The following is a 125,215-nucleotide window of genomic DNA, read 5'->3' on the forward strand; positions in this document are numbered from 1 at the left end:
AAAAAGGACCCCATTGTTAGGCCAACTTATTGTGTGTATGCCACCAACATTAATGCCCCACACAGGCAATGGACAATATCAGATGGCCGGTCCCGACTGTGGAAGACGGAAGCGGAAGCACTTCTCCTCTTCAGACAGGGTTTGTATGGGAGTTGAGCCTAGAAGTTATCTTGATGCCCTTAAGGTACGCCTCGATAGATAGACCAAGATGAGTCACGTCTTGAGTGTGTTCAGCATGTTTAAGACATGTAAGCGGATAAACACTGCTTCTATTATTTAGAAGCAAGAGGCCGTGAGAAGAAGACGAGGCACTGGTGAAAGAGTGAGCGAGCGAGAAATAGGGAGAGAAAGAGACTTGTTTTTCTTTTTACAAAACCTATATTTAACAATCAGTATATCAGAAAACGAGATTTTCAAGACGAGAACAACAAATCAACGGTGTCTTCATCATTCGCTCAAAAGGAGGCCTTAACCTTCCAGGAGCAGACATCGATTATTGGGGTTAAGAACAGAGATAAAACTATTGACGGCAACAGCACTGCGAAAACCCTCCAGTCCTCTTCTTAATGGGAGGTTTAAATAAAACCCTCCATCCTGGTCTTATCCCTGAGCTGACCTCAGTTTCTATCTCCACACTGTCTGTCTCCTGTCCAGTTTGGTCTTGTTTAACAGTCCACAAGTTGCCCACCCAAGTTGACCAGGCTGGTCTGGTCTCCGTGGATAACCTGGTCCATCACCTCCCTCAGTCTATTGGCCAGCGCGTTGGACAGGATCTTATAGTCCGAATACAGGACCACCAGTTCTTGAGCTCCTGGATCCCTACCAACCCGGCGTTCACATCCTCTGGGACCCTGGGCCGCTCGCTATAAAAAGGACTCAAACCTTTTATTGTTCTCAGTGTACTCACTGCAGTAAAGCTGAGAGTAGAAGCTCACAGCTCTCCTCTGGATCTCCTCAGTGTCTCTGAGTTCCTGCCCCGGAGCAGAGTGCAGAGCATGAACCAGACATTTTAGACTTCAGATCTCTTATGTGATCTCCATCTCCAATGGATACTGCTAAGTTCTGCAGCTCCACCATTTCAGTCTCCGGATGCCTCATAGAGCTGTTAATATCCTGCTCCATCTCAACCTTCCCACAATCCCACAACTGTGTTAAAGATTTAAAATCTGGTTTTACGCCTTAAAAACCACTCAAAAAAAAACTGAACACGTCCTTGAAATGTGCGTCACATAAAAGAGTTCTGTTTAAATGCCAGTTTACGCTACTTTAAGTTAGTGATAACAACATTGCAAACAGCCAGAGCGTGATCAGTAAAAAGAACAAGCAACAGGCTGCACTTTCTCATCATGTTAAAATGGTGCTTAAAACAATAACACCTTTTTTGCATTATTTTCTCACGTTTTGGGGGTTGTTAAACAGTTAACTCCTCCTAGAGTTTAAACCCGATTCATTCCAAACTAGGCCAGTATAGTCTTGAGACCTTTGTCTTCAAAAATCTTTGAAAGATTTTAAAAATATTAAAGTTTGTGCGTTCTCCGGACCGGCAAAGAAACGCCATTCGCCATTAACATGTAAGATGATGTAACTCGGCCATACATTATCCAATCTGCTCCATATTCCTCGTATGTCATCACATAGTGACCCTGAAGACATCCATATGCTAATTTAAAATTCTAGTGATAGCGCCACCGATTGGCCAAAGAAAATCAGCCTAAAAAGCATGTTGCCCTTTTGAGGCCTTTATCATATTCCAAAAGTTGTCAAATTTGAGATGCATATCAGGTCTGGCGAAAATCCCGATATTTTCAAGGTTTCGTATTTTTGCATATTGACATTTTTCTCTAGCGTGTGTTTGTAGCGTCGGTGACGGACTAACTCTCCACTGGTCACAAACGCCATATCGCAGTCTGTGCACTTGTGTGGCCGAGTCCCTGCACACATGGAGAAGAAAAAATAAAACTCAGATTCGTCCGTCTCCTTTTTAAATTCCTGTTCCGGTCTCTTCTGAAGACGTGTGGAGGAGCGTACCCGTGTGTGTGTTGAGGTGGTTTCGTAGCAGCGTGACCGTCCTGAAGGCTCTTCCACACAGGTGACATTTGTGCGGCCTCTCGTCGGTTTGGCTCTTCATGTGCCGGTCCAGGTTGGAGCGCCGAGGACACGTGTAGCTACACAGCTCGCACTGGAACGTCTTCTTCACTCCTGACACACACACACACACACGTGTGTTTGAATCATCACCAGGGCTGGAGACCTTAAACGTTTCAAGCGCAGCGCACCGCAACGGAGACGATGCGCCCGGCGAGGGCCGCAGAGTGCAGAGGTCAGAGGGGATCCTCACCACCGAGCGGCGTCCCCGTCCTCCGAGTTGAATCACTGGGGACACTCACATGTCTGACCCCCTATAGACTGATGTTGACGGTAAATGCATTCGATCGGGAGCGCGAGGGTTTTGATAGTTAGCGGAAGGATTTATGTGACAACATCCGGTTTTGCAAAGTTAGCGGACAGAACCACGTGAAACAACATCCGTTTATCAAAATAAGATGTCGACAAATCAAACACTATTACATATAAAAGTTAACAATGAACTGATTTTGTATCTTTATAGATCGTTTCTGAGATTTAGCTTAAATTATGCTCACATTAAAACATTTTTACTGTACCAAGGAAGAGTTTATAAAAATAAGTCAGACTTTTGTATGTTAAAAAAAGTCCTGTAAATAGATTTCCCCAAGAGTTCAAGGAAATGAAAAATGCAGATGTGTTCCATACATATCTGAAATCCCCTACACTGGCAATCAAACAATTTTAATGTATCAATTAGGACATTTTTCAAAGTAAAAGTCCTAAATGTTTAAAGAAATCGGTAATTTCTTTAATGTTTGAGTTGCTTTATATATGTATTTCCTCATAGTCCGAGGCAATAATGCTGCACAATAAATAGAATGCTTCAATCGACACCGTGATCGGTGATCGGTATTATCGGATCGGCAGATACTGATTTCAGTGATCGGTGATCGGCACCAAAAACCTGATCGGTGCATCTCTAAAAAACACCATTAACTAACGAACACTCTCAGTTCACAACCTCCGTGGTTAAACACAGAGAGAGAGAAAAGAAAGAGAGGGAGAGAAATAGGAAAGAGAGAAAAGTAAGAGAGGAAAAAAAGTAAGAGAGGAAAAAAGAAAGGAAAGAGAGGGGGAGAGAGGAAAGAAAGATAGCGAGAGAGGTAGAGAAAGGAAATAAATAAATGAAAGAAAGGGAGAGAGAGGAAAGAAAGAGAGGGAGAGAGGAAAGAAAAAGAGGTAGTGAGAGGAAAGAGATAGAGGGAAAGTGAGAGGAAAGAGGAGAAAAGGAGAGGGGGTGAGGGAGGGAGGGAGAGCGAGAGAGCGCGCGCACTGAGGGGGAGGGCACCCAGAGACCTCTGTTGATCGCGCGTCCTCGCCATGCGCTCGCGCCGCACACCAACCCGCGGGAAGGCTCCAGGTTGGTGACAGCTGCCAGACCAGAGCAGGGGAGCTGCACACACGGGCAAGGGACAAGCGAGGGTCGGTCATCATCTCGGAGGATCGGTTATGTGTTGGGTGGTGGCGAGGAGCCCGCGAGAGCTTTCCTTCACCGGGGGAGCGGGGTGATGATGAGGAAGAGCAGCTTTTTGCCGCTGACCGGGAAGTTGGGGAATAACGGAGCCGACGCTTTCACTGATGGATTCCTCTGATTCGTTTACAGAACAACATTGGACAACTCCAATTCTTCTTGCTTGTGACGCCGACATGTGGGTTTAATTATGCCCGAGCTCACCTTCGGATCGTACACGTCCATGCTCCATCCTCTGGATCGCGCTTCTACTATGCCCATATTTGGAGTTATTTGAGGAGCAGTTAACTGGACTCAACACATCCAAGTCCGATGACCGTCTGATGTCCGTGACGAGCCTCACTGTGACATGGAAAAATCGGGACTGTACAGCCTCCTGTATTACTTCATTCTCAATTCTTCCTTTATGATTTGTGCAAATGGTAAGTAAACTAAACTCCCAGATGGGAAGAGAAAGAAAAAAATGTTTTTAAATATATGCCAGCTGACTGCAGGATTAAACATCTCCTGCCAATTGCCTGTAGAATTTTGAATAGTTGGAGAATTGTCACAATAAATCAGTTAAACATGAAAGAAGAAAAAAACGCAGTGAACCAGCTGTGCCCACATCACAGCATGAACAGGATTAGTTGATCAAATAAAGCCAGAGGCAGATAGTAGGTCACATTTCTCTGATAACACCATCTCCTTATAAATCACAATTAATGGCCTAGAGGAGATAGAGCTTGAAACCGCACGACGGGAGGCTGGGTCGCCATCAACAGGCCACACACTCTGGGCTGTTTGTTTGTAGGCTGGTGAAAGGTGTTTTACAGCTGCAGCTTCACATTGCCACCCTCCCCACCCACTGATCTGTGCTTCTGGTGTCTTGCCTTGCCCCTCCCCCCCCCCCCCTCCATGAAACCACAGCGGCATTTACTGAAGTCCCTAAAGATGTGAATGTGGGGGAGGGAGAGGATGTGGAGATGCCCTGCGCCTTCAAGGCTGTCAGCTCGGCGCCCATATCTTTGGAGATCCAGTGGTGGTACCTGAAGGAGGACGTGCCTCAACAACTGCCTCATGAGCTGCAGATCAGTGCCCCGGCCAACCGAGCCAAGGTAACTGCAACACTGACGCCAACCCCAACGCCATTAGTTAATCACCCGTTACTCACGTCGACATGTGTGTGTTTTGCCACCTGACTTGTGTATTCGTTGGATCGGCATCGATCTGCACCCCTAACATGCATAGATGTCACTTGTTCCTTGTAAATCGGCCCGAGATCTACATTTGTGCACGTTGCATTAATGATTGCACTGGCCTATATTTGTAAATCCACATTCATATATGCAGACATATTTTTTGATCTGCAAGCTTGTTCCATTTTATTTACATCATTTAAAGTATCTGCAGCATTTTAATCTTGTGCTTTTGCCAGCTGTTAATCTTCAGAACGAGGAGAGAGCGATGTTACCGACTTTGAAAGGGCACTTGTTGGTTATCAACACCATATTATTCCTCTCAGGTCTGCTGCATAAAACCGCCACAATGGGATATCGTGGCAGGAATGACTTTCGCTTCAGCATGACAAATCAGTCTCTTTTCAGTTGTCTGAGGAGTCGGGGGGCCAATCACATCTGCAGCCTTTCCTCTGCGGTTTGAGCACATTAAATGTGCAGCGGAGATAAAAAAAGAAAAAAAAGTGTGAGCGGAAGAAAGGCGAGCGAGAGAGAGAGGAGAGGTTATCAATGACGTCTTTGAGTAATGTACGCAACCGGCTCTACTCGTGCCATTTGCCCTCCCCACCAAATTAAATAATCATCTTGTGGTATTGTTGCCAGTAATGTGCATGCATTTAGTTCTATATATATATATCCATGTTTTCTAACCTGTGATTCACAATGCTTTTATTTCTTTTCAGGTCGTTCCAAGGGAAGCCACAAAAATAAGTGTAAGTGTCCAATTTCCTGGTTGCAGAGATATGCTGAATAGGACTGTCATTTGTTTAAAAAAAAAATGAGGACGGTGACAGAAAATCACCGGCCTGACATGGTCGTGTGTGTTGTGGTTAAAAGGTGGAGCGATGCTCCTCTTTTCTGGTGTCCGTCCATGAGGCCATGACTCCCTGAAAGGCGATTGGCTGATACACCTGACACTCACTCCGAGTCAGCTACAACTGACTGGTTGTTTGGCTTCGTCTTTTTAGTTTTCTGTGAAAGTAAAACAAGCTTCTCAGCCTCAGTGGTAAATGAGCAATTGATTCAGACCTTTAGTGTCAGTGTTACTCACACTGTGGCAGGTTGTGCTTCTGTAACATGTGAATGAAAGCATCACGATTAAAGAAAGCTCCATAAGATGTGGAGTCTGCTGAGAAATTAATACGGGGTCAGGTCTTTCTGGTGCCTCTGCCTCCACCTCTCCTCACAAAACATGAAGCGATGCTGAAACTAGTTGCTGGTCAAGCATTCCCGTCAGCCATGTTTCAGAGGTTCCCTCTCTCTCGGTTACAGACGGTGCGCGTTCAGGGAAACGCCATCTCCCACCACCTCAGCCTGTCCAAGGTGAAGAAGCAAGAAGAGGGGATGTACGAGTGCCGCGTGTCCGACCTGTGGGCCGACGAGGCTCAGGAATTTACGGTTCACGCCGCACTGCACGTCACGATGGCCGACAGCATGGTGGCCGAAGAGGCCGTGTCGCACATCCAGAACCGCTGGCCCCTGAGGAATACCAACACGGGGCTGGCGGGGGATGGAGCAGGGAGGGCCACCTCGGAGCCCGGCCAGGGGCTGGCTGGAGGGCAAAGGTCAGGGCAGGGGAAGCACCGGGTGCCTCAGCAGGCCCAGCCCGGCCTCCTCCCGTCCATCTCGTCCGCCACCACCTTGGTGGCCAAGTCGTCAGCCTCGCCGCTGCCAGGGAACGCAGCCATCCTCAGGCTGCAGCTCGGAGCTGGTGAGTGAGCGTTGGAGGGAGGGTGGAAGTGGAACAGAACCACAGTGACCCCTAGTGGTGATAGGAGTGAGGAACCATGGGAGATTCTCAGATACACTCCGCAGACTGCGGGTGCGTCCCCCCCCCCCCCAAGTATCTTAATTGCATCCCTGTTTTCCTCACCTGCGTCTTTTCCTTGCATCTTAGTCCCGCCCACCTGGGATGCATTGAGAGATGTAAGGAAACCATCTGAGGAGAGAGGAAAAAACTGAATTGAGTATTCATACACAGTGTGGTATTTATACACTGTGTGGTATTTATACACAGTGTGTGGTATTTATACACTGTGGTATTCATACACAATGTGGTATTTATACTAGTGCTGTGAAAAATAACGCGTTAAATCAGTTAATTCAATTACAGGTTTAACTATTTTTTTTTTTTTACGCATTTAACGCATGCGCAGAATGAGCTTCCAATCCGTCTGTTGTTGGTCGTCGGGACGAAAAAAGAGTCACTTGAAAAATGAGCTTCCAATACACCACTTCAATCTGAACTATGTCCGCTCTCATGCAGACGGTCTGTTCATCGGTAATGATCCTTCCGCAGGTTCACCTACGGAAACCTTGTTACAACTTTTACTTCCTGTAGATCAGGGGTCTCAACACGTCGATCGCGACCTGCCAGTCGATCGCGGCGTAGTGTTGGTAGATCGCATGACATTAAAAAGATTGGCCCGCCCCCTGACATGTTCTCTATAGCACGTCTTTGTTCTTTTATTAAACTAAACGTCTGTTGTTGATCGTATCTCCACAGCAGCATGTCATTTCTGTCTCTTCGCGTTGCGTTAACACTTATCGATCTCCGTCTCGCGCCGCAGAGCTCCGTCTTGTGCGCATCGGGACCGAGCAAAAAAAGTCACTTGTCAATCTGTCCACCTGTCCGTGTCCGGGCGGTGAGGTTTCAACTTTGCAGCGGTGTCCCGCCGTCCCTTTCATCACGGCCCAGTTCATGAAGAAAACCCACACAGTCAGTTTGCCTCAGCAGCTGCTAGAGGAAGACTAGAGGCCTTTAGATTGTATCATGGTGGAGTTAATGGTTGACAAACAAGAGAAAAATGTTCTGTTTAACCCTCCTGTTACCTTTACATTTACTAACATATTTTACCCTCGGGGTCAATTTGACCCCAGCAATTAAAACCTCAGAAAATTATTAGAATTAATATTGCTTCCCAAGTTTAAGTGTGAGGTACTTTATGTTTGTTTGTTGACTACCTAAATAGCCCTTTAAATAAATAAAAAAGTTGATATTTCTTATATGTTTGACACAGTGAAAAACAGCCTGGGGTCAAATTGACCCCAAAGAACACCGACATTAAACATTGAATGGGGTCAAATTGACCCGAAAGGTAACAGGAGGGTTAAACATTCTGTTTAGGATGAAGATGTATTAATGTTCCATATGGAAGAAAACTGCTAAATAACTGCTGAGTTGCAGCACCATTGTATAGAAGAATGTATAAATGTATATATCCGTCTTTTGTCATATATATCTATGTTCTCACAAAATATACCGAGAATATCGGTAATATGTGATTAATCATGATTAATCCACAAAAACCTGTGATTAACCCGATTAAAAATTGTAATCGTTTCACAGCCCTAATTTATACACAATGTGGTATTTATACACAGTGGATGGTATTTATACACAATGTGGTATTTATACACAATGTTATTCATACAGTGTGTGGTATAAATACACATGGTGTGTATATATATATACACAGTGTGTGGTGCTTATACAGTGTGGTATTTATACTGTGTTCTGCTTCCAAGCACAGGGATGATTTCTACCAGCTGAATGCGTTTGTCTTATTCATGAATCTATGATTCTAAATTCTGATTGTGACATCATTATAAAATAATAATAATGTGTTCTCTTTAGCACTGGAATACAATATTTAGGCTCAATGTTTCAGGTTAAACTTAAATTATATAACTCATCAAACCCGACACTCAGGAGTGATCAGCCTCACGTGACTGAATGGAAAGATGATGAATTATGTCTCACAATTCCCACTAAAGTGGTTAGGAATAAAAATGTGGAGGTCAGTATTTGACTATTCTCAGAGCAGCCGTCAATATGGCGGTGCAGAAAAACTTCCGGTTCAAGCGAGGAGCGAGGAAACGACAATTAAGAGACTTGGGATGTACTCGGTGTTCATCTGGCTCGAGGCTTATCGGTTAGGCATTTCAATCTGAGCAATCGGTTTATGGTCTCTGATAAGTGCCCTTTATCTTTATCTTTGAGATGCACACTAAAGTCTTTTCATCAATTGCACCTGCCACTATATTAGTATGTGTGTAGGATTATTGATAAATCTAGAGTCTGCATAAATTCCACGTCATATTGGATTCCACGTAATGTTTTAGTTTTAAATAACAGAATTCATGTAATCTTTCTGTAATTACTTATAATTCACTGAGCTGTTTTTTATTTGGCCATCATTAGAAATATAGGGAAATATAGTATAGGACGTTCAATTATCTGCCATATTAAGTGTTTTATGCCCCCATCTTCTTTTGGCAGCAGCAGTGAGTAGGGCTGAACGATATGTCAAAAGAAATCTAATTGCATCATTACTCTCATTGTCATTGTAAATTATTATTACATGATTATGGTGTGATTTCTTTGCGAGAATCTTGAACAAAACAAAGACTTTGACTTGAGTTTGTAGAATAAGAGGCGCAGGCCGGGACATCTGCAGCAACACTTAAGTCTTGTATCTTGTTCTGAAGCATTATACATGTATACATATGTTATTTTATCACTTGCCATACACAAATAAATGTTGCAAAAAGGACTTTCCGATTTGCTAGAACACATTCTCACATTGAGGGGCAATGTGAGAGCGTGAGTATTTCTGTCTCATGAGTCCTCTCATCCGTGTGATCGGCCAGTTTAGCGCTCCCCGTCATCTGTATACATGATCCTGCAACGATGTCACACTTTCCAAATCTCTTTAAATCACAGCATCATTTTCACGGTGTGCGCATAAACGCCTAACACCTACTTATGACTCCCTCTGCCAGACGTTTGACAGATGGCACGGCGGAAAGATGGAGGAAAGGGAGTGGGGAGTTGTAATCCACCTCCTCTTCGCTCATCTCCCTATTCCAGTTCTGTTCGTTTTCATACTCGTGAATAATTAAAACTCATCAAAAGTCGTGTCAGCCGCTGATGCAAAGCAGGCCAGAGGACTGTAAGAGGCCGTGTGTTTGGGTCTGAGACACGTAAAGGCGCCGTGTTATTGCGGCTGACTCCAGCACTAACGCCAGCCTGCTGTGTGCCGGTATTATGTTGCTAACGGACAGGGGCCTTCACAGGTTTAAGAGCTAAAGTCTGCCGTGTCATTCCAGAAGAGTTTCAGTCAGCTGTCACAGCTTTGATCAGTCGTTCAAAAGGCTTCTCACACGAAAGGAGAGATGACTTTCATCAGCTCCGATGCTGCGACATGTGCGCAGAGCCCTTTATTACAAATGTAAGTCTGTCCGTATCGGTGTTTGATGTCTGGATGATAGATGTATTATGCGCATACTAACGACCTCTCTTGCATAGCCAGACCTATCTCAAGAATGCTGTACCAGCACGAAAGATGGGTCTGGCTCCACACATTGTCATGATCGTATGAGGGGAGAATGGCTTGTTTGTATTTCCCTAAGCCAATCAAAATTGCCCTAGCACAGGATGCAGCAGGCAGTGCGCTTGCAAAGTAGACGGAGGAAGAGGAGGAGGAGGAGAGTGCCGCGTGAGATACTGCCTATTGATATTGTAGGCTGAAGGTCTTTTCAAGCCAAAGCCAGTATCTCATGTGAATACATTTCACATTGATTAAAAAATATGACCCATCGATGTCCAAGAGCCTATCCACACAGAAACGATACATATATGCATTAGTTTTACATTCCTGCAATGATTGAAAACAAGCCAGACAATACAATTAAAAAAAAAATTCACACAGTTAAGAGGTTTTCACGGACTCCAATCTCACATATCTTCTCACACCCTCACGCGACAATATGGATATCGATCGATAGATCCACGTGGTCTCAAAACATTGTGCCCTGTTTGACAAACAAAATGAAGATGATAAAGATAAAGAACATAAAGAAAACATCTGATGAAGCTTTTGAACTGGCTTGTGATGGTGAAAATACCAGTAGTGAAGAAGTAAGAATAGAAATTACTGACTTAAATACCACGATTGGAAAAAAACAAAAAAAATGTTACAGGTACAAATCTTACAGAAGTAAATCCATGTAATTAGTATATAATCCAGTGTATTACATGTACTTAGTATGTAGCCAATGGGCTGTTTAGTGGTAAAATGATGATATATTTTTACTATTGATGCGCTTACATCGAAGATGCATTTAAGGTTGTAGCTGCATGGCTGCAATAGAGCTATTTTTTTATTATTTTGTATACGCAACAGGTAATGTTTGCTCATCATATTCTGTGATTGCAGGCAGTTGGAAATGGTGTAGCGTTTAGTTTAATCAATACGAGTGCTGATCAAGCAGGATTTTTCAGACACCTGCATCTGCTCTAAGCATTGTACTTTATTAATCCCAGTGGCAAACTGTACCATTACTGCAGCGTAGCAAAAGCATTGGACAAAGATAATGTGCACTCCAATACTTATACGAATAGCTAGACTAATAGCTCAAAATAATGAGAGGATTTTACATCTATACATGTGTGAGGTGCAAGTAGGAACACATTAAATGCAACTTAAACTGTAAAATAGTGCAGTTATGGATTAGACCATGAAGAGGATGAAAGGTGTATGAGTTCCTGCTGAGTTTGTATTGGTGTTTTGTCCTTTAGGGGGTAGTGTGAGGTCTCACCTTCCAATCCCCTGTCCTGACTCAAAGGACTGGTTGTACATGGAGGTGGCAGCTGGAGGGAAGGACTTCCTGTAGAGGTCCTTGTCAAATTTAAGCTGGATATCTCTCCTAGTGAAAGTGCATTCTGCTGTCAAGGGGGACTCCAAGGTGTCTGTACTTCCTCCACTTCCTCTCCCAGACTGTTAATAGAATCAAGAGCAGTCCTCGGCCGCCTCTGAAATCCTCAATGTTCTTTTCTGCCACGATCACCTTTGCTTTCAGATGAATCTGAACTGTCGAAACACCACGGCCGTCCGCTCTGTGTGTGTTGACCCAGTCCTCTAGTTCATTCTCTAGTCCGGGCCAGTGGCATTTGCTTCCTGTGAGACTTCTTGCATTTTGCAAGTTCTCCCTGCAGCATCTCCAACGTCTAACCATGGACTCGTTGATCCCAAGTTCAAGGGCCGCAGCTCGATTTCCCTTCACAAAGGCCTCGTTTATAGCCTATAGTTTAAAAGCTGCGTCGTATCCGTTACGTTGTGTATTTGAGATGTTTTATTTCTAGGGATGAGCGATGGCTGAAATGAATCCCAAAATTAACTGGGTCAAAGTTGAAGAAAAAGTACCAGCTTATAACCCGCATTTTACAGTTTTATTAGCCTACAGCAAGATATTAACGAAAACTACATGGTGCCATCATAGCATTGATTATACACGGCTATTTAGGCCTTTTGTCCTTATGTGACCAGATGACGACATAGTTCCATCCAACAATGTAAGCAATTGTAGAGTTACATAATGTTACAGAGGTGTGTTTGAGAGTAAAGCAACCAGCAAGGAGGAAACCAGAACAGCTGTACCACGTGAACCTGTTGAAGAAGTGGCACTCTGCAGAGGTCCTATTAAGCTGTTTACCTCCGAAAGACACAGAAGCGCAACCAAGAGAGGTCAAAAGGTGGGCCCTGATCTGTCCCCCAGCAACGACAGGAGTGCATGGAGCTGGTGGACCAGAACCGAGATGTGTTCTCAGCTAAGCTCAGCACAAAGCACCTCGCGGCACATGAAATCCGCACCAAACAGGGTAAAGTAGTGAATCCGCGTCCCTATAGAGTACCAGAGGCCCATGAGGAAACAATTCGGGAGGAGGTTAAACATATGTTGGAGCTGGGTGTTATCGAAGAGTCCCGCAGTGCCTTTTGGAAGCTAAATGAGAGATCAGAGTTTGATGCTTAGTAGACGCCCCTTGGAGACGATTTAATAGATCGTCTGGGAATGATTTGCTTCATCACAACGCTGGACCTCACAAAGGGGTACTGGCAAATCCCACTTTCCCCAGCTTCCAAGGAGAAAACCGCCTTTGCAACAAGTAAGGTTTTTTTTTAGTACACCAAATTATCATTTGGGCTGCACCAGGTACAGAAGGTACTGGATGCCCTTCGTGAAGCAGGTCTCACAGAATGCAGATGCCCTCTCACGAACAGATGTCCTATGGGCCATTACTGGTGCTCTGGAAGCCTCAAGCCAGTGGAGGGGGAAATGTGAAGCAATGAGAGGAAGTTTCATCAATGGGAGATGCATCCTCTCCCATTGGTTGCAGCAGAGACTACAACCCATCATGGCAGCTGGGTAATGAACTCCAATTCCCATCGTCAGCAGGGCATCCACGCCTCACAAGCCGATCCCGACCTCGAGACATCACATAGTTTACCAGTTATTTGATTGGACGCTGCAGCTGATCAGACTGATCGCTGGAGTTTCAAACACACTTCACTTCACGTGACCCTTCAGAGTATGGATATTTTCGCTATATATATATATATATATACATACAATGCATAGTTCTTTGTTTCCTCTCATCTTGAAAAGAAGCAAGTGAGCGAAACATGGATACCAATTGAGAGACTTGGGATGTACCCAGAGAGATCTGGCTACTTCCTATCCTGCCTAAACATATTCAAACCATGTGTGTGTTGATGGTTGTGGCTCTCTGAACTCACCTACACTGCCATCCATGTCAGCCTGCTAGCTAGCTATTTTTTCCACCGTCAAAACTGTGCAATATTACTCCGGTAAACCTGGACTAATCTAAATTCTGCCACATTATCCGGGTTATCCCAGACCTCCCTCCTGGACACAGAATGGCAGCCTCCAGCTCTGCGGGGTTCGTGGAGCTTTAGCCAGGAACGTGTTTGGTTTAGCCCTGACTCGTTCTGATGGAGGAAAGCAGATCTACAATCATGCTCACTTGCTTTAGGACTGACATTATTGGTACATGTCAACAAGCTTGTCAGCGTGGGGTAGCTTTGTGGCCTGGATATGATATTTGGCCAGAAAGCACTTTAGCTCCTGAGATGCATGTGTTAAAGTTAGCTATTTACATAGATACATAACAGCTATATAGGAACTAGGATGACAAAGCTGGAAGAATAAATAGGTAAAGAATATACAGGAATGGGGAAAAAATAGGTCATAGATTAATATTAAATAAACAACCAACCAACAATCGGATAATTATAAAACAAATATTAAATTCTAATCAAATAACGTGAGCAGTAGCTAGTTTGATATGCGAGGGTTAGTGAGAGCATGACGACCTGCAAGAAGAACAGGTTGTTTTATTTATATTTTTTTTTTATGTAAGTGCAATAGAATGTGTTGGACAAGAACATACTCCAGCTCAGCAATTAGAGTACATTAAATATGGAATAATAAGATTTTAAAAAGATTACAATATGAAAAGATATCAATCACTACTTTAAATATTACAATATTCCTAATACATTTTAAATGCAAATTTAAAAAGTGCGTTTCATAAACTCAAGAAGGGAGTAAAACAGAACTGTCTCTCAGAGGCATGGAAGATTAAGACATCCTAAACTACAGATGCTGTGAATTCCATAGATACTAACAGCTCCATGGTTAATACAGTGTAGCTATCATCATCATCATCATCATCGTTTTGCTCGCTCTGTTTGTCAACAGATAAACACAAAACTTTTGGATTAGTAACGATGACTTTCTTCTTTAGAAGGATTACCTTAACTTTAAAATAAATTTGATATGAAATGTTTGCTGTAGTCATACAATGCAGTACAAGTAAGAAAAGAATGGTGCAAACTGCCCCAGATGTTGTCCGAGGTTGGCTGCGTGCTCCTGGATCACAGCTGCAGTCGGTAGATGCTGCTCCTGTGTGGCTACATGACATCCCCAGACAGCCAAGTGCACGTGAGTTTGTTCACTTGATGAAAGAAAGCAGTGATAAAATATGTGGATGGATAGAAGACAGCATTTTTTCCATTTTACAGTGGAAATGAAAGTCCCACGGAAGCAGAGTACAGGATTATAAACTGTCATATTTACCAGTGACTACATCTTTTAGAAATGCACATGTAGACATCTAACAGTGTATTTGGCAAAAGAAAAGCATGGCGGCTGAATTCATCTCAACATGCCAATAAAGAGCAACTATCGGTCCAATATATCATAATGTTATTCCAGTACCACTTGCACAACAGTAATATTGCAGTATGAGATTGAGTCAGGACATCTGAGCCTCTGATGCATCTGCCTGACAGCTGCTCCAATCCATTTTGCAAGGTGTGTGTGTGTGTTCGTGTTCATACATACAGCTTGAGCGTGGATGTATATGTTTTGCATTTAAATGCAATGTGTAAAATGTGGCCACATATTGTGCAGGACGGTGTAAATCAAAAAAATCAATATCATGGTATTTTAAAAAAGAGAGGGTGTATAACAGTATTTTTTTGCATGTGCCTTTTTTATGGGTTTATGGTCGCTTATTATACAGGCAAGAGTAAATGGAATCTATATATTTAAACATGTTACTGTCATCCTTTATAAAATGAATATCGGGTTGCCTTGGCCCTACAATAAAATACAATACACAAAGAAATCAGAATACAAGAAATGGTTGAAGAATGTAATTTAGTAAACTGCAGCATAATAAAAAATAAAAAAATTTAAAAGAACTTCTACGTTAAGGAAACGTGCCCCCGGGCGACTATATGTCGGTGGTGATTACTGAAGGCTTTGAATCCATCGAGCGTAATCGCTCAGCGCACCCCCGCCTTCCAACACGTGTTGTCCTGAGGTGACTGATGTTGTTATTGTCAGCACCACTGGTACCTCGTAGCAACAACAAGGTGCTACGTCGGATTGGTTTTAAAGCAAAAGAAGTCCAAACAACAGACACGGCACCTCATGGACACAAGTTCCTCTCGTGCATCTCCGGTTTCTCTTTCTTCATCCACCCATCTATCTTTTCTGTTCTTGAATGTGCAATAGCTATGGAGTCTCTCCTAGCTGTTAACGGACTATTTTGCTGCTAGCTAACATTACCCAGCATGCCATTAGGCGGTATAATGTTCACTGATTAGTTTCACAAATAGTTTATGTGTCACAAATGGAAATGTTAAAGGGTGGGTTAGTAACTGTTGTCTTATAATGTTCTAACTTTGAACTTTAAAAGGATTCCCAGTGAATAAGGTTCCCTATCAATGCACGCAAACATGTGTCAGCAACAGCACTTTCAAGGTCAAGTATGGCAGTATATGAAATATAATAATAAAAGGGAAATCTAAACCAGTATTGTGGAAGAAGTGATGCACCGCCAAGCGCACGTTAAATGCTCCAAAGACATATGGGGCGTGTTTCAACTCGATACTGGCTGCATACAATTAAAATATCCAGTCAGCGGTTTCAAAAACAGACCATCTAGCGAACAGATCACACCAACCAGATCGGGCCAAGGTCTGTGGTCCTTGCTTGGACCACACACATCCTTGAACTCAGCCTTCATTTCGATCTCAACTACACACCTCTAATGTTCCGTGGCTGCATCTGATATGGGTGTGACTATCGCCTTGACCCAATCTGTCCACAGGCCGAAAGTACTCAAATCCACCTGTGGTAGTTTCTGCCTCATCATGGTTCTGGGTACAGCCTACTCTCACAGGGACTCAAAACTATAAGAGAACAATTGTTTTACCTTTTTTGTTTTGTACTGTTTTATTTTGGGGTGACTGTGGTTTAGTGGTCAGCAGGGTCGTCCGACCATTAGAGGATCGGCGGTTCGATCCCCGGCTCCGCTAGTCCATGTCCATGTGTCCTTGGGCAAGACTCTTCACCCCAAAAACCTTAGCCCCTCCCATCACTGTATGAATGGGTGAATTTATTCATGTAGAGTAGTGTTAAATGGGGACATCGGACCCTATGAGACGACATAGATCCTATCTGCCTGATGGATCATCGAGGTCTGGGTCGTGGAATTCCTGCTCCTGACTACGCCACTGTCCTGTTGAGACTCCGCCCACTGTTGAGACTCCGCCCACTCCTCCTCTCCACCGCCATCTGCCTGATGGATCGTGGAGGTCTCCATCGTGGAATATGCCTACTATGAACTATTCATACACTCTGTCACATTCATTGAATGTATTTAAACTCTAAATCTGTCCTTCTGTACACATTACATCTATTGTTCTGTCCATCCTTGAGAGGGATCCTCCTCTGTTGCTCTCCTGAAGGTTTCTTCCCTTTTTTCCCCCCTGAAGGGTTATTTGGGAGTTTTTCCTGGTCCGATGTGAGGTTTTGGGGCAGGGATGTCTATGTGTACAGATTGTAAAGCACTCTGAGACTAATTTGTGAAATTGGGCTATACAAATAAACTGAATTGAATTAAAGCGCATTGAGTGGTTGGAAGACTAGAAGAGAAATCTTAAAGTACATTCAATTTGAGTTTTTTTACTATTTTATATTCGATATCGCGCACCACAAGTTTCCCATCATGGGTGTTTTAAAATGTGGAAACCATTGGCGATATGTCTGGCAGCACTTTGACTTAGTATAGTGCTGCCAGCAATGCCACCAGGGGGTGGGGGTAGTAGCTCAGTATGTAGGGACTTGGTTTGGGAACTCCCATCAATCCCATCTCTTCACATGGATGCACCTCATAAATATCGGTAATGAAGAAAGTTAATTGGATGTTGCTTTAGCTTCAGTGTTTTGGCATCCAGTATGTAGCCAACAAGTGTATGATTAATACACTTTTACAATGTTCTCGTTTCAAACAGAGTCTGGCTTTTTTAATTACATCGTTGGCTGCAGCTGAGAAAATGTCTTCTCAACAGGAAAAAAAAATTGATGAGAAGTCTTGAAACCAGGACCCTTTTTTTAAACTGACCAGAACAGAAAATGCAGAGCAAAGTGTTACTTTCACCACAGCCTCAGTGCGAGCCATGAACGTGACGCGGAATAACTAAATGCATTCCCACCAGCCTCAGCCGAGCATCGTAGTATGTTAGCATGAAGGTGTTTTGCTCAATGCACCACGGTGTCTAAGTACAGCCTCGCAGACCTGCTATTATGGCTCTTGTTAATTAATCAGTCCAACAATATTAAACTTCACTGTAAAAAAAAGAGTGAAATATACGGTGAATTACCTGCAGCTGTGGTTGCCAGAGCTTTATCGTAAGAAATAAAGTGACACTTATAAGACATTACGGTATGTTTTGTAAAAACCGCAGTTCTCCTTTCAACCTAATTAACTATTTTTTAAGTGAAATAGACAGTACAACTGTATTATATATTAAGGTACTTTACTGATGTAAACGCTGAATTACTGACAGCTGTGGTTGCCAGAGCTTTACCGTACGAAATAAAGTGACACGTATAAGACATTACAGTATGTTTTGTAAAAAAAAGCAGTTCCACTGTAAATTTAATTGAAAGTGAACTTCAGTGAAAAACACACGACTGTATAATAAATTAAGGTAATTTATTTTATTAACGTTGAATAACCGGCAGCTGTGGTTTGCCAGAGCTTTAGCGTACAAAATAAAGTGACACGCATACGACATTACAGTATGTAGTGTCTATAGATACGTTTCAGCATGATTTGCAAAACACTGTTGTCGTTTACTTTCTCTCTTAACCGTTTCCCTTTCTCTCATCCAGGTTGCGGTGTGATCACCACCATGGACCCCCTCCTCTGCATCGCTCTATTGTTCCTGCATAAACTCCTTCCTTTCCTATTGGCCCACTGAAGAGACTTCAACCAAAATTTAAGCCGACATGCAACGTTCTCACGATACCAAAAAGATAAATAAAACAAGCAGCAGTCAGTAGAGAAAGCTCACATTAAACCGATGTATGCCGTTGAAACAAATCCCTGCGGGGACTGCAGAAGAGACCGAGATTAACAGAAGAGATTACAAATCTGATGAGAGGGGCGCTTCTCCGACTTGTAACAGAGAAGGAAGCTCAGTGACTGGAGCGAGCAGAGGGTGGAGAAGAGGAAGGTGCTGACGGGGAACGATGGGAGTGTCACTACTGATCCAGCGTGGCCACATGAAGCGCTGCCTTTAGGCTACTCAGCACCTGCTTCATGCATGGCCCTCCTCAAACATTCCACATTGCAGCATTTCCACTGTGAATTCCATCAACTTAACACAAATCACTTCGTCCTACTGCTGATTTTTATTTGTTCTATGGAAAACATACGACTCCTTGTTTTTCATTGGATAGGGCGATTTGATCAGCATGATAAATTAGGTATTGTTCTGTCGCCATGTGACGTGTCTTTATTATACAGAACTACCATTCATCCAGTGTGTCGGTCTGATGTATGCCATGTCCACCCCCGTCCTAAACTCACACACTTACTGTTCTTCTGATAGCTGTGTTCAATAATGTAATCAACAAGTTGATATGTTTTGATTGAGATAAGGCACATCTTACCAGTGTTGTTGTTAATCACATCCAATAATGTTTATTTTTACGAAATATATGGTGATCAAAGTGAGACAAGTCATTTCTGAGACAAAAATGAAGATATATTAAATCTGTGTATCATTCTTTCTTTGGTTCTTTTGTTTCTCTATTTTAAAATCAGAAGAGGAAAAAAAAGGGTGGGAAAAAATCCCTGCAGTGGTTGGTCTTCCCCATCACCGGAGCAGAAGACAACTCGGGCCGAGACGTGACGAGATTCTGCTGAATATGCACGGTGGATCCTGTTGCGAGTCATGCACACAGTAAGAAGGATTTAAAAATGTACAGAAACTCCCTCTGGACTGAATAGTAAATGATAAATGGGCTGTACTTTGTACATCTATTTTCTATTCTTCCAACCACTCAAAGCGCTTTAACACTATATGACATCATTCACACACTGATGGGAGGGGCTATGGTTCCACCTGCACATTAGCAGTAACTAACACTCCCACACATGCATGCGCCGTAGTCACAGCTATAGCAGCAATTTGGGGTTATATGTCTTGCCAAAGGACACATTTAAATGGACTAGCGGAGCCAGGAATTGAACAACCGATTGAAGAACGACCAACTTCCCCACCGAGCTATAGTTGCCCTCGAGGTAGGGTCGTTTCTTATACCATAGCTGTATGAGCATGGATTAAGCCCCATTGTCTCGCATTAATTAAGTCAAGAATATTATTTACACGAGTCAGAAGATGGGGTCAGGTGAGCAGGGACTGCCGCTCAAGAGGTGATGGTGGCTTCCGGCGCTAACCATCTCGGCGAGGGATGCTGTCAAGCTTACCAATACAGGTGGTCCCAGCAAGGACAGCCTTGTCAAAAGTGGTGGAAGACTAGAAAGGCTCATACATAAATGTAGGTCCATTTCCTAAATGACCCTAACTCCAGAGTCTCATTCCTCCTTCTTTCTTAGCTGACAGCCTCATGAATCCTTCTTAGAGTATGCAAGGCCTATTCATCACAATATCATCCACCGTGCTCAATAACTGCAGAAATTCTCATCATTTCTCCAGCCTAAACTGTATGTAGAATGTGGACCTAGTCGTCATGCACAGGAAGTGACCATATGTGGACTGAGAAGGCGTGACTTAGAGGCTCTAGTAGAGACCTCTCAATCACCTTGTAGCCCCGCCCTAAAGCATACCCTGCTTTATGGTCTGTTTGACTCTAATTGGACCATAATTTACAAAATGAACATCATGCTGTATTGAAGACTTGGAACTTCAGTTCAGTTTATTTTGTATAGCCCAAAATATCAAATCACAAACTCCCCTCACAGGGTTTTACAATCTGTACACATACGACATCCCTGTCCCAGGACCTCACATCGGATCAGGGAAAACTCCCCAAAAAATAGAGGGTTCACAGAGAAAAAAGGGAATAAACCTTCAGGAGAGCAACAGAGGAGGATCCCTTTCCCCGGAGGAACAGAAGCAATAGATGTCATGTGTACAGATGAACAACGTTAAAGAGTTGCAACACATTTAATAAACTTAAATTATAAATAATTAGTAGACATTGACCACGATCCACAATCCATGAAACAGAAGGAGGTAGAGAGGAGGGGGGCGGCAGGGCTATGGCAGGAGGCGGGTCCAGAGGCAGGGGCCAAGGAGTCAGAGGCCCAGATTGAGACCATAAACTCGTTTAAATGTTGATAAATCAAGTGAGAAATTGGGGGATTTTCTCATGAACTTCTAAAAAACCAGAGTGCTTTTTTACTTCTGCACTAGCTTCGCTGTCAGAACCAAAGATTCTGAGGCCTGGTTTCAACACAAGCTGCTTCCCTCCCTTCAAGGAGAAATTAAACCTCTGCTCCTTGTTTTTATTTTTCAGATTTTTTTTTTTGGTGTTTCCAATCCGGTATTTAAATCTAAAAACAAAACAAAAAGCAGTTTCGGGGTTTTACTGATTGACTTCTAAAAAAGGTATCATATTGTTTTTGTAATAAAAAGGTAGATTACAAAAGTGTTGCATGTCTATGGTTTTCTTTCAGCACAGATGATTCACAATATCCCAAGGAAAGTTAATGACTTCAATGACATCAATCCTCTTTCCTCACACTAATTAAACACCAGCTGTATGTCCATGCATGGACAACTCCACTTCATACTGATGTCATGTGCACAAGTACTGGTCCAACCGTCTTACCAGCATCTCAACAGTTCCCCAGGACCAACACTTTAGTCGAGGAAAAGGTCCCTAAAAATAATCAATCTTAAAATGTGGGTGACATTTGATCTTTAATTCTATAAACATGCCAATGTTTCCATTCATATCAAAATATATCAATAATATAATTGGAATGTGCAGATTGACATGAAATACGCTGACCACATTCATCATGCTCAACAACATGAAAACAAGACAACAAGATAACAGCATTTGTTTGAGTTATTACATTTTTAACTCAAACAAATGCTGTTATCTACATATACTGTAGATACACACAGAACATAGATATAGAAAGAAAGAAATGTACACTTTTATTGATCCCCGTGGGTAAATTCTTCTCTGCATGTTAACCATCCTTAGTTATTAAGGAGCCGTGTGCAGTGAAGCAACTGGGGATTCAGTGTCTTGCTCAAGGACACTTCAACATGAAATATGGGGAGAGCGGGGATCGAACCGTGTACCTTGATGTTCAGGAACCACCACTCACCATGAACTACAGCCGACCCCATGATGAAAGCATTTGTTTGATTTGTAAATTATATAACTCAAACAAATCCTGTTCTCTCTCCTTGACCGTTGCCATTAGGAAAGTTCCTCGTCTTTAACCCTCCTGTTACCTTTCGGGTCAATTTGACCCCATTCAATGTTTAATGTCGGTGTTCCTTGGGGTCAATTTGACCCCAGGCTGTTTTTCACTGTGTCAAACATATAAGAAATATCAACTTTTTTATATATTTAAAGGGCTATTTAGGTAGTCAACAAACAAACATAAAGTACCTCACACTTAAACTTGGGAAACAATATTAATTCTAATAATTTTCTGGAGGTTTTAATTGCTGGGGTCAAATTGACCCCGAGGGTAAAATATGTCAGTAAATGTATAGGTAACAGGGGGGTTAAGTCTTCCATTAACCCTGCTCTTTCTAACCTTGATACAAATAGCCGATCTATAACTGATCTATCCCACTAACAGACAATGTGCATCATGCAGGTAGTCACTGATAAGTCAGATTCACTAAATTCTTTGATTGCACAAACTTGTCATGAATGACATATTTGAAGACAACTTGTTCATGCGTACGTGCATGTTTATGCGATTCCATCAGTATCATGATCGACGCACCGAAAATGTTCAAATAAATTGTCACTAAAAAGTAAAAAGAAGATTTTCAGACTGCAGAGTTTAAAGTACTGCTGTCAGACATCAGAAAAAACAAGTTGATCTGAAACAATTATAAAATATCAATAATACATATTGGACCTGGCTGGGTCTGATGCCATGGCCCTGATGTGCCTCGCCCACTCCTCCTCTCTACCTCCATCTGCCTGATGGATCATGGAGGTCTGGATCGCGGTCCATGCCCACTACCAACTATTCATACACTCTGTCATACTCATTAAATGTGTTTTAATGATTCCTTTTCTACACATGACATTTATTACTTCTGTCCATCCTGGGAGAGGGATCCTCCTCTGTTGCTCTCCTGAAGGTTTCTCCCCTTTTTTCCCTGTGAAAGGTTTTTTTTCTATTTATCTGAGGTCCTGGGACAGGGATGTCGTATGTGTACAGTTGTAAAGCACTTTGAGGCAAATTTGTAATTTGTGATATTGGGCTATACAAAATAAACTGAATTGAATAATAATGTGTCATTACAGCCGAGCTGTCCTGTGACAAGGGGGTGTTACACCCAGACCCTCTGGGTAGTTCTGTGTTCACTGTCTGTTTCTGTTGTGTTGTCTGTCACTCACCTTGTCTCTCGTTTCAGACTCCTCCCTCCTTGTGTGCCGCCCTCCTGTGTGATTGCAGACCCCGCCCTCATTGTTTCCACCTGTGCCTCATTCCCCTGTGTATTTAGTCTGTGTCGACCTCTTGTCTGTGTCGGTTCGTCTCTAAATGTTGCCCAGTAAAAGACGTTTGCTTTTTTCGAAATCTGACTTCCTCATTTCTGCAATTGAGTCCTACTTTCTGTGGCTCCCCGTCAAGTCGTGATAGGGGGAAATGTTTGACGAAGTTAGATGCTAAAAATGTCTTTCTTAAGCAAAGTAGCAAACATTCCTTATTAAAAAAAAGAAAAAAGAAGCACAGCCTTGTTCTGGGCCATTCAGGGACTGAATTCTTCCAAGGGTGCTTGGTCTCAAAAAGGCATTTCAGATCTATAAAGCTGGCCAGCTACTCCTAAGATGTCTCGTATAGAATCGAGCCTCCAGATTCGATTTTCTGCACTCTAAAGGAGTTTATTGTCTAGCGTTGCCATTTTAACTCCAGCTATTGTCCATTGTCTCTGATCTTCTGCCTTTGAAAAACTGTTCACAAAGTTTGCTCCTGAAATTTCCCAGTTTAATGCTTACCTTTTAGGCTGCATGAGCGGGTCGAGATGTGCAAAGCTGCTTCATCAAAAACAATGCACTCGTTGGTTTAAGATACCGTGCCACTGCAGTGGCAATGGTCTGTGGGAGTTTTAATGTTCATCAGAACTGTTGTGAATACAGAAGCATTTTCTCTAAACTCTACATCATCTTGTAACATTGACTTGGAGCCCAATGATTCTTCCACAGGCCGATTCCCCGTTGGGTTTCCCTAGGAACTCAAAGGCATCATATCATCTCTTTTGCTGCATGGACTTGACTGCACTCTGACTTCTTGAGGCATCATTAGCATGATTGTTCTTGCTGTTTAAGTATCTCCATTGAGACATATCTGTGTTGTTACATTTATGACACTGTTGGCTACATTGGACTTAAATCTAGCACAAACATAACATGCACAACAACCTGAATGTTAAACTTGCGTGATGTAACTCCCTGAGCCATAGCTTCCACACGCATCAGCAAAGTGATGCAGTGTGCACATTTGGCTTGGTTTTCCATAGTTCTTTGGATTCAGACAGCAACTTTGACGCCTTTTAATCCTTTCCAGACTGTATATCCATTCCATCCACTGATCTGATCCTGGGGCCAAAGGATTGTCCCAGCACAAAACCTCCAAATGTTACCTGAACACTGACGTAATGTCAATCTGTACGGCAAATCCAATCCTGGTAATGTTTTTTTGCTCTCTGGAGATCCAGCTCAATTTCTCAAATATCTATTTAGGGTGGCAATGATGTAGTTTAAATCCAATTGGGACATAACAACACTTCTTCTGTCTTTGTTTCACTTACTGCTCCAAAAACCCAGTCGGATCAATCCAGCACAGATGCAGAAAACTTCAGTTTGGGATTTCCCTTGAACCATTGTTCCACATTCCTGTTGTTTTTACCTCTGGGGTGCAGTGTGTCAGTCTTCTTTTCAAAATAATTCCAGAGAGTATTCACCGTTCACTGTTGCTCAGAATATATTGTAAAATAAATGTTAATTGTCTCAGTGTCCTTGGATTGGAGTTAAACATCGGTATCTTTATAAGCCCGTCTCTATCCACCGTGCACACCAACTTATCACGCACATACATGCCCCCCCCCCCCCCCCCCGTTTTATTTGACATCGCACAATGTACAGACACAGCTAGAGACTAGGACAGCAAAGCTGGCAAATACAAGGTAAAGAATACCAAATAAAATGTAAACTCAATTATATGAATATGTATACAAATCACTAATTGCCAACAATACAATAAAAATATAATGTCCATATACCAGTCAAGTGTTCTTTAAGTTGTGAAGAAAATAAAAAGTGCAAAGAAATACATAGTAATGGACTAAATGGTAATGTGTTCCAAAGTGTTATATGAAGTGACTTGGTTTTGTTTTGCCTAAACCTTTAATGTTTGTTGTGTAATTGGTTTTGTTTCCTCAAACCAACATTAATTTTTTTGTAACCTAGTCGTGTACAAGAACAAGAAAGAAATGGCCCGTTTGTGTCACTCTACACCAGCATATTGTATTTCATGAATACTTTACAAACTGCTGCGAGACTGTCTTTGTCTCATGTCTGGTTGTTTTGGCAAACAGCGTTTAATTAGCTACATCTAACATTTCAGCCACCGAAACTAAAACCTTACAATCAATACACAGGCCCAGCGGCTGCACCGCGTGCACAGCTCCAAAAGGAATGACATCAATATTGTTTGTGCAGAGTAGTATGAGAAAAAAGAAGGGACTGACATACTAGATAGTGACCTACACAAAGACGGCGAGAGAGGATGTGAAACAGTGTAAGCATCGCGGCAGATGCCACCGTGAACATCTGGCCAGTCTTTGGCGAGCGGAAGCTGACATGTCTGACAGGCCTTCCGCTCTCAGCACAAATCTGATTGGATTCCAGGTTAAACAGGGTCAGGAAGGATCAGATGGGGGAGGACAGAGTACAGCTGAGGCATACAAATACACACACACACACACACTCACTAACAGATGTGCACCCAGCATGCATGCATAGAAATGTCTCTGCACATCCTTGGTTGCCTACCACAGCTTCCTCATCTGCATACAACATCAGGAAACCTGTATTAATACAAAATCCTAAAGTATTTCTGTGCTGTTTGCAAACATGATGTGTATGTGTGTGTTTGTGTGTGCCTGTACGCGTGTGTATGCATGCATATGTGTGTGTGCGTCTGCCTGATGTTTGCAGAGCATCCAACCTATTGAGACACGGTGTGTGACGTGAGAACCCCTTGAGGATGGAGTTTTGTTTCTATTTATTCAGAAACATGTTCTTTCAATTTGAGAGCATGACTGTATCAGACTTCGCAATGCTCTCCCTCAAACCCGCGCTCACACTCTTGGATTTGCTCCGTTTCTGTTCAAACTGAAACATTGCACAGATATTTCGCTTGCACAGATTTTCGGCGCTCCAGCTTTCCCTCATCTCCTCATTAAAGCGGCTTCTGTGTGCTTATGAAACATCTGCTCTCAGAATGTTTCCGCTTCCAATTTTAAAAAGTACACTATACCAGCACTTTACTTTTTATTTTCATATAATAACTTGAATCAACAGTGAATCAACCGTTTCGGATCATGTTCATTCACAGCTGCACACAAGAGAACCTCTGGCTTCCGTGGTGACATTATTCATCGTCAGTGGTATTATGTTTAACTATTGTCGTAGCATGCAGCTGCTAGCAGCTGAACAATCATTCAAACATTAATATTCAGTAGATACCTGTGCCACTACTCTATGGAGAGATTAATCAAATCTATTAGAAACACAATAGGATTGTAGAGGTCCTGTATTTGACCAATGGCTTTCACGCACGCAGACATCATCTGTTAATGGCGCACAGAGACATCATAATTCATTGTAATATTTAGAAACATTACCTGTTATGTAAAAAATAAAATCACTATTGTTACATTTAACATGTGCAACATCCTGGCTACCTTTAGAATAGTCCTAGGATGTGGCTAAGAATATTCAGACATCAAAGTATATGTTGGCAACCCGTCTGTATAGCATTATACAGCAGTGGGTAAAATGCCACGAATGAGGCATCGGTAGTGAGGGAGAATTTAACAACCTACTTTTCCTCTCCAGCTGGTGCAGCTTGGCAGATGTCCATATAGCCCTAGACCCGAATCTCCTTCCAGCCCTTATCTTTTCACGGCAACCTACAACTGTAATAAAGAGCACAGTCCTTAATGTCAATGGTGGCTCTGTAGAGGATGGAGTATAAGCTTCATAAGTCTTCTCTATCATTAAATACGAAATACAATCCAAGAGAAACTACATCTTTGAAATCTGTTTCAGTGAATTGATGTTTGTCTTTGAATTAAAAGATAAATCATTAAATTGAAATATAAACTCATTCAAACAATACATACCCACCTTTATTAGAACATACTGGCAATGTGAGATTATTAACAAACTGTACTGAGAGACTCAATACGGGGGAACTATGTGTGCTTCCAATTCTCTTTTAAATCCCTACGCGATAAAGTGCCTTTCACAAGTCTCATTATCACTTTTAAATCCTCCATATGGAAAGTGATATTTAAACGACCTATGAGACTTCTCAGAAAAAGTCTATATCCATCATCCTTAATGTTTAAGGCACATAGGATCATGGCTTGTTGGTATGGTGCCAGAGAAAGACCTGGTGCCTACATGACAGGGTTAGAATCTGGAGCAGGGCATTGGATCCAGATCATCAAAGTGTTCCTCTTTTTGTTGAGGAAACTTCGGTCCTTCGATGTGTGCAGCAAAATGTTGGAGATGTTCGATCAGTCTGCTGGGGGAGCAGCGTTGGAGCCGGAAACACCAACAGAGTCACTAAACTGGTCAGGAAGGCCGGCTCATTCATTGACTGCAAACTGGACAATCCAGAACAGGTGGGGGAGAGGACACTAAAGAAATGTGTCCATATTGGATAACCCGGACCACCCTTTCCATCACCTACTGTAGGGACAGCACATTCTACAACAGACTGCTTCAGCTCCGCTGTCACTGGACAGATGCACATCCAGAGCAAACCAGAGAAGGGGCATCATAAAGGCCAAGCACTGCTACAAGGTGAAGACAGAGGGTCACTTTTCCAACACTGACCCCAGGCGGATGTGGCAGGGCATCCAGGCCATCACCAACTACAGACCAAGCAACACCTACTCCACAGCTACAGACATCTCCTTCCTGAACGAGCTGAATGAATGTTATGCTCGCTTCGAGAGGGACAACAGGAACACTGCCACCAAGATGCCACTCTCAGCTGACCACCTGCCTCTGACACTCTCCACCACTGAAGTCTTCACACCACTGAGCAGGATCAACGGACGCATAGCTGCTGGTCCTGACGGTATTCCTGGACGTCTGCTCAGGGCAATGTGAGGAGCAGCTCACCGGGCCATTACCTGACATGTTCAACCTGTCCCTTGCCCAAGCTGCTGCGCCAACATGTTTCAAGACCACGTCCATCGTGCCGGTGCCTAAACACAGTGCCTCAATGACAACCGCCCTGTTGCACTCACTCCCATTGTCATGATGTGCTTTGAGCGGCTGGCACACATGAAGGTTTCCTTCCCACCGACACTTGACCCACACCAGTGTGCCTACCGCAGCAATAGGAGCATAGACGATGCAGTCTTCACAGTGCTGCACTCTCACATATCTGGAAAATAATAACAGTTATGCACGACTACTATTTGTGGACTTCAGCTCTGCATTTAACACCGTCATCCCCTCCAAGCTAATCACTAAACTTGGAGACCTGAGCACCAACACCTCCCTCTGTAACTGGATTATGGACTTCCTGACCAACAGACCACAGTATGTAAGGTCAGGCAACATCTGCTCCACCACTGCCACACTCAACACCGGTGTGCCACAGGGCTGTGTGCTAAGCCCATTCCTGTACTCCCTCTTCACCCATGACTGCCGGCCTGTATGTGGATCCAACTCAATCATCAAATTTGCAGATGACACAACGGTGATTGGTCTCATCAGCAACAACAAGACAGCCTACAGGGAAGAGGTACAGCACCTGGCCATGTGGTGCGCCGACAATAACCAGCTCCTTAACACCAGCAAAACCAAGGAGCTCATCGTGGTCTTCAGGAAGGAGAAAAGGAGCACGCACGACCCCATCCACATCAACGGGATGTCCGTCTGGCGCGTTTCCAGCTTCAAGTTCCTGGAGACCCATATCTTGGAGGACCTGTCCTGGAACACCAACACCTCCAGCCTCGTCAAGAAAGTTCACCAGCGCCTCTTCTTTCTGAGGACACTGAAGAAGAATCACCTGTCTTCAGCCATCCTGGTGAATTGCTCCCGCTGCGTGATTGAGAGCATCCTTACCAACTGTGTTACAGTCTAGTACGGCAGCTGCTCTGTCGCGGAGCGCAAGAGACTGCAACGGGTGGTGATAACCGCTCAACGTATCACAGGTACTCCACTTCCAAGCATCGAGGAGGTACAGAAGAAACGCTGTCTGAGTCGAGCCCGCAGCTGAGTGAGCCTTGACGCTCAGACAGGGCAGTAAAGCAATCAGTTGCTGATTCCAAAAAGCCGCCGGTAAATGATTTTCCAGGCGGCTCCCTATAACCCGATGGCTGGTCACATGGGATATGATAAAACACCAGACCGGATAGTGGCCTGATTTTGATGGCCGGGCATCCGTCGATTAGTAAACCAACCGGCCATTCCGAGGGCGCCTTTTGCATCCTCTGTCATTAACGGAGGTGCCGTTCGAGCGAATCGTCATGGACCTCATCCAGTCATTTTACCGGAGCGCACGCAGATATCGCTTTGTGTTGGTCCTGGTGGATTACACAACAAGATATCCGGAGGCAGTGTTGTTGCTCAACATTTCTGCAAAGAGTGTCGTGCAGGCGCTGTTTCAGGTCATCTCCGGAGTCGGAATCCCAAAAGAGATTCTGACTTACCAGGGCAATCAGTTTATGTCACGTACACTGAGAGAACTTTCCGGGTTACTGGGCATCAAATCTATTCGGACCAGGGTGTACCATCCTTGAACTTGGTCTCCTAGCAGTTTTGTTGTTGTTTAGCACCTCTCACCGCCTTGCTAAACCGGTTTTGACTCTGTGGCAGCTGTCTCTAATTTGGCCTCGGCTGCTGGTGATTGGCAATCAGTCAGCAGCCGAGGCCGCCCTCATAAAAGCTCCCAGTTGAGAGTGGAGCAGGAGAGTGAGCAGAGGCGCAGGTTTGCGGTCTGCTCGGTGTGTGTGTGTGTGTGTGTGTGTGTGTGTGTGTGTGTGTGTGTGTGTGTGTGTGTGTGTGTGTGTGTGTGTGTGTGTGTGTGTGTGTGTGTGTGTTTATGGTATGTCCGGACTTTACACCTGAATACACACCAGCAACAGCCGGACTTATTGGGATTAGCCGGACCATGCCGAGGTCCGGCTAAAACAAAGAGCTTAAACGTCTTAAAACTGTCTAACTAACATACCCTCTCTTTTTCGTGCAAAGTCCATTTTTACCACCTGACCTAGTTTTTGTGTATCCCAGTGTATAGAACAGCGACATCTATCGGCGTGAGGATGCTGGTGCAGTTTCATACACATTTCGATACACACGTGACAATTTCACGCCCTTTCTTGTGATTGGCTGTTTTTTCCCGCGTGGGAGTGACGTCGGGGGGGGGCGTACCAAAGTCAAGGACCAGGTGCGTGGACCTTTAAACAGACAGGCAGAGAGCATGCACCGATGAAGGATGAAGGATTAAACACCACCAGGTAAGCTTTTATATGTGTAAATATAAAACGGAGCTAGCTCCAGGTGATTCGGTTAAGACTGGAGTAGATGAGAACGTGTCATTTATATGTGTAAGTATAAAACGGAGCTAGCTACAGGTGATTCGGTTAAGACTCTAGTAGATGAGAACGTGTCATTTATATGTGTAAGTATAAAACGGAGCTAGCTACAGGTGATTCGGTTAAGACTGGAGTAGATGAGAACGTGTCATTTATATGTGTAAGTATAAAACGGAGCTAGCTACAGGTGATTCGGTTAAGACTGGAGTAGATGAGAACGTGTCATTTATATGTGTAAGTATAAAACGGAGCTAGCTCCAGGTGGTGAAGACTGAAGGAGATGAGTGAGGTGAGCTATGCTAGCAGGCCCTCTGGTTAAGGACAGTCGATTCACGTGGTGGTTTAGCTCGTGTTATCTCGTGCTTTATCATTGTCACGGCCTGTGTCGAGCCACATGGCGTGTTAGCTTGCTGCTGTTAGCGACCGTGCTAACCGCTAGCTCGCGAACGTGCTAACGCTAGCTAGCGCTCGTTTGCTAACGTTAGCTTGCTAGTGAACATACTATGTGGCTTGATACAAGGTAAAAGGTTGACGTTAGCATGCCATTGTAGCTTACATCACACATCTCCTCACCAGTCTTGACTGAATCACCTGCAGCTTGCTCCCTGAGCTGCTAGCACTAAGCTAATGTTGATGGTATGTTTACTCTGGGCCTTCAGAGAGGATGATTAGCAGTCCATGTAGACAGGTTTGGAAGAAACAAACAAAGCAAGGGGCTTACCTTACTTCTACAGTTAATCTTAGATAGTCTAAAGATATTCTTAATATGTAAATCTGTGAAGCAGTGTCAAATAAAAATGTGAATGGAGCAGTTATTCATTTTCTTATTTTATCCAAGTTTATTACTTCCTGATGGCGCCGCGGACGGCCGCCTCGGTGTGTTGGTGCGCGATGTTTTTTGTTGTTTTCGTTTTAAATACTGTTTTCTGCTGTGATTCCCAGAGCTCTTTCACCAGAGAAGAGCTCATGAACATCAGGGGAACAACTCCAGCGGATTTATTTCCAACGTTTTTAACTTCTGTGGAGTTACTGGACATTTTTGTAAAAGGTGTGCTCACCTTCGCCTGGTGAAACGCCGGCGGAGAGGGAAACGCTCAGGGCGCTTGTCGGCCACGGAACGGGATCTCGTACAGCGCTGCGGGCATATTTCTCTCAACGTCCGCTCACTGTGCAACAAACTGGACGAACTCCAGCTGCTGGTGGGAGAGACAGAGACTTCTCCTCATCCTCCGCCCTGTGTTTTACGGAATCATGGCTAAGTGGATCGATACCAGATTCTGCGCTCCAGCTCGCTGGCTTCCAGCTGTTCGAGCGGACCTGGACACGGAGCTCTCCGGAAAAGCAAAGGGTGGAGGAATCTGCTTTACCTCAACAACGGCTGGTGCAACGACGTAACGGTGATCCTACAGCACTGTTCGCGGACCTGGAATCTTTATCATTCACTGCAAACCCTTCTACTCCCCACGTGAGTTCGCTTCATTCATCCTGGCGGAGTTTACATGCCGCGCGAGGAACGTGCACGAGGCACAGCGGACCCTCGCCGAACAGATACGGTGTGTGGGCGGACCTTCCCGGACTCTTTAGTTATTGTACTCGGGATTTTAACAAAGGAAACCTCAGCCACGAACTCCTAAATATAGACAGTTAATTAAATGCCCTACTAGAGAGAAGAGCATTCTGGACCACTGCTACACAACAATCAGCAGGGCCTATCACGCCGTTCCTCGAGCTGCACTGGGAAACTCTGACCACGTCATGGTTCATCTGATTCCCTCATACAGGCAGAGACTAAAGCTCTGCAAACCTGTGGTGAGGAAGTTCAAGAAGTGGACCAGTGAGGCTCTGGAGGATCTACGGGCGTGCTTGGACTGTACTGACTGGGATGTCTTCAGGACTGCTACCAACAGCCTGGATGAGTACACAGAGGCTGTAACTTCCTACATCAGCTTCTGTGAGGACAGCTGTATTCCATCCAGCTCCAGGGTGAGTTATAACAACGACAAACCCTGGTTCACAGCGGAGCTCAGGAAGCTAAGACTGCAGAAGGACCAGGCATTCAGGAGTGGGGACAAGGACCTGTACACAGAGTCCAAATACAGGTTTAGCAAGGCGGTGAGAGATGCTAAACGTCTGTACTCTGAGAAACTGCAACAGCAGCTCTCAGCAAACGACTCTGCTTCTGTCTGGAGAGGGCTCAGGCAGATCACCAGCTACAAGCCCAAATCACCCCACTCCATGAACAATGTGCTTCTGGCAGACGAGCTAAATGAGTTCTACTGCCGCTTTGAAAGACAATGGAGCAGTCCTGAGACCATCCCCACAGCCCCATCAACAAGCCACAGACCATCAGCCCACCTCCCCAGCCCATCAGGGGCTCACACCTCTGGAGCACCCTCCATCAACTCAGCGGCGACCCTCGTCATCCTGGAGAGACGTCAACAGGCTGTTCAAAAGCAGAACCCGCAAAGCAGCGGGCCCGGACTCCGTCTCCCCCTTCACCCTGAAGCACTGTGCTGACCAGCTGTCTCCGGTGTTCACCGACATCTTCAACACCTCCCTGGAGACATGCCACGTTCCAGCCTGCTTCAAGGCCTCCACCATCATCCCGTCCCCAAAAACCCAAGATCACAGGACTCAATGACTACAGGCCCGTCGCCCTGACCTCTGTGGTCATGAAGTCCTTTGAACGCTTGGTCCTGTCACACCTCAAGACCATCACCGACCCACTCCTGGACCCCCTGCAGTTCGCCTACAGAGCCAACAGGTCTGTAGACGATGCAGTCAACATGGCCCTTCACTACATCCTCCAGCATCTGGACTCCCGAGGAACCTCGCCGGGATCCTGTTTGTGGACTGCAGCTCTGCTTACAATACAATCATCCGGCCGCTGCTGCAGGACAAGCTCAGCCAGCTGCACGTGCCCGACTCCACCTGCAGGTGGATCACAGACTTCCTGACCGACAGGAAGCAGCACGTGAGCTGGGGAAACACGTCTCAGGCTCCCGGACCACCAGCACGGGTTCCCCAAGGCTGTGTTCTCTCCCTCTGCTGTTCTCCTGTACACCAACAGCTGCACCTCCAGTCACCAGTCCGTCAAGCTCCTAAAGTTCGCGGATGACACCACCCTCATTGGACTCATCTCTGGTGGGGCGAGACCGCCTACAGGTGGGAGACTGACCACCTGGTGACCTGGTGCAGCCAGAACAACCTGGAGCTCAACGCTCTAAAGACAGTGGAGATGGTTGTGGATTTCAGGAGGAATGCAGCCCCACCCGCCCTTCGCATCCTGTGTGACACCCCCGTCGGCGCTGTGGAGTCCTACCGCTTCCTGGGCTCCATCATCTCCCAGGACCTCAAGTGGGAGCTGAACATCCGCTCCATCACCAAGAAGGCCCAGCAGAGGATGTTCTTCCTGAGGCAGCTGAGGAAATTCAACCTGCCAGGAGAGTGATGGTACAATTCTACACGGCCATCGTTGAGTCCATCATCTGCTCCTCCATCACCGTCTGGCACCCTGCAGCCACAGCCAAAGACAAGTGCAGGCTGCAGAGCATCATCCGCTCGGCCGAGAGGGTTATCGGTTGCAATCTGCCTTCCTCCAGGTCCTGTTCACTTCCAGGTCACTGAAGCGGGCCGGAAAGATTGTCGCTGACCCTCCCACCCTGGACACTCCTGTTCGAGTCCCTCCCTCGGGAGGAGGCTGCGATCCATCATGACCAAGACCACCCGCCACACCAAAGCTTTTTCCGGCGGTCGGGCTCATCAATGGACCCGGGACTGACTGACTGTCACCCCAGGACTACCACCTCTTCTTCCACCTTCCTCTCTCCTCCTTCTTCCCGCTCCTTCCTCTTCCTCCTCCTCACTCCTCCTCCCTCCTCCTTCTTCTTCCCTCCTCCACACACGTCACTTTAACATGCACTTTAACTAAAACACACCACTTGAAGCACACACCCAAACACTTCACATTATTTGTTGTCTTTCTGTCGTGTTGATTGTTGTTTGTTTGTCATGTCCAAATGTTGCACCTTCCACCAAAAAAAATTCCTCGTTTGTTTGTGAAAACATTCCTGGCAATAAAACTGTTTCTGATTCTGATTCTGATTCTGATTACTAGTTTAAATGGCTATAGAATATGTTCTGATCATGCATGTTCTATAAATGAAGATAATAATCCTGACAACCATCTTCTTTGGTCATTTCAGCAAGAGAATATGCACCGACGAAGACGCCTAAATCCAAAGGCTGATGCCAACTTTTACATTGATACTGGAGGGGACAAAGTGGGACTTGACATCAAATACATCAATGCCTTCAAAGGTAAGTTGAATGTTCTAATTTTGTAACCATGATTAAAGTAGGAATAAACTTAACAAACGTTTTTTCTCTGTGTGTGGAATAGGTCGTGGCATCTTCACCTCTGCTCTATTTGAAAAGGGAGACTTTCTGTTGGAATATAGAGGTGAATTAATAAGCCAGCAAGAATGTGAACGGAGACAGAGACTTCATCACGACTGCCTGAAGGTGTTCATGTTCGAGTTCCATTTTAATGGAAAACTATGGTGGTGCGTATTGTGTCAATGCTTCGTCTAATCCAAATTCAATGACACTTTGCCTTTATTTTATATATTTACTGTTATGAAACTGATATACTTTTGTTTTTGTAGTTTTGATGCAGCAAAAGAGGATGGGTCACTTGGAAGACTTGTGAACGATAATAATGTCAACCCCAATGCCAAGATGAAGTACCTAAACATACAAGGGAAGCCCCATCTGTGTTTGTTTGCAACACGAGACATCAGTCAAGGAGAGGAGGTCACCTATAATTATGGTGACTCGGATTGGCCGTGGAGATGCAAGGTAGTCAAACTGTTACTTTTAAAGTTCTTTCCAAAGGAAATGCTTATACCATATGATATGTCACATCCATGAATAATGCTTAATGATGTCCAAGTAGCTTTGATTTTACATTAATTTACAATTATCTTTGACAGTATTAAAACGGTTATTGACATTGTTGGTTGATGAGGTGAAAAAAGAAATGTTGCTACCTACAAATATCAAAGTTTCTGCTGTATTGATTATTCAGTTTTGACCTGATCCCGTTGGATTGATGTTTATTGTTAATATCTTCAGAAATCTGAAGGAAAGTCTTCGGACGGGGAGCACGGTGAGGGTCCATCTACATCCGAGCCTTCTCAGAGTACTCAAAAGGTGTCAACAAGTAAGAGGCAAGAAAAGAGATCTCCAGGTGCATCAACTAGTCTGCTCAAAAGATATGAAAAGGTAAGTCATATTAGTAGTTTTATGTTTTAAGCTACATATTACGGGTGTAAATTCCTCTTTATGCGTCAACATCTTTCTACACATGATTTATTTTTTTCTCACTGTGGCTATCTGATTCTTCATAATTAAAAAACAGATTAATTTAGTTAATTTATCTTTTTTTGTATTCAATATTGTTAATAAATTGCAGAGATATATCAAATGGAGGGTTACATTTCCAAACTTTGCATATAAGGCCCGTTGGGCTTTTTAATCCGGCCCGCCGAGTATTATAATTATTATATTTATTATAAGTTATGGTAAAGACCGCTGTAACGCTTCTCCATTCCCGACTTGAGTTTCCCGAAGCAAGATGATGGCATCAGACCAGCATTTATGTTTCTCAATGCTTATTTATTGCTCAGCGCTCTTTGAGGCTGTGTGTGTCACTCTCCTGGAGCAGAACACGGCAGATACACACGGTATCCTCCGACTTTACGTAAAGACCGCTGTAACGCCTTCTGCTGCAGAAGAGCGCACACAAAGCTTAAAGGAGCGCTGAGCAATAAATAAGCATTAAGAAACATAGATGCTGCTCTGTTGCCGTCATTGTGCTTCGGGAACGTGTGCCATGCTTTCTGCCGACGTATCAGGCTGCGATTCCAGCTTGCTCTCTGCTCACTTCCACCCCTCCCCTCACAGGCAAGCTCGCCAAATGTCTTACGATTACCGTAATGTACCGCATACCACTGAAACGCTCCGCTTCTTAGCATTCCGAATCCTCTGGAATTACGTCGGAAAGTGTTAACTTTAATTTGAATTTGGCATGTCACTTTCTGTCGCCGGAGACATGGTTTGTACTACAAGAGTTTTAGAGTTGTAAGATTAACTGACAGCTGCATCCAGAGTATTGCTCCTCGGCATAAGGAACATCAGACCCATGTGACTGCACCGCCCTATTAGGCGATTGGCCTGGACCTCCACAATATTTTCTGTTCCTCATGTGGCCCTCTGGGAAAAATAATTGCCCTGTCCTGGTGTAGACCCTTAAATTACTCTTGTTGTAATCTGGCACTATAGATACAATTTCAGGGGGGCCACCCTGTTATAATGGTATGGGAAACACTGGTTTGTGTTTGTCGGTCCCTCCCCCCTGAAGTTGTAAGCCTAGGGGTCAGAAACACGGTGTAAGATTGTATCCATATTCGACTGCTCAACCTCAGCAGCCCTCACAAAAACGCTGCTAGTATTTAGCCTCGTTTAGAGTGTAATCAAGGAATGCAAATGTATACGTCTGTTGCGTTCAGGGGCAGCGGTGAGGAATGGACATCCCGGGGTCACAGGTTTATTACAGGAGATCATAACGTTGACAATTTAGTTTCTGCGTGTTGTCATTCTTTCAAAAGAGAATCACGATTTATCTCAGAAGACATTTTTCTTTACCTCACTTACTACTAATGGGTGTCAGTGTTTCCCCTAGGTTTACAGCTTCAGGGGGGGGGGACCAGACCGACCGACACAAACACTTGAAACATTTTGGTGTTCATTTATTTTCATGACCACAACAAAGGGTGCACATTTTGTCACTGCAGTGGATTTTTCGGGCCTTTTCAAAGAAGGATTCCAGAGCCTCTTGATAAGGGCCCGAGCACTGACTTAGTCGGAGCGGAGGACCTCTCACGTTCATGATTCCCTGAGATGATCATCTATTACAACACTTGATGGTACAGTTCCACATCCTATTTACTGTCTCTTTCTATCCCTTTTCTGCTCCAGATGATAACAGTGAGCTGATTGAGTCTGCTCAGAGGGACGAAACTGACCAGCTTGAGACCTCTGTGGCTGGCCTGAATCCAACATTCACACAACTTGGTCTCCTCAACAGGGTTGAAGAGGTAAGCAAGTCTAAACTTAAGTTTCATTACATTATGTGTGAACAAAACATTAAATCCTGTTTATGTGTGCGTCTGTGTGTATGTGTGTGTAGTCTCCTCATATGGTTTGGATGGACAGGGTTATATGAGGACAAGAGACAATCAGAATCGACATTCTATAACTACTGTGTGTGTGTGTGTAACCACCTCATATGGTATATAGGGACAATGATATATGAGGACACTAGACATTCAGAATCAACCTTCTATAACTACTGTGTGTGTGTGTGTGTAACCACCTCATATGGTATATAGGGACAATGATATATGAGGACACGAGACAGTCAGAATTGACATTCTATAACTATGTGAACTACTCTAAACACTATTCTGCCTTTCATTCATCTCTGGAGTCAGATGACATTGAACAAACTCTATGGAATATCTTAAACCTCCATGAAGTTTGATAAATATCTTTACCTCGGGATCTTTTTAAAACCCTTTTACATCTGTAATTATGACGGTCCACCCAGTCTCTTTTGTTCTTTTTTTAATCAAATGCGTCATAAGATTCATTTAGTTGTATCTTTTTTTTAAATTCAATATTAGTAACAAATAGAGATGTGTCAGATGGACATTTCCAAGCTTTGCAAAGAGAACCAACAGTAGAATCGGGCCTGTTCCTGATTCTTTTGTCAACAATAGGATGGTTCTCATTCAAAATCTGCCGTTTAAATCAAAATATGTCAACGTGAATCGTGTAGATCAGGCGCATTCACTGCTCCGCTACCTGTGACACTGCCAGCACGCATTGACTGCAAGGGGGTGGACTGCCCAGTGCCCACACACACACACACAAGGCAGCGATCACTCACAGCGAGTGATAGGAGACATGGCATCAAGTGCAGAGGCGCTTTTGCTGGCCGTCCGTGGCTTTTTGGAAGTACTATGTCTAAATTGCAGACAGTGAAGGAAAGCCCACTTTTTTTGATTACTATTATAGATCAATTTACCAGTATCAAAATGTGTGGTATTGTATAAAATTCTGGTATCGTGGTATCGGTTATCATGATATTTATGGCAGGTATCGTAGTTATAATGTTGGTATTGTGACAACCCTAGCAAGAGGCAGAAAAGACTGTCGGCAAAAGGCTCATGGCTAAGCAGAGCAAATGAGTCCTTTAAGGACTTGCTCAGGACAAAAAAGGATGTTGGTTCATAAATGACTTTAACCAGATTGTACATTTTGAAAATGTATATTTTTTATTATTATTAGGGCCCGAGCACTGACTTAGTCGGAGCGGAGGACCTCTCACGTTCATGATTCCCTGAGATGATCATCTATTACAACACTTGATGGTACAGTTCCACATCCTATTTACTGTCTCTTTCTACCCCTTTTCTGCTCCAGATGATAACAGTGAGCTGATTGAGTTTTATTTATTTTAGAAGTTTATTTCAGGGACAACGTACAAAAAAACATTAGTCTCCGAAGAGAAAAGATGCATTGCACTAGGTTATAGCTTTTGCTATTTTACACCTCAGTCCTTGTACATACAATATAAAACAATACAAAATAAAACATACAATGTAGAACAATACAATGAAATAAATGCGATAACATTAAAATAAAATAGAAATAAAAACCCTACGGTCAATGAGCCTATTTACACAGGGCCAGAGGCCCCAGAGGTTGATTATCGTCATGCCGCCCCATTAAGGGTACCCTACTGAAAATGGGAACATGATTGACTCGCTAGCAACTGTCCTTTCAGGTGAGCTTTGAAAGTGACAATTGAACTGCACCTCCTCATCTTTCTGGCAGACTGTTCCACTGAGTTATTGCTTTTACAGAAAAAGATGACTGTCCAAACACAGTGTAGCGGAACGGTTTAACGCAATCAAGTACTGACACTGTTCTTGTAGCTCTGATGGAATTTGTAGGACGAATATGTACAAAGTCACACAGTGGTGGAGGTGCCAACCCATTAATGATTTTATAGACCATACATGAGTCTGCTAGTTGTCTAAGGTGTTGAAGCTCAGTAGCCTGTGTTTCTCGAGTATCTTACAGTGGTGAAGCATAGGCTTTTTGTCTAAAGTTTTCAGGGTTTGTTTATACAAGGAAGCAAGAGGTCTTACATCTGATTCACTAGCTTGTCCCCAGCATGTGATACAGTATGTCATGTGGGAGAGAATCATAGCGTGCATAAATATCTTAGCTGCTTCTAAGGAGAGACAGTTTCTGATGTGTCTAAAATTAACTATGTTGTATTCTGCTCAGAGGGACGAAACTGACCAGCTTGAGACCTCTGTGGATGGCCTGAATCCAACATTCACACAACTTGGTCTCCTCAACAGGGTTGAAGAGGTAAGCAAGTCTAAACTTAAGTTTCATTACATTATGTGTGAACAAAACATTAAATCCTGTTTATGTGTGCGTCTGTGTGTATGTGTGTGTAGTCTCCTCATATGGTTTGGATGGACAGGGTTATATGAGGACAAGAGACAATCAGAATCGACATTCTATAACTACTGTGTGTGTGTGTGTAACCACCTCATATGGTATATAGGGACAATGATATATGAGGACACTAGACATTCAGAATCAACCTTCTATAACTACTGTGTGTGTGTGTGTGTGTAACCACCTCATATGGTATATAGGGACAATGATATATGAGGACACTAGACAGTCAGAATTGACATTCTATAACTGTGTGAACTACTCTAAACACTATTCTGCCTTTCATTCATCTCTGGAGTCAGATGACATTGAACAAACTCTATGGAATATCTTAAACCTCCATGAAGTTTGATAAATATCTTTACCTCGGGATCTTTTTAAAACCCTTTTACATCTGTAATTATGACGGTCCACCCAGTCTCTTTTGTTCTTTTTTTAATCAAATGCGTCATAAGATTCATTTAGTTGTATCTTTTTTTTAAATTCAATATTAGTAACAAATAGAGATGTGTCAGATGGACATTTCCAAGCTTTGCAAAGAGAACCAACAGTAGAATCGGGCCTGTTCCTGATTCTTTTTGTCAACAGTAGGATGGTTCTCATTCAAAATCTGCCGTTTTAAATCAAAATATGTCAACGTGAATCGTGTAGATCAGAGCGCATTCACTGCTCCGCTACCTGTGACACTGCCAGCACGCATTGACTGCAAGGGGGTGGACTGCCCAGTGCCCACACACACACACACAAGGCAGCGATCACTCACAGCGAGTGATAGGAGACATGGCATCAAGTGCAGAGGCGCTTTTGCTGGCCGTCCGTGGCTTTTTGGAAGTACTATGTCTAAATTGCAGACAGTGAAGGAAAGCCCACTTTTTTTGATTACTATTATAGATCAATTTACCAGTATCAAAATGTGTGGTATTGTATAAAATTCTGGTATCGTGGTATCGGTTATCATGATATTTATGGCAGGTATCGTAGTTATAATGTTGGTATTGTGACAACCCTAGCAAGAGGCAGAAAAGACTGTCGGGAAAAGGCTCATGGCTAAGCAGAGCAAATGAGTCCTTTAAGGACTTGCTCAGGACAAAAAAAGGATGTTGGTTCATAAATGACTTTAACCAGATTGTACATTTTGAAAATGTATATTTTTTATTATTATTAGGGCCCGAGCACTGACTTAGTCGGAGCGGAGGACCTCTCACGTTCATGATTCCCTGAGATGATCATCTATTACAACACTTGATGGTACAGTTCCACATCCTATTTACTGTCTCTTTCTACCCCTTTTCTGCTCCAGATGATAACAGTGAGCTGATTGAGTTTTATTTATTTTAGAAGTTTATTTCAGGGACAACGTACAAAAAAACATTAGTCTCCGAAGAGAAAAGATGCATTGCACTAGGTTATAGCTTTTGCTATTTTACACCTCCAGTCCCTTGTACATACAATATAAAACAATACAAAATAAAACATACAATGTAGAACAATACAATGAAATACGTACGATAACATTAAAAATAAAATAGAAATAAAAAACCCCTACGGTCAATGAGCCTATTTAACAGGGGCCAGAGGCCCCAGAGGTTGATTATCGTCATGCCGCCCCATTAAGGGTACCCTACTGAAAATGGGAACATGATTGACTCGCTAGCAACTGTCCTTTCAGGTGAGCTTTGAAAGTGACAATTGAACTGCACCTCCTCATCTTTTCTGGCAGACTGTTCCACTGAGTTATTGCTTTTACAGAAAAGATGACTGTCCAAACACAGTGTAGCGGAACGGTTTAACGCAATCAAGTACTGACACTGTTCTTGTAGCTCTGATGGAATTTGTAGGACGAATATGTACAAAGTCACACAGTGGTGGAGGTGCCAACCCATTAATGATTTTATAGACCATACATGAGTCTGCTAGTTGTCTAAGGTGTTCAAGCTCAGTAGCCTGTGTTTCTAGTATCTTACAGTGGTGAAACGCACAGGCTTTTGTCTAAAGTTTTCAGGGTTTGTTTATACAAGGAAGCAAGAGGTCTTACATCTGATTCACTAGCTTGTCCCCAGCATGTGATACAGTATGTCATGTGGGAGAGAATCATAGCGTGCATAAATATCTTAGCTGCTTCTAAGGAGAGACAGTTTCTGATGTGTCTAAAATTAACTATGTTGTATTCTGCTCAGAGGGACGAAACTGACCAGCTTGAGACCTCTGTGGATGGCCTGAATCCAACATTCACACAACTTGGTCTCCTCAACAGGGTTGAAGAGGTAAGCAAGTCTAAACTTAAGTTTCATTACATTATGTGTGAACAAAACATTAAATCCTGTTTATGTGTGCGTCTGTGTGTGTATGTGTGTGTAGTCTCCTCATATGGTTTGGATGGACAGGGTTATATGAGGACAAGAGACAATCAGAATCGACATTCTATAACTACTGTGTGTGTGTGTGTGTAACCTCATATGGTATATAGGGACAATGATATATGAGGACACTAGACATTCAGAATCAACCTTCTATAACTACTGTGTGTGTGTGTGTAACCACCTCATATGGTATATAGGGACAATGATATATGAGGACACTAGACAGTCAGAATTGACATTCTATAACTGTGTGAACTACTCTAAACACTATGCCTTTCATTCATCTCTGGAGTCAGATGACATTAAACAAACTCTATGGAATATCTTAAACCTCCATGAAGTTTGATAAATATCTTTACCTCGGGATCTTTTTAAAACCCTTTTACATCTGTAATTATAACGGTCCACCCAGTCTCTTTTGGTCGTTTTTTAATCAAATGTCATAAAATCTTTTTTTGGACAAGTGTCAAGCATCACCTGGTGTGCACAACAATATCCTCCTTGGACAAGTATGTTCAATGTTTGGGACCTGTATCCTCCTTCAAGTGGCGTGGCTATGAATGCAGAGATAAGATATTTCGTGGATTGGTACAAAGTGCGTCTTGGGGTATTAGGTCGGTATATTTGCTGTGTTCAAATGTACAAACCATTCTATAATGAAACACTTATGACAAATAATCCTTAATTCACAGCATAGGATGCTATATCAACTATTTCCAAAATTGTGAAGTTTAAGTATATCATTGAAATTACTTAAAAGTGTTTTATTTTTGCCTTATTGGTACTGACAAGATCTCTTATGGTTTAATGCTAGAGGTTCTTTTCCAATACACCAGCTGTTACACTTAAAAGTGTAAACATGGGCAACAATTATCTCTATAAAAGGGGACATTTTTGCATGTTCATGTATTCCAGATCTCTGTATTGCTCTGACAGGAACAACTGTGGTATTTAAACTTGTACTATATATTCAAAATGTCTTCCAGTTTGTTCTGGCATCAATCCTCAGAAGAGTTACAAATGATAACCAACACCCATCACAGGTGAGTAACACAGAACAGAGCACATGTGGTTTGTTGTTGGTCTTTAGCTGTCTATCATTTTAAATCCTTTGTTTTCTTACCAGTTTCTGGAGTGCATGTCCGATGAGGAATGCACACCGGATTCGGAAACACAAGATGACGACGATGATGATTATGATGATGATGATTCCGATGCAAGCATCCCCATTACGCCTCATCAGTTGAAACCAGGACGAATTCAAGTGAAACCAGTACTACCTGACGCTGGAGCATCTCATGGGTCAGACACAAGCATCCCAGTCGTCAAAAGATCGCCCAACTCTTCCAATCACTTCAATGCTGCTGAAACCTCGAGTTACCAACGACTCAACACAGGAAAAGTGTGAAGTTGAACTTAACAGACAACAAGTAACCACAAACGATTACTGTTATGTTTATGGTAAACCACAAAGCAACACTATCTGTCTCTCACTGTCTTTATGTCTCTCTATCGATCTCTCTCTGTCTCTCTCTCCTCACTGTCTATGTCTCTCCATGTCTCTCTTTGTCCCTTCACTGTTTATGTCTCTCTGTCTCTCTTTGTGTCTCTCTCCTCACTGTTTATGTCTCTGTGTCTGTCTTTATATCTCTGTCTCCTTATTGTCTATGTCCCTCTGTGTCTGTCTCTATGTCCCTCTGTCTCCTCATTATCTATGTCTTTCTGTGTCTTTCTCTCCTGACTGTCTACGTCTCGATGTGTCTGTCTCTTGTCTTTATATCTGTCTCTTTATTGTCTACGTCCCTCTGTGTCTGTCTTTATGTCTCCCTCTGTCTCCTCATTGTCTATGTCTGTCTCTATGTATCTCTCTGTGTCTGTCTGATGTCTCTCTCTGTATCCTTACTTTCTATGCGTGTCTGTCTGTGTCTTTATGTCTATCTCTGTCTCCAAATTGCTTATGTCCCTCTGTGTCTGTCTTTATGTCTCTCTCTGTCTCCTCACTGTCTATGTCTCTCTATCTTTATGTATCTCTCTGTCTCCTCACTGTCTCTGTCTTTATGTATGACTCTCTCTCTCTCTGTCTCCTCACTGTCTCTGTCTCTCTGTCTTTATGTATGTCTCTCTCTCTGTCTCCTCACTGTCTATGTCTCTCTATCTTTATGTATGTCTCTCTCTCTGTCTCCTCACTGTCTCTCTGTCTTTATGTATGTCTCTCTGTCTCCTCACTGTCTCTGTCTCTGTCTTTATGTATGTCTCTCTGTCTCCTCACTGTCTCTGTCTCTCTGTCTTTATGTATGTCTCTCTCTCTGTCTCCTCACTGTCTCTGTCTCTCTATCTTTATGTATATCTCTCTTTGTCTCCTCACTGTCTCTTTCTGTATGTATGTCTCTCTCTGTCTCCTCACTGTCTCTATCTTTATGTCTCTCTCTCTCTGTCTCCTCACTGTATCTGTCTCTCTATCTTTATGTATTTCTCTCTCTGTCTCCTCACTGTCTCTGTCTCTCTGTCTTTATGTATGTCTCTCTCTCTGTCTCCTCACTGTCTCTCTCTCTCTGTCTCCTCACTGTCTCTGTCTCTCTATCTTTATGTATCTCTCTGTCTCCTCACTGTCTCTGTCTCTATCTTTATGTATCTCTCTCTCTGTCTCCTCACTGTCTCTGTCTCTCTGTCTTTATGTATGTCTCTCTCTCTGTCTCCTCACTGTCTCTGTCTCTCTATCTTTATGTATGTCTCTCTCTCTGTCTCCTCACTGTCTCTGTCTCTGTCTTTATGTATGTCTCTGTCTCCTCACTGTCTATGTCTCTCTATCTTTATGTATGTCTCTCTGTCTCCTCACTGTCTCTGTCTCTATCTTTATGTATGTCTCTCTCTCTGTCTCCTCACTGTCTCTCTATCTTTATGTATGTCTCTCTCTCTCTGTCTCCTCTCTGTCTCTCTGTCTTTATGTATGTCTCTGTCTCCTCACTGTCTATGTCTCTCTATCTTTATGTATGTCTCTCACTGTCTCCGTCTCTCTGTCTTTATGTATGTCTCTCTCTCTCTGTCTCCTCACTGTCTCTGTCTCTCTATCTTTATGCATGTCTCTCTCTCTGTCTCCTCACTGTCTCTGTCTCTCTATCTTTATGTATGCCTCTCTCTCTGTCTCCTCACTGTCTCTGTCTCTCTATCTTTATGTATGTCTCTCTCTGTCTCCTCACTGTATCTGTCTCTCTATCTTTATGTATGTCTATCTCTCTCCTCACTGTCTCTGTCTCTCTGTCTTTATGTATGTCTCTGTCTCTCTATCTTTATGTATGTCTCTCTCTCTGTCTCCTCACTGTCTATGTCTCTATCTTTATGTATGTCTCTCTCTGTCTCCTCACTGTCTCTGTCTCTCTATCTTTATGTATGTCTCTCTCTCTGTCTCCTCACTGTCTATGTCTCTATCTTTATGTATCTCTCTCTCTGTCTCCTCACTGTCTATGTCTCTCTGTCTTTATGTATGTCTCTCTCTGTCTCCTCACTGTCTATGTCTCTCTATCTTTATGTATGTCTCTCTGTCTCCTCACTGTCTCTGTCTCTCTATCTTTATGTATGTCTCTCTCTCTGTCTCCTCACTGTCTATGTCTCTCTATCTTTATGTATCTCTCTCTCTGTCTCCTCACTGTCTATGTCTCTATCTTTATGTATATCTCTCTTTGTCTCCTCACTGTCTCTTTCTGTATGTATGTCTCTCTCTGTCTCCTCACTGTCTCTATCTTTATGTCTCTCTCTCTCTGTCTCCTCACTGTATCTGTCTCTCTATCTTTATGTATTTCTCTCTCTGTCTCCTCACTGTATCTGTCTCTCTATCTTTATGTCTCTCTCTCTCTGTCTCCTCACTGTCTCTGTCTCTCTATCTTTATGTGTGTCTCTGTGTCTGTCTCTCTTTCTTTGTGTCTATGTGTGTCTCTATCACTGTCTTTGTGTCTCACTCTTTCTCGCTCTGTCATTCTCTTCAGTTGTTTCTAGCTTTAAAAAGTATTGTTTACATCCCACTATAGGCTTGTTCCTCGATTGTTTGTATCTTTAAAAAGTATTGTTTACCAACCACTAAAGTCTGGATACATCAATAAACTAAATGATAAAGCGCCCCAGCTCTTTGTTGTGTTTTTCATGTTTAATGAAAGCCAGAGATTGAAGCCAGGGTGTTCAGTCACTGGCTGGTTCTCTCTGCGTAGATGGAGAGATGTATCCATCTATTTATCCACGTACTGGCTCACTCTGGAGGGGGGCAACGTGCATGCCTCCAATTTGGTCATCTAATAAGATTTATTTTGATATTAAATTGACTGTTCCAGTAATACTGTGTCTTGTCAGGTTAGTGTGTATTATGTTAATGAGGAGGCTGGGTTATTGTCCCTTTAAAGACCCAACAGTGTTTTTTTAGTCCTTATAAACCACACTTTTGTCAAAAAAGAAATGTCTGCCTATACCACCATATAAGTAGGTGGCTGTGTATCTCAAATCTAAAGTGAGCTGAATTTTTTTCAAATTTTTTAAAGTGTTTGAACCTAACTGCCAAAGCTGTGGGACCTCGGGAAAGGGTAGTCCATCTAAACCATAGCTGGGCCTGTATAGCGAAAAAGACTGGCTGTGTGTGTGTGTGTGTGTGTGTGTGTGTGTGTGTGTGTGTGTGTGTGTGTGTGTGTGTGTGTGTGTGTGTGTGTGTGTGTGTGTGTGTGTGTGTGTGTGTGTGTGTGTGTGTGTGTGTGTGTGTGTGTGTGTGTGTGTGTGTGTGTGTGTGTGTGTGTGTGTGTGTGTGTGTGTGTGTGTGTGTGTGTGTGTGTGTGTGTGTGTGTGTGTGTGTGTGTGTGTGTGTGTGTGTGTGTGTGTGTGTGTGTGTGTGTGTGTGTGTGTGTGTGTGTGTGTGTGTGTGTGTGTGTGTGTGTGTGTGTGTGTGTGTGTGTGTGTGTGTGTGTGTGTGTGTGTGTGTGTGTGTGTGTGTGTGTGTGAGTCAGTCAGTCAGTCAGTCAGTCAGTCAGTCAGTCAGCCAGCCAGTCAGTCAGTCAGTCAGTCAGTCAGTCAGTCAGTCAGTCAGTCAGTCAGTCAGTCAGTCAGTCAGTCAGTCAGTCAGTCAGTCAGTCGTCAGTCAGCCGCCGCCGTCAGTCAGTCAGTCAGTCAGTCAGTCAGTCGGTCAGTCAGTCAGTCAGTCAGTCAGTCAGTCAGTCAGTCAGTCAGTCAGTCAGTCAGTCAGTCAGTCAGTCAGTCAGTCAGTCAGTCAGTCAGTCAGTCAGTCAGTCAGTCAGTCAGTCAGTCAGTCAGTCAGTCAAAAGATGTTACCAAACAGAAGCTCGTGGTTGTCTGGCTATCCTTGGTGCTTGTGGGGGAAACCCACGGGTAGCGGCAGGAGAGTTGCTACAGACTCCTTGTGCAAGTCTTTGTCCCCACTCCTAAACACCTGATCCTTATGCAGCCTTAGCTGTCTGAGCTCTGCTATGAACCAGGGTTTGTCATTGTTGTAACACACCCTGGTGCGTGATGATGGTATACAGCTTTCCTTACAGAAGCTGATATGAACTTACAGCCTCTGAACTCATCCAGACTGTTGATAGCAGTCCAGAAGACATCCCAGTCTGTACAGTTCAAGCACACACGAAGATCCTCCAGAGCTTCTCTGGTCCACTTCTTCAAATGTCCTCACCACAGGTTTGCAGAGCTTTAATTTCTGCCTGTATGAGGAATTAGATGGACCATGACGTGGTCAGAGTGTCCCAGTCCAGCCCTGGGGACGGCGTGATAGGCTCCGCTGATTGTTGTGTAACAATGATCAAATTTTCTCCTCTCTAATTGGGCATTTGATAAACTGTATTTAGGAAGTTCATGGCTGAGGTTTCCTTTGTTAAAGTCCCCAAGGACAATAACTAAGGAGTACGGGTAGGTCCGCTTCCAACACAGTATCTTTTTTTTAGCAAGTGTCTGCTGTGCATCCTGCACGTTGCCCTACGGCGGCATGTAGACACCGACCAGTATCGATGGAGCAAACTCACAGGGGGAGAAAAGGGGTTTGCATTTTATGATTAAAGTTTCCAGATCAGGAGAACAGTGCGGTAGAATGAGTTCACTTTTGTTACACCAGCCACTGTTGGAGTAAAAACAGATTCCTCCATCCTTCGTTTTTCCAGAGATCTCCGTGTCATGTTCCGCTCTGAACAGCTGGAAACATGACCTCCCACATGAAGGGGGCGCTCTTACTTTTGTAGCCTGTGACATTCTGGATCCCCTGCCACATGTATTTGGTGTTGAGGTTTCACAAGTCTCTTGAAGCCTCCTCTTTGCCTCCTTGATGCCAGCTTTCAGTCTTTAGAGAGCTATTTTTCATAATGGGATAGAAAGCCATAACCATGATATTATGTCTTACCATTTATGTTTTGTGATCAAATATTGTGTTTGAGGGCATATCAATGCTGCCAATGACTTGTCGAACATCTTCGGATCCTTTTCTCCATTCCTTTGCATGGCATAGAAGAGCATTTGAAGGTTGCCTTCTTCCAGCGTCAAACAGCCTATCCTCAGCCTTTAAGACACGGTCTGTCTCCATCTGGTGAATGAACTGTGATTCTGCTTTCATGCTAATTGCGTTGGCCTTCAATGCAGGCATTGGCTTTCCATGTAATGTAATACATAGAAATGTCAGGCAGTCTCCAATTGTATGAGTGGCCAAGGAGACGTTTAGTCAGAATCGCATCCATGAACCAATATTCCTTCTGCATACCTTCACTGTTTGGCATAAAAGTGAAACGTTGTGCTACGTGTGCTGGTGTTGTTTACCTACGTTTGTGACAGTGGTAGCCAACAAGGCTATTGTCAGAAGTCACATCAGTCTATAGGAACTGGATGAATGAACTCAAACTTGTCAACAGTGTTATATTGACATAAGCAGTATACTGGCACCTTCCAACATTATGTTCTATGCATTTACATCTGCTAATGATAATTGTTTTTGTGCATCCCAAAGCTGTAAACCTGAGGAAAGCTACTGTGCTATCAACACATTTTAATCCAAATAAATTGAAAAACAAATCAATTTGCTGCGGATTTGGCTTCACGAGCCAACAGAGGGACCTTGGGAACAACAGTATACTTCCACTCTCCAATCTTGAAAACACGGAGTGATTTTTATCAATCCATTGTCATTTCGATCCGGATTTGTGTTCTGATATGTTTGTTAGTTTAACTGACAATGTACATGCATCTAAGATTACACTCAGAAAGATACATGTTAGAATTTAGAATCAGATCAAAAGTCAAATGCAGCTTTAAAAGAGTGAACCATTTGTAATATTGGATGTCTATAACTATATCTGGATGATTAGGTTTGTGTGGACAGGAGACAATGTGTACAAAGGAAAAACATTTGGCTTCATCCTGGCCTACATGCCCCACTGGCACAATATCTGCCCCCCAGGAATTACAGAGACCATCCCAGCTGTTCGAAAGCGCTGTCTTAAGAGCGCTAACTACATTTTGAAACTAAGACTTCCATGAAACTGGCTGAGATGACAAAAGAGCACCTTTGAATTTGCTTTTATTTGCCCCCTGACCTGCCTTGCTCCACCATCTTAATCTCTTCTCCAAAGTGGATTATGGGAAAGGGAATTTGCCACACTATTGGGATGATTTGAAAAAGCGAAAGCATTCTAAATGTAAATGCCATAGAGTGGGATTAGCCCAGGCGTGTGGTTTCCAGGTTGAATTAGTTTTGGAAGGAGGGGTTCTGAGGGGTGACAAATGAGTAACATTACTTGGAGTCATGGCATTGAGTGAATGTGTGCTTGCTCAGGCATGAACGGCATCACAGTGGACACACACACAAAAAGGGACACTTGTAAAATCAAATACCAGTTGATGAAGTTATCTTGCAGTAAATCCAACCTTTATAAATTGTGTATTCAAATGTGTTGTACTGCATTATGTTGGAATGAGACATGTTGTCTCAGGCACCATGGGACCCAAGTCACTTTTTTCCTGCCGTCAAGTCATAGGTCATGTTGAGACCTACATTTGTTTTATAATTATTAATTGAAATTTAACTATTTTCCTAAATATACTCTAAGGGTGGCTAACATTTTTACTGTGTCCAAAACATAAAGGTTAAAATGAAAGATCTGACATTATAGCATAAAATGGTGGTCTAAAACCAGATACAAATGTCAAATAGATAAGTCAATAATTTATTTTTGTTTTCTAAGCTGACACAGGGAATGAATGCAAATTCCACACAAGGGCATGCGCAACCTTCGTTAGGCGTAGTATAAAGAGCCACTTAGACAAAGTGCTAGAAAAGATGTTCGCAGATTGCATGACTGTTATATTTCGCAAGTGTGGACTTAAAAAAGTCCCATGGAGAGCACACACATATGTACAACTGTGCAGACTGAGATATATACATGAAGTCTCTTATGTCAACTCAATTTTGTAGATTACATAATCGTTTCTGAATTCACAATAATCAGTATGGGTCAGTTTTTTGGGGGATAACATTTGAACACTAGAACACAGTCGCTTGTAAAATCATCTCATGTACATATAAATGCCTGTTGAATTTCAAAACGCACTCAACCTCAAATATTAAAACAAAATGGGAGAAGGAAGGAGGAATCACTATATCTGAGGAAGAATGGACAGTATAATGTAAACTTCAATGGAAGTGTAGCAGCTCGCAGACATGGAGAGAGTTTGGGTGGAACAATGTAACGCGGTATTCTTTTACACCCTCTCAGAAAGTCATTATGACAGTACCACCCCCCATACACATACATAACACCTCATAGACCTGAATTTATTGTCATAAATTGATGAATTTACAGTAGAAAATGGATCACACCCCCTAGTTGATAAGTTGTTGTTTTAGTTGTTTCGTTCTGTATTCTTTATTTGTCCTATGTTTTGCTTTTTTTTTCTATAGATATGTATAAATAAGATGGGCCTCATTTGAGAATCTTCACTTGTGGTATCAATTGTCTGAAAGACATGTGTAAATATCGAATTGATGCATACTTTAAAGAAATCTTTATTTTTTTAAAAGATCAGTCGTTTTTCTGTGATTTTCCTTTTCAGTGTTAATATTTGTATCAACACAATCATTTATCAATGATGAATAGGTCTCATCAATCATATTGGGGGTCATGATGAGGTCCAGTCTTATGTTTTTAATGTTGGTAATATGATCTTTCTGTTTACATCTGGATTGTAAATTATGTATAGTTGCAGGCTTGTAATAATAATCTAAAGTTTTACAATGGCCAGTCTTCACCAAATTGTGTTGAGTCATGTTGACCACTAGATGGTGGTACAGACCTCCACACCAACATTATAAAAGAACAAACTAGAAGCGAATGGCCTCACATTCTTTGCTTTTCTGTTACCAGCTGGTCATTGCTCACACAAGCTCCAAGAAACAGCAGTAAACAACACACATAAAACTCTTAACCACATAATGGTAATCTGATGTTGTTGCCATTCCACTGCACTGTTGTCTCATTGCCCTGTGAATGAATCCAGCTAATCATCGTTCATCCACAGCATGTGTTTTGGTCGCATCAGTTGAAAGACAGAATAAAGACGAAAAGAAAATATGCCCTAAAATGTTAATTAAAGCCTTCAAGTGTCATCTTTTCTGATGAATTTGCAGTTCTTAGCCTTAGCAGTGTTGGCCTTACAGTTTTGTCCTGAGGGTGGCGCTAGAGGACAGCTCAAGTGACCACATTAGAAAGGGTTTAATTACAGTTCAATCTTATTTGGTAGGAGCACAACAGTATTTTTCTGAAGAGGTTTATGTCTAAAGTAAATATCATGAAATTAACACAATAAACCAAGATGTTTAAGTACCCTTCCAGTCAAAAGAATATGTGTAAAGCCCGAGCAACGACAGTCAGAAAGTGGGACGTATTGTGTTTTACATTTAAATAATAATAATTATAAGATTTAACCCGATTGACTTGAAATTGTACAGTATAATCTTAAGACCTTTGCAATGAAAAGGTAAATATCAAATTGGACTACAACTCATTTGAAAGCCTTGTTCTTAGTCATTCACATCAAACCTGGAAAACATTAGAGCCAATTATATTTGTTATACTGTACCGGCCACCAGGTCCATATTCAGAATTTCTATCAACTTTCAGCGTTTCTATCAAAGTGTAGTCCTTAAAACTGATAAGGATATTATTGTTGGAGGTTTTCACAATGATTTTGTTAGTGCTGTATTTAGCTCATTGTTGGACTCGATTGGCTTCTGTCAGAGTACAGAAACCCACTTACTGCTTCGGCCCACCAGGCAGGAGGCATCAGACACAGCCAGGTCCAATGGACCCTATGAGACGGGGGTCAGGGGGTTAGGTGTGGGTGGGAACGTGGCCTCCTGGTGGAGGTCACGGGCACACAGGGAATATATATTACAAATATTAGGGGTTCTTTATTAGGTGCATGGTTATGCTAAAAATCCCCCTGTAAAAAATAAAAACCTTCAATAAAAACCATATGGAGCAGAAGCAAGTTGACCAACGGGAGTAAAGACTTAAACCGCCAGAATTCCACAGTCTGTCCCGCTGGAGAATCCTATAAAAGATTGATTGAGATAAAGTGCTGTCCACAATAAAAACAATTAATTAAGGTCTTTATGGGAGGGATTTGTTGTGGAAATTTGAGACAAATTTTAAAAAAGCACACTTGGCTCGATTACACCAGACTGTCAAATGGAGGTTTTTTATTTTATTAACAAACGGATAGGTGTCTTGAAGGTGAAGTTTGTTGAGTGGATTGAATTATTCTGTATGAATTTGAGTTGCAGTCGCTGACAATGGGGACACATATTTTAATGTGTTCTTATATTCTTTATTTGTATACTTCCATTTGCAGGCGCTCTCATCAACTTTGGGCTGCAGGAGACTCATGATAATAAAAAACGGAACCCCAAAATCCTTGAATACACTTATTTTCGGCCTCTAAAATGTAGTTATGTCTGGCCTGTAATACTATTGGGCCCCCCTTTGTCTGCCGGTTTAATCACCGTTTGTTGTTGCTTAGCATCTTAAGAATGTGTTAATGTTCCTGGCTAATGTTGGTATCACAACGCCCCCACCCAGCACCACGGAATGAAAACACGCAGCAGAACGTAAGATACTTTGTTCAGTGTCTCTGCTCTGCCGGTCCCGTTCGTCCATCTCCATTGCATCACATGTAGTGGAGACACAATCACCCTGATTCCCTACAGCTGAGGTCAATTAGGCCTCTTCCCAGGACACCTGTTCCCTGAGCCACTTCCCCCACTTCCCTCCGCAGCTGAGCCTAATCACGCCCCAGCCACCACAGTTCGGTTGCGTGTGTGTACAGTAAAAGTGTGTTTCAAAGATTGGTAGCCCGGTGGTGGATCTAATAACTTCTAAATGCAAGATGATATATTCTTCTGATCATAGATAAAGTGTCGGCGTTGCAATTTTAAGAGCAGGTGACAGAATACCATAAGTTTTGCTTTCCTGATCGGCATCGGACTCTATTCAGAATCCGCAATCTGATTGGACCTAGCTAAGTGTGTGTGGTGTTTTCTGGGCATGTATCGAGCTAGACTGCAGGTGTCTCTTTGTCTGGCTTTTACCATAAGGTCAAATGTCAAGTTGCCTGTGATGTAGACTCTATAATAGCATATCAAGCTATATTACACTTAAATAAATCTAATTCATATTTGCAGTTACAGTGGGGACAAAACTAATATAGTACAAAATGTAATAAACTTAAATGTTGCCTCCAGAACATGTGCATACATCAAACAACATTAATTTAAAAGCTTTTTGAAATGAGGTGGGCCGTGAGAAAGCTAATGTGTCTGTTACGTTACCAATAAACTATGTCCGTGTCACAAATTTGCTAGAGCTGTTTGCCTGAATAAACGGCTGGTTCTAGCCAATACAACATCAAGTATGAGTGAATTAATAATGCACAGCTCAAGAGAGAGTACACAACTACAATGGTGCCGTGACCCGTTCTTCTCCGCCATGGGTTTCATTGTGGGATTGCAACTTCATCACGCTGCTGAGTGTATTAAAGTCACCTTTTTCGACACTACCATGAGTCGCCAATCTGGCGCGGTTAACTAGGCATTGACTGTATTTTATTTATTTTTTGTTTATGTACCTAATGAGAAAAAGGGACATGACAACAATGGGTTGAATGGATGCAGGTTGTCCTTAGAGCTCGTCAGAATTGTTAATTTACTTTATTTTCCCCTATAAAATAAGTTTTTATTCCTCGGCTCATTTTATTCTTGGTAATATTTTACAGTCTTCACATTTGTGTCTTTGTGCCGAGTATACATAATTGATATATATATATATATTAAATTATTTTATTCCCCTTTCTTAACCATGTGAAGACTGATGCATCAAATAATATTCAGACAATTCTGATTTGGGGATATTAAAGATTAGTATCCATAGTAAAAGAATATATTTAAAGAAATGTCATTTACATATATTTTTTTGTAAATTTGATACATCAGGCATATTGGTATATTTATTGATTGCAAAAATATTTATTTTAAAAACAATAATTATGTAAATTAATAGTAGAACATAGAGCACATTCCAGTTAGTGTGGTTCTTATTTTTTCTCCACACCCTCGACCTGCATGTGGCATTGACAACGAGCATTTGGAGGTCTTCCTACAGAACCCTCTTCTATCAGACCACGACATCATAACTTTTGAGTTTACACTACCGTAGTGTACACTGTTAGTCAAATGTTTCTACTCCAGATGTCTAACTGACAGTGCTGTAGCTAAATTTAGAGAAGTGATTCCTTTTGCATTTGATTCAATACCACGTCTTAATATAACAGTGAAAATGATTTTTTTGGTTTTTTTTCCTGATCTGAAGTGAGGTCATGGGACAGTATGTGTACAAATTGTAAAGCCCTCACAGACAAATTTGTGATATCAGGCCATATCAAATAAACTGAATTGAATTGATCAAGGCCATTCTTTCTCGCATCAAGAGGTATTCTAGCGTTTGGCCTTGTGCGTGGGGGTGTTGCTTACGGTTCTGGGGAGGATAGTGGTCTGCCCCACTTGATTCTGCCCGTTCCTGCGAGGGAAGTGGCAACAGAAGCCTTTGCAAGTCCACTGAATACTGTGACAGTGTGCCACCTCATGTAGGCTACATGTACCATTTGCATTATCTGAAGCTGAACTTGTAAAGCGCAGACAGCAATCAAGGAGATCAGCACCTCTTTTGATGCTATCTGGAATATGTATCTCTATGTCCTCGTAGTGTGTTCCCACCAGGTGGGCCATGAGAAATCTAATGTGTGTGTCTGTTACGTTACCAGTTCACTATATATGTGTCACGAATCTGCGGGAGCGAGCCAATACAGTGTGACTGAATAAATAAAATACAATGCAAAAGAGAGAGTACACAACTGCGACACACAGGGAGGCTTTCCTGGTGTGGGTCTCTGGACCATTGCCCCGTCGTTGGCGGCCTCCATCCTGCTAGGCAGCTAGCTGCAGGCCAGGTCGAGCCTGTGACACGTGCTCAAAGAAAAAGGGAGCCAATGGCAATTTGACTTTTATGGACATAAAATGTGTTTTGGGAATCTTTGTCGGTCGGAATAATATTTAAAATGTTTTAGGGTCATTTAATTGAAAGGAGTCCATGTGGATTCTCCCATGAATGGCACCATTTCCTTACCATTTCAATCCTGAGTCTCCTAGAGTAAGCCATTTTTTGTGAATGTTCAAAGTCCAGTCTGTGCTTCTCTTTGCTGCTGATTGGTGTCTGGTGGGTCGGATTTGGCCACCAGGCCCCAGTTAGTTGGAGTGAGTCGTGTCTGGACAGCCGTTTCCAGCACCCCCCTCTCTCTTTTTTTGGGTTATGAGTTTTCTTGGACCATCCGAAGGTTCAAGGGGCTTTTAGGTTCTTCATCCAGGAGCCAACTAGGCTGTTGGCTTGTCGGTTCCATGACTGAATTTTCTGATCAAAACAGTGCCCTGCCTCTTTTGGGCATGGTGAGCGAAGTTGCGATGTGAATGTGGATACTAACACGGGTTCTGGTTCTGGTTCTTCTTCCTGGTCCGCCGGTGTTGTTACGTCATCCTCCGATGCAGAGATGGAAATCAATTAAGCCCGGTAGTTTCCATGCATGGCTTGATTGAAGACTTGTTGTGGGTGTTTCCGTACTGATGAGTGATGTCAGAAGGCCTCTCATGAGTGCAGGCTGCTGTACTTATGGTTGGTCATCTGCTATTCCTGTTTGGGTTATGTCGACTTTTGGGGTGGTCTTTTCTCACCTCTCATCTGGGTGTCACCTCCAACAGTGACTCCTCGGGAATGTCCAGATTTCCTCTTTCTGCAAGCATCTGGAAAGCTTTTTTTAATGATGATCTTTGTGTTGACAACTGTATTTATGGTCAATCTGTTGCCTACATAATGCCCAATGTGTGTCTATTTCGAAAGGGGCGTCCCAAGTTCTTTGTGAAAGAGTAGCCGTTTCTCAATATGCGTTCTTGTGCGTACTTCTCTGTCATCAGTATCAGCCCGGGTACATGTTCCAATTCAAAGTTCGCTTCTCGTAAAGCACGGTCAAAATACCCGGATGTGACTTGATCCTCCCACTTTCCGGAGGGTGCATCAGAGGAGACTTGTGCGTACTCTGGCCAGCCGATATCCCAGAATGCATTTCACACCAGCAACCGAAAACAGTAGCGGAGGAGAAAATAAACAACTGACAGATTACTTTTCATAAATTCTATTATTGAGTCACGGAATGTCATTTTAGGATGTTTTCGGGCGAGAAGTTAGTAGTTTAAAAATCAAATCTGTAGTAGGTTTGTTATGATTCAGCCTAATAAAGATCTGCGCCGTAAATTTAAGGTTCTGCTCGCTCACTGAGCTCCACAGCGCCGGGCGGTCAGCGCGCTGTGTGGCCGCCGAGCAGGCACGTGCACAGACATGTTAGGGGGCAGGTGCTCAAACCAAAAAAAAGGGCACCCAATGCCAAAAAAATTCTGACAGAGTTGAAGCATTAGCAGCAATACACTGATGACGCTGTCATCGACCTGCGTTTCCTCTTGAGCATCAGACCACTAGCTTACATTTTCTTTATGAATAAAGATGAATTATTATATTGCAACAACAGTACAAGCGTTCTGATTGGCTAATGGGTCGTCATGCCAGCCACGTATTGCCCTCCTCGCTGGTCTGATACGGATCCGTATTGCCCTATTACGTCATTTTCAAAATGAGCGATATTGATAGACATCAACAGCCAAGAGCAGTGGTCCTCAAACTAAGGCCTGCAGGCCGGATACGGCCGCCTCCACATTTGGCCCGGCCCTCTGAACAATACCAGAAGCCTTATTTGATTTTTTTTTCAGTCTGGCCACGCAAATCCTAGACTAGCCCGTTAAATAGAACGGAATAAGAACTCTCTCTCTCTCTCTCTCTCTCTCCTCTCTCTCTTTTCTCTCTTCTCTCTCCTCTCTCTCTTCTCTCTCTTCTCTTTCCTCTCTCTCCCTCTCTCAATTCTCTAAACATATCTAACGTCAGTAAACAGCTGGACGAGGCTTTGAAATCATGGATTTAGATTTTTTTTAAAACATTTTTTTTGGAAACGTCGGACCAGTTGTGACGTCATGTTTTCAGCAGCGCTAATGTTGTGGTTGATTTATCACAAAACAACATCAGGGGACAAACACCGTCATGATCTGTTTGTCTGGTGCTGCGGGTCAAAGGAGAAGGAGGTGCAGCCGTTTAGTAGCGCGAGGAGCACTGCGCGGAGGAGGAAGTGGAGGAGGAGGAGGAGGGAGGGGCACGGAGGGGGGAGGGAGAGGAGGGGGGGGGGACTCGTGAGCGCTGCAGGGCGGGTCGGGGCGAAATTCTCGCAATAACTCAAATAAATGCCCCGTCGGATATTAAAATACATTTCGGGGGACTTGATGACCGAGAGAGTAACTTTTATTCTTAAATACGGATGAATGAAAAAATGTGTGTCCAGCAAAAAGGGCACTTTACTCATCCAGGGCAAAGGGGCTGGTGCTTGAGCACCACTAGGGCTCTATCTGTGCACGTGCCTGCCGCCGAGAGCAGCCTGATCTCGGCAGGACTTTTTTAAATGCTCTGCTGGCTCTGATGTCTCCGTAGCGGTTAAACATGACATATAATTCGGTTTGGAGGATCCAACGAGCGCAAAGACTTTATTATTTATTCACAGATATCATTAAATCAGTTTGACTGAGGGTTAAGATTCATAACTTAATAATTTAATTAAACTTTAATGTTTGAACTATCGAGGTGTCTTTTGACCGAATTGTTTGCAATTACATGTTCAATATAACTATATATACATTTAAGATATATATATTATATATATGTATGTATATAACATATTTATTATATATATTTATATATAATCTAAATATTTAGAAACAATATATATATAGGTTTTAATTTTTTACACAATATTGTGTGTATTCTGTGTATTTGCAAGTTAAACAAAATCTCTGGAGTGACAACAGATTAATGCACAAAGAAATTGTATTTCTCTTTTGTAGTTTTAAGTCTTAAAACCGGGTGCATGATGGTACAGTTCAGGTGTGTTCGTTCGAGTTTGCATCCCTGTGTAAAAACGGCAGGGCGTCCCGGGGAATAGTGTACTCGGCCATGTTGGGGAGCCCGGACACCACACAGCAGCTCAGGGCACTGTGGAAAATGTCCATGTCACAAGCCTCCGTCCACTCATTAGTCGTCACGTCGTAGCTCTCGACGTTGTTGCCGTTGAAGCCCCCGACAACAAAGATCTGATCGTCGAGCACTTCGATGCCGAAGTTGCTGCGGGAAGTCAACATGGGGGTCACTTCGTGCCAGCTGTTGTTGACGGGGTTGTACGCCTCAGCAGTGCACAGACGGTTAATGCCGTCGAATCCGCCAACCTTTGGGACAACGAGTAAAATATATGGTGAAAGAAAAGAACACATATACAACTCGCACACAACTCTTCCTGATTCATCTGTTGACTGTTGACTAAACGTCACACAAGTTGCCGTGTCGCCGTTTCATGTGTACTTACTGCATAGACACAATCTGCATATGCAATGATGCCAACTCCGCTGCGCGGGCTGTTCATGAGGCTGATCATTGTCCACTGGTTGGTCTCCGGTATGGAGCATTCAGCTGTTTGCAGGCACTCGCTCCCATTGAACCCCCCACAAATGTAAACCTGGGGAGAACAGGAGGGGTTTTAACTAAAGAATCACTTCTCCTGGCTTCAACTCATTATAAATGATACGCTGGATGATTCCCATCATGGTATTTGTCTCTAATATCTAATACATTGCATTATTAAAGTTTCTCCATAAAGAAAGGGGGTTCCAGTTTATGTCAGTGCCATCCATATAATAAGTAGTTAAATGTGTTAAACATGTTTACCTTTCTACTTACGCCATACACATACAAATTAAACACAGTATGTAAAAGTGACACACATACACTAATATCACACACGCACCTCTTTTCACTAGACCAGTGGTCCCCAAACTACGGCCCTCGGGACGGATCCGGCCCGCCTCCCCATTTGGACCGGCCCCCTGAGCAATACCACAGACGCGTTCCTATTTATTATTTTGTTTCACCTGGCCCGCTGCCGTTGAGATTGCAGTGAGACGCGGAGAAAATGTGGAGTGGTGCTCTTCGCAATAGAACATCTTTGATGGGACGTGTCGCGTCTCGGCCAATCAGCGTTCAGATGTCGACAGCGTTTGGGAAGTTAGGTTAGCTTGAATGTTAGTCCGCTACATCTGCTGCTGTCACGCTGCACGGTGTATCGATACTAACAAAGTACCCGTACGTTAAAAACGATGTGATTTAGCATATTTTTGTATCGATACTTCATTAAAAGAGCGATCAGAGCGCACGCGCTGCTTCGTTCCGTTAAATGCTGTCTGCACGCGCAGCACTCACAGCGAGTGGCGCGCGCATCGCTGAGCCGTGATGCGCGCACACAGGTGAGCACATTCTCACTAGCACCCCCCCACCCGGCTGGCCCTCCAGCAGCCAAGGCAAACGTTATGTGGCCCTCTTAGGAAAAAGTTTGGGGACCCCTGCAGTAGACGCTCCCGTTGAGGGCCGTGGTAGGCGCGGGGCCGCTCCCATTCGTCCGTCACGTTGAACCAGCAGTTGGCGCGGATGTCGTACGCCTCCATGCCGTTGGTGGGATTGCCGCCGCTCCAGCCTCCGATGGCCAGCAGGATGGCGTTCGGCAGGCGAGGGCCTTAAAAGAGCCTGAGCCTGACCTTCTGTTTAGCTAACTATGTGTCGGCCAGAACAGCAAGCTTGCACATCTCTTCACGTCTCCATTGTGCAGACATGTTTGTCCAAAGCATGTTTTAATTACTTTACTCCTTCTGACATTTGCATTTTTCTGGTCACGCATTATATCGACACACACAAATGCTAGCACAAGTTATTGACTGTACATGCTAGCTTAGAACGTTAGCCACATGGCAGCCCTACCCACATACATCGACACATGGACATACAAAATAACTTAAATTGCAAGTAGATAATGCCTACATGATAATACATTGACTTTCCATGTATTTCAAATAACTTCAGTTTAAATTTGAACCAAAACTACGAAAGTGCAAAGAGCAGAGTGGAAACGTGGCTTACCCCGAAAAGTCCCGACACTAAGACGAAGTAAAGCTAACGGAACAGTGAGATAAATGCAGTCAAAATAAAATGCTCTCGACATTTCACGACAACCCCCACATATTTCTCTGTATTTAAAAGTGTCTAACCTTAATATGAAGCCCAATACACTTGTTTAAATAATTTAATAAACACATTTGGGCGAAATGGCAGTAATAAACGAAAAGAAAAGAAAATAGTGGACAACATAGGATAATTGTTAACCTGCCTTCAAAATAAATGTCTGTGCTCTACCATTACAGAATTCTTTTAAAAAATTACAATTACGGTTCATAATATAACGTGATTGCAACGTGTGTTGATTATTTTATTTTCTTAATGAGAAAAATGTCACTATTCATCCTACTTGGCTAACACCAGAGTCTTTGGCTAGCAAAACATTCTTTATGCTATTCGGTTAGCTAAACATGGTGAGCTGGATAGCTACCTAATGTTAGCTAACCATCAAGAATATACCTTTTCCAACGTTAATGTTGCCTGTAGAAATACACACTAGGGTAGAACATTTAATGAAGAGACATATGCTGAGACATACTTACACACGTATCTTCCTAGTCACAGTTGGAATGATGTCCGAACATGTCCAGTCCACAGAAAAGAGTCTGAGGCTGTGTCTACTACCGCGCACTTGAGCACTTCGAGCACTGACTTTCAGTGCTCGAAGTGCTACTGAAAAAACCAGCAGAATTCAGTGCACTGAAAGTACCCGGATGGTGCACTGCAAACGGGCAAAACATGTAGTGTAAAACGATGGACACTACTCGCTCTAAACGGCCGCCATCTTGGCGATGTAGCGGAAGAGGAGGAGCCATTTCGCCAGCTTTTCATTTTATTTCTATAACAATGGCGGACAGCACAAGCGGTAGACCACGAAGCTACAGACCGTAAATGTAAGTATCAGCGGTAGTTACACATTGTACTGGGATTACAATGTACTACTAACATGCCATTCTCAGATTAGTGAGCATAGCTAGGTAGCATTAGATGCCATTGGATCTGCATGGCAGTTATGATAAACTAGCTGGGTAATCCACCACCCGGCCAGTCCGACGAAGGTGCACTTTTATCGGACACTTTTCGCTTGACGAGCGGGGGCAGGTCGGCTCCAGGCGCTTGCTCCAGCGGCAAGTCCGACGACAGATAGCTATGTCAGTCATCGGACAGTGTTAAACAACGGCTGTTCTGTTAACCAATCGAAATAGCAATTTTAATAATGGATTAACAATGGATATGCTCAGTTTAATAACGGGTTAACATGACACCGCGAACGTTTGCACACACGCCGCCCGATAATTAATACCGTTACGATAGCTATCTAAGCTTGTCCTTCTTGAAATAATTGTAGCTTTCAATCATTGTTGTGTTTTTTTTTTTATGTCGTGTATGTATTAATTTAAATGTAATCGTGGTCTGGGACAGAGCACTGAATGGCTATCCTATTTCTGTTTCCTGCCCCAGAGACGTTTCCTGGAGGTGCTGGTGCTGGTCCTCTGCTGCCCTCCCGACATCTGCATCTGGCTCCAATGACCTCTGGCACCTCACATCCACCTCCAGGGCCTTTAAGAAGATGGACCGCCATCGCGTCTTCAGTATCCCGAAGGACCTCTCCACAACACAACACACCTGGCCTTTGACAGGCAGCAGTTGTAGCGTGCTTGGAGGTGGACAGGCTGCCTGAAGGGGGTCATGAGGCAGATGGGTTGGGACAGGCAGGGGTAGCCACCATCCCCAAGGATACAGTATCCTGGTGGAGGGTATGACTGCTCATAGAAGATGGGGCTGTTATTCAGGACCCTGGCATCATGCACTGAGCCCGGGGCCTGTCGAAGGCCCTGGCCACCACCCGATAGGAGGTGGCGCTGGCAAGCCAAAAAATAAAAACTAGACAGGAGATCTCAGGGCCCCAACCGTGGTCAGTCAGTGCCCAGCACAGCCATGAGGGCGTTGAATGACTCTGGTGAGCCTGAAGTCCACCCTCATGTCACTGTGGCCATCACAACACAACGCCAGCAGTGGCATTGCAACATTGATACGGCAGCGCCGCCTGGGACTGGGTGGCTGCTGTAGAGTGTGTGGGGAGGGAAAGGGAAGATTATATTAATATGTAAGTCATTTTATCAATAAAATGTTGTCATTGAGGTTTTGTAGTCTTTTATTGCGTTTTCTGATTTATATTAGAATTGATGCATGTTTGTAACAATCATTAATATGCCTGTGTGTTCAATTGGTCATTGATTCCTGTATCAGGGTGAACTTCATTACAACAGAGATGTGTATAAAAGTACAGTCAGTCAAAGTAGGCCTATTACTGTGTGAATTCAAGCAGATGATGCCTTTCATTTCAGTGGATAATTCTTTAAACTAATTGGAATCTAGGGACAAACATGTACAGATTTGTCATGTTTTATTTCCATATGGTGTGTATGTGGATTGCAAAGAAGAAGGCTACTTCTGACAAAGATAATTGAGAATTTAGCATACCTAGCGAGGAGAATTTAATTGCAACTACTACATGAAGCTATGCTGTGAAGGTAAGGCAAAATCACAATTAAATTTACATATACCATCTCGACTTCAGCCAGAAGGCGGAGGCTCCTGCCGCGATTGTGGAGGTATCGCAGTTTCCACATGGGGTGGAGAAAGGGGTAAACAAGGGACAACAAGAGGGCAAGAAGTGCATTCATTTTGTCAGTTTAAGGGTTAGGGTATCGCAAGCAGATTTGCATACGTCACTCCCGGCTTAATTTCGCGGGTGCCGTGAACAGATTTGCGTCCGTCACTTCCGCCAAGTGGTTAACGGTTAAGTGTTCCATTTGAGACAGCACTTCATCAGCGACGCAGTGTACTTCGTTAAGTGCGCGGTAGTAGACACAGCCTGAGTGTTTGTCTGGCTGCGTCAAACAATCTCCCGCCTCTTTCAAACATGCAGCCTTCTGGGGGATGGGCAGGGATGGATTAACCAACGGGCCTACCAGGCCCAGGCCCAGGGGCCCATGAGCTCAGGGGGCCCCTGGGCCTGAGCCTCCGCGCGTGACGTCGCTGTGATTAACATTGTATTGATATGAATATGATGATATGACACGATGCGCCGTAGCCAGTATATGCTAGGCTTAAGTCATTCATGTCAGTAACAGGGCCCCAATAGTCCTACTGAGGGATGGATTACCGAACGAGCCTACCGGCACCAGGGGCCCGTGAGCTCAGGGGGCCCATGAGCTCAGGGGGCCAATGAGCTCAGGGGCCCGTGAGTTCAGGGGGCCCGTGAGCTCAGGGGGCCCATGAGCTCAGGGGCCCAGTCCTGAGACAATCCCCCACAGCCCCACCAACAAGCCACAGACCATCAGCCCACCCTCCCCCAGCCCATCAGGGGCTCACACCTCTGGAGCACCCTCCATCAACTCAGCGACGCCCCTCGTCATCCTGGAGAGAGCCGTCAACAGGCTGTTTAAAAAGCAGAACCCCCGCAAAGCAGCGGGCCCGGACTCCGTCTCCCCCTCCACCCTGAAGCACTGTGCTGACCAGCTGTCTCCGGTGTTCACCGACATCTTCAACACCTCCCTGGAGACATGCCACGTTCCAGCCTGCTTCAAGGCCTCCACCATCATCCCGTCCCAAAAACCCAAGATCACAGGACTCAATGACTACAGGCCCATCGCCCTGACCTCTGTGGTCATGAAGTCCTTTGACGCTTGGTCCTGTCACACCTCAAGACCATCACCGACCCACTCCTGGACCCCTGCAGTTCGCCTACAGAGCCAACAGGTCTGCAGGCGATGCAGTCAACATGGCCCTTCACTACATCCTCCAGCATCTGGACTCCCGAGGAACCTCGCCCAGGATCCTGTTTGTGGACTTCAGCTCTGCCTTCAATACAATCATCCCGTCCCTGCTGCAGGACAAGCTCTCCCAGCTGCACGTGCCCGACTCCACCTGCAGGTGGATCACAGACTTCCTGACCGACAGGAAGCAGCACGTGAGGCTGGGGAAACACGTCTCAGGCTCCCGGACCACCAGCACGGGTTCCCCCAAGGCTGTGTTCTCTCCCTCTGCTGTTCTCCTGTACACCAACAGCTGCACCTCCAGTCACCAGTCCGTCAAGCTCCTAAAGTTCGCGGATGACACCACCCTCATTGGACTCATCTCTGGCGGGTACGAGACCGCCTACAGGTGGGAGACTGACCACCTGGTGACCTGGTGCAGCCAGAACAACCTGGAGCTCAACGCTCTGAAGACAGTGGAGATGGTTGTGGATTTCAGGAGGAACGCAGCCCCACCCGCCCCTCTCATCCTGTGTGACTCCCCCGTCGACGCTGTGGAGTCCTACCGCTTCCTGGGCTCCATCATCTCCCAGGACCTCAAGTGGGAACTGAACATCGGCTCCATCACCAAGAAGGCCCAGCAGAGGATGTTCTTCCTGAGGCAGCTGAGGAAATTCAACCTGCCAGTGAAGATGATGGTGCAATTCTACACGGCCATCGTTGAGTCCATCATCTGCTCCTCCATCACCGTCTGGCACCCTGCAGCCACAGCCAAAGACAAGCGCAGGCTGCAGAGCATCATCCGCTCGGCCGAGAGGGTTATCGGCTGCAATCTGCCTTCCCTCCAGGTCCTGTTCACCTCCAGGTCACTGAAGCGGGCCAGAAAGATTGTCGCCGACCCCTCCCACCCTGGACACTCCCTGTTCGAGTCCCTCCCTCGGGAGGAGGCTGCGTCCATCATGACCACGACCTCCCGCCACACCAATAGCTTTTTCCCGTCGGCGGTCGGGCTCATCAATGGACCCCGGGACTGACTGACTGTCACCCCCAGGACTACCACCTCTTCTTCCACCTTCCTCTCTCCTCCTTCTTCCCGCTCCTTCCTCTTCCTCCTCCTCCCTCTTCCTCCCACTCCTCCTCCCTCCTCCTTCTTCTTCCCTCCTCCACACACGTCACTTTAACATGCACTTTAACTAAAACACACCACTTGAAGCACACACCCAAACACTCTCACATTATTTGTTGTCTTTCCGTCGCGTTGATTGTTGTTTGTCATGTCCAAATGTTGCACCTTCCACCAAAAAAAATTCCTCGTTTGTTTGTGAAAACATTCATTCTTTGGCAATAAACCTGTTTCTGATTCTGATTCTGATTCTGATGTCAGTAACAGGGCCCCAATAGTCCTACTGAGGGATGGATTACCGAACGAGCCTACCGGCACCAGGGGCCCATGAGCTCAGGGGGCCCCTAAGCCAGAGCCTCTGCGTGAAATAGCTGTTATTAACTTTGTATTGATATGATGATATGACACGATGCGCCATAGCCGGTATATGCTAGGCTTAAGTCATTCATGTCATGGTCATATAATTCGCGTTATGTTGTCTGCTCAGCTCCGGTATCATTGTTCCATACGGACTGTTTTGTTAGCGATGGGGGGGGGGGGGGGGGCCTTGACACGTCCAGGCCCAGGGGCCCGTGGTTTCTTAATCCGTCCATGGGGATGGGTAACACTAGCTGTTGTGTAAAATCAACACTGTAGAGTTGTTTGCAGATTATGACATTTGACTCCCTGTATTAACACCAACTCATTTTGAACAATAACTCTCTTGGTGTTGATTAACGCTAAACCTGAGTTGAAATAACTCTATATTTTAACACTCAACCCTAACACTGAAAATCCAACACTTTTGATTTTGCTGTGTATATACAATTATGTGTATGATTATTTTATTTTTGAATTGTGTGTATATATATTAGGGCTGTCAATCGATTTAAAAAAAATTAACTAATTAATCGCACATTTTGAAATTCATTAATCGCGATTAATCGCAATTAAAAGTTAAAAGTTCATTCTTTTTAAAGACCAAACTTCACACAGAGCTGTGTTTTCAAAGAGGCTCCTACCTATAAAGTGCCAGCGAGGTATTTAATATTGTGGATGATAAATTGTTTCTTCAGTGAAACATCAGATTAGTAAAAAAAAAAAAAATATTGAGACCCCATTGGTCCTGTCATCTTTAACATTGAACAGCAGCAGAACCAGTGGCCTTGGTAACTGACTGACATTCACATATGTGACGTTAACCCTCTGGAGGCTGGGCTCATTTGATACATTTTACAACAACAACAAAAATTCACCTTTTAAAGGCGTTTGCATATGACACATACCCCCACGTGTTATACATCAAACATTGCAGAACAATCTCAGCTCTATTCAATGAGGCTCAGTTGTCCTCATGCCGTGTTCTCTGCTCTCTGACTGACAGGCTGCTATAGAGTCTCACCTGTGGTGGGAGGTCCTTTGTGATTTACTGAGTGTTCATTGGTTGTTTTTTTCCCAAAATGTTGACAGACAAACGGATTGACCAATCACGGTGAAGGTTTCGTGTGACGAGTTATTTCCGCGCCGCGTCACCCGACACGTCGCCCCTCCGTTCCTCTGTGTATCAGAGGGGGAGACGGGAGGAAGGAGCGGAGGAGGAAACCCGACTGATTCATCCACGAGTTTAAACTGATTTCTGCTCCTTATTTTCGCGGAGAAATAATTGTTTTAAAAACGGAAACAGTGTTAAACCGTACTGCCGCGGTTTGACACTCGGTTTGAGTGTAAAAACTTCAACGAACACCGGAAGTAAACAAAGTTGCGTTAAAATATTTTAGTGCGGCCAAATTAATCTCATAGATTAACGCGTTAACGCTGACAGCCCTAATATATATATATACACAAACATAATTCAAAATAATAAGATTTAATGGATCATGAAAAAAACAGGGTTGTCATATTTTGTTTGACTGTAAAATAATTTACAGTGAATAATTGGAGTAAACTCATGAGCAAGAACAGCTGATGTGGTGACGTCATCAAGAAAGCTGCTGTTCCAATCGCAGAAAAACCGTCCTCCGGTCCTTCAGAGTCTGGACTCCCAAGACCAGACTCCAAAAGAACACAAGTCTGTACTCTGTACTTTGAATTGAGAAATGGCTAGTGTGTCATTTGGTAGACTCTTAATCACTCCCTGGTAGTGGTCAATTAAGATGATGATTGTAGCCTCAGACCAATTTTAAGCATTGTCCTCAATTAAATATGTTGTGGTCATTAGGGATCGCTGGTTTGATGAGTTGAGTCAGATGCTGTTGTGAATAGGTTGTGGGGGATAGTTTTTACTCACATGTTCGAGGTGGTGAGCTTTTCTGATTATATTGTAGAAAATTCTAAATTTTTCTGGGAAATCTGGGTAGTCTTGTTCCTTTTTCCTCCCGGTCCTCCCTTCTCCTGTTTCATCTCTCTGTCCCCGTTGTTGTGGTGTGTCTTAAGTTGGGGTGCGCTCACAGGTTTGTTTTCGCGTGCCGCTGGTCTTCCTGTCGTTCCGTGTTGAATCTCCATGGTTTCCAATCTTCCTTTTCCTTCCATACATGTCTCCGGTATGGGTCCTGGGTCCTCCTGTCTTCCTGTTGTGTAGTGCAGAGGTTCTCAAATAGGCACAAAGAGGTCGGGTGATAGTGAATCCCCCCGTCTCACGCCCCTGTCCACCTTAAAAAATTCTGATCAGTGACCATTCACTCTGACTTTTGATCTTGGGATATTCCTTCTTTTTATTGGAGGCGACATACTTTCATTTTATCTGTGAGTCCATGTAAACAATACCTTGTTTAATCCTTTTAAAGAATTAGTTTAACCCTTGTGTTGCCTTAGGGTCATTTTGACCCGAATCATTATTACACCCTCCCCCCGCCTTTGGGTCATTTTGACCCGATTCAATGTTTCACCCTCCTGTTACCTTTATATTTACTAACATATTTTACCCTTTGCGTTCAATTTGACGCCAGCAATTAAAACCTCCAGAAAATTATTAGAATTAATATTGTTTTCCAAGTTTAAGTGTGAGGCACTTTATGTTTGTTTGTTGACTACCGAAAGAACACCGACATTAAACATTGAATGGGGTCAAATTAATCCTAAAGCGGGGGGAGGGTGTAATATTGATTCGGGTCAAAATGACCCTAAGGCAACACATGGGTTAAACTTCCTGCTCAATATTTGATTAGATTGAATTGAAGACGTGAGCACTGCAGCCAATCAATGATGTGGCAGCGTCACGCTTCAGAGGACAGTCAGCAGGTTGTTATTTATTAGAATTGTTAATACAATTTGAGATTATGTCAGACAAATTAAGTGGAACATCACATTAATGTTACTGGACATCATCACCTGTCTCTTTTTCCAGTGGCTCTTAAAACTGCTCACATATTTGAGATTAGAGATTTTGGATTGAAGCTGACAAATCAGTGCCTAGATGACAGTTTAATCCCCAAAATACAGTAGAAATGACGACCACGTTTCTGTTTCCATCCGGTGAGTTGAGCCTCATCCTCGGGGGTAAAAAATTTATTTTTCATCAAGTCTGCTAAGTGACTTTTTATTCTTTCTTTCCAGTGTTTACAAAGTGCATTTAGAGATTATGTTCATGCTCCCACGTGAGTGGGCTGTCAAAGCCCGGATCTGCTCCCAATATAATTACAGATTTCTCCTTATTGTTTCATCCTCAACTCAACAAGCAAAAACCTGTAGTCAGGTTTACAAAAGGAATCACTGTGATGCTGTGAATCCTGTTGAAAGGAAACGACGCAGAAAGGCATTTTACAAAGTTGGCCGTGATTTATTACATGCAATAATTCAAACGCCTCTTTTTTTTACCTAACTTTGAAACTGATCCTTAAGTCTCTAAAAGTTTTCTTTCGAAATGACTGCTTTTACTTTGCATGCATCTTGCCCTCCTTCATTCCTGCCGTGTGGTCCTATACTGTCTCTATTATAGGGTTATAAACAAAGAAACCAAAATTAGAGCAGCACGGCATCCAGTTGTCAGGGCCAATCCCAGATGTGGGCTTTGAGAGGGACCATGTTGCAGTGTAATTTAGCACTGGGGCCCTTTCTGCATGTAATCCCACCCCCTCAAAAATCACATATGCACTTTGTGTTTTCTAGCAGTTTTTAGGCAGTAGAAATGTGCAGAAATGGAGATTTTACAAGTTTATCGGAATCACTCGAACTCCAGTGAATGCTTTAAAAAAGAAAAATCCCTGTGGCTGGAAAAATAAACTTTTCATATGCAAACTTTCTTATTCTTTTTTTCTTTTATCAATAACACAGCATTGTCTCTGCTTTGAGGCACAACACAAAATAAGTCCCTGCCTTTGGCTGCTGATTTAAGATGGAGAGAAAAGAAAAAGACAGTGGGAGAGAGAGGATTCTTGTTTACCGCGACAGTAAAACAAAAACAAAAGAGAGTTCATCCTGACGAGATGTAATGAGGGAGTCGAAGCTGCATTACATTTTCCAGGCTTTTTTGTGAGAAAAACAAATATATATATATTATACAAGCCAGAGAAAATAAATGCTTAAGTTAACAAAAAGCATTAAACCTGAGATAGAGAGTTGAAGTGGAGCCTTTTGTCTCGTTGGCTCCAGCAGATCACGGCCTTCACATTTTAGATCCCTTTACACTCACTGAGCCAGACAAAACAGGAAATTGGGGGGCATTTGGGCAACCGTCGAGCCTTTGACCCTTGAACCACAGCGCTGCCTGTCTTTTGAAGTGAAGAGAGGGAATCACAAGCAATTACATGCGATGCAGAGTGCCTTCCCTTGAACATTTCGCCTCCGCTGTGTAAACAGAATCAGAGCTCTCCGAGTGTGTTTGGCAGAGCGGTGGGTGTAGTCTGCTTAACGTTTATGATCTATGCTGCGTTTTGGCCTTGTTTTGACACAAACCAAACTGACCCGAAGCACCTCTCTCACAGTGTGGGTCGCAGCAAAAGGACTGGCTGGAGTTAGTCGTCGTGCTTCATCTTGCTAACCAGATCCAAGCATTGTCTTTTCCAGCATTATATACTTTAACTTTTTTTTAAAAACGACAACAGCCAGGCGGCGTTCACAGCTCCCGACGTGGCCTTAAAAGGAACGTTTTTTTCAAGAATTCCTGCTGCATTTGACTATGTGTGTGTGTGTGTTTGTGCATGCTTGTGTGTGTTTGTGTATGCTTGTGTGTTTGACCTGGTGGCAAATGCTCAATCCTCCTCAGAGATTGTCACCTCTGTTTAACATCTCACTCGGCTATGGAAAAGCATGCTTTTAGACTATAACGTATCTAAATAAGAATTAAGTGTCTGCACATAAACACCTCCCTGGAAAACGATCTATCTCCTCGTCATACTGCTACTTGAATCAAAAATAATTGTAGTTCAAATGTAGCACTGCTGCCAACTTGTGATCCTCACTGTAAGGCAACACTTCTTTTTAGATGGTCTCGTGTTAATATGAATCTAAATATAAGGTGCTACGTCTTAAGACACAGTCACCGACTGCATCTGTGCCTGATGGGTGCGTTTAAAGGGGAACTCCACCGATTTTACACAGACTGTTTGCAGGTCTAAGGGGAGTTTTATTACATAATGTGAACACATTTGTATGAAGCCTTTTGTGGCTCCAGAAGGAGCCGTGTGCAATCTGATAAGTTGCCTCGAGTCAACATCATTGGGGATATATACACTGCACTGTGTTTGCAAAAAGAGATAAATATGTTTTGGCGTGGAGCTAGAAAGACGTGAGTTTTCCAGACCCATGTGGTCCGCTCCTCCTCTCGGTTGAGGCCAGCACTTCAATCTCAGACCAAATTGTCGGCAGTTGAGTTGTATTGTGGGTAATGTAGGCACACAGTTCTGACAAGGAATAGGAGTGCAGCAAATCAATTTATTGGGATATTAGAATATCATAGCCCATCCAGAGCAAGGGGAATGAAATGGTGGCAGCTGTAGCTCAGTGGGGTAAGGGGGTCGTCCTGCAACCCCAAGGTTGTCGTTTCGATCCCCGCTCTCCCCATTAGTTTCAAGTCGATGTATCCTTGAGCAAGGCACTGAACCCCCAGTTGCTCCCCGGGTGCTTCACTGCAGCCCACTGCTCCTTAATAACTAAGGATGGGTTAAATGCAGAGAACACATTTCGTTGCATGTGTACTTGTACTCTGTGCAATGACAATAGATTGAATCCAATCCAATCCAAAATGCAATGTTACTAACACTTTGCCACAAAGACTCAGAGCAGCACAGAAAAGCTACGTTCTAAATTGTGCGACTAAGGTCAGCGGGGCGGAAGCCTCCCGACTGAGACGAAAAGCACACAACCGCAACGTTCCTGCCCGTGACCTTCGCATCGTCGTCTCCTCGAATGTTTCCTGTCTTTCTGTCTGCGATCGAATGACGAATACATCGAGCGATAAAGCCCAATCGCGTATATACAACAAACAAGACATGTGTCGGTTCCCCACAAAGGGGGTTTAAAGCGAGACTTGAAAGTGAAGGCAGCGCCGGCAGGTACTGAGAGCTCGGGCCTCAGTTCAGCTCTTACAGACTCTGAAAATCATCAACATCAAGACTTTGAAACATCCTGAGGATCACACGGTTTGTTTTCGTCATCACTCTCAGTTCAGCTGTGTGATGTCATTTATACGAAGTTACTCACCGCTGTTAAAGCCAGACTCCTCATTGGCAGGGTTATTGCACTTGAGGGCATAAAAATCGTGTTTTGTCCGTGTACATTCGCTGGCTAAAGCAACGCCACGCAGCTGCAGACTCACGAAGAAATGCTGTAACTGTCAGTGCGAGTTAGCATCAGATTATTCTTGATTCGGAGAAACGTCATCGACGTGAAGCGCTTCATTTGTGGATGTGTGTATCTGAAGCGATTGAAGAACAAATCCACAGACGTATTCTTCCTGGTCCCAGCCCACATCGATTCTACATCTATTCATTACATTGTTTGGTTGTTTGTGTTTTCTTTTTCTATTTTTGTTCTTCTTTTTTTTTTTAAATGGTCCTCCTCCGTGAGGGACCACAGCCATTAGTTGCAGCGGTGGCGCCACTGTCCACATGACTCCGGCTGAACCAGGATCAGCGAGGGACAGGCTCCATCCCACTGGGTTCCCTTCCCCTTCCTTTGTTTTCCTCCCGTTTCCTTCCTCGTTTTCTCAGATACTGTTCCCCCCCGATGGAAGCCTAAACAAAATACAATACTGTGAAAGTAAACAAACGCGAAAATATCATGTCCCACCGCCTCGGCCCTTACCAAAACCAGACAGGGCGTCGCGAGGATCCCAGGACAGGGACAGGAACAGGGACTCTGTGTGGTTTGTTACTGGTGAAGCAAAAGACACGTGGATTATTGTATTCTGCATATGTTCACAGAATTCAAGTGAGCGTGCTTAGTAAAAAAAAAGAAACATGGTGGCTTAAAGATTGGATGACAGGTAGGTGGTTTTGCCTCTGGCGCCAATAAAAAGAGCTGCATGGCCACTTTTGTGTTGACTTGAGTTTTACATTTACAGATTTACATCAGATCTTAAATCCTGAGCTCACACACAGTTCCCAACCTCCAATGCCCAAATAGCTGTTATCAAAAAGTGTTCTTGAATTTAATGTTCTTGAGTTGTTGAGTCTTTTCTATGATGGTGTGTCCAATGCACTGGTTGATAAGGAAGGAAACTGTCAAAACTCACTCTAAATATCATACTAAGTTTAATGGTATACCAAATTGAGGGGAATTTAATCTGTAGGACAAGACGAAATATGATGCATCCTATCTGATCATTAATAATGACCTTATGGTCTGTGGCATAAGGACTCACTAGAAATAGTCAACATGTGAGTCTGCATTGGTGCAAGTAAACACTTGAATAACGTCTGTGCTCTGCAGCATCCATCAACCTGCCCAGTTGTTAACTTGGCTAATGCTTGCATTAACATTAATGAGCTTTTACACACTTTTTAACACAGCCCCTGTGTCCCCCCCCCCCCCCCTCCACCACTTCGATCCCATCCATCCTCGACCCACCTCATGCTATTGAGACCTGTAATGGAAGTCTTAGATTAATGGTTAATTTCCAGGAAACCCCTGTGTTCTGTCATAAAGTGCTTTCCATTAATTAGTGACTCTGTTTCTCAGAAGGGAGAGCACAGAAGAGTGATTAATGAGCCAACTAGTGCAGCCAGCGGCTCGCCTAGCTCCAGTGGCGAGCGTGAGAAGAGTCGGGCCCGCAGAGAGAGGGAAAGAAAATAAATATGTGTCCCTTGAAAAAAAAAAAAAATTAGAGAAAAAAAGTGCATGGAAATTCATTGAAAGGGTAGCTGAGTGCAGTTTCAAAGGGATTGTGGAACATTAGAGCTGAAGTGTGAGCGAGAGAGAGGGCAGAGAGAGGCTTGATTACGCCCTCTCTGGTGCCAGAAGTCCAGCAGACGGGGGATGGGTGTGTGCCGCTCAACGGAGAACTGTTATTGGGGAAGCGGTTCAGGCGACCTCTTGACTGCATTGGCTCTCGGAAGGTGGAAGGTTCATTCTCCTGAAGGTTGGGAGCAGAGACTCGGCTCTGAGGCGTAAAAAATGTGGGACTATACGCTGAATATTGATTCAACTTTGCATCCTCGGAGAAATTTTTAAAAAACAAAAAGCCATTCTGAACATTTAAACCGATGCACTTACCCGAAATTAATATCAGATGCTGTTTAATGTAATTGTTGAAGCGGTTGACATTTCCTCTGCCGACAATAGGAGATCGATACCACGTTCATGTATGAATGCTAAATATCAAGCTGTATAGCCAACAAGTTATAGCTTAAGAACCCGGCTAGCAGTTTGTCCTTGTTTTCTTTTTGCTAAGCTAAGCTAACCTGCTGCTAGCTGCAATTTAATATTTAAAGGAACGGTTTGACATTGTGGGAAATATGGTTATCCGTCTTCTTCCAGAGGATTAGATCAGATGATTGAAACCACCCTCATATGTGTTAAATATGAAGCTACAGTAGGCAGCCGTTTAGCTTAGCTTAGCATAAACACCGGAAACTGTCCCAACGTTGTTTGTTTAGTCTGTATAACAACCCAAATTAAAATTAATTAGTGGGCTGGTATATATATCTATAGATATATATTTATTTTACCATTGGACAGAGCCATGCTAGCTGCTTCCGTGTTTCAGTCGGGTCAACAGAATACAAGAGTGGCATCAATCTTCTCATCTAACGCCTCTGCAGGAAAGCGAATATGTGTCTTTCACCAAAATGTTGAACTATTCCTGCCGGATTTTCTCCAAAACGGATGAATATTTCCTCCGGCTAACGTTACTAGCCCGCGCCAGTATTTCTGTCCAGGGATTCCTATTCGGACGTCAGCATGGCCGCCTGGCATGAGTCCAGAGGTATGGCTCGACATTATCTCCAGCACCGCTGCATGTTTTGATAAGGGGGCCTCCTCGTCTCCCCCGTGCCGGCCTGTAAGTGGCTGGGAGTGAGCGGCATGTGCGTGCATGAATGTTTATGTACGCATGTGATCGAGCGTGCGTGTATGTTTGTGTGTGTGTGTGTGTGTGTGTGTGTGTGTGTGCGTGTGTGAGTGCAAAATAAACTGCCGCCTTGGTGGGGCAACACACTGTGTCTGGGGAGCCATTAGGGGAGCGATGAAGCTGATGACATGTTGTTCCTGCGACAGGCCGCCGGGCCCCAGAATCCTCTCTGGTGGAGCCCGCGGGTCTGCTGCTGCTGGACAGACACAAAGACGCAGGGACTGAGTTTATTTCGGGAGGTTGGTTTGGTGCCGGACACCCTGTCTACTCTCCCACCGACCTCCATACACCTCCACCCCCCCCCCCACCCCCCCTCCTCTTCTAACTCTCAAAACACACACACACACACATGGACACACTTTATCGCCAACACACACACGCGACCACTACGCTTTGACATGGCGCCAATAACAATTGTTGAACTGACAAGAAAAAAACAAGTTTTTGAATCATGTGTCTCCAATCCAGTCTAAATGAAGTACATTTTGATTATAGTGCTCTTATATTTTGACACATGTGTGTCCCTGGTTCAAATCCATCCGGTGACTCTTGACCTCTGACGCTCTACTGTATCTAATGGCATAAACATTTACAAAAGAATATGAATAAAATGTGTTTTACTCTTCTCATCTTTTTCTCTCCTTCCATTGTTAACTTGTATTTCTGTTTCAGGCATCAATGCACACACAACAGTAATAATGAGTGAGCAGGTAATTCAATGATGGTGTGGCATTATATATTATATATATATATTTTTTAAATGTTGTCAAGTGTCCAATAACCAATATCCCTCCGGTCAGCCGGCCGGTTTGTCCTCTTTATATATTAGTGATGCAGACAGCTTTCTAACTATTGATTCAGGTCATTTTAAGAGAGCTTTATTGTCGTTGTCTCTAATGTAATTACAGTTGCATTTCCAATCAGGCACAGAGATATGGAAATATGAATATTACAATATATACGGTAAAGAATCTTATTTGTGAACAATGCAAATGAATTACACTTGGTCTCTGTGTACATTAGCCACTCTATATGTACACATATTGCACATGTTTTATTGCATTGGAACTGTATTTATCGAACAATGCACCGGAGTGCCAGAGGATGTGATAGGGATGAAATATTATTCAGGTAATTGCCATCCGGTCTCCCACTAATTACCACCTGGTTAGACTGTGGGTTAAGTCTGTTGATGTCATTGCTGTGGTTATTATTACACCATTTTACAGTTGCATTTTTATATATATATATATATATATATATATACTTTATAGGGCAATATGACGAAGAGCAGATCCAACGGTTTTGTTCATTTCCTGTGTGAATGAGTGTCATGAGTATCATGATATTTTGAAAAGACTGTTTTGAAGTACTACATATTATTAGAATAATTATTCGTCTCATAAAATGCATCCAGACTTTCCGTTCACACCTGACCTGGAAGCAAAAGGTGGTGTTTCCACTTTGACAGCTTGTCAACTGAGTGTTGACTATTAGGAATGCACGTCACACCCACTTTGATTTATGTGTTTGACTCTCGGCTGACATAATAAACCACATCTGACTATTCTTTTCATTTTTTGATTCATGCAGAAAACAAAAATAAATAGAAACAACAACACCAGGGTTATTATCAATGCTGCTAAACTTCTCATGTGTCTGATATATATATATATATATATATTTTATATTTTTATTGTGAATAAAAAGGTTATATGGTTATATATTGTTTTAACGGCCAATAAATCCCCTGTGGCTGTCAGACCCAGTGGTGTTTTTGTTGCCACTGAAACATTCAACTGTAGACGAAGCTTTTCCAAAACACTTCCCTCTCTGGACCCGATTGAGTTACACAGAGAAACACATTTTAAACAGGTGCCCACTGCAGCCACACACAAACACACACAGACACACACACACACACACACACAACTCTCCTCTTCTCCTGTCATTGTAACTTGACTCCCATGTCCCTCACATACCCCAGTACAGTCCTGGTCCTGATACCCGGCACACATACTGTAACTGGAAGAGCCCCTGACACTCAGGGTGAACCCTTCTGATACGAGGTGTGAGCCTACCCCCACACACACACACACACACACACCGCCGGGGAGGCTGTCTGAATCCTTCTGTCGTAACAACGCTTGCAGAGTTGTTAAAATGACACTCTCGAGCCGTGGAAGTGGTCACATCGCCCCCCCCGCCCCCCCAGTCAACTCCACTGTGCTCCTTCCTAGTAATGTTTGGTCCCTCTCCTAAACTGTGTACAGTCACTCTTGTCACATATTTAGGGTTTGTAGTTTAAAGGCGCAGTGTGTATGATTTAGTGGCATCTAGTGGTGTGGTTGCAGATTTTTGCCGTGGGAAAATGTCCAACTTCACTTAATCGGTCCAAAAAATATATTATTTAGTTGTCGCAAATAATTTGTCATTGTTGAGCGTCTGAGCCTGTAATATAGGGGCTGGCCTAGGAATTAAATACGGTATAGTCTACCGTGCCAGTAGGTGGCGGTAGGTTACTTGAGCATTTAAGATGGTAGAATTAATTGTTTTGGTGTTGGTGTGCCGGAGTTCAACAAAGGTTGAAAAACACTGCCCTAACCAATCCCACGCCTAATGCTTGAACCCTAACCAATCCAACTAACCAAGGGAACGAGTACTAGCCAATCAGGCAGTGTGGGGCGTGTCATATACTTCCCCATAGCAGAATTTTATATTTAGTGACCCATTGCTGCCTTGCCCCACTTTGATATGTACACAGTTAGTTCACCTGAACGATATACCGTTATTTATGTTTTCAGACTCTTTTACTGAATTGTCTTCAAATCCTTTATTACGACTCTAATAGCATTGTTATATTGCAATTCATTCATGTACCTTTAAGTGCAGTAAAATGTGAAGAATTACAAAAATGCAAGTATTGTGATGATTAATAACATACACAATGTATTGTGATTATTATTAACTTTAGTTAAATACTTCATGATATAAATACTCAATGTGTTTATGTAAAAGCTTCACATCTACTTATTTCCAGAGGAAGATAATAGGTATTTTTAATATATTATATTTGATTGTATTACATGTATATGATATGACGGCAACATCATAAATAACAGTAATGATATGTACATCTCATATAGTCCAGAAGAATTCATAATCCTTAAATGTTATATTATTACAACGTATTATATTGTTGCTGTTGAGTTTTAGGGAATTTCTTTTCACAAGCACATTTAAAGACAATGAAGGCATTGTATTTGTATTTTTGTTGATGTATATCATAATCTGTATATTCACCCGTGCACGTTGTGGTTTCCACTGTGATGTCCGCGTGCAGAACGTTTCCAGAGCCGAGCAGGATGTTGCGTCTTTAAGAGTTAAGAGTTAAGAAACTTGAAACCAGCCGTGTTTGCGCAACAATCAGTGCGGCTCCCAGCCGCCAAAGTGTCTAGACTGGCACATGATGGCGGGAATCAACCAATGGCTCCAGAGCTCTCCTCTGGGGCCCCGAGAGAGAGAGGGAGGGAGAGAGAGGGGGAGAGAGAGAGAGAGGGGGGGGGGGAGAGAGGGGGAGGGAAAAGGAGAGAGAGATAGAGAGAAAAGGGAAGAGAGATAGCGAGAGAGAGAGAAAAAGGAAGAGAGAGAGAGAGAGAGAGGAAGAGAGAGAGACCGTAAATTCCAGCAGAAAGGAAAGCAGGCTCAGTGATTTGGGTTTCAAAATAAAAGCATCACGTTCAGGTTTTGGAAAACTACGTTTCTTTTTTTCTCAGTAGTTAACTAAAGTTAATAGGCTTTATTGGCATGAATGTTGCAAAGACAGTATTGCCAAAGCGTTATGACATAACAACATAACAATATACAATTCATATAGATAGATAGGTAACAATAATAATATAGCAAAGTAAGATCACTAAAGTAAATAATTTCAAATAAAACACAGTTGTGTTTCTGGACACACAATGTGTGTATATTCCTATAGTCTCTACTACGAATATACACTTTTAATCCTGACATAATTGATAAAAACGGTTTCATATGCTTGGTCAATCCTATATTCACATTTAAACAAATAGTTCTGCAAATTAAAACCCTAAATTTCCTTTAACATATCTTTAAATTCAACTTTTGTTTTTGCTTTTGCTTTTTTTATGAACACAGTACGCTTTGTTTTCTTCTATAAAACCAATTTAAAGTGACTTCACTTGTAGGGTTAGCAGCTTTATATGCAAGTCCGCATGTCTTTTTTAGAAGATGTATATTGATGCAGGTTTTTTTTAATATCACACAAGAAAGTCACCTTGATCTTAAACGTATTCTTTCTTGTAAGTGTTGACGTTTGTCTTCAACAATCTTCCAGACAATGTTCACCGTTAACGCTTTGTTTTGAAATTTCCAGTGGAATAAACCTGCTTTCATTCTGTTCGGCTTGACTGCGGCGTGTACAGCAGCGTGTGCATGCGCGTGTTTACGTGTTCGCGCGTGTGCACGCGTGTGTGTGCGCGTGTGTGTATGTGTGTGTACGTGTGTGTGTGTGTGTGTCCGAAAGAGACTTGCAGGGGAGTGGAGAGTGGAGTCATTCCAGCTCTCTTTAAAACAACTTCTCAGCAAGGAACCCGTCCCGGAGTTTGGCACCGGAGTCCCCGACTCAGCCCGGGACTCTGCAGCGGGATTATCGCCTCCACCACAGCTACGGAAACCATCGGGATTTCAGTTGTTGAGTGAGGATTTATTTCGAGGTGAAGGAAGGAATTTTATTTACAGTTCGAGAGCTTCACAAAGTTCAAGGAGAAACTCTGGAAACACTTTTGGGATTAATGTTTCGGATGCTCTTTTGTTGTTACTTCTGCTCCTGGAGAGGTCCAACTATGGTGTGTGGATTGTGTGCGGGATCTCCGCAGTGTTGGAGAGTTGAAGGCTTTGTGCGCGAGCTGGCACAAGTTGTGGCTTAATTGAGTTGGCGACAAGCAGGTCACTGCGCAGTGGCCGCGCGCAACCGTCTTCTGCAGACCTCCAGTGATGTTTTAATATTACTTTCTAATGCTGCGGGAGAGCCAGACAACGGTGACCACCGGCTGCGCACGCTGTGCGCACCGTGCACAAACCCACGGTCTTGCGCGACGAGCGTAAAATCGATGTGGCATCTCCCGAGACCCGGACGGGGCCGACAGGACACATCCGAAACGGTCTAGTTTGTCGTATGTTCAAGTCCAAACGCGCAGGTCTCGTACGGCGACTCTGGAGAAGCCGTCTGGTCACCGAGAGCGACGGGCGGGATGGAAGCAGACGAGGTGAGACGGGACGGAACGTCGGTCCGTGTGGCCGACACTCGGGGAAGCTCCACAGACACGAGCAGCGGTCGGTGACGCACACTGACCCGGCTGCGGGACTCTCGGGGGAGGCTGGAGACCTGACGGAGAGCGCCGAGAGGGAGGAAGAGGAGCAGCCGGACGATGACCGGGGCGCCATGTGCGTCCCGGAGCACAGAGGCTCCCCGCGGGGACAGGAGGGCGACAGTAGGACGGTGACGTGTTGTTTGTTTGGGGAATGGGATCTTAGACCCCGGAGCCCTTCTTGGGCCCCGAGAAAAGACGGCGGGTGCGCGTGTCATTGCGCGCCGAGGCACGCGGCGCTGGAGGAGGAACTCGCGAGCACCGCTCATGCTTTTCTGAAAAGACTCAAGGAGAGATCTCTGGACACCTTGGTGAAGGCCGTGGAGACAAAAGGAGGGTTACCCAGCGAGTGCGTCATGGTGCCCAGCACTGAGCTGCGGCTCGGGGCTCATCAAACCTCCCCCCAGTGGCTCGTGTCGAAGGTGTACCGCTGGAGCGACCTGGCGCTCTCGGCCCGGCTCAAAACGCTGAGCCACTGCCAGAGCTCCGGCGCAGGGGACGGCGCCAAGGTGTGCTGCAACCCCTATCACTACAGCCGCTTCTGTGGGCCAGGTAAGGACATCAACATGGGATGGGGGGAGGGGAAGGAGGGTATTGACGGGGGGGGGGGGGGGGCTTTAATTCAGAGGGGCCCGACTCGATCTAGAGGCGACCTTTCCCATTTAGAAAAAAAAGACCTTTCAACTTGTACATGCTCAAATGTACGAGTTACAACGAGAGTTATATACTCCGGTCGTTCTGTCCCATGAACGCAACATTGCCATCACCTTTCCCCCCATAATCAAGTTATAATCTCATAAAAAGTGAAGCGCATCATGGATCTACTTAAGATGTTATGCAGCGTGACTATTGATGTCGCAGCGTCGACATTAATGAGCACATCTGTCACAGTGGTGTGTTGCCCGCAGCCTTAAACGAAAGAATAATGTAGTTATTGTGTGATTGACGTGTCAAACGACGTCACAGTCACGAGAAACCAAACACCCCTTCTCAAGTCCCTTAGATGTTGTTGATGGAGACATTGTTTTACATTTGCAATAATATTTAAAAGCACACTGTGAAATCCCAGACAATAAACCTCGTGTATATATATATATATATTCTCTTCTCGTGTGTCACTGCCGGCCCCTGTAGTGTTATAACATTCCCATAACTCTGGCTTCTACTCTGGTCAACCATTACTTTGATTCCCCCCCCCCCCCTCCACATTCCAAACACATTACACATTTATTTAAATTTGCGCAAAAACTTCGCTGCTTCCCACATCGTCCAATTGAAGGTCGCTCTCAAGTTGCACTTAGACTCTCTTTTTTTCTCTCTGACAAGTAGGTCCTCCTCTTGTTATTTAGGTGAAGGAGTGCCGATAATATACAGTTTGCATAGTGCTGGCGCCAGACTGACTCGCTGGGTATCTGACTGACTGAGGACTCGGCAATTACTGGCTCTGCTCTTAAAGGGGCCGCAGCCACAAAAACCCATGTCCACTTTGGACTGAAGGGACTCTCCCAGCAGCATTTTGCGTCTACTTTACAGTTTTAAGTCACCCCCTGTGAGTCCGTGTCAATGAAAACTACTTTGCTGGAAAAGTTATGAAGATGTCATAAAAGCAGAGCATCATCCTGAACACGTTAGTCAAATATAAGACTCCGTTAATAAAAGAAAAGAAAAAAAGAAACACCAGAATGAAATGCTTGCTGGCTCAGATTGCGTTTGTGGAATTGTTCTTATTAGGAGTTCACAAGAAAGACTATGTATGATTATAGTGTTGCATTCATGTAATAAAATAGCTCCCCGGCTATAAGGAATGATGGTCTGTCGATGCACAGCCAACAGTGAACATATTACTGCATGAAAAAGAACATATGAAGAGCCACCATCTTTAGTCTATTCATTATCATTCGTGATATAAACCGGTGGGTCTCATGGTCCTCCTGAAGTGAAAAGGCTTTGTACGTAATGTGATTTAGATGAGACCACAGATACAGTCCATTTATTGTGCATTATACATTTTTTTAATGTTTTTTTGTTGCTGAAATGTTCTTCTTGGTTGACAAGGTTTTCTTTTATTGTGAAGGACTTATCGGTAGCGTTTTGGAACAGAAAATAAAGTCCGTGATACATTAAAGAAAATATTAAATTGTAGGCATTTCACATAACCCACAGCTTGTAGCGCTGACGTGCGAGCCTTGACGTTTGTGATTGTTTCATTCAGCAGCTAATAATACAACGCGAGGAGTGATTAGCTGCATACTTTTCTTCCTCAGCTGATGATTTAGCAGCGGGAGACCGGCGTACAGCCTTCAACTTAACCTTAATTAACTTTTGTTGTATTTCCAGATTCACCTCCTCCCCCATACTCTCTGTCCCGTACAGATGAACACAAGCCACTGGGTGAGTTTGGAGAAGAAGAAGAAGAAAAAAATGGCCACCACATTGCAAACCAGTAAATGACAGAGGGTGTCGTCACCATCATATTTTTGGACTGGAAACACAGATTATCTTTGAAAAGCTGCTCGTGTTGAAAAGCGACACAGAGTTAGTGGCGTCTTATCTGTGCTCATCTTCCCCTTTTGAAGAGTCTAGAGTTTATAAGAGGGAGGCTGTGTGTGTGCAGACAGACCGTCTGCTCCGAGACGTATTAAGGCTGCAGTTCTTTTTTTCTTCTTCATAATTCGTTCAGCAAAACATATAACTCAAAGGCCTTCAAATTATTTAGAAAAAACAAAATATGTATAATCATATAAAACATCAGCTCCTCACATGGAAGGAGCTGTAACCAGAAAATCAATTCATAAAATAACGATCGTCCACGGGAAAAAAAAAAAAAAAACCTCACTCTTCTACCTTCTGTGTGTGCTTGTTCTCCCCCTCCGCAGACTCAACGCTGTCTTACACTGAAACTGCGCCCCCCCGCTCCCCCGATCCGCCTCACATCACGCCGACAGACTACACAGGTGAGGAACTCGTACTGCGCATGAACATTGTGACCGGGTGCAGATGTTGGCTTCGGCAATAAGGTCTGATGTACGTCTGTATTCCCTGGAGAACTTTTGCAGTTGCACTTACAGACTCGCGCGCGCACACACACACACACACTCATGCACGTAGCGTGCATCCTCTCTGGACGTTGACGTGGAACAGTAAATCACGTTTACTGGTGGCTATTATGTTGTGCTTTCAAAGGCTGTTAAGACAAGCAAAAAACTCCAGCGCATAGAGCTTCTATTGTCAGAGAGGCATGGGGGGCTTGGTGGGGGTCTGGGGTCTCTCACTATCTAGATGCCACAGCAGTGTAGCCTCTCTCTCTCTCTTTCCCTGCTACGCCTCTCTCCTCCGCCGCGAAATATTTCCCCGGGATGAAGCTGCAATAAGATCCCCCCGCGCATACTCCCAATCCCCTTTTTGCCTCACGGTCCACCCATCCCCCCCCCCCCCTCCTCTCTCTCTTTTCCCTCTTTCTTCCCTCAAAATCCCTCCATTCCTCTTGGCAATTGAGCAGTGGAAAGAGGCTGGCATTTTGGGGGCGGGGGAGCCGAGCAGCTCTGATGAGGCGGAGGTGTAGAGTTTTTGTGTGCGTGTATATGTGGAAAGAGAGCGGGAGAGGGGGGGGGGGGGGGGGGCTGCAGTTGGACAGGAAACAGCCCCCTCTAGATGATGAAACTGGAGCTTTATTTGTTTACGCGCTGGGGTCGGGTGGAGAGGTCCTTGTAGCGTTAGAAGAAACCCACAAACCCACTCCGTGGAGCCTCTCTGGGCTCACTTGTGGACGGCGTTGAAAGGTGAGCGGAGCCCCTCTGAAGCCTGCGTGGCGTCGGCGCGGCATCACGGAGCCGTCTGGCCAATCGGCTGCCGCCCTCAGACACTTCCTTTGGTTCGACGGTGACCAGACACGTATTCTTGAAGTTTATGTTTTCAAGTTGAAATCCTTCATTGAGTTGTTATGTACGCTTTCCATGTGTAGGCCATTTGGGAATACTAAGCTCCTCCCACTGCACGTCTAAACAAGGAGGGGGGGGGGGGGAGATGCTTTCAGTACGACTTGGATTTGATTTTTTCAGCATTTATTTCCAAAAATGAGGGTTTAAATGGTGTATTAAAGGCTTGTTCAACCTCTTATTCATTTTTTAGCCTAAAAGGTGATACATTGAATTCATCGGGTGTAAAAAAAAGGACTTTATTAGATACCCATAGTTTGTACATTTTAGAATATAAACCTCAGTGTCACAATGGATGCCTCACGGCGCCGTTTAGAGTGTTTTTGTGTCGAGGTAAATAATCCAAAGTCTGTTCAGTCAAGATGAAGTTGTTGCTTATTTTAAGGTTTCTATTGTCTGCCTGGGGAAATGAATGGAAATAGATCCGTTTTCTTAAAATGTGTTGTGTGTTTGGGTAATTGTGTGTGTGTGTGTGTGTGTGTGGTCTCTGATCCCCCGCCCCCCACACAAGAACGCTGGAGCCGAGAACCGGAGCCCAGGCCAAGAGCTCGAGTCGGAAAAGAGACTAAACAGAGGCGGCCAGGAATTCTGCGTGTAGTTTTTTGTCAGGTTATAAGACTCCTCTCTTTTGAGTTACGGCCGGAATAACGAGCAGGAAATAAGCCGAACACGACGCTTGTATCAAAGAATTGTCCGTTTGCTTCAGAAAGTGAAAACCTTGATGTTTCTCAGATCTTTCGAGAGTGTGAATGGATCTTTTTTGTGCAGGTGATCCTCTAAAGCCGGCGATGCTTTCTTTAGAACAAAAGCAAACATTGAACATGTGTTCCGGCACTTCAGCATCTATTTTGTTTGTAGTCCTTTTAAATCTAGCCGAGCTTTTAAGGGGGGGAAAGGCGGCAGCAGGGTGTGGTCCTTACATACCTTTGCCCTGGCCTCTTTTATCATTCGATCAGTTAACGTTCCCTTTAAACCGCAGGAAACTGCTTTCAAAAGGGAAATGTCGAGCGTAAGTTTAGTATATCTACTCGGACAGACTCTAACACAACGTGTCATTCGGCTGCTTATTATCAGCGTGTGTGTGTTTGTGTGTCCGTGTGTGTGTGTGTGTGTGTGTGTTTGTGAGAGTGTGAGACAGGGGGGGGGAGAAAGGGAGGAATTTCTGTCTGACTCACTGATAAGATCGTCTCAGAGAACTCACATAGGGGTTCTTCAGGACGCACACACACACACATATAAACAGACATTCACCAATCACGCGATTAGCTGGAAGGGAGGCACAGTTCTGCTTTTTTACCGTCATAATTGATTTATAAGCTTTTTTCTCAACTATTTTCTACTCAACTATATTCTACTGCAAAAAAATTTGGTGGCTTTTCTTTCAGTACGTAACCAACATATCACAACTTAACTTAAAGTTAACACAGAATGAGCCTCCGAAAAGGAGTTCCCGAAACCGCTATTTTTATCATTTTAAAAAGCAATACGTTAACCGGTCCCATCGCAAAAGACGCTACTGCGGGTTCCCATGCCGACTGACGATAACGTTGGCGGCAATTTGAGCGTGACTTACTGGACGAAACAAAAAGAAACCAGCTCACGTGAACACAACCTGAGACTGAAGTGAGACGAGAGGGCAAAGTTAACGGGACACGGGGGAAAAAACAACCTTGGAAAAGTCATGAAAATAGCAGTTTCCAGGCGTATAGAAGTTTGGAAACAATAACTAAACCTTGGAAAAGTCGTGGAAATGTGCTTCACAAATAGCCGTGTCATAGAGTGTACGTGGTGAAAATTCGAGATTGGTCAAACAATACTTGAATGTGCAGACCAGTTACGTCACTCGGCGTTGCGCTGGTCTATGCGTGGGGTAACAATCTAATATTTTACTCTTATTTCTCATATATATGCAGAACTTTCAGGTCATTAAAAACACTAATGTGTATGAATTCTTGAGTTACGCTACCATTTCTCATTTAAAGGGGCAGAGCGTCTTGAAGGACGAGGCCCAAAGAGATAACGATGTCCTTTTCAGCTATTACATCACATGACATCATTGTACTCCTCAAACATTTGTCCACCTTGTTGTCATTACACTCTGGCTTTTGGGAACATGTGGAAACAAGCAAAGTAATGATACTTAGTGGACATTAGTGTGGCCTGGATGCACTGAAGTAAGACAAGAAGACTGCTCCCTCTCTGCCCTCGGTAATCATATTTTGGTGGCTTGTTTGCTTATGCGGAGCAAGGTATCAGCCAAACATCCTGTCTCAAAAGCCCTGTCTGCACTCGCGGCAGCATTAACCCCATGAATTGGCCCTTTGACTGATGGGGCACGGCCCAGGAATGTTGGGAAATTGGGAAGGTGAGGGGGAGTAGGGGTCTCGGGAGTGAAAGAAGGTGGGAGGGGGGGGGGGGTGGAGGCTGGGGGGTGAGGTTAAGGGGCTCCGACTCCGCAGAGTGACATCTGATACGTGTTTGAACATATCGCCGTTAATACTTAAGAATCACGGAGCTCAGCCGACATTCTTGGAAGCTTTGCGGAAGACAGATTTAAGAGTCGTTCGCAAAGTGCGACGCTCCTCCAGGTCGACGCCGTCGGACACGGTTTTAGTAAATCATCTGCCGGCGCTCTCAAATAAAGATTTTTTTGACGTGCACATTTCACGAGATGCCTTTCGCGGAATCCACTTCAACATTGTGGATCGATGTGTCCGAGGTGTAAGAAAAGGGCATAGAGACAAAAAATGAAAAGGCCCACATTGAGTCAGGTCCTCTCAGTGACCTGAACCTCTCGTCTGTTGGCTGGCATGCGTACAACATGCCTCTTATGCCTCACTGAGACACATTAGACTATGGAATTCGACATCAAGTGCCGGCCCATTAACCATTCGCCATTTCCTCAAGTATTTTCCATCGCGGCTCTTTTTTCAGCACTCAAGCCGAGGACGCGGTGCACAACTCCCCCGGAGCTCTTTTATGTCAGCTCGGTCATTTCTCTCTGAAGTCCTTTTCGTTGCTGTTTTTTTTTTTTTTTTTAGACTGCCAGGATGTTAACACTGTAATTAAAACCCTGTCTCCTATAAATTAAGTTTATGTGCATCGAATGGGCAACAGCAAATTATGAGTAACTGTTGCTGTTGAATTAAACAGTGAAATGTTTTTTGACAACGTTTGATTTGTTTCCCCCCCATAAAATCAACTCTGGCACTACGATATCCGTTGGTAGTGACTACCTCGTTATTAAAGCTTTTATGGTTGAACGCGGGCAGTGCCAACCGGTTTCTGAAGGAAAGCTTGTGGTCTGGCTTCCTGCTGAAAATAAGTCTGAAGTGATTTCAATCACGAAATCGCAGCGTGATCATTGACATTTACCAGAGGCCACCATCTTTCCGTGACCTGAACCAAAATGCTTCCGTTGCCTGAACTTCACCACAGAGAAACAAACCTCTGTTTCTGGCGTTAAAGTGACGCTCTTTGTGCATCCGTCGCCCACCGCGACGAACGACCCCAGTGGAGGAGATGCGTAGTGCACTGGAAAAACTATTTATAGTGATAAATAAACGTAATTATCGGAAGAACAGTAACACCAGAGTACGTTTACTTATTTTCCAAACATACATACATACATTTCCATACATACATAGATATATATATATATATATATGATAGGTCATTAATAATTAAGGTAGAGGTAAGATGAAATTTTATATTATCGGAAGAAAAGTAACACCAGAGTATCTTTAGATTACTTATTTTCCACTACATATAAATATTGGAAATTAAGTAAACATACTCTGGTGTTACTGTTCTTATGATAACAACAAATTACATTTATTGATCACTGAATAGTTTTTCCAGTGCACTACACATATCTACCACTGGAGTCGGTAGTTGCGGTGTATGTGTGTGTGTGCATATATATATATATATATATATAGAGAGAGAGATATTTATAGATATATAGATATTTATATATATCTATATATATATATAGATAGATAGATATATATAAATATATATATATACAGTATATATATACAGGACTGTCTCAGAAAATTAGAATATTGTGATGAAGTTCTTTATTTTCTGTAATGCAATTAAAAAAACAAAAATGTCATGCATTCTGGATTCATTACAAATCAACTGAAATATTGCAAGCCTTTTATTCTGATTTATTGCTGATTATGGCTTACAGCTTAAGAAAACTCAAATATCCTATCTCTAAATATTAGAATATCATGAAAAAGTATACTAGTAGGGTATTAAACAAATCACTTGAATTGTCTAATTAACTCGAAACACCTGCAAGGGTTTCCTGAGCCTTGACAAACACTCAGCTGTTATAAATCTTTTTTTTAACTTGGTCTGAGGAAATATTAAAATTTTATGAGATAGGATTTTAGAGTTTTCTTAAACTGTAAGCCATAATCAGCAAAATTAAAAGAATAAAAGGCTTGCAATATTTCAGTTGATTTGTAATGAATCCAGAATGCATGACATTTTTGTTTTTTTAATTGCCTAACAGAAAATAAAGAACTTTATCACAATATTCTAATTTTCTGAGACAGTCCTGTATATGGGTTCCCTCCAGGTTCTCTGGCTTCCTTCCAAAGACATGCAGCAGATTAATTGATGTATAAATTGTCCATAGGTGTGAATGTGAGCATGGATGGTTGTTTGTCTCTATATGTGCCCTGGATGGACTGGCGGCCGGTCCAGGGTGAACCCTGCCTTCGCCCTATGTCAGCTGGGATCGGCTCCAGCGACCCTAATGAAGCTAAGCGCTATGAATAATAGAAAAGGCCATTAAGAATTAAGGTATAGTTAACATGTAAGAGGATGCTCATCTCTTATAATCGTCTTAGTCAATGAATTGTAAGCGACATGTGAAGTTTAACTTTCAGCATGCCTGAATGAACGAACCTTTACGTTTGGTAACGTGATCAAAGCCTCCTGGCTTAACTTAAACTTGACTTGAAAAATAAGTTGACTGTTCCTTGTTTACTTTGCCATTCAATTTCTTGTTTTTTAATCATCACGCGCATAACTACGTTGTAAAACTCTGAGTCTGCGTCACCTCCCAGTCCTGGTGATGCTGCGAAGATCCATATAAAACATGTCGCTGCGCGGATAAACAGAAACAGGAAACACGTGTCACACGTCCAAAATACTTAGCTCCAAATACTCGAGGGTAGCCGAGGCTGAGGGCCGGTCGGGATATCCGATGACATCGCGGTTTGCTCGAGGCGGAACACAAAAAAGTAGCAAAAGCACAAACGTTTCTATTAAATTGCTTTTATTATTTTTAACATTTTTATTTTGAGGGGATTACGTTGTTTGATCTTGGTTCTTCTCCCTTTCCATCTCGGTCGATGCAACACCGCTTCATGTGTCCCTGGTGACATTTACACAAGCGCGTTTCAAACATTTATACGTTCAACCATTTTAATGACTCATTGCTTGACCTCTCCCAGTGGCCGGATTTAGGAAGTGTTACAGAAGCGATGCTGATCATCAAGAACAGACTGTGGTTTATTGTCACGAATCACAATCACGTTGACACAAACTTTGCCTCCTTCTTTTTCTATCCCTCTCCCGTGTTTCAGCCCCTTGTACCGCTCTTTGTCTTCGAGATTAATTCTACTGCAGCCTTCGCAGTCGCCACGGTTTGTTGGACACACATTTTTGCTCTCTTTTTCTCCATCTATGTGACTCTTATTCTCGCCCCCTCTCTCTCAGTCCATGTTGTCAAGCCATCACAATTTAAAATAAGGTTTAAATTACAGGACTGGCTGTGGCTTTCCGTTGTTCCCTCAGAGTTTTTGCCAACCCGCAATTTGGCTTTTAATGGAATTCTGCCATGCCGCTGAACCTAAAGATTCTTTGCAGATGTCGACGGGCTCTCTGACTCTGAAACGTAGGAAACTGTCGCCTGTGCTGTGAGCTCTCAGTGTAATGCTCAGTTAAGACTGAAGCAACATTCTCAGGGGTTTTTCAGGCGATGTAGCTGCGGTTGTTAGTGAGTGTGTGTTTGTGCGGGGCATTCAGGCATGATATTAGAAACTACACTGACAAACATACACAGTAGCCTACTGTATTTAAGCTTTGGCATCCAATTTTTATAAGGAGTGTAAGGCCATACAAGTACAATTATTTCATTTAATTGTATATATTGTATTCATTTATCTATTTATTTAATTTATTTATTTTATTTGTTTTATTTATTTTATTTATTTATTTATATAAATAATAATAATATATATATATAAATATATATATATTGTGTTTATATATATATATATATTAGCATTACTTAAATGCTAAAGCTGAAAATTGTTTGTTTGAATGCCACGTGAACAAAACATCGTCATGATAGGTCCCTAAACACAAAAGATCTGTTAGAAGTTTTTCAAAATATGTGTCGTGTGTGTCACGTGACCCACCGGTCATCTGACTCTGCAGCCTCTGTCAGCTCATCGTTTTGGTTGACTGCCCACAACTTTTATTTTTTTGGTTGGCTCTCTAAGCATAATGTTGCTCCTTATTTGCTGGATGTGTAAATAAGAAACAGTTTGGCCATGTTAACTCGATGAGGTCGGAGTGGGTACGTCAGGTTGTGTTGCTTCACTACAAAATGATCTAATTCATGAAAAATGTGCTCATGCATCATACATAACTGTTTTCATACACATTTTCTAAGGTAACTCTATTCAATCACTGCAGGTCTCACATTCCTTGTGTTTCTAACCCCCCCCCCCCCCCCCCCCCATACATAGATATGAGTTATGTATCGTGCTTGTGGATTGTACTGTCAGTTATTTTGTTTATATATCTCTGCGTTTCATTCAGGTAATTCTCCTAAATTAAAGTTGAGAAGGAATTTGGAACAAGTGGATCTATTCCACCGATACATGTGTGTAATTACGTTGTGAGGAGTGAAGGCCCTGTAGTGGGACCCGTGAGGCTCAATGAGAGACTTGTCAACTTGACCCCAGTGACTGGCTGAGCGGGGGAAGGAAGTGTTGAGGAAGAGGGCCTGTCCAGGAATGTGTGGGAGGGGAGGCCCGTCAGCTGCACAGCTCCGCTACTCTGCGTCTCCTTTTGTTTCCCTATTCAGATTAAAATCATTTCATTTTAATGCGTCGTTTGTGTAAAACGAAAAACCCAGATATTCTTTAGAGCTGTCTTTTATGTGTCTCTGTTGCGAAACTCGTATGCGTGGCTCTTGAAAGATGTGACGACATGTACTACACAGGCTTTACGGACGCCACATATGCAGACGCCACCTATGCAGATGACACCTATGCAGACGCCACCTATGTAAAGATCACCTATGCAGACGCCACCTATGTAGAGATCACCTATGCAGACGCCACCTATGTAGAGATCACCTATGCAGACGCCACCTATGTAGAGATCACCTATGCAGATGACACCTATGCAGACACCACCTATGTAAAGATCACCTATGCAGACGCCACCTATGTAAAGATCACCGATGCAGATGCCACCTATGTAGAGATCACCTATGCAGATGACACCTATATAGATGCCACCTTTGCAGAGGACACCTATGCAGACGGCACCTATGTAGACATCACCTATGCAGACGCCAACTATGCAGATGCCACCTATGCAGACACCACCTATATAGACGCCACCTATGTAGACGCCAACTATGCAGATGACACCTATGTAGACGCCACCTATGTAAACATCCCCTATGTAGACGCCGCCTATGTAAACATCCCCTATGTAGACGCCACCTATGAAAACATCACCTATGTAGACGCCACCTATGTAGACATCACCTATGCAGATGCCACTTATATAGATGCCACCTTTGTAGACGCCAACTATGCAGATGCCACCTATGCAGACGCCACCTATGAAAACATCCCCTATGTAGACGCCACCTATGAAAACATCCCCTATGTAGACGCCATCTATGTAGACGCCACCTATGAAAACATCCCTTATGTAGACGCCATCTATGCAGCCGCCGCCTATGTAGACGCCGCCTATGCAGACGCCGCCTATGTAGACGCCGCCTATGCAGACGCCGCCTATGCAGACGCCGCCTATGTTGACGCCACCTATGTAGACGCCACCTATGTTGACGCCACCTATGCAGACACCACCTATGTAGACATCACCTATGCAGATGCCACTTATATAGATGCCACCTTTGCAGACGCCAACTATACAGATGCCACCTATGCAGACGCCACCTATGTAAACATCCCTATGTAGACGCCACCTATGAAAACATCCCTATGCAGACGCCACCTATGAAAACATCCCCTATGCAGACGCCGCCTATGTAGACGCCGCCTATGTTGACGCCACCTATGTTGACGCCACCTATGTAAACATCCCTATGTAGACGCCACCTATGAAAACATCCCCTATGCAGGCGCCACCTATGAAAACATCCCTATGCAGACGCCGCCTATGTTGACGCCACCTATGTTGAGGGAACCTATGCAGACGCCGCCTATGTTGACGCCACCTATGTTGACGCCACCTATGTTGAGGGAACCTATGCAGACGCCGCCTATGTGGCCGCCACCTATGTAGACGCCACCTATGTTGACGCCACCTATGTTGAGGGAACCTATGCAGACGCCGCCTATGTAGACGCCGCCTATGCAGACGCCACCTATTTGTCACAAACAAATGCGCTGATCCTCACCGATCCAGGCCATCTCCATTGCAAACATTGACTTTGATGTACTTGTTTTCACCTCTGTGTGTGAACGAACACGATTATGTCATGAACAGCAGGAATGCTGAGCAAACAGTCCTTTTTCAAAGAGCGCCGATTTCGAAGAGGTAGAGAACAATAAATAATGGCGCGCGATTGATGTGCTGAAAACGTATAATTTAGGATTCAGTCCCACCCCCCTCTTGTTCAGCTGGTTTAGTTGCACTAGAAACGGTTGTAAAACGATCACACGGTTGGATCCGTTCACTCAGATTAACTCCATTTCAGCTCATTCATTTTGCTCAGTGTCAAATGGGAATGACAACCCGGGCAAAACTCTCTCAATGCTTATTTAGTGTGAATGACGGTTGAGTGATTGGATGTGAAGTGATACGTCAATTTGCAGAAACGTGTACAGTATTTAATAAATGTTTAGTTTGATCAAATTGGACCACGTCCAAAGTTACTTGTGCATCCTAACGTATGTATTAACTTGGTAATGGAAAGTCTGAACAAAAGCACATGTTGGATTGAAACATATACATATTTACCTTCGCATGTGTATTTATTTGTATGTTATTCGCATAACTCAAAAAGTATTAAACCGAATCGCATGACATTTGGTGGGATGATTGGTTATTACCCGGGGACCATTTGATTAGATTTTGGGATCGATCGCCTCAAAGGTCAAGGTCAATGTCACAAAAAGGTAGCAAAAAAGTGGCTACCGAGTGCCCGTTCTAGTTGTTTATGTTTTTGTCTTTATTTGATACAGCAATTCCAACAGTATATCGAGAAAAAAGGGGTTGATGACATGGGACGAAGGTTACTAGCAATTACATGTGTGCATCTAAACCACTCAACCGTTACAACTGTAAAGATCAAAAGCAATTGTTCACGAAGCAACAGAGGAACACATGTCAGCCTAATCAATTGAGTATATAATTGAGACTTCAAATCATCTGAAACCACCATATATTTACAACGCCCTCATTATGAGTCTCATGAGCATCAGAGTTCGGATAATCTCTTCAACTGTGATCATGAAACTGAAGAGAAACCCGTTTTTTTGTATTTCCTGGGTTTTCATAACAACTCGGCCTGCTGGATGTCACAAGACGTGACAGCAGAGTGTGTCCAGGATGCAACGGTGGACGCAAAACCTGAGACATTCCTTGGCCCAGGTTGTCTGGCACTTTGAAGTAGCAGCAGAAATGCAGGAAACCGGTTACTTTCTCTCTTCCTCTTGGAGGAGCTTTCTAAACTACCTCCAAACACGTCTTCCTCTGAATCTTGCAGGGAATCTTTCCTGAGGCCCCCGTTGACCCGCAGGTTCGAGGAATGTGGTCGTTTGTTCGCATTAAAATAAATAACGGATTGATGTTTGAGAAATGTGTTTCTTGGACGTGAGAGACAGATGTCGAGTCGCACACTGCTGCAAGCAGGCTGCGTCGCAAAATCCACTTTACAATGGAAAGAGAGGGAGAAGGAAAGAGTGTGTGTATGTGCAAGAATGTGTGTGCGTGTGTTTGTGTTTGTGAGCGAGAGCCCAGTTGTGTTCGACTGTAAAGCCCATGTCTGGCGATAACGCCGCCCTCTGATGGCAGAGATAGTCGAGACGCCAGCTTAAATGTGGCTTGCTGGATTGAAGTTGCCCTGTAATGATAGTTGTCTCAAACAACACAGAACCTACCATTTGTAGCTGGGGAGGGGTGGTTTTTTTCTTCTTTTTTCTCCCCCTTATTTTCTTTTGATTTCAATTTTTTTTCTGTTGATCTTTTTGGGGGGGGGGGGGGGGATTTTAGGAATTGGAATCAAAACAAAGCATTTTAGAGGCGGCCGACAATTGGTGAGTAGCTGATTCAGCCCCCCCCCCACCTCCCCTCCCTCCCCCCACACACTCCCTCCCCTCCCGTCCCCTCCTCCCTCTCACCCTCTGCCCAACCCACCCACTTCTTTCAGCACGGTGGAAGAGTCTAATAACTGGAGGGGAATCTAATCCTTGGCACTGGATGAAAGACGGGGGTCTCCCTCCCTCCCTCCCTCTCTTTCTCACAGTCTCTTTTCTCTCTCTTCATTTTTTCCGTGGATGCTGGTTATGCTTGGCAGGTTCTCTCTCTCTCTCTCTCTCTCTCTCTCCTTCCCTCTCATTTTCCCGCTCCCTCTTTTACCCAGTCTCTCTCTCGCTCTCTTTTTTTTCTCACTCCCCACAGCTTTTTTTGTTCATCTCTGTGCAGGTTAAGGTTAGCAGGAGGAAGCCTCCACTGCTCCGACTGGAGGGAGAGAGGAAAATATATAGTTTGAAATGTTGTGAATTATGCTTTGTTCGTTTTACAGTTGAGAATAAGTTGAGAAAATTGATCCTACTTTCCTGTTCGTTGTTAAAAATTAACCTAGTCAAGACTGGAAAAGGTGGAAACCGCCTCTATGGATAGGTAAAATACATTTACCAGCACCTCTAAAGAACACCTATTCTAATTGTGTACCTTGTGTGTTCATTTATACAAAATAACTATACAAAAGTGTAAAGATGACAGTTTAAAATTGTGCGAGGTTAGGGCAAATTAATCACCACATAACCCCACAAAAAAAACCAAATTGTTTCTCTACTTCTATAGAGCGGTTCATATTACCAGGCAGATGTTGTGACCTTCGGACAGCTTTGTTTTCCGTCTATATGCTAAGCTAAACTAAGCATGCTGTTCTCAACCACTGTGTTCTACTCACAAAAAAGTCATGAATATGCTGTAATTGGCATATATATACCAAGAAATCAATTTGTATGTAATCCACCAAATTGTGAACTAATACAAATTGAACCGTGTTGCTGGACATTTTGAAGGAGACTGCATGCAAAGTGAGGAATAACTTTTCTTCAGATGTCATACGGTCGTATCGTATCGTATGAGGAAACGCAACTTGAGCTAAGATAACCATCTTTCTCCTCCGGCTCGTTTACCAAGCAAGAGTGCAATATCAATCTTCTGATCAAGCCTCAGCAAGAATGCAAATAAGGATATGTTCCCAAAACGTCTCACTCTTCTTTTTAATATCTAGTCAAGAGAGAGTAAAGATGAGTGTCGCCGTCATTGTTTCCAACCCGGGTTTATACATTGATGCTAACAACATGTCACAATGTAGAATAGGCATTCCACACGACACATCAAGTGATACTGAACTATTGATACTGATATATTGTTTATGAACCTGTTTTTGTATTGTTTGTTCGCGTTTATGAGAGAATTCCGCAAACTGTCCGTCTGACCTCCTGAACTTTGATTGCCACTGCTTTTTAATCAGGAAAAAACAAACAAGAGTAGTCCATAAATTGAACTTGTGGATCATTGTGATTCCATTGCAGCGAGCCATTTGTTTTATATCCCACCTCTCTTCCCACCGTTGTTCGGACCTCAGATAGAAAACAACTGTTGAACTGCACCGGGGTGTTTCCGTGAGATTGGCACTAAGAGACAGTGATTTTGAAATGTAATAACAAAGGCTACTTATCTAATTGGTAAACAGAACTGTTAAATGGCGGTTGGCGTAAACGCTTGCAGGACACTGTAATTGCTGCCAGCCCTTTGCATACAGATGTCGGCACGCACATTCACACAGTCACACTCTGACGCGCGTTTTTTTTTTTTCTTCGACTTCCTCCGCTCGAACATAAACACACTGATATATATATATATATGATAGGTCATTAATAATTAAGGTAGAGGTAAGATGAAATTTTATATTATCGGAAGAAAAGTAACACCAGAGTATCTTTAGATTACTTATTTTCCACTACATATAAATATTGGAAATTAAGTAAACATACTCTGGTGTTACTGTTCTTATGATAACAACAAATTACATTTATTGATCACTGAATAGTTTTTCCAGTGCACTACACATATCTACCACTGGAGTCGGTAGTTGCGGTGTATGTGTGTGTGTGCATATATATATATATATATATAGAGAGAGATATTTATAGATATATAGATATTTATATATATCTATATATATATATAGATAGATAGATATATATAAATATATATATATACAGTATATATATACAGGACTGTCTCAGAAAATTAGAATATTGTGATGAAGTTCTTTATTTTCTGTAATGCAATTAAAAAACAAAAATGTCATGCATTCTGGATTCATTACAAATCAACTGAAATATTGCAAGCCTTTTATTCTGATTTATTGCTGATTATGGCTTACAGCTTAAGAAAACTCAAATATCCTATCTCTAAATATTAGAATATCATGAAAAAGTATACTAGTAGGGTATTAAACAAATCACTTGAATTGTCTAATTAACTCGAAACACCTGCAAGGGTTTCCTGAGCCTTGACAAACACTCAGCTGTTATAAATCTTTTTTAACTTGGTCTGAGGAAATATTAAAATTTTATGAGATAGGATTTTAGAGTTTTCTTAAACTGTAAGCCATAATCAGCAAAATTAAAAGAATAAAAGGCTTGCAATATTTCAGTTGATTTGTAATGAATCCAGAATGCATGACATTTTTGTTTTTTTAATTGCCTAACAGAAAATAAAGAACTTTATCACAATATTCTAATTTTCTGAGACAGTCCTGTATATGGGTTCCCTCCAGGTTCTCTGGCTTCCTTCCAAAGACATGCAGCAGATTAATTGATGTATAAATTGTCCATAGGTGTGAATGTGAGCATGGATGGTTGTTTGTCTCTATATGTGCCCTGGATGGACTGGCGGCCGGTCCAGGGTGAACCCTGCCTTCGCCCTATGTCAGCTGGGATCGGCTCCAGCGACCCTAATGAAGCTAAGCGCTATGAATAATAGAAAAGGCCATTAAGAATTAAGGTATAGTTAACATGTAAGAGGATGCTCATCTCTTATAATCGTCTTAGTCAATGAATTGTAAGCGACATGTGAAGTTTAACTTTCAGCATGCCTGAATGAACGAACCTTTACGTTTGGTAACGTGATCAAAGCCTCCTGGCTTAACTTAAACTTGACTTGAAAAATAAGTTGACTGTTCCTTGTTTACTTTGCCATTCAATTTCTTGTTTTTTAATCATCACGCGCATAACTACGTTGTAAAACTCTGAGTCTGCGTCACCTCCCAGTCCTGGTGATGCTGCGAAGATCCATATAAAACATGTCGCTGCGCGGATAAACAGAAACAGGAAACACGTGTCACACGTCCAAAATACTTAGCTCCAAATACTCGAGGGTAGCCGAGGCTGAGGGCCGGTCGGGATATCCGATGACATCGCGGTTTGCTCGAGGCGGAACACAAAAAAGTAGCAAAAGCACAAACGTTTCTATTAAATTGCTTTTATTATTTTTAACATTTTTATTTTGAGGGGATTACGTTGTTTGATCTTGGTTCTTCTCCCTTTCCATCTCGGTCGATGCAACACCGCTTCATGTGTCCCTGGTGACATTTACACAAGCGCGTTTCAAACATTTATACGTTCAACCATTTTAATGACTCATTGCTTGACCTCTCCCAGTGGCCGGATTTAGGAAGTGTTACAGAAGCGATGCTGATCATCAAGAACAGACTGTGGTTTATTGTCACGAATCACAATCACGTTGACACAAACTTTGCCTCCTTCTTTTTCTATCCCCTCTCCCGTGTTTCAGCCCCCTTGTACCGCTCTTTGTCTTCGAGATTAATTCTACTGCAGCCTTCGCAGTCGCCACGGTTTGTTGGACACACATTTTTGCTCTCTTTTTCTCCATCTATGTGACTCTTATTCTCGCCCCCTCTCTCTCAGTCCATGTTGTCAAGCCATCACAATTTAAAATAAGGTTTAAATTACAGGACTGGCTGTGGCTTTCCGTTGTTCCCTCAGAGTTTTTGCCAACCCGCAATTTGGCTTTTAATGGAATTCTGCCATGCCGCTGAACCTAAAGATTCTTTGCAGATGTCGACGGGCTCTCTGACTCTGAAACGTAGGAAACTGTCGCCTGTGCTGTGAGCTCTCAGTGTAATGCTCAGTTAAGACTGAAGCAACATTCTCAGGGGTTTTTCAGGCGATGTAGCTGCCGGTTGTTAGTGAGTGTGTGTTTGTGCGGGGCATTCAGGCATGATATTAGAAACTACACTGACAAACATACACAGTAGCCTACTGTATTTAAGCTTTGGCATCCAATTTTTATAAGGAGTGTAAGGCCATACAAGTACAATTATTTCATTTAATTGTATATATTGTATTCATTTTATCTATTTATTTAATTTATTTATTTTATTTGTTTTATTTATTTTATTTATTTATTTATATAAATAATAATAATATATATATATAAATATATATATATTGTGTTTATATATATATATATATTAGCATTACTTAAATGCTAAAGCTGAAAATTGTTTGTTTGAATGCCACGTGAACAAAACATCGTCATGATAGGTCCCTAAACACAAAAGATCTGTTAGAAGTTTTTCAAAATATGTGTCGTGTGTGTCACGTGACCCACCGGTCATCTGACTCTGCAGCCTCTGTCAGCTCATCGTTTTGGTTGACTGCCCACAACTTTTATTTTTTTGGTTGGCTCTCTAAGCATAATGTTGCTCCTTATTTGCTGGATGTGTAAATAAGAAACAGTTTGGCCATGTTAACTCGATGAGGTCGGAGTGGGTACGTCAGGTTGTGTTGCTTCACTACAAAATGATCTAATTCATGAAAAATGTGCTCATGCATCATACATAACTGTTTTCATACACATTTTCTAAGGTAACTCTATTCAATCACTGCAGGTCTCACATTCCTTGTGTTTCTAACCCCCCCCCCCCCCCCCCCCATACATAGATATGAGTTATGTATCGTGCTTGTGGATTGTACTGTCAGTTATTTTGTTTATATATCTCTGCGTTTCATTCAGGTAATTCTCCTAAATTAAAGTTGAGAAGGAATTTGGAACAAGTGGATCTATTCCACCGATACATGTGTGTAATTACGTTGTGAGGAGTGAAGGCCCTGTAGTGGGACCCCGTGAGGCTCAATGAGAGACTTGTCAACTTGACCCCAGTGACTGGCTGAGCGGGGGAAGGAAGTGTTGAGGAAGAGGGCCTGTCCAGGAATGTGTGGGAGGGGAGGCCCGTCAGCTGCACAGCTCCGCTACTCTGCGTCTCCTTTTGTTTCCCTATTCAGATTAAAATCATTTCATTTTAATGCGTCGTTTGTGTAAAACGAAAAACCCAGATATTCTTTAGAGCTGTCTTTTATGTGTCTCTGTTGCGAAACTCGTATGCGTGGCTCTTGAAAGATGTGACGACATGTACTACACAGGCTTTACGGACGCCACATATGCAGACGCCACCTATGCAGATGACACCTATGCAGACGCCACCTATGTAAAGATCACCTATGCAGACGCCACCTATGTAGAGATCACCTATGCAGACGCCACCTATGTAGAGATCACCTATGCAGACGCCACCTATGTAGAGATCACCTATGCAGATGACACCTATGCAGACACCACCTATGTAAAGATCACCTATGCAGACGCCACCTATGTAAAGATCACCGATGCAGATGCCACCTATGTAGAGATCACCTATGCAGATGACACCTATATAGATGCCACCTTTGCAGAGGACACCTATGCAGACGGCACCTATGTAGACATCACCTATGCAGACGCCAACTATGCAGATGCCACCTATGCAGACACCACCTATATAGACGCCACCTATGTAGACGCCAACTATGCAGATGACACCTATGTAGACGCCACCTATGTAAACATCCCCTATGTAGACGCCGCCTATGTAAACATCCCCTATGTAGACGCCACCTATGAAAACATCACCTATGTAGACGCCACCTATGTAGACATCACCTATGCAGATGCCACTTATATAGATGCCACCTTTGTAGACGCCAACTATGCAGATGCCACCTATGCAGACGCCACCTATGAAAACATCCCCTATGTAGACGCCACCTATGAAAACATCCCCTATGTAGACGCCATCTATGTAGACGCCACCTATGAAAACATCCCCTATGTAGACGCCATCTATGCAGACGCCGCCTATGTAGACGCCGCCTATGCAGACGCCGCCTATGTAGACGCCGCCTATGCAGACGCCGCCTATGCAGACGCCGCCTATGTTGACGCCACCTATGTAGACGCCACCTATGTTGACGCCACCTATGCAGACACCACCTATGTAGACATCACCTATGCAGATGCCACTTATATAGATGCCACCTTTGCAGACGCCAACTATACAGATGCCACCTATGCAGACGCCACCTATGTAAACATCCCCTATGTAGACGCCACCTATGAAAACATCCCCTATGCAGACGCCACCTATGAAAACATCCCCTATGCAGACGCCGCCTATGTAGACGCCGCCTATGTTGACGCCACCTATGTTGACGCCACCTATGTAAACATCCCCTATGTAGACGCCACCTATGAAAACATCCCCTATGCAGACGCCACCTATGAAAACATCCCCTATGCAGACGCCGCCTATGTTGACGCCACCTATGTTGAGGGAACCTATGCAGACGCCGCCTATGTTGACGCCACCTATGTTGACGCCACCTATGTTGAGGGAACCTATGCAGACGCCGCCTATGTTGACGCCACCTATGTAGACGCCACCTATGTTGACGCCACCTATGTTGAGGGAACCTATGCAGACGCCGCCTATGTAGACGCCGCCTATGCAGACGCCACCTATTTGTCACAAACAAATGCGCTGATCCTCACCGATCCAGGCCATCTCCATTGCAAACATTGACTTTGATGTACTTGTTTTCACCTCTGTGTGTGAACGAACACGATTATGTCATGAACAGCAGGAATGCTGAGCAAACAGTCCTTTTTCAAAGAGCGCCGATTTCGAAGAGGTAGAGAACAATAAATAATGGCGCGCGCTTGATGTGCTGTAAACGTATAATTTAGGATTCAGTCCCACCCCCCTCTTGTTCAGCTGGTTTAGTTGCACTAGAAACGGTTGTAAAACGATCACACGGTTGGATCCGTTCACTCAGATTAACTCCATTTCAGCTCATTCATTTTGCTCAGTGTCAAATGGGAATGACAACCCGGGCAAAACTCTCTCAATGCTTATTTAGTGTGAATGACGGTTGAGTGATTGGATGTGAAGTGATACGTCAATTTGCAGAAACGTGTACAGTATTTAATAAATGTTTAGTTTGATCAAATTGGACCACGTCCAAAGTTACTTGTGCATCCTAACGTATGTATTAACTTGGTAATGGAAAGTCTGAACAAAAGCACATGTTGGATTGAAACATATACATATTTACCTTCGCATGTGTATTTATTTGTATGTTATTCGCATAACTCAAAAAGTATTAAACCGAATCGCATGACATTTGGTGGGATGATTGGTTATTACCCGGGGACCATTTGATTAGATTTTGGGATCGATCGCCTCAAAGGTCAAGGTCAATGTCACAAAAAGGTAGCAAAAAAGTGGCTACCGAGTGCCCGTTCTAGTTGTTTATGTTTTTGTCTTTATTTGATACAGCAATTCCAACAGTATATCGAGAAAAAAGGGGTTGATGACATGGGACGAAGGTTACTAGCAATTACATGTGTGCATCTAAACCACTCAACCGTTACAACTGTAAAGATCAAAAGCAATTGTTCACGAAGCAACAGAGGAACACATGTCAGCCTAATCAATTGAGTATATAATTGAGACTTCAAATCATCTGAAACCACCATATATTTACAACGCCCTCATTATGAGTCTCATGAGCATCAGAGTTCGGATAATCTCTTCAACTGTGATCATGAAACTGAAGAGAAACCCGTTTTTGTATTTCCTGGGTTTTCATAACAACTCGGCCTGCTGGATGTCACAAGACGTGACAGCAGAGTGTGTCCAGGATGCAACGGTGGACGCAAAACCTGAGACATTCCTTGGCCCAGGTTGTCTGGCACTTTGAAGTAGCAGCAGAAATGCAGGAAACCGGTTACTTTCTCTCTTCCTCTTGGAGGAGCTTTCTAAACTACCTCCAAACACGTCTTCCTCTGAATCTTGCAGGGAATCTTTCCTGAGGCCCCCGTTGACCCGCAGGTTCGAGGAATGTGGTCGTTTGTTCGCATTAAAATAAATAACGGATTGATGTTTGAGAAATGTGTTTCTTGGACGTGAGAGACAGATGTCGAGTCGCACACTGCTGCAAGCAGGCTGCGTCGCAAAATCCACTTTACAATGGAAAGAGAGGGAGAAGGAAAGAGTGTGTGTATGTGCAAGAATGTGTGTGCGTGTGTTTGTGTTTGTGAGCGAGAGCCCAGTTGTGTTCGACTGTAAAGCCCATGTCTGGCGATAACGCCGCCCTCTGATGGCAGAGATAGTCGAGACGCCAGCTTAAATGTGGCTTGCTGGATTGAAGTTGCCCTGTAATGATAGTTGTCTCAAACAACACAGAACCTACCATTTGTAGCTGGGGAGGGGTGGTTTTTTTCTTCTTTTTTCTCCCCCTTATTTTCTTTTGATTTCAATTTTTTTTCTGTTGATCTTTTTGGGATTTAGGAATTGGAATCAAAACAAAGCTTTTTAGAGGCGGCCGACAATTGGTGAGTAGCTGATTCAGCCCCCCCCCCACCTCCCCTCCCTCCCCACACACTCCCTCCCCTCCCGTCCCCTCCTCCCTCTCACCCTCTGCCCAACCCACCCACTTCTTTCAGCACGGTGGAAGAGTCTAATAACTGGAGGGGAATCTAATCCTTGGCACTGGATGAAAGACGGGGGTCTCCCTCCCTCCCTCCCTCTCTTTCTCACAGTCTCTTTTCTCTCTCTTCATTTTTTCCGTGGATGCTGGTTATGCTTGGCAGGTTCTCTCTCTCTCTCTCTCTCTCTCCTTCCCTCTCATTTTCCCGCTCCCTCTTTTACCCAGTCTCTCTCTCGCTCTCTTTTTTTTCTCACTCCCCCCCCCCCCCCCCCCCCACAGCTTTTTTTGTTCATCTCTGTGCAGGTTAAGGTTAGCAGGAGGAAGCCTCCACTGCTCCGACTGGAGGGAGAGAGGAAAATATATAGTTTGAAATGTTGTGAATTATGCTTTGTTCGTTTTACAGTTGAGAATAAGTTGAGAAAATTGATCCTACTTTCCTGTTCGTTGTTAAAAATTAACCTAGTCAAGACTGGAAAAGGTGGGGAAACCGCCTCTATGGATAGGTAAAATACATTTACCAGCACCTCTAAAGAACACCTATTCTAATTGTGTACCTTGTGTGTTCATTTATACAAAAATAACTATACAAAAGTGTAAAGATGACAGTTTAAAATTGTGCGAGGTTAGGGCAAATTAATCACCACATAACCCCACAAAAAAAACCAAATTGTTTCTCTACTTCTATAGAGCGGTTCATATTACCAGGCAGATGTTGTGACCTTCGGACAGCTTTGTTTTCCGTCTATATGCTAAGCTAAACTAAGCATGCTGTTCTCAACCACTGTGTTCTACTCACAAAAAAGTCATGAATATGCTGTAATTGGCATATATATACCAAGAAATCAATTTGTATGTAATCCACCAAATTGTGAACTAATACAAATTGAACCGTGTTGCTGGACATTTTGAAGGAGACTGCATGCAAAGTGAGGAATAACTTTTCTTCAGATGTCATACGGTCGTATCGTATCGTATGAGGAAACGCAACTTGAGCTAAGATAACCATCTTTCTCCTCCGGCTACGTTTACCAAGCAAGAGTGCAATATCAATCTTCTGATCGAAGCCTCAGCAAGAATGCAAATAAGGATATGTTCCCAAAACGTCTCACTCTTCTTTTTAATATCTAGTCAAGAGAGAGTAAAGATGAGTGTCGCCGTCATTGTTTCCAGCCCGGGTTTATACATTGATGCTAACTTAACATGTCACAATGTAGAATAGGCATTCCACAGACGACACATCAAGTGATACTGAACTATTGATACTGATATATTGTTTATGAACCTGTTTTTGTATTGTTTGTTCGCGTTTATGAGAGAATTCGGGAAACTGTCCGTCTGACCTCCTGAACTTTGATTGCCACTGCTTTTTAATCAGGAAAAAACAAACAAGAGTAGTCCATAAATTGAACTTGTGGATCATTGTGATTCCATTGCAGCGAGCCATTTGTTTTATATCCCACCTCTCTTCCCACCGTTGTTCGGACCTCAGATAGAAAACAACTGTTGAACTGCACCGGGGTGTTTCCGTGAGATTGGCACTAAGAGACAGTGATTTTGAAATGTAATAACAAAGGCTACTTATCTAATTGGTAAACAGAACTGTTAAATGGCGGTTGGCGTAAACGCTTGCAGGACACTGTAATTGCTGCCAGCCCTTTGCATACAGATGTCGGCACGCACATTCACACAGTCACACTCTGACGCGCGTTTTTTTTTTTTCTTCGACTTCCTCCGCTCGAACATAAACACACTGATAACCTCCCGCCTGAACCCGTCTTTTTAAAATTCCATTGAAGACGTCGGGTTGCCCACCCGCTCCTTACCTCCCTGCTCTCCTACGACATTCTCATGCTCCCGATACCTTTTGGTTGGATGGCAGCCAGGCCGAGCGGGATGACACCGAGGGCCGTGCCAGAAACATGAAACGTGACACGCTGCACCGCTCGCTCCGTCAAACACGGCCGGGAATCGTGATGAAACGGTTCAGACTTCGCAACACATCGCTCCATCTTCCACGGACGGCGGCGCCGATGCTTCATGTAAAAACCCGCTCTCGTACGACAGATACTCGTGGCAGAAAACAAAGAAATAGACGTAAAGTAAGTCGACAGGGATACTTGTAACCCGTTCATTTGATGACAATACGTACACTACCGTTCAAAAGTTTGGGGTCACTTAGAAATGTCTTTATTTTTCAAAGAAAAGCACTGTTTTTTTAATAAAGATAACATTAATCAAAAATACACACTATACATTGTTAATGTGGTAAATGACTATACTAGGTGGAAACGTCTGGTTTCTAATGAAATATCTCCAGAGGTGTATAGAGGCCCATTTCCATCAACTATCACTCCAGTGTTCTAATGGTACATTGTGTTTGCTAATCGCCTTAGAAGACTAATATCTGATTAGAAAACCCTTGTGCAATTATGTTAGCACAGCTGAAAACAGTTATGCTGGTGATATAAGCTATACAACTGGCCTTCCTTTGAGCTTGAAGTTTGAAGAACAAAATTAATACTTCAAATATTAATCAATATTTCTAACCTTGTCAATGTCTTGACTATATTTTCTATTAAATTTTCAATTTATTTGACAAATAAAAGTGAGTTTTCATGGAAGACACAAAATTGTCTGGATGACCCCAAACTTTTGAACGGTAGTGTATTCTTATAAAGTTATCAACAAATATGCACATTAGCAAACACACTATGAGTAATGCTGAAGAGTTACTATGAAGTACTGAAGATTTATTTGGCATGGCAAGTTTATTTGTATATCACCTTTCAACAACAAGGACATTCAAAGTGCTTTATATGAGACATAAAAGAAACCCAAGGCCATATAAAAAGAAACATAAAGACAGTAAGTGAATACAACTGGTTAAACAGGAGTTCTGGGAGTTTATGCCCGATATCTGGCACATAAAAACTGAATTGCATCATATTCTTGACTGTAGGTTTCATTATAAATTTAAAAGCAAGGATTTAATACTATACTTTCTGCCGCATCATTCATTATATGATGGAAATTAAAGTGCACGAAGTCTAAAAAACTTTTAAAAGTCCCAGTTTGTTTTATGTCTCCTTTAGGGAATTAATTTGATCATGAGCTTGTAAAGTCTCCCTGTGTTTCCCCAGACATGTTTGTGTTGCCTTATTACAGGGAAGAGCATGGCTTGTAAAAGTGTGTGTGTGTGTGTGTGTGTGTGTGTGTGTGTGTGTGTGTGCGTGTGCATGTGTGTGAGAGAGTCAGAAAGAGATAGAGTGAGAGAAAAAGAGAGATTCTGCTAGCTGAGCTGCCTGCTCTCTTATTGGAGAGCTGTAAAAACTCCAGACCGCAGGAGTTGCCAGCCTGGAATTCACTAATGACACACGTGGGCCTCAGATGAGGAGTGCAATTTGGTGTGTGTTTGTGTTTTTGTGTGTGTGTGTGTGTGTTATAGTCATACTGTTTGGATCAGAAGGCGCAATTTGTGTGTGTACATGTGAATGTGTGAGGCCCTATCTCACCATCTAGAGTATGTGTGTGTGTGTGTGTGTGTGTGTGCGTGTAGGTGTGTGAGTTGTGTATGTTGTTGGATTGCACAAATACTCACACGCATCTCCTCCCTCCTCCCTCCTCCCTCCTCCCTCCCACCTCTCTGCTCCCCGCACCACCAGCGCCGCTCCCGCCTCCCTGAAACAAAAGTGGCCGCCGTGCAAACAATACACACCTGGCGCAATCTTGGTCCCGGGTTTCGCCCCAAAAGCCGCTCGTTAGTGGGAGAAGAGCCGCCGCCATCCCGGCCCCTGGTGGATGAAGAGGGGGGGGTTCTCTCGCGGAGGAATATGAAAGGAATGGGGGCCACGGGCGCACGGGTCTTTAAATCCTCTGCGTCAATAGAGTCTGTGGAGCAAAATGATGGCATCACTCTGTGTGGGAGTTAATGTGAGCTGATAGCATGAAGGCTGGGGGGAGGGGGGGGGGGTCGAGGGTTCACGGGGTTGTGCTAGGTTGTCCGAGAGCTGAATGCTTTGCACCCACCCCCCCCCACACACACACACACACACACACACACACACACACCTCCCCTCTTCCCCTCGCTGCTGCTCCTCTTTAACTCCGGGGACCTGAAGGAGTGTGATGGAGGGAGGTGACGAGGAGGAAGTGGGCTCGTTCAGTGTCGACAGTTTTAGCCACCTTTTCAACAAAAAAATGTGACAAATTTACGGGGGGGGGGGGGGGCACATGAATACGTGGAGAAACATAGTGAGTGTGGATGCTTCCCTACAGAGCATGACTGAGTGGTTTGATCCACACGGAGATGTAATGAGTCTTGTTCTAAAATACCCCTTAAGTACTTTGGTATGTTACTTGCCTGTAGATTTAAGGAGTTGTACATCATTTATTTCCTGTTGCCTGAATGAGAGCCCTCTACAAGTTGCTGCTGTTGGGAGCTAAAATACCTTTAACGGGATGATGAATGCATCTGGTCTAGTGAGTATAGATTGCATCAATAAGAATGAGAATATCCCGTGCACACCCACCCATGCACTCTTCGCTTCAGATGCAAACATTAACTCCTGGACCTCTCTCTCTTCTCCTCAGACACTGGTACCTCGATCGGCTCCTCGACCTCCGGCGGACATCGCTCTCACTGGTGCAGCGTTGCCTACTGGGAGCAGCGGACGCGCGTGGGTCGCCTCTACCCCGCCTACCAGCCCTCGCTCGACATCTTCTACGATCTACCTCAGGGCACGGGCCTCTGCCTGGGCCAGCTCCACGCCAACGCCTATCACAGCTGCCGCGACGACCCGGGCAGCCACGGCACGGCGGGTATTTACGGACAGCCCATCCATGGGAGCGGGGGCGGCGGCGGCGGCGGCGGCGGCAGCGGCGTTCAACAGATACGCAGTAAAATCGGCTACGGCATCGTGCTGAGCCGGGAGCCGGACGGCGTGTGGCTGTACAATCGCAGCCAGCATCCGGTGTTTGTCCATTCGCCCACTCTGGACCCGCCCAGGGCCCGGGGCCTGAGCGTCAAGAGGGTGATGCCGGGCTTCTCCCTCAAAGTGTTTGACTACGAGCGCTCCGCCTGGATGGCGGAGCACGGCGTGAAGCCGGAGTGCCAGGAGGGCCCCTGGGACCCCCACAGTGTTCGCATCAGTTTCGCGAAAGGTTGGGGCCCCTGCTACTCCAGACAGTTCATCACTTCCTGTCCGTGCTGGCTGGAGGTGCTACTCAACAACCACAGATAGCACACGGACACGCAGACTCACACGAGGTTTCCTGACCCCCCCCCCCCCCGTATCCTCATTGTAATCTACCGAGATTTAATATAAAATTTATATATTATATAAAATATATTATACATGTAAATACTTGAGTCATTTTTACAATGCAATTATTTATGTATAGTGTAATGTGTATATGGACAAAACAACAACAAAATGGAATGAGAACATGCACTTTTGCTTCCACATATGCATTACAGTTCCTCAGTGTCATTTTGCAAATATAAACCTGTAAAAATAAGACAAACCTGGTATATGTTCTCACGATGTTTAGCGATTCCATCGAAGAGTGTGCCATACACACATTGTCAATAAAGTATTTGTATTCAGTGAAGGTTTCTGTGGTGGTCGTAAGTGCTTTTACCTCAGCGAAGGGTATTCTTTGGCTCTATGGCGTCGTCGTGATTTACATCTTTGATAAACACGTTGGCTATTTTCTACCGAATCAAACAAACATATTATTATGTCTACACCACAGGTGCTCTTTTCAGAGTGTTTACAGGAATGGTTCGAGAAGCTAGTTTGCCTTTGGGCAGACCCAGGCTAGCTGTTTCCCCCTGCGCCCAGTCGTTATGCTAAGCTAAGCTAACTATCCTGTGGCTGTAGCTTTTTCCCTAATGGACAGAATGTTAACGATTTCAGAAAATACGGCCTATTTTGACAGTATTTTGAATAGGGGAGTTCAATGTGTACTGAACTGTAAAATTATATAAGCTTTCTCAAAAGTTCAGGTCTGGAAGCAGTTTGGAAAACACTGATACGTGTAAGAGGTGGAGAGGGCTAACCGTAATTTGTAAGCTACGGGATATTTTTCTTGGTGACAAACATCGTTAAATTAAAACAATATGCCCACCTCAACATCAAAAGAGAAAATCTGATATCTGTATGGTATATTTTCATTCCAAGATGGCACAATACAAACTTCTCCGCTATACATCTGAAGGCGGAGGGTGTATTCAAGGGTCCATTTTCCATCTATTTGGAGCACTCGACTGTATCTCAAAGGTTTCCCATTCTATTGAAGTTCTTTAATAGTGAAGACAAGATATTAAAACACAATGCATCACCTTCATCTCCACCATCACGGTGAATGGAAGAACATAAACACGGAGATTGCATTGCAATAGCCTTTTGAGTAAAGGGAGCAGGCAAATTGGAGGTTATCGGGTCTAACTCCAGTTGTTAAAGTATGTGCACAGCTCACTCCTATCACAAAGTAGACGAAAGAAGGTACAGTTACTGTGTGTCAAATATAATTATAGACCAACGCGGCTTTGTACAATCTGACACTTTTGTCAAGTAAAACTCTCGGTCATGTGATAACGTCTGAGCAGGCTCTGTTCCCTGAGGAAGAACATGTGACGCAATTAAAATCTCTGAAAAGCAAATAAGTGGACCTTTGATCTTAGATTGGTTCGGATTGCACTCTTCGCAAAAGGTCAAGATGAAACTCTCATGCTCAAATGTTTTGTTATTGTCTGTATATCTTACTTTTTTTGCCCAGAGGAAATACCTTGTAGAAATGTGTTCAAACTGCATAAATCATATCAAATCTTGGCATGAAAAGGAAGCAGTTGAGATGGAAAACAGTAAAAGGCTTCACTGTGCTGGTGGTGAGAAAATAAAGTGCATAACTTAGAGACAACAAACCACAGCAAGGCACTCGGGCCCAAAATCGACTGGTATGGGAGAAAGTTCTGTTTTATCGTGTAACGGCGTCCTGCTCGACTCTTTCAACAGCACAATTACTTATGGAAACTCATATTTGGGCTAAAGAGCAAGAACAGTGAGATGTAAAAGCAACTCAAGCAGTTAAAAAAAAGCTATAACCTTTGGAGAACGTGTGTTTAAGACGCGGCAGCAGTACCTCGTTCAGCTCAGGCAGTCGGGCATTTTTGTTGTGACCCTGAACCTCTGCAGGCGGCTCGCTGAAACCTGTAATTAACTTGAGCCGTAAAAGTAAAGAGGGGCTGATTACAAAGTCGCAGCACTCCTGAGGGAACATGGAGCACTGCAGAGTTAAAAAAAATCTCTATAATGTTACAGTATGAAGAAGACAAAGAAGAGAAAGAAGAAGACGAAGACGAAGAAGAAAAAGACGACGAAGAAGAAGACGTAGAAGAAAAAGACGAAGAAGAAGGCAAAGAAAAAGACAAAAAAGAAGAAGAAAAAGACAAAAAAGAAGAAGAAGAAGACAGAAGAAAAAGACAAAGAAGAAAAAGGCAGAAGAAGATGAAGATGAAGAAGGCAAAGAAAAAGACAAAGAAGAAGAAAAAGACAAAAAAGAAGACAGAAGAAGAAGAAGAAGAAGAAGAAGGCAAAGAAAAATACAATTAAAGAAGAAGAAGACATAGAAGAAGAGGAGGAAAGGGGAGGTGAAAAAGAAGAAGACAGAAGAAAAAAGACAAAGAAGAAGACGAAGAAGAAATGAAATATTCACTCTGTTGTTGTCACTCATTACACACACAGAGCTGCCACATAGTCGGCTCTCCAAGCAGTTGGGGGTTTGCTGCCTTGCTCAAGTGCCCAGGAGCTAAACTCTCCAGCTTCCAATAGTATACTTGCAGTGTGGGCCTAGATACATATACAGTATATACCGATAGCATTATGGACCCTATGGACTCCATACACATTGGTTTATCGGAAGTACTGTTCTAACTTTTTATTTGCATTTAACAACAACCAGAAGTGGATCAAACCTTGAATCCGACTTCATTCCCATACAAGTCTCCTCTGCTTTCCCAGAGTGGGGGATTTGTGGTTAGGATACAATGGACGGATTCCGAGGAGGGATCTGGGTGGGAGAGTTGTTGCTGGCGGGACTAGTCCAGAAAACTTGCCATGTTTCTCTTCCAACACGCCTGCCTCGCCTTCTTCTCTCTTAACCGTTTTCCTTTGTCAGGATTCCGCGACACGGAGACGGTGAAACAGATCCCGGGCGGCGAGCGTGGCGGAGGAGTGTTTCCGGCCCTCGTCTTCAGGGCTGCGGTGTGTGCTGACCTCAGTTTGAACTGAATGAAAATGGGCTAATTCCAGCCGTTGGCTGTCGAGCTCCACCCCTTCACCGTGCAATTACCCCGTCCAGATTATGATGTTATAATTATGTTAATGAATACATCAGGGATGGGTAGTTAATGGCAGGCATTTTCAGTTTTTTGCCACAAGCAAGGTGAGCGAATGCTTAAAGGAACAAACCAGGGTGCTTACGAGTTTGAACTCTTTGAACTGCAAATCTCATGTGTTTTGTATTTTCTTTGGTCATTTTCAACTGCATGGTCCACTCTAGAGCAGTGGTTCCCAACCTGTGGGTTGGGGCCCCTTTCAAGGGCTGTAAGTTAGATGATGTCATGTCAAGTGATGTCACTGTAAATGAGAAAGGCAGAAGTAAATATTCCTTTGAAGGTATATTTACTTCATATCTCAATCTTTGTTAAGATTACTTCAAATCGTATTTTTAGGATGATTTTCTGCAGGCGCATGCCTGGGGAGAGGTTGTGTGTTTGGTCATGCGTGTGTGCGTGCGTTCGTTCGTGACCGAGTGGGTGTGTGCCTCTTTTTGTCCACACCTCATCTCTCATTCTGCTGCAGCAAAGTGCATGACATGTTAGATGCCCAGTTATGGCTGCATGCTCATGTGGCCTCTCCTGGTTGAGGTGACTCACACACCCACTCACACACTGCTGTTCCCCGTTGCTAAGCAACCAGATAAGCTTGGCGAGTTTAACTTTGTGTTTGGGCAACACGTATTATTAGACAGCTTCGAGACCATTGTTTGTAGAATGTTACATCTCCGCTTGTTTTATGGTTTTGAATGAAGTCTATTTGACTGGTTACCTTTCATCAATCACACAATACAGCAGTGCTCGTTGCGGACACACCCGGCAGAGATCTGTACTCTACTTTCTGCACTTTTCGAGATTAATCTTGTTAAGTTATTACAACAGAATAATGGCAGGTAACTTGTTCTTTCTCAGCAACCAACTTTAATAATCCTATATATTCATTTTAATGCAGCAAATTGAACATTGACATTATGTTCTGGGTCTTTGGTGTTTTGTTTCCGGTTTTATTTTGAAATCCTTGTGACCTCTGTTTCCCTGCACTTCCTGTCCCTGTGATCATCTGCCCTGTCCCTGATTGTTCATTCCCTTCACCTGCCCTCAGCCACTTCTCTGCCTCCTGCTTGATTGCAAGCCCCGCCCTCATTGTTTCCACCTGTGTATCTTTAGTCTTCATCTTCTCCTTGTTCTGTGAGAGACAGTTTTTGTACTTCCCGTGTTCCTCGTCGTCGTGTGTCTTCCACATCTCCTCTGCTACTGCCCTTAAACCTTTGCGAACGTGACACATTCAATTGGCACAACAAACAACAAGGAATCATAATTGCATAAGTTATGCAATTATCAAAAGTCAACCCACAAAGAAATATTTTTTAGATGATCAGCCCTGAAGTTTCCCACGAGGGCAGACATCTGAAGCAGCACAAGCGATCAGCGGTGGAGAAACAGGCCCAGCTTCAAGTCTTCTTCCCTCATTGACCATCATCTTGACGGTGTTTTGTCACTTTGCTGCTCAGAGTGCACGTGGATCGATAGCTCCGCTGTGAGCGAGTCCTCTGGTGTGAAACCGCAGACAGCTCAGACATCTCCGCGCTGGCTTGTTGCCGATTGCACGTCAGTGTTTATTAATGTCCTCACAACCAACGGAAAAATGACAGACGGGTCCGAAGCAGCCAATAAACATATGAATAAAGACTTTAGAATCCAGTATTAAAAGGGGCTCCATGAAGATGTAAAGATGAATTCACCAACTCAAGAGTTTGAAGTGAGCGTCCTATAATGGAATCATCAGTTGGATTAAATGTCCAATGACACCGAGGTCGAAGCCGTTTAAAGACGCCGCAGTTTAATCTCATCAGTCGACATCAAAATGAATTCATGTTCGAGTGACGTGGGTAAAAACTGAGCTTAAGCCTCAATTAAGATACCATTTTATGGCTGAAGAAGCAGACTAAGGTTTAATGCATTTGATTAACTCATATTTTCAATAAAACAAAAGGCCAGATGAATGGAGAGAAGGCTCCATTCCATACTGGATAGACAGGAAACATTGTCTAGTGTGGTTCAGAGAGTAACAAGAAGAACAATGAACGTAGGCAGCTTCCCACTACATTATAAACTACCGTGTATAAAGTTGACTTTTTGTACCCATCAAGATATTTTCTTTTTTTTTTACTTTTCCAAACAAAATGGTTAATCTTCTCTCTGACTGCGCTCCGGGAATTTAACGTCAGGACGAAGTCATCAGTTTTGGTCTAAAGAGGACTTTCCCCCCCAACCCCCCAGCAGACATTTTGACTTGTCACAGTGGGGAAAGCAGGTGTTACTAATAACAGTAACGACGGCTCTGTTGCATCACAACCCTGAAACCGAGGCAGCTGCATTCATTTCAGTCATTGTGGTAATGTGTTAATTACGCACCTGTGTTTTTCCACATGTCAAAAAAAAGACTGGTATCCAGTTTTCCAGAAGTTTCAAACAAAGATATCTGGACCCACATTATACAGGACAAATAATTCAGGATCCGTCAATCTGCACGTATGGCTGCGTTTGAATAGTCACTCACACAAATCTTCTTCTTTTTCAAGCAACTTTATTTATAAGAAATTGAAACTGAAATCACTGACGAACTCAATGTTGTATAATTAAAGCAAGGAATCCTGTCTGAGACAGAATCGCAGCGCCGAAGCAGGATGTTTTCAATTGGTCCGTAACATACAATTAAACTGCAACGGAAACCACTTTAAATGTTTCTCACGCAAGTAATTGTGGGACGCCATTATCTCCTTTTGTTATGTAAAGGATGGTCCGATGTTACCTTTGCCAAAGGAGGTAAGAAAGGACGCATTGAAGCTCCTTTCCTTCGCATTTAGAGAATTCGACCGGCTCTTATGTCACCTAAAACCTTCTGGGTCATTTCACAGATATATCTTACCATGTCTGTCTGTGTCTAATTTTCTTTAAATCAATTAAAAGATAAATTTTCCAAACAGTCTCCTATTATTTCTTGACTGACATACGTACAGAATTCTTGTCTGAGGTCATATTGGAATTAGACTGACTTAAATTGTCAAATATAATGAGATGGAAGTGAGGCCAAAGGCAAATGCCAGAGCTGTTTTATTTTTCATAACTACATTTTTATGTTTGTTATATCAAACATAAACATATATATATGTGTGTGTGTGTATATATATATGGATGTAAATATATACATATTTATGTATATATGTATATACGTATGTATGTATGTATGCATATATATATATATATGTATGTATGCAAAGATTTTCCAGTTGCAGTCTTTGAGCTGCGCTCCTTCCATTTCTTCACCTCTCTTTATTCTGCCTCTTTTTAACCCCCGTCCACAAACACGCACACACACACAACCCCCCCCCCACACACACACACACATATTTTAATTTCACAAACATGAACTCACTCTAAAGTAATTACAGACTAAATAAACATGACTCACGCGTGTCACCGGAAATGAAACAATAATACTACTTGTGGCTGAGCTTTGTGGCCTCATTAATTCATGGAAATGAGTAATAGGATGACTGACTGTCACCTTTCTGGTTTCCAAGGACGTACCTCGGCTTTCCCTGGAAACTTATTTCCCCTCTAAACTGTTAGTATACGACCCGGCGACGTACACATTTCAGGCTCGCCCTTTCAATGAATGACTGAGGAGCTGTTTATTTTCCAGTCCCTCTTTGTTTTGTTACTTTAAGCACCGTGTCTGTCAGCCATAGTGTAATTATATGGAGACAGAGACACAGGAGGGGGAGGCGTTGGAGACAAACTTCTCTTTCAGCTGCTGTGAGCCGCAACCAGTACCGCCTGAAGTTGCTCGCCTCTTGAATGGAAGCCAAGAGACTCTTCGACTCCCTTTTTAACCCCTTAGATCACCCAAAGAGCTCCTTCTCCCGACTCACCTGAAGGCCTCGCGACAATAGTTCTGATGCAGGAGGCGAACCCGGAGAAGGCCTTGGGAAGTGACCGACGTGCAGTTCATGGAGATGGTTTTTCATGAACTAAACAATCACATTAATAATCAGTAATCATCTGACATGTCCCAAAATGTCCATTTCTGCACTTTTCAATAAGTTGTGAAACATTTACACACAACGTTATGCTATTATTTAATCTGCTGCCTGAAGCTACGTTGACCTTTTATATTCTTCTGTCATAACATTTTTCTGTTCCTATTTGACAGTCACTCCCACAACCATTCTGTAAGCACACTATATAAACAAAGCACTTGAAAAAAAGAAGAAGCAAAAAGCACACCGTCTTCCCCTTCATCTTGATACGCCTTGAAAAATAATACTCCAACACCCAGTGTCTCCCCAAAATAACCTTTTGGAAACATATTGCGTAACATAATTCCTGCACATTCTTTGGTATAGAACAAGAGGGGAGAGTTTCTCCTCCAAACTGACGTAACAGCGGTCGCAGTGAAGTCCACGGGGAATGTCGTTTCCAGAAAATACGATGAAAAACGATCCTTCTTCGCTTAAGTTCATATTCAAATTGAATACTCGATGTTGACTGTGAATGTTTTGCGATACCTTCAATACAAATTCTTCCATACGATCTTCGACAAAAACATAATGCATGTTTCTTACAAACATTTTTTACTTTTGCAAGTAACAAGAACATTATTTCAGAAAATGGTGTTCAGAGATGACAACTGTGGTACATGTAGGTGCAACAAGGTAGTTATATGCATATACTACGCATTTGAGTGAATAAGAACAAGAATATTACAACTCAGTTGGATAAAGAGGGAAAATGAGTGGTTCGTATACATAATTAAAATGTTTATTAAAACGTAATTTCAAGGTTTAAAAAAAGGAAGATGTTTGAAGAGACAAAGTCACGTTGGACCGGGAAGTTTATTCTGAGACCAGGAAGTAAAGACTCTAGCTCGTTTTGAATTGTTTTACAGTTTATTTTGGTACTTTTAGTAGTTGGTCAGAAACCTTTTTAACTCTTAACCCTCCTGTTACCTAAGGGTCAATTTGACCCCATTCAATGTTTAACCCTCCTGTTACCTTTATATTTACTGACATATTTTACCCGTGGGGTCAATTTGACCCCAGCAATTAAAACCTCCAGAAAATTATTAGAATTAATATTGTTTTCCAAGTTTAAGTGTGAGGTACTTTATGTTTGTTTGTTGACTACCTAAATAGCCCTTTAAATATATAAAAAAGTTGATATTTCTGATCTGTTTGACAGTGAAAAACAGCCTGGGGTCAAATTGACCCCAAAGAACACCGACATTAAACATTGAATGGGGTCAAATTGACCCTAAGGTAACAGGAGGGTTAAACAGGATGTCCATCTATAAGACTATGGTCCTGGTCATTGATGAGCTACAACCTCATTTGGAGAGTGTTTGATATTCATTGATGCTGGATGTTGAAATGAATGTAGTAAATATGAATACAGTGCATTTGGTTAAATAGTGGTTCAGTAGTGGTTAGTGTAAATAATATGCCTGGTTAATCTGGCAGACAGCTCCACTCCTCAGATAATAGTTTCCAGAGACACCGAAGATGTTTAAATGTTTTCATAGACATTTTGACATATTTTATTTTACAAATCCATAACAAAGAACAATCCTGCCCTTAGACCACCCAATCGAGTATCCAACCAACATCCCCTTCTGTTTCCAATTTGTTATTGTTTGCAGATAAAACGGTTCCCTTTACAAACCTCGCATTTACCCAAAATACCAACCAGAGGAAAATAAATCCCGACGCCACTCGACGTATGACTTGACTTTTCGTCTTCGTGAGGGCTAAACGTTTTCCATATTGTGGGGACTCTAAATGGATGCAGGAAATGCTGTCACTCCGCTCTGCTTTCCAAACTTCCAGAATGAGGTTTTTTTGGCTCTGGCAGATGCCAGTGCGGTAGATTCCAGCGGCGGTACCGACCCTGCTCAGGTTTCCTCTGCTTCACGAATCTCCACCCTTCTCTTGACTCTCTTGAAGAACACAGTGACCCACCCACCCCACCCCACCCCCACTTCACTGTTCATTCAGCTCATTTTCAGATCTCAGGGAATTGTGTCAGCTTGAGTCGAGAACAGTCTAGATAATTCCCTCTGGGCGCATGCATGCTAATAAACGGACCCGAAGGCATCCTTTAACTGCCCAGGCCCGGTCATCTGTCAGCCCAGTACATACAATATCATCTAAACGGCAGATTAACTAAAGTGGAGCTGCAGGGGAAACACGAATAGCAAAGGCATAAACATGGATGAAAAAGAAAAAAGAAACCCTGCAGATAGAGCATGTTTCAGCCAAACCGGTGACATTATTCTGCAGCCCGCCAGCCTGCGCAGCGCTGGGTTGGGCCTGTCGGAGGTGTTGGAAATCATATAAACGGCGTTTAAAGCTGACAGGAATCAGTGGGAAGAATGAGCCTTTGGCTACACTTGAATGAACCTGACAGCATTACAAGTCGGTCTCCGATAATTTAGAGACTGCTGGTCTAGCTATCCCTGACAACTCAGTGAGGGGGGGGGGGGATGGTAACATTAACTCAGAGCGAACTTTGTTCAAAATGTGGACAGAATTGGAAGAAGCAATGAAAGGGAAAAAAACTGTTCTTAAATATATGTAAAGACAGATTACGCATGTTAGAAGGTTACTATCTGTGTCTTGACAGTGATGTAGAGCACATACAGCGTGTGTCGGCCTTTCAAGTCTACAGCCATGCCAGCGGCCCTGTGGTGCTTAGTTTGAGCTAACCAGCTAACGTTAGCACAACGCTAACATGCTGATGTTTAGCAGTTTACTTTGCAATCCATCTTAGTTGCGATGCTAAAAACAGAAAGTAAATCTGAGGCTGATGGGAGCGACAATCTAAAAGTATGACTTTGACCGATTACTAAAATGTTGACCAAATGATGAAAAGTCAAAGTTGTAGCAACTCAAAGGCTACTGAAGGTTTCTTCCAAATTGAATGGCAATCCATCCAACTGTCGAGACATTTCTCTCAAAACCATAAGTGCATTTTTCCCTATAGTCATTAGCATTCATCATTTGGGGAAAAAGAAAGGTGTTTGCGTTTATAAAACACATTGTTTCCCCTTGAATTTGCAGAAAACAGCTAAAACATATTTTGCACCCGACTGCATTAAACTGCTGTATAATATATATTACAATATAATAAAATCTAAGTTAACTCTGATTCATAAACATTTTTTAACTGCTCCTATCTGTCACTTTATCTGTTATTGGCCGACTCTTTCCTAAAATGAAAGTAATTGATAATAGATTGAAAAAGTAATGGACCAGCTCTGAGGCGTTTCATCCCATACAATTACTAAGCAGCTGTACACACGTCATCCTGTCATTTACTAACTGTGGCATCACCATCATTTGTGACCGACACTAAACTGTACTTCAACATAAAAATAAAGCGTACAGGTCTACATGAGACAAACCCAAAAACTGTTAGGGACATTGAACGTGACTCTTTCATCTCTTTTCTTTCTTCTTTTCCCTCCCTCTTTGAAACACACACACACACACACACACACACATTAGTCCTCATATCAAAGCGTTTTATTGAACCGGGCCGGTGAAGCCGAAGCCACAAAGCCTTATTGTCTGACCTCCTCTTGGACCAGTCAGACGGCGACAGACATTTTTCATCCCTCACCCTTTGTCCCAAGCAAGGTGCTAAAAACAGAAATAAAAGAGTGGAACCGAGAGGCCTCGCTTTCCGCTCGTCGTATTGACGAGAGAAGATAACCCTGCCTTGTTTTTCCCGCAGCGGCAACATGATAGACCTTCAAAAGGAGTAAAGCATCAGTTCCAATCAAAGTTTCCGCGCTTGTGCTCAGGTCTGAAGTGGATTAACGGGCTTTCTCTCTGGTGACGTCAATCAAACCGAGGTAAAAGTGAGAAAGATATGTCGGCCTGTCAGTCTGATGGTGTTGCAGGTACTAGCCTGAGCCCCGAAGGCAACATTACCGCGACTCTTGATGTTCACGAGATTGTCGGAGGAGTTGTCAACACTTGCCCCGCAGTGCTCCAGTTGGCCTTCGCCGCTGTGCTAGAATCCCTTTTGTTTGTCTCGTCGTTGTCTTTTGCACAAGGTTTTGTTTTGTTCTTTCTTTGGGTGTGCTGGAACATCCCGGTCGTCAAGTCCCACGCGAAAAAAGTACCAATGTTCTCACGGAGATAAGGAGAAGAAAGTAAAAGTAATAATCTGACCTCCAACATTTGGGTTTGCCCTGCAATTTAACATCCAATCATCAAATGAAATACTCCACACAGTGCTGGAAAGTAAAAGTACATTTACTCAAGTACTGTGCTGAAGTACACGTTTGAGTTAGTTGTGCTTGAGTATTTTCTTTTAAATCCACAACTTTGGTTACTTTTTAAATTAGTTTTTCTTTGAAGAAACATTATTTGCTATGAATTAAACTACCCAACAGTTCTTACAAGTAGAGCTGAAGTGATTAGCCTAGACAGTCAATTAATTGGCAAGAAAAATAACAGGCAAATATATTCAATATTACATTGATAATCGTTCATTATTTTGATAACTCGTGAGGTTTGGACTGTTGGTTGGACAAACCAAACATTGTGAAGGTTTCACATTGGGTAAGTGTGACATCACGTCTTATTATTACAATTTTAAAAATTGGAATACTTTGAGTGCATGTTCCTGATTATATACTTTTACTGAAGTTCCATTATTTTTAATGCAGGACTTTTTAAGTGTGATATGAGTGTTTTTACTTCATTAAAGGATCTGAATACTTCCTCCACTACGGACTCTACATATGACATGCTAGTTATCCTTTACATGAACCATGCAAGACCAATATAAAAAGATGCATCCACACAATATTTTGAGTCATTGATCTCACTGTGACCAGACTCTGTATTCAAACATTTAAAAAAATTAACTTTTCCCTCATTTTTCTGTTCAAAGATCAAACTCGAAACTTTGCGTGCTTTGGTGAGATCGGTGTTATAACTTGAACGTGTTGTTGACTGTTTGTTTCCTATCCTCCGGCATGCGTCCCGTTTGTTTCATTACAGTACAATGTTGAAACGTGAACATGCAGGAATCTAAAACACTTCAGCATGCTTTGGACAACTGATGGCAGACTGTATACAAACAAATAAAGTAGACAGGATTTGAAGTCAAAGTAATAATCTGACCTCCAAAAAAAGAATTTAATGCAGCACACAATTCAAAATTATAATACAGTTTCCATATAACAAAATGTGAAATTCAAGAGTGGATATTTCGGATGAATTCACGTATCCAACTTTCCTGCAGAGGCGTCATGGGAGACGATAACATCAGAAACGCTGCTGGTTGTTGATCTTTGCTATTTCTGCTGCTAAATTATAAACATATTCTCTGTGTGTATTTAAGAGTTGCATAATAAGGGTCTTATGTTACACAGCTCTGCAGCAAGTATGTCATTTTTCTCAACTTAACCCTCCTGTTATGTTTGTTTCTTACATACAGCCGTGATGTTCCCAGGTCAATCTGACCCAGTTAATGCTAAATCACCCAAAAGTGATCAGAAACCAAAAAATCATAATAACTAGAGTTTGTACCTCATCATCAACACCTTTACTAACGATTCAATCAGTTTTTAATGGAATTGAGTTATTCACCCCTTCATAGATCAGAGTTCGATCAGGAGAACTCACTCGTTTTAATGAAAAATACATGTTCAAACAATTTTTTAGGTCATTGAAAAAATCTAGATATAAATTGCATTCATCTACCATAACATGTATTTTCTCCGAGATTTTCCAATTTTGAAACGGGTCAATTTGACCCGCAACATAAAAGGAGTATCATTTCTGGCTGTATGTTAATATTGTTTCCTCAGAGAAACTTGAGAAAGCGATCTGAACTGCAGCGTATACAAATACATTACGATAAACTACTTGTGTCTGCTTAGACATGCCACGACTTCTTTCATTTTATTTCCCTCACTTAACAGCAATGTTTCTTTATTTTTTAATCTATATTATTAATGAGAGACATGTTACGGTGGAGATCGTCTTTAGTCGGAGCAAAATGCAAAGGATATATCTTAACAAAGTTCTCACTTTAATTTCATCTGGTCAATTTTTAACGTTTGCATTTTATCTGTTTTCATTTTTTAAATGTTATAATTGGGAATTTAATGTGTGTTAGGCCCCTGTTGTTTTTATGGCCTTTGTTTGTGATGAGTGCAATATGAGTAAACTTTACTACTTACTTATGTTTTTAACGAAAACATGATATTCATTTATATATACATACAAAATAAAATTTAAAAATACACTACCGTTTAAAAGTTTGGGATCACTTAGAAATGACTTTATTTTTCAAAGAAAAGCACTGTTTTTTCAATAAAGATAACATTAAATTAATCAGAAATACACTCTCTACATTGTTAATGTGGTAAATGACTATTCTAGGTGGAAGTGTCTGGTTTCTAATGAAATATCTCCATAGGTGTATAGAGGCCCTTTTACAGCAACTATCACTCCAGTGTTCTAATGGTACATTGTGTTTGCTAATCGCCTTAGAAGACTAATGTCTGATTAGAAAACCCGTGCAATTATGTTAGCACAGCTGAAAACAGTTATGCTGGTGATATAAACTATACAACTGGCCTTCCTTTGAGCTTGAAGTTTGTAGAACAAAATTAATATTTCAAATATTAATCATTATTTCTAACCTTGTCAATGTCTTGACTATATTTTATATTCATTTGATAAATAAAAGTGTGATTTTTCATGGAAGACACGAAATTGTCTGGGTGATCCAAAACTTTTGAACGGTAGTGTACATATATTTTTTTACAAAAAAACATTACAAATCTCTTCTCTTCTGTTTAGGGTTAGATACTTCCGGTCCTGTTGAAGATACGAGGCATCGTTGACCACGCGCACACACACACACACACACACACACACACACACACACACACACACACACAGAGACAGACAGATGGACAGATACAGAGACGCGCTGGCAGGCAGACATGCAGTTAGACTGTCTGGCACCAAAGGATGACCGGAAGCGCACGCAGCAGTCAGACTTTGAACCGTGTCTGTACTTTCTCCTCAGAAACACAATCCTCTACTCAGAGTGCTGCGGAGTAAATAATTGCCTTCCTCTCCTGGGTGTTTTGTGTGCGGGTTACATTTATGAATGGACTTTGTTCAGTGGGGTATCAAGTGGGTTTTTGCTGCCATCTTTTGGCCCGAGTGGAACAAGTCACGTGGTGTGTGTTTTCTTTAGAGCTGCATTCAAGAAGCACTAAGAGCAGGGCATGTTGTGTGTTGCTAAATAAATACAGAAAGTCTCTCTGGAGTACAAACATTGAGAGAAGAGCCTTTTAAAACTCACGTCTGAGGCCAAAGATATAACTCGACTCTTGCTTTTGACTTGTGCTGTCACAGAGTCATAATTCAAACCTTAGTTTGTTTGTTTTTATCTTTTTCGAACATGTAAGTCGACAGTGATGGAGGAAGTATTCAAATACTCTACATTAGTAAAAGTACTAATAATACAATGTAAAAATACTCTATTAGACGTAAACGTCTTGTATTGGAACTGCTACTTTCGTAAAAGTATGCAAGTAACAAATGCCCCTTATACTATATATATATATATTTATATATATTATTAATATTCACGCTTTAATGTTGAATTATAACTTTATTAATGCAGGTGGTTGAGGTGGAAATTAATTTAAACTATTTTGTGTAGGATTACATTTCATTTATGGATGAATCTGATTATTTTTTAGTTGATTGTTTGGTTCGAAATAATTAAAAATATATAGAAAAATCACAATTAGCCAGTGACATCATCGTAAATGCTTGTTTTTACCTGAAAACATGAACATTTCTGAGAGAATCCTCCCACTGGATGCGGAAACTATGAAATGTGTTTACTTGATAGCAAACTTGTTAGCATTATTTTAATAGTTGCCTGCTAATTTTCTGTCAATTGATAAAACTACTTATTAGTTTTTTTAACAAGTGACCTGTCAAATAATGTATGTGGAGTAAAACGGTGCAACATTTCCCCCTGAATTGTGGTGGATAAAAAGTATGAAGTGGCCTTGGAAGAAATGAGAGCGACAAATATATAGCTACTGCAGGTGAATAACTCCACATTATGGAGTTATTACTCTTTCAGAGATTCAGAGGTCACAATATGTGGTTAAAGACAACCCATTGTACAGCAAATAAAAAAGGATTCAGGCCTCTTTATTGTTTCACATGTAGTTTATGTTGCAGCCTTGTTTAAATGTTACATCAATACACTCAGCATCCCTCAATGAGAAGGACCTGAGTAAATATACTTAGTTACTTCCCAGCTGTTCTAGTCAAATGGTTCAGAATCAACCGCGTCACAAAGCGACCCGATCAGGTTGTGTGCTAAACGTTTAAAGTTGTATCATATAATCCTAAATTGTACTATTCTTAAAATGGTCTAACTTTATTCGCGTCACATCATGACGTTTCCTTTATCACTAGTAATCATGTTTAATGTCT

The 125,215-nt window shown here is 43.1% G+C and overlaps 4 protein-coding genes and 2 long non-coding RNA genes across 6 annotated transcripts; 5 read left to right on the forward strand and 1 right to left on the reverse strand.

Moving 5' to 3' along the window:
* Positions 1-3,475: 3,475 nt before the first annotated feature.
* On the forward strand, positions 3,476-19,268 carry vstm2b (V-set and transmembrane domain containing 2B). Its single transcript, XM_056413762.1, has 5 exons — positions 3,476-4,020; positions 4,508-4,695; positions 5,499-5,528; positions 6,088-6,526; positions 18,370-19,268. The coding sequence occupies exons 1-5, from the start codon at positions 3,948-3,950 to the stop codon at positions 18,456-18,458; spliced, it is 819 nt and encodes a 272-aa protein (XP_056269737.1). The 5' UTR covers positions 3,476-3,947; the 3' UTR covers positions 18,459-19,268.
* Positions 19,269-30,465: 11,197 nt separating this feature from the next.
* LOC130192747 (histone-lysine N-methyltransferase set-1-like) lies at positions 30,466-37,709 on the forward strand. Its single transcript, XM_056412882.1, has 6 exons — positions 30,466-30,482; positions 34,766-34,880; positions 34,963-35,125; positions 35,228-35,420; positions 35,697-35,846; positions 37,602-37,709. Exons 2-6 carry the CDS (start codon positions 34,775-34,777, stop codon positions 37,617-37,619), a joined length of 630 nt encoding a protein of 209 aa, XP_056268857.1. The 5' UTR covers positions 30,466-30,482; positions 34,766-34,774; the 3' UTR covers positions 37,620-37,709.
* A 4,631-nt stretch (positions 37,710-42,340) lies between these two features.
* Positions 42,341-43,773, forward strand: LOC130192939 (uncharacterized). The gene is made up of 3 exons (XR_008831480.1): positions 42,341-42,430; positions 42,991-43,569; positions 43,653-43,773. It is a non-coding gene; the product is annotated as an uncharacterized LOC130192939 (long non-coding RNA).
* A 15,298-nt stretch (positions 43,774-59,071) lies between these two features.
* LOC130193143 (kelch-like protein 10) lies at positions 59,072-79,013 on the reverse strand. The gene is made up of 3 exons (XM_056413529.1): positions 78,914-79,013; positions 59,606-59,755; positions 59,072-59,468 (listed from the first exon to the last, which is right to left on the reverse strand). Exons 2-3 carry the CDS (start codon positions 59,672-59,674, stop codon positions 59,127-59,129), a joined length of 411 nt encoding a protein of 136 aa, XP_056269504.1. The 5' UTR covers positions 59,675-59,755; positions 78,914-79,013; the 3' UTR covers positions 59,072-59,126.
* Positions 62,069-63,384, forward strand: LOC130193144 (uncharacterized). Its single transcript, XR_008831517.1, has 2 exons — positions 62,069-62,135; positions 62,704-63,384. It is a non-coding gene; the product is annotated as an uncharacterized LOC130193144 (long non-coding RNA).
* Positions 79,014-80,098: 1,085 nt separating the features above from the next.
* Positions 80,099-109,927, forward strand: LOC130192850 (mothers against decapentaplegic homolog 6-like). The gene is made up of 4 exons (XM_056413028.1): positions 80,099-81,558; positions 83,344-83,397; positions 83,883-83,960; positions 108,908-109,927. Exons 1-4 carry the CDS (start codon positions 80,814-80,816, stop codon positions 109,555-109,557), a joined length of 1,527 nt encoding a protein of 508 aa, XP_056269003.1. The 5' UTR covers positions 80,099-80,813; the 3' UTR covers positions 109,558-109,927.
* The last annotated feature ends 15,288 nt before the right edge of the window (positions 109,928-125,215 follow it).

This window comes from Pseudoliparis swirei, chromosome 4 (assembly GCF_029220125.1).
Source record: "Pseudoliparis swirei isolate HS2019 ecotype Mariana Trench chromosome 4, NWPU_hadal_v1, whole genome shotgun sequence".
NCBI lineage: Eukaryota > Metazoa > Chordata > Actinopteri > Perciformes > Liparidae > Pseudoliparis > Pseudoliparis swirei.

Bases quoted from the DNA above. Each gene is read 5' to 3' on its own strand.
- LOC130192747 (XM_056412882.1), top strand. From the start codon at position 34,775: ATGCACCGACGAAGACGCCTAAATCCAAAGGCTGATGCCAACTTTTAC. The intron at 35,126-35,227 runs GTGCGTATTGTG...TTGTTTTTGTAG, and splicing joins TTTAATGGAAAACTATGGTG to TTTTGATGCAGCAAAAGAGG. The intron at 35,421-35,696 runs GTAGTCAAACTG...TAATATCTTCAG, and splicing joins ATTGGCCGTGGAGATGCAAG to AAATCTGAAGGAAAGTCTTC.
- LOC130193143 (XM_056413529.1), bottom strand. From the start codon at position 59,674: ATGATCAGCCTCATGAACAGCCCGCGCAGCGGAGTTGGCATCATTGCA. The intron at 59,469-59,605 runs GTAAGTACACAT...GTTGTCCCAAAG, and splicing joins ATGCAGATTGTGTCTATGCA to GTTGGCGGATTCGACGGCAT.
- vstm2b (XM_056413762.1), top strand. From the start codon at position 3,948: ATGGAAAAATCGGGACTGTACAGCCTCCTGTATTACTTCATTCTCAAT. The intron at 4,021-4,507 runs GTAAGTAAACTA...ATGAAACCACAG, and splicing joins CTTTATGATTTGTGCAAATG to CGGCATTTACTGAAGTCCCT. The intron at 5,529-6,087 runs GTAAGTGTCCAA...TCTCGGTTACAG, and splicing joins GGGAAGCCACAAAAATAAGT to ACGGTGCGCGTTCAGGGAAA.
- LOC130192850 (XM_056413028.1), top strand. From the start codon at position 80,814: ATGTTCAAGTCCAAACGCGCAGGTCTCGTACGGCGACTCTGGAGAAGC. The intron at 81,559-83,343 runs GTAAGGACATCA...TTGTATTTCCAG, and splicing joins CAGCCGCTTCTGTGGGCCAG to ATTCACCTCCTCCCCCATAC. The intron at 83,398-83,882 runs GTGAGTTTGGAG...CCCCCTCCGCAG, and splicing joins AGATGAACACAAGCCACTGG to ACTCAACGCTGTCTTACACT.